Genomic DNA, 144,179 nt, shown 5'->3' with positions numbered 1-144,179 from the left:
GCCTCCTCTATATGACATCCTTTTATATATACAGTATTGAACATGGCTATCATATCACCCCTTAACCTTCTCTTCTCCAGGCTAAACATACCCAGCTCCCTAAGCCGTTCCTCATAAGGCATCCTCATAAGGTACTTTGTGGTCAGGGAGCACCTGACCAGAATCTTTCCCCAAATAAATTTGGGGTAGGACCAAGGGTGATGTGGGAAGGAAATACTGGGTCCCGTTCTCTCCCCACCTTCCTGACCACACTACAGAGAGCAGCGGGGTTCAGTTCTGCCGGGGGCTGCTTTATCAGCTGTTCCCTGTGGGGAACATGGTGGTGAAGCAGACCCTTATAGCCAGCAGGATTGCACCCTTGATTGGTAGCTCTTGCACCACTGCTTCGCATGCTTGGCTGCCAAGCCAGGTCTGCTTGCCCTCCCCTCTCTGCCACCACATCCTCCCACTCCATGGCTGCCACTAATTTACCTGGATGCCATTAATTTTGGGCAGAGGACACCTGAGACAGACCCACCTCACTCACCGCCTCCCTAAAAAATAATAAACTTCCATAACAGTTGTCACCATCACCCAACACTCCGCATGAAAATAGGGACATTCCTTTCTAAAAGCATAGAACTATCTCCCTCTTTGCCCCACTCCCTCCCTTTCTTTTTGCAAAAAGAAAAAAGAAAGCAGAGAAATTTATAGGCCAAACCCCTGTTCAGATAACATTACAGGGTACATCTTTTCTAAAGCATTGCATGGGTTTTAGCCACACATCTCCCACTGACTTTAATGGGATTTGCATGGCTAAAAGTCTGTGCAGCACTTTGAAAATGTACCCCTAAGGGTCTGACATGAATTCATAAAACCCTACAATTTCTGAGTTAATACCAAAACACACTACTAGATGGATTTAGATGCTCATTAGTTAGCACTTTTCTAATTAAAACACAGCTTACTGAGCATTAGATCTTTTTTGGAGGGGGCTGGTGGGGTTATGAACATGTATGTGTAATCTAAAGAGCTGAGTTATTTATGACAAAAAGCATGGTTGCCGAGAGCATGCTAGCTAATTTTCATAACACTTTTATTACACCCTATGCATTAAGCCCGAGACAATGGGAAGGAAACTGCATATATTTCTTCCTTAGAGACTCTGAATATTTCTAAGAAATAAACTCATGGTTAATGGCGAGTTGCTTATTATTAGTATATATGCACAATACTTATTCATCTCTCTGTGTGTGTTTATTTCAAGATGAAGAAAGCCAGATAGCTTGAAGAAAGCTAAATGTCTGGCAGCCTTACGAAATCAAGGTTGATCTGGTGAGAGGGACACTTCTCTTGTGGCAAGAGACCTCCAGATGAGTAAAAGAATAAGATTCATAAATCAGCTGAATGGAAAGGCTAGTCCTCAACAGCTTCCTTTCATAATGCCTCAAGGAATTTCAGATATACAGTGGTACCTCGGTTTACAAACACAATTGGTTCTGGAAGTCTGTACTTAACCTGAAGCGTACTTAACTTGAAGCAAACTTTCCCATTGAAAGTAAATGAAAGTGGATTAATCCGTTCCAGACGGTCCGTGGAGTACTTAAACTGAAGCGTACTTAACCTGAAGCAAACTTTCCCATTGAAAGTAATGGAAAGTGGATTAATCTGTTCCAAACAGTCCGTGGAGTACTCAACCTGAAGCGTACGTAACCTGAGGTATGAGTGTAATTGGTTCCGGAAGTCCATACTTAACCTGAAGCGTACTTTACCTGAAGCGAACTTTCCCATTGAAAGTAATGGAAAGTGGATTAATCCGTTCCAGACAGGTCCGCGGAGTACTTAAACAGAAAATACTCAAACCGAGGCGTACTTAAACCGAGGTATGACTGTATTCAGACTCACATACTGAAAATACTTACACCTTTTTTCTCTTTCAGAGGAAATCCTACACATAAATTATAATGTTACACACAAGCATGAAGAGTCTCCTAAATGCAGCTATCTGTTGCGCCCCGAAAATATATGAGAATCCTGTTTGCAACCATATTCCTGGGTCCTGGGCTTCTGCCTATACCCCGACACAAGTGACGACAGAGAGAATCGTGTGCAATCTACATTGTAGATACATAAATAGGCCAGAGTCTTTCTCTTGCCCTGCTTACCTCCAATACAATGTAGTACAAGGACGGAGAAGTTTTGGCTCTGCAGAAATTGTTAGACTACTAATCCCATCATCCCTGACCGTTGGCCATGATGGCTTGGCCTGATGAGAGTTGGGAGTCTAATAACCTCTGAACAATCACAGGTTCCTCATCCCCAGTGCAGTAGATATGAGTGTTTGACCAAGATTGGGTTCAAATCTCCACTAATTCATGAAGCTCAGTGGGTGACCTTTTGACCTGCCACTTTCTCTCAGCCTAACTCACAAAGTTTCTTCTGATGATATAATTAGGGGGCCTGGTGGGATAAAAATGTATGGGATAATAATACCTGAAACAGTATGGGAAACATAGATATTCCAATGAGGAGACTGTGTGCATTAAGCAAATATTCATTGTATGCTGAGAAACATCCAATTTTGACTGGACAGACTTGTTCTCTCAGGCTGTGAATCCATCACACCACAGTTTGGGGGGTGTTGTAAGTCATCCAGACCAATAGACAACTTTCTAGCTTGTGCTTGAAGACCTGCAATAAGGGAGACACAGACCTTGTAAAATGGCTTGGAAGAGGATGTTGAATGTGTCACATGATGTATACTTCCATTTGTTGTGCTTTTGTAGTGTTAGTCTTTTGCTTTTGCTATGCTGAAGGAGGAAGACGTATCTGTACCTGTTCTGATATGCTTCTTGTAAATATGCAAGAACTTCTCTCTGTGTCTTATCTGCTGCCAAACCACGCTAACGCTGGATGAACTCTGCAGATAACGTGTCCAGACTCTGAGAGCCTGGATCGTGTTCTAGTTGGCTACCGGAGGGAGAAGACACCCGGCAGATGCCAACCGGGGGCTTGAAGGCCAGGTCTTCAGCGTGTATGCCAACAGGTTCATGGCTTGAGGATACTTCTGGATGGAATGTTGTCATGGGAGATTCAGGGAGCCTCAGTGGCTAGGAGTGGCTATTTCCAGCTCTGGTTGTTTTGCCAGCTATGCTCACTGCAATGTGTTCTACATGGGGCTGCCCTGCCAGCATGTCCAGGAGGGCGCCTACTCGTAAGTAAGGCCATGGCAGAGACATATACCTGACTGGCATGTTCCCTCCCTCCTGGGAGATTGTTCGGGAGCTTCTTGAGCGTTCTTCAGACTGAACATCACAGTGACTGGTGATGTGAAGCACCAGCACACTTTAGAGATCTGCAGAGGTTTGCACAGTTGCGTGACAGACTCAGCAGCACAGCATTCTGGCTAAGCTAGTTTATTTCCATATAAACAGACTTGGAGCTCTTCATTACGGCTCCCTCTCTCTAGCATCACAGGCAGTAAAGAGAATGAACAAAGAACAACAGTTCCACTTCAGGAACACATAAGACAAACATCCTGTCTACGTCACTTCCACTCTGTGGAATGAAAGCACATACCGTCATATGATACACAATAAACCTATGACTGCAGACAGGGAATGAATCTCCCAACATGCCCTTGAAGTACTCCTTCAGGTAACCGAGTCCTAAGTTATTTAGAGCTACCATCTTGAAGCAGGCTCCTTGGCATACAGTGCAGCTATTCCATACCGACTCTATATATGCTCAACAAGAAAAGCCAGGTTAGTACTCTCGAGACAGCATTCTGCAGCAACTACAGCTCCCATACTGTTTTCAAGGGCAGCTCCATGTCTAATGCATTGCTGCCATTTTATTTGGAGCTTTGCTCACTGGAGTCAGGCTATCCCCATCCTGGAACAGTCATAGCAGGCAATTTGGCCTCTGGGCCACGATGCCACTTGGGCTTCCCATGACAAAGATGAATCCAAAATGAGTCTGAGCTCCTGGTACAATAAAACAATAATGAGCTTCTGACCATACTGCAAGATATGGGGAGCGTAAGGGCAATTAAATCAAATCATACAATATACAGTACTCAGTCATTACCAGAACACAGGAATCAAGGTGGTCTCTTTGCTACCAGTTCAGAATGCCGGGATCCAAACTAACAAACTTAATTGTTACTCCCCTCAAACCTCTTTGGGAGAGACTTGCAAGACAATTTTTTACATGTTTATTGAGCAGTAAGGCTGGAATCCTAAATACATTTACTAGAGAGTAAACAGTGGGTCTTATGTCTGAGTAAATATGCATAGGATTGTGTCCCAAGTCCTACTATCTGCAGTGGGACTTACTCCCAAGTTAATATCTAGGAATGTGGTCTTAAGGTCATGTTCTGAATGCCATACAACTCCAAACCATCAGGAAAGTTCACAATTCATTCTAGGTACTGATGTCAACAATCTAAAAATAAAAGGAGGGCTAGAGATTATAATTATTTTTAAAAGCCATAGTAATGGACCACTGTAAAGAAATCAAATGAGATTCATATGGATGCCAGAAATGACTCCATGGGAATCAAGTTTTTAACCATAAACTCTAGCAAAGTGTGGAAGTCTTTCACTTTTGCTTTGTGTTTTCCTTTTATGTATGTACACTAAGCAGGAAAAAAAACATTAAACCAGAATGTCCTCTGACCACTGTTTCCATTTTATCCAATCTTCTGGATACGCTTATAAAATAAAGATAAAACTTTTCCAAATACTTTTATCTGCTTTGAAGTCTGCAGAATAGCTTTCCGCCGTCTCCCCACTCCGCCATTCACGAAATGCTATTTTCATCTGAGTGAATTTCTCTCGTAATGTCTTTCACTTAGCAATATGGAATGAACAGACGACGAGGCAGCTAAGAGATGTGTGTGCCTTTATATAAATCTGCCCTCAACAACACACAATCATCCTCACCACTTAGGCTGGCTCAAAGAAAAGGAAAGGAGGCCTGTCATCTAATACCATTCCTTGGCTGGCCAGCTCAGATCTACAGCTCTGCTTTCTTTCCTGAATATTCCAAGTCAAGCCCGCAGTGTTCCAACATTTGGACATGGACATCACCATAGCTGCCAAGTTTTCCCTTTTCTCACGAGGAAGCCTATTCAGCATAAGGGAATTTCCCTTAAAAAAAGGGAGAACTTGGCAGCTATGGACATCACTTGCATTATTAAATGTTGGAAAGATGCTACTTGATTGCTCTCCTTTCCTTCCACAACTGGTAAATTAGACCTTGAGGAATTATTTTATTTTATTATGATATTTCTGAATCACCCTTCAGCAGATTGCAACCATTATTTATGTTTTTATTGCATTTATTTCCCACCTTTATCTTTAAGGAGCTCAAGGTGGCGTACATGGTTCTTGACTTCCTCATTTAATCCGCACAACAACCCTGTGAAGTAGGTTAGGCCAAGAGACATTGACTGTCCCAGAGTCACCGAATAAGTCACTGGGTGGGGTATTGAACCCTGGTCTCCCATATCTTAGTCTGAAACTCTAACCACTATGCTACACTGGCTCTCATAGAATATCCCATTATAATTGTTGCAATTATAATACAAATGGAATAGAACAATATCCATTCAGCAAAAGAGGTGGGTCCTGCAGAACAATATACCCTAACTGTCAAGACCAGGATAAAGATGAGTTCTTCAGCATATTGGTTGGCATTCATCTGTCACAGGAGACAATGGAGGAGTGCACCTTCAGGGGTGAAGTCAAACCATTGGAGAGTTGCAACGCCTGCTGTAGCTGTAGAGACCAATACAGGACAGACATGCTTTGTTGCAGCTGGGGCAGATTAATGTGTCTGGTTGTGCTGATGCAGATGCACCATGATGTTTTTTTCTCTATGCACTCCTCCCAGTGGTCATTCCTCCTCTGGTTACAACTATAGATACACGACCTGGCTGGCTGTCTCAGTATATGATGAAAGCCATACAGTTAAGATGCTGGAGGGAGTTCCAGAACTGAACCCAACAGAAATGATAGCTCATTGGTCATCAGTGACCATTGGCCATGTTGTCTGGGGCTGATGGGAACTGGAGTTCATCAGTCACTGGAGGCCACCATATCTACAATGACCAGCAACAGCTCTCCAGAGTTGCAAACTATTTCCCTGATCTACCTAGAAATGCTGATGATTTAACCTGAGAATTCCTGCACACCAAGCCTGTGCTCTGCCACTGAGCTACAGCTGTGCTGGTCTGGATAGATGTGACATAGTCCAAACCTCTCAAAAGAACCAGACTGGGGAGGTTGAGCTAGATGGCCCAATAACTTGTTTCTGCATGTTTCATATTCCTATTTTCTGCAGTGAAGCCTAATTCGAACCATCCATTTGGCTTCTCTGCATATTACAGTTTCAACGGTGTGAAACAAAATTAAAAAAAATTCCTTCCAGTAGCACCTTAGAGACCAACTTAGTTTGTCACTGGTATGAGCTTTCGTGTGCATGCATACGAAAGCTCACACCAATGACAAACTTAGTCGGTCTCTAAGGTGCTACTGGAAGGAATTTTTTTTTTTTTTTTTTTACTACGCCAAACCAACACGGCTACCTACCTGTAACTAGGACGGTGTGAAAGACAGCATCATCTGCAAGCACTGGCTGCCGAGAGCAATTGCGTTCATCATTGTCAAACATCTCCACATTGATATATTTATTTCTGAGCTTCTTGAAAAGGATAGACTTCGTCGGGGACTGGGCGGGAAGGAACGCATACTTTGCACCCGGGATCTCTTACATTTGAGCTACGTTACTGCCTTACTGGTGTGTGTTGGGGGCGATGGAGAGTTCTTCCTATCATATTGAGAGATACTGATTCTTTCCTGGGTGCTTATACAGCCATTTCCCCCTTGTAGAGATATTAGTCATCTTCTCACAACAATAAGGCCGCATTTTGATCAAGCATATTAGATGTGAACGTTTTGCATTGTGGCAAGGTTTCCCTAAGACCCCATTGAAGGGGTCCCATCCGCCATCATCAAGTTTGCGGAGACATGGCTCAGTTCTCACTGTTGTCTCTGATCAGCACAAGTGTCAGTCACTGGACAATGCATTGCCCACAGCCCTCTGTCCTCATTTCTTCATGGCGGGATGCATGTTGTCCTTTCAGGACAATTTCCTTTCGCCTGCCTTCCCCGCATGCCTGGCCTTGACAGGTCTGCCCTGGTTATGGCATTCACCATATGGCTAGCTTTGGCTCCGCCCCATCTCTGAGGAATACTGCCCAAGATGCAGGACTTTCACTGGAGGGATTTCTGAATCTAGAATAGAATCATTGATTTGCACTAGCTTGCCCATGTCGAATCAAACTTTCTTCGCATCTTTTGCCCATGTGATGATAGACCCCAATGTGACCTTTCTGGATTTATGCCTCATCTCATCTTCTTTACGTAGATTTGATTATGGAATAGGAGGGAATGGACAATACAGATTGAATTTATTGCCATATAGCAAGATGTTCTTATGATTAACTGCCGCAACTTAACACAATTCCACAAGACAGCCAGTATGTTGTCAGAGGCATACCTAGGGGTTGGCGAAACTGACCACTGCTGGGGGCACAGGAGAATTTGTGGGCTTTCTATCCAAGGTCTGGGCAGCATCTCAAGTGGAATGGCTGGATATGTATGGAAAAGAGAAAGATTGTGGGGTAGTGAGGATCTTAATTTCAGATCATCACCACCCCACATGATGTTGCATTCTCTTAAGAGCATCGCCATCCAACACTGTCTAAAGCTAGCCTGCATTCCTCTGCTCCCTCCCATAGGAGTGATCTCCGTTGAGCACAGCGAGACTAATTTGGGAGTAAAAAATGCAAAGGATTGTACTGCTAACATTGCAAAGCATGTAAATCCAAATCAGTTTTGCACAGATTTATACAGTTTTATACAGATTTCTATGCTTTTTCAACCCTATTATATGGACAATGGAAAGTCCATTGTGAGTGAATTAGAGATTTTTAAAAATAATAATAATAATGGTGATGGTGGTGTCTGCTTAAGAAAGAGAGTGACCTTGGTAGAATATACCATGAAATAAGAAAAATCCTGGTAGAAATATAATAGTTGCCACCAAGGGAAAGCTGTTGATGTCAAGCTGTTGATGTTCATGGACACAATGAATATTAATAAATCTCAAAGGGCACCATAATCCCAAACAGCAAAGTGGTGGGCCCACCTCCACTAATGAGAATGACAACAGAACACTTTCTATGCTTGTTGACAAATTATTTTATTCAGTGGACAAGTTGTTGTTCTTCATACTTTTTCTTTTGGTTGTGGTTTTATACATATATTTGTTCCATGGAATCTTCTAATGTACTTCAGATGGGCAGGGTATAAGCAATAATAAGTTGTTGTACTGCTCTGATCATTTTCTCTCGGGGAGAGGAATAGGGTCTCCTAACCATTCTCAGCACCCTTAACAAACTACACTTCCCAGAATTCTTGGGGGGAAGCCATGACTGTTCATGGTCATACCGTAGCGCCTTTAAATGCATGGTGTGAATGTGGTCTTAAGCAGTTAGGACTGCTAAATAGAATCTCCATATTCAGCATCAGAGGCAGAATACCTCAGAATACAAGAAACTGGGGGTAAACTGGGAGAGGACTATTGCAGGCTTCTCATTGGCACCTGATTGGAGACAGGATGCAGGGACCTCATTTCCTACTTGTAAGCTTTCCTGAGGCATCTAACTAGCCACTGTTGGAGAGGGAATGTTGGAAGAGAAGGTTCTTTCTTATTCTTATGCTCTTCTTGTGTTACTGGCACCACCCCGTTAGAACAAAGCATTGTCAAGTATACAGTTAACCCAATTATGAGACTTTTAATTGTTGTTGCATCCAGTTTGGTGGGGTTCACTCTTTATATAATCATCTCTGGTTTACTTTATGCAGCACAATGATTCCATTACAGAATATAATGATATTATTGTACGTTTCTTAATTTGTTAAAGTTTGGCCTTCCTTCATCTTAATTTACACGCAAATTATTGGCTTCTAATTTGTCAAACACATCCTGTCTTTGAGACTCTTGAAATCAGATACAGGGCTTAGTACTTCCAGATGGGGGGAACAAACATACAAATTAATAATACAGAAGAACAGAACCCACTTTTGACTCACTGGCACATTTCACAGAGGAGAATTTATAAACACTTCTGGGTTTCAGTTTCATCTGAGCCTGAGGTCCAGTCCTGTGGATGCTTACGAGGAAGTAAATCCCAATGAAGTCACTTACTTGCTTCTGGATTAGGGATGGATGAATCTATTTCAAATCTTTGTCACTTTTGTGCGCTTTTACTCATAATCCCTTCCACTCCACATTAGTCTGCAACTTTTTAAAAAATCCCATCAAAATATGTATTTAAATGCATATCTTGATACTTAAACTGTTTGGAACTGTGTCACAACATTCAAAGAATAGAGAAATCCAGTGGATACAGATCACACCTTAGTCCAGGCATCGCCAAACTTCAGCCCTCCAGATGTTTTGGACTACAATTCCCATCTTCCCCGATGACTGGTCCTGTTAGCTAGGGATCATGGGAGTTGTAGGCCAAAACACCTGGAGGGCCGCAGTTTGGGGGTGCCTGCCTTAGTCCAAAGGTGCAGATTGTTGGGACTTGGTTTCCAGCAACATCTGCAGGGCCATAGATTACTTATCCCTGCTGTAAAAGAATTCCCAAAGATCAAATTATTCAAACATCTCTACTCTGAGTAAACATGCATAGAATGGCACTGAGTGGAATGATTCTAAGAGACAAAGGCTTCTGGCCTATGCCAGAGTATACTCAAACTTAATCGAATGAAGTAAGTGGATTGACCCCAGGGCTAAAAAAAAGAGAGCATTTTTGGCCTACATTGCTATCATCACTAAATTACATGTGCAACAATTAATTTCAACAACCGTATTCATTTATCAAGCTTTAATGTTACCAACAGACACAGGCTGTTACAATGAAGAATTAATTGACATATTCATTACATTAGCTGTTATGTTAATTTCACCGGGCTTGGACAGCTACAGTCAATTCTGCCCAATCTGTAATTACATTTATTATCATTGCCCAGACTGGGAGAAAAATTATGAATGCGCACAAAAATACTGACCACAATCTCTAAAACAGAGCCAATGCAAGGGCACTTGAGCTGTTTTTCTCCCCACTGCAGATTCCATTTCAGCATGCTGTGATCACTAAATATAATTGGTTTCTCCTCATGTCAGGTTTAAAGTCAAAACTTATAGCTAACAAGTTAGCCTAGCATTTCGATTCCATGCGACCAATAAAATGTGAGTCTGGTTTCATCTTCCACACAATGCCTTTTCACACAGCTTCTTTCTTTCTTTCACATGCCTAGGTTTGCTTGCCTTGCTCTTGAGCAGTTGTTTTTTTAAAGCCATTGACATTTTAAAATATCTGCAGGTATTAATGCCATTACCTACCTAGCCCAATGGTGCGTACTTAACATCATTCCAGTCGGTCTAGAAAATGCATGACTAAGTGTAGTGATCTGCGCTGAGAGTAAGCAGGACCTGAATACAGGACTCTCCCCACTAGCAATTCCTAGCAGCTGGTATGCAGAAGCATACTGTCTCCAATGGGATGAGCCTATTGAGCCTGGCAATAGGAAGGTCAGCAGTTCAAATCCACATGATAGGGTGAGCTTCCATTGCTCTGTCCCAGCTTCTGACAAGCGAAATGAGCACTGCACCCCATAATCACCTTTGACTGAACTGTCCAGGGGTCCTTTACCTTGCCTTTCCTGCCTCCAACACTGAAAACAGAACATAGCCATTCTGACACAGCCATTGATAGCCTTGTTGAACCTTCTTTTAAAGCTATCCAAGTTGGTGTTCATCTGTCATGCGGAGGAAAATCTTAGAACACATTGCAGGATTCCCAAAAAATAGACCAGGTGCAATTAATATTTCACCCAGCAGAGCTTTACTGCTACTGAAGGAAAAATGTAAAGTACTACACTTGGGCAAAAAAAATGAAAGGCACAAATACAGGATGGGTGACCTGGCTTGAGAGCAGTACATGTGATAAGGATCTAGGAGTCTTGGTAGACCACAAACTTGACATGAGTCAACAGTGTGATGCAGCAGCCAAAAAAGCCAATGCAATTCTGGGCTGCATCAATAGGAGTATAGCATCTAGATCAAGGGAAGTAATAGTACCACTGTATTCTGCTCTGGTCAGACCTCACCTGGAGTACTGTGTCCAGTTCTGGGCACCACAGTTCAAGAAGGATACTGACAAGCTGGAACATGTCCAGAATAGGGCAACGAAAATGGTCAAAGGCCTGGAAACGATGCCTTATGAGGAACGGCTTAGGGAGCTGGGTATGTTTAGCCTGGAGAAGAGAAGGTTAAGGGGTGATATGATAGCAATGTTCAAATATATAAAAGGATGTCATATAGAGGAGGGAGAAAGGTTGATTTCTGCTGCTCCAGAGAAGCGGACACAGAGCAATGGATTCAAACTACAAGAAAGAAGATTCCACCTAAACATTAGGAAGAACTTCCTGACAGTAAGAGCTGTTCGGCAGTGGAATTTGCTACCAAGGAGTGTGGTGGAGTCTCCTTCTTTGGAGGTCTTTAAGCAGAGGCTTGACAGGCATATGTCAAGAATGCTTTGATGGTGTTTCCTGCTTGGCAGGGGGTTGGACTGGATGGCCCTTGTGGTCTCTTCCAACTCTATGATTCTATGAAGGCAAATGAGCATAACTGTCACAAATCCAATGCATTCAGGATTGGCACTGACCATAAGAAATATATATGGTGAGTCATTAAGATAATACCACAGAGTTTGTACATTTCAGGCTTGGATTTAGAATTTGTGGCATTTGGAGGAAAAATGAGAATACCCGAGTGCTTCTTGATGGTGTCAGTAAGTCATTGTCTTTTAAAATGCATGTTTCCCCTTCTGTTTAATTGAATAATGTCAGAGGCGATATAGGAAGGCAGGTACACAAAGGCAACCCAATATATTTTTCTCTCTCTCCCTGGTTGTTCTGAGATAGAATCCATCCCCTTAACTACAACGACGGCTGCCTCACCTGAGCTCCGCTTTACCAGAACAGGTAATTGCAATAAATCATTTATGGTCCCACTCCTGGCATTGTAAAGAAGATTAATGTTACCAAACACTAGAACTGCCTGGTGGGAAGATTTCTATGGTGGTTTAAGGGACATGTGATAAAACGCTACACATGGGGAGTATAATAAAGTGTTTGGAGAGAAGTGGAGGTCCTCTTCCATAACATAGAGACTGCCCCACTCCTCACCAACAGATCAGGGTATGTTTAACCTGGGGATCAGAAGGCTGATCAAGGATACACTAACACTCTTCAAACACCTGAGCACAGCACTCTTCCGGAGTGTTGCTATTTCCAGGGAGGATTCAGTCACATCTCAGCAAAATTGGGTCATGCAATTGAAGTTGATTTGGCAAGTCTTGCGCAATAAACCCACTTCCTTTAAATAAAAAATAATTAAGGAATCTTTGCGATGAGTGATGAGAAAATCCCCTGGAAAGTGTGGGATAACAGTAGTTTGACGCAACGCCGATCACATCCACACCATATATTTAAAGCACTCTTACTAACAGTCGTGGAGAATCTCGTTAAGGGTGCTGGGAATTGTAGCTCTGTGAAGCCAGCACCTTTAACCAACTACAGTTCCCAGGATTCTCCCTCATAGCTGAAATCGTAGAAGAGTGTGATGTCATGCGCATGACACGTGTGAGGCATCACATCATCGGGAAGAGGCTGAGCATGGAGCCCAGCACTGTGTGGCTTCGGTGCCCAGCGGCTCCTCCTCTCTTGTGCTCAGGAGGAGCCAGCCACTGAAGACACGCCACAATCGGCCTCCTCTGCCCCCTCAACACTGAGGGAGCCCCACACACACACAAACAAACACACAAATATTGAGGAGAGGGCAAAGGCACCTTGGCCCCATAGAGTTGGCATGCCTGGTGTCTAGACAGTATTACTTAGAACCATAGAACCTACAGCAGGGTGATGGCTCCTCAGATAGACTGTTCCCCCATGGGGCAGAGGGAGAATCCTGATCTTCTTTCTGACATCTCATTTCCTATTTCTTTCATTTTCTGGTATGAAGGAACACTCAGTTATATATGACCCCATCTTACATGGGGTTACCGCCTGTGTAAACAAGGTTGTTTGTGAGAATGGTGCTGTTGAGACGCACCAGATTGTGGTAGCATTAGGCGGAACATCCCATGGGGGGTGGGTAGGAAACAGCAACCATAGGGTAATGTCAAGATATCATGCTGCCGTGTCACATGCCATGGGTAATGAATAATTGGGCAATGACCACTTTCTGATAAGGAGGAAGGCAAGGGAAGTGATATTGCACCAGACTAAGAATAATTGGCCACACTTGATTTGTAGGCTCCAAAGGCCCTGCTGTCAGTCTCTTTGACTGAGAGACAGAGATCGGTGTCAGAAGCAGCTCTCCCAGAAGGAAATTTATTACTGCAATTCATCTGAGTTTGCTTTGTTTCGAAGGGGATTGTTGTTAGGGGAAAGTGATGAAAGAGACCCTGTTTGCAATGCATCACAGTGCAGAGCATAAAAGGACAGGACATTTTCATGTTACTGATACTTCTGCTATTGTTTGCTCTTTAACGGGGCTACTGTAATAATCCTGGTGGCTGGAATGCCTGAATTCACCTACCTATCTGTTCGTTCAACTCCTTGTCCATAAAAACAAAGGTGCTCGTGGCCTTCTTCAAAGGGGTGTTGTGAGAAATGAAAAATAAGCAACAGCACAATCCTAATTCATGAGTTCCATTGAGTCCAAGTGGACCAGAACTGCAACCAAGGTATCTGTTTGGCCCCCTGTGAAAACAGGATGTTGGATTAGATGAGCTTTTGGCCTGATCCAGAAGACCCCTCTTACGTTATTAAGAATTATAAACCCTTTTGAGGAACACAAGTACTAAAGTTCATTCATAATGGTCTTCATGAGTGAAGAAGAAATTTTGTTGGATGAAACGTTTTCAACCCAAGGGCCACATTATTTTCTGGACCGCATACCAGTGGTGGACAGGACCAGTGGCAAAAGTTGGCAGATGAGGTTAAATGTGTAATTATTGCAGGTTTATGGTTATAGAATGATAGAATTGTATGTCATCTAGTCCAGGCCCCTTGCTATGGAGGAATCTTTTGGTTATCTCCTCCTTTTGGCACATTACAAGTGCAGTCGTTTGGGTGTGCTTTTGTAATATAATCACAAAAACTCCGGTCCAGCTGTAAGGAATTAGCCATGTAAAAACTGGTGGGCCCAGATGGTGCCAGTTCAGCAAAGCTCAGCTCAGCTGAACAGTTGGGTTCAGATGGGTATTTTGCTTTTATGTGGGGTTTGGGTTTGTTTGTTTTTTTAAAAGTAGCTGCCTTTCTGTGAATTGAGATTGCTTACAAGAGGTATCAAAACAGATAAAATTAATACAGTGGAACCTCGGTTTACGACTACCTCCGTTTACGAAAACCTCCGTTTACAAACACCGCAGACCCGGAAGTGTTTACATCCGGGTTCCGCGGCGTCGGATGTGCACACACAGAAGCATGCCTTTGTCGAGCGAATACCTCGGCGAGCGAACGCCTCCACGGAACAGATTGCATTCACAAACCGAGGTACCACTGTAGTCAGAACCTCCAAGAAAAAGAAAAAGAAAAAGAAAATGCCAGCCTTTTCTTAGCTTAAAAAAAATCAAGGCAAGGTCTTTCTGGTCTAGATCTTTACTGCAAACCATTAAGGAGGGGCAAGATCATTCCCACAGCCTTGAAGCGAGTGAGATAAAGGCCTTGTTTCATAACCCAGAACCAACCTTCTGGACTTATTTTTGTTGGTTTGCATGGTTGTTTTATTTGTATCCCACCCTTTTTATCTCTCAAAGTACTTTTATTACACTTTGGTAATGAAATACGCTTAAAAGTAAAATTATATTTAAAACATTCAGGGCTCATCTGATGAGCCCCGTCAATGAAAGCCACACAACACAAGGAGTTCTGCTTGAGCAACAAGGCTTTGCCCTCTCTGTCTTTTGCAGAGAAGTATATCTGTGGCCCCTGAAATCAACTTGTGGAGGCGGGATAACCTGCAGGACGTCATGCAGTGGGAGGAGAGGGGAGGTTGCGCCACCTGGGAAGCTGAAACACTTACACTGACGGAACGTTTGAAACAGTGCGACGTTGAATTCCTCCCTTAAAAACTGCTGGGAGGGGGGATTAAACGCGCGACAACATCTGAAGCACATTTAAGAAGAGATGTCACCAAATCATGTGTTTGGATAGGCCTGCCATAGCAGACGTCTCGAGGAGCTCACAGTGGTGCTTGCCTAATGTCAATAAACAGGGGATTCCAAAGCACAGGCACTGCCATACTAAAGAAAAGACTCCTTACAAAGAGAACAGACAGTGGGTGGTGCTTGCAGAAGTGCAAATTCTGCAGACTGAAGCAACTGAGTTGGGACTTTGAGGAAGTCTTGGTTGCGTCCGTTGGCATATCTGTTGCTCATGCACCTTGGAATCACAACTTCTGGACCCAGCGCTTGCTGCTGAGCCTGTACCCTTACTAGTCTGAATAAGGAACTTCTTCTTACTCTCGAGTAAGAGCCACTGTCATTTTGTTTTGAAACAGGAGCATGACACCAAGAGCATTTTAAAAAATACCTGGCAAAGTTCTGTGGGAGCCGTTAAAATTTTAAAGGACATTTGCAGCTAGCTAACAAGTGAGTGGAATTAGCTCTCAGTTTCCTCATAACATTTCACTCGATCACTAGACCCAGCCACGTGGAAGTGGCTCCCACACCACTCCAAGAACATAAACATTGGGCCTAGGATAATAAACCATTTGCGTTCCCTGTAAAGTCCTCTTCCCAATGATTAATAATGATGATTTTGAGAAACAAAGGAAGCAGAACAGAAACGCGCCTCATGTCATTACCCGAGACTGGGGATGCTTCCAGTGCCGCCTCTTGCCGATCTCTGCTGAGAAATTGCTCGATGGCTCCTCCACGGCTCAGTGCAATGGATCCAAATGCATCTTGTCTGTCCAAAGGGGGGCCAAGTGGCTCGCAACAGCTGTTGTGCTGCTTTGTAAACAAGTGTGGGACATCGTTCTTTAACCTAGAATCATGCCTCAGAAAATATGTTTGCCTCTCCAAGGAGTTGGCTGGAAATGCTTCAAAGGAGTTTGTTTCCCCCCCAGAAAAGTGGCTTCACAATATGACACGGTTTCCCTCGCTCTCTGCCTGGTGCTCTTTGAGCTTTTGGTGCTTTGTTTTACTGCTTCAGGAGAAAAGTCCTTTGCAGCTTGATAGAAAACCTGCATGTGGCAGGATTCGGAAGCTGTGCTTAACCGGCTTGGTGTCTGTCATGGGGAGATATTTCTCATGGTACAAGGAATGTAGTGTGTGATGGTTCTGAAGTCAATGCTATGAAATACACCATTGATGACTGCCAGCAAATGTTTCTTCAGACTTGGCTTGCGTTTCTTGACCAGAGTGAGGAGCATTGCAGCCTTGTTGAGGAATTCTGCACAATTTCACAGATCAGCCTCCATGCTGATGCGCAGATAAGAAGATCTTACATGGACCTTTCCAAAAGAGGACAACATACTTTCAAATGCCCAGCAAATGAACTTGTAACTTATTGATCAGTTACAGTGGCATCCTCTGATTTCCTTTGGTATTTGAACCTCCCACAAGGATATACGTTTCTTGCTGGCATCTGTTCCTTGTCTTCTGGAAAGAATGGGGTGCATCAGAAATGCAGAACTTTCACAATTATGCTTACAGCACCCCCCTATGCTTGCTTCGTCCGCTGAAGCTTATTAACAGCTTGATGGTGACCGTTACCTTTCTACAGTAAGCTACTTTCCAGCCTTTGCAAATTTCAGAGGTTTCGATGCATACAAACCCATCTCTTCATCCAGGCAAGGAATAGGCAGTCTCATCATTCAAAAACACATTCCTTCGGCCAGGTGAAAACAGTCAAATAAGACATGGAGAAGAGCCATTGATGGAAGGAGCCTTGTAAAAGAGGTTGGAGCCTGGGCAGGCGTATGACCTGGGGAGAGGCCCAAGAACCAGGTAGAGAGGCCAGTTTTAGGGTGGCATGGCTGGTGTAGCAGTACTGGGCGCATGAGAGAGGAGGGTGAATTTTAGTGTTGCGCAGGGCGCTGCTGAAATTTGAGAGCCCAAAGTCTTCCACTGCCCAGAGGGTTGCATTTGGCTCCTGTGCCTGAGATTTCCAACCCTTGATGAGGATAGAAGTGCCATTAAATTCTACTCAATATTGATCCAGAGCAGATTCCAATGTATAGTTAGCAGAGTAAACACGTTGCAGGATTCCCAAAAGAACAGACCAGAGGCAATTGTATTTCATCCAGCAGAGCTTTCCTGCTACTGAAGGCAAATGAGCATAATGGTCACAAATCCAATACATTCAGGATTGGCACTGTCCATAAGAAATCCAGTTGCAGCAGACTTAACTTACAGTAACTTATATTAAGTCTAAACCTCAACACTAAGCATACCACGTATGTACAGAACACCACACCAGAAGAAAAAGAGATAGAAAGAGAAAGTGAAACCCAGGCTCCTTCTTCTAGCCCTACTTTTATAGTCAGCATGACCTTGACAGAAAGAGATAGGAAACCCAGCTTAGGCCAGCTGTACTCAGCTTCTCTGAAGGAATAACCCACACATCATGAACCTTCTGCTTGTTGCTTTCACACAGAGAAGCTTCCAGAACCCTCTTACTTTAATTAGAATAGGAAAGATCTCTACACATCAGATCCAATACTTTCTGCACTAAGAAATGCAAATTGACAAGAAGAACTGGGTTGCTCAGAACTCGTGCTGGTTTCCTCACAGGGCACCACATACTCATCCTCAGCCCGGATGTAACAGGGGTGGACCGCTCATTCAGCATCCCTTCAGATGCAGAGTTTCCCATCCAGCTACGGTTATGTAGAAGCCTTCTCCATACATGTACCACTTGCTACCTGGATCGGATCTCTCCTCTCCATTCTCTATTTCTCTTTGCCTTCCTTGGTCCATCTCCAATTTCTCCTTCTCCTTTTTTCTTTCAAAAAGAGGAGGTGGCATGCAGAACGCTGAAAACAAAATATACAGTAATAAGTCTAGCAGACATTAAACATTGAAAGCATGCGAAACTGCTGTGCACTGGGGAACAAATGTAATCTGAACTTTATAGCTTTTATATTCAATTTTTATTATTAATTTTTTTCCTTGTAGTGCTCAATATGTTTCATTTGCATTCAGAGGGGGAAGCTGCGGAATCCTCCAGCGGCTAGCTTTACCCTCAGTAAACTCCCCTTGTGGCAATCAAAGGCTGCGTAGTGGTTAAAGTGTCCCCCTTCTTATTTCAAAAGGTAATGAAAAATCTAGTTAGCTAAGGTAGTATAGGTCTCTTTAATTTCTTCAGTGCAATTATAGCTGCACTTTAACCAGTTTTCTAATGGAAATATAATCAAAGCTGATGTATTTCACTTCTTAAATTGCTATACTGAGGAAAGTGTAGCACATGTGAAAAGATAAGGAACAAGAACAAATAAATTGGTTGTGGGGGGGGGGTGAATGCATTTTAGAGATCACACACTTTTATTCTGGTATTTTAAAAAAAACAACTTTGCTGCTTCTTTTCTCGCAGCAGCTAACAGATTTTTACATCATGGTTTAGGAAAAGGTGTCTATGATCTCTCAATGCAGATTAGTTAACTCTTGGCTTGTTTTAATCACATTATAAAAGGTAAGCAAGAATCAGTACGGACTTCTTTTAACATTCTTTCTATTAATATTTATGGGTGTGTTTCAGAAGCCCATATCAATCTAGGTTCTTTACTCCCATTTAATGGGCCAGGAGTGTCCTCACAATCACACCATCAATCAGAATAATCACTTAAGTGCTCTTTGGCTATCCTTTATGCAGCTCAATGTTATGAACAAAGGGATACAAAGGGTATGTGTATGTGAATCTGTATAAAACCCTCTTTGGCTTTGAGAATTTTGAAAATTTCCTTCCCTGTAACAAAGCTGACAGACTCATTCTCCGCTCCATAAATGTAGCAGTCAAAGTACTCCACCTTATTCTTTTAAATGATCTGCGCATAATTTTACAAAAAGAGTGGGAATTTTTTACACACCAGTGATTAAGCTACTTGATGGTTCTAAAATTTGCGCCGGACAACAAAAGTTATTAAAAGCCTTTTTGGAAAAGTCCGATGGAGAGTCCTAAAATATTGTGACTGCCATAAATAATCCCCCATAGGTGCACTAACAAATTGAACACCCTGGATTGATGAGTGGCACGTTCTCTGCTTATTTTGGTAGGCAAGGAAGGGGCACTCAATAAAATATGCTGAAGTGCCTTAGGCCTTGCAGATCAAACAACACCTGTAAGATAACAGAGTACCAACGCAGTTACAGAATACAGGTAATATTTGTTTCTACCGCCCTTCCCTTATTAAGAGGCAGTACACTGTATTCTGTACTAACTGAAGCTTCAAGATGTTCTTTGAGGATTGGACATATGTGAAGCATATTACAATAACTTCCACTAATCTGAAGTCACTGGACACCACCACTATGTGAGGCCCCAGCAGTACTTCCCATTTGAGAATATGTTCAGATAGGGAAGCACTAACCAAATCAATGATGGGATAGCCCCGCTGCCGCCCAGCCTCTACTAACACTTGGGGAACATATTTGGGATCACGTTCATTCTGGCTTCTTCATTCTGATCAATGCAGACAGTCACCATGATTGCTCCTCCGGGACGAGAAAAAGACAGGGGTCATCACTATAACACTACATTCGAAACCATTGGATGCTGGCTTTGATCCACAGTTAAGCATCCATAAAGGGCTGGCGAATGATCTGCCAGTGGCTCTCAAATTTCAGTGGTGCCCTGTGCGACGCTAAAATCCAGCACCTCTTGCACTCGATTCTACAGCATGGTCGTGGCCCTCCCTACAGCTCATCACCCAGTCGCATTACCCTAAAGCCACCTCTGGCTTTGCTCATAGAAATTGACCCATCTAGTCATCAGGGATCCTGCCATCTTCCCCCTCAACTTCCTGTGCCAAAACCCATCCCATTCAGCAGTAAGGATGTCAGCCTCCAACAGCCCCATTACATATACTGAACTCTGGATTCAACCCAACTGCTTGGGATTGGTGTTTTGCAGACAGACTCAGCACTCATGTTGAAATGCCTATTTGTTAAGATCTGCTTCTGAAGCTCAACTGAGATTCTTGGCCATAAAGAAAGTCCCCACAATTCTACAATGTGCTTTCATGGGACGTCAAACAAGCTCCTCCCTTGTGGTTTTTAAATGGTCCTTAAACACCTGCCCCTTTATGTAGCCTTTATCAACAAATCTGATTTACAGAACTAGTAATTTTGATGTGTTATTCTAGATTAGGTTTGGTCCTCTTTGTATTTAGTAATGTTTTGCAATATTATTTTGAGAATTTTGTGATGTTTCATATGATTTTCAGTATGGCTGTAAATTACCTTGGGGAGATATTTTTTTCTGGGAAAGCAGTATACAAATTTATTAAATAAATGTATATATTTTAACAATAATAACAACAGCCTTGTATACATATCTGGGGGATAAAATATTTTAACTTGTGTGATATTATCTGACCTGGATCTTATAGCACAATCCTATCTATACACATTTACTTGGCATCACCTACCACAATGTTTAATGGGGTTTACTTCCAAGGAAACGTGCATAGCATTGCCGCTTGAGTCCAAACTCAGCAAATAAGGAACTTGCCATTTCAGCACCCTGGACAGACACACAGCTGCACACCGAATACTTCCTGAATTGCAAGTGTTCTAAAACATCAATTAAAATAAAAAGCACCCTCCTGGCACTGCAGCAAGGGCACTATGAGAATTCATCGTTATTGAGCCACTCCTGATCTACAGTTCTACGATTCTAATTTACTGTGCAGAATTTGGTCTGCATCAATCAAACACATTTTTACATTTATAAACCCACTATTCCCCGCCCCCTGTCAATAAGTCAGGGAGAAACCCGAAAGAATGTACAAAGAGCCTCAAAAATAGAAACAAAGGTGGTTTAATGAGTAAGAGGTCAGCATGTGGATATTCTTCATTGCTTATAATGCAAAGTATCTAATAAAGAAAAAAATATAAGACCATTTCTTCCCCTGGAGGTATTACTCTGTTGGCCTCTAGAGAAACAGCTGCCACAGACAAAAGAAAGACTAGAATGGTTCTACAACAGTGTTCTTCACCTTTGGGTCCCCAGATGTTGTTGGACTACAACTCCCATGACCCCCTGCCAGCTTCGGCAGTGGCTGATGGGAGTTGTAGTCCAGCAACATCAGAGACTCAAGGCTGAGGAACTCTGATCTATCAAGTATTTCAATTTGAGATTTTTTAAATGAATTTGTTTATTTCTACAGCATTTTTCAGTGCACATCGTACAGTACAATTCTGATTCTGTTGCTCTTTGAAACAATTGAGTGAGAAAAATGACTGTTGAATTATATCAGCAAAATACAAGGATTTTAGCATTAGAAACAAATTGCAATAGGAAGCAACGCAAGTCAATGGTTTACAAATTCTGGAGCCCCTTCCAGAAGCTTCAGTTAAACATTAATTTATCTTTAATCATTTATCTTTTGTATTTATGGGATACTGTCCTGTTCTAGCCTTCTGAGCCAGATAAAGGAGCTGCTCAACAGTGCCAACCATCAGAAGAATGAATGTGAAGCAGAAGATTGCTAGACTAGGAGCAGGTCTATAGAGCCTGATCTATCAACAACTCCCAGGCAGCAGCTGAGGGTTTAAATACTCAAGTCTGCTGTCCCATCCTTCCTGGAGTCCTAGTGGGACACAATCTCAACTGCACCTATAGTTCTGTTTCCTTCACCCAAATAGCATATGGACATGTGACGTCTCATACTGCCAAGTAAACATTGTGCTTGTTCCCATCAAGTTAGGGCACATTAGGTCCCCCAATTCTGGAGGTTTCCTGAACTGGATAGTGGCCTTAGGTACCCTTTTTCCTCCTGGTCCATGCTAGGGGCCATAAGACAATATTGTCCGATTCTGTTTTTGAAGTAAACATTAAATTCAAAAACCTTCCATGGTATTCAACTAAGTTCACTCAGACTAGACCCATTGAATTAATGAGCATGACTAGGTTAGGTCCATTAATTTCAACGGGTTTACACTAAGTGAAACACAGTTGAATCCTACCCTTTACTTTGAAATTTTATTGTCATGTTTTCCTCAAAACGTTCTTTCATCTCTAGCATGTGTTAACATTTCTGAATGTATAGCGTCCCCAAAAGGTATTTCAAATGTCCCCCTAACAAAGGGGTGTGTTTTAATTTTCTGTCACTTATTTCAAGTTGAAGATATTTATGCTCACTTTAAGCCCTGAAGAGGCTTTTTTTAATTGATTCTTTGAATATTTTAAGGTCTATTAATTCCCTCAATGTTGCACACACTGCAATTTCTGTATTCCAACTGTTCTTTTAATCATGTTCATTAAGAGGATTACTTTTACCTGCCAGTTAACATTTTACATTACATTAATAAATCTCAGGTTTGCTATCCAAACTGAAATAAAATGAATCACTTTCCTAGTTCCTGCACAGAGCTAGCATGGCTTCATTATGTCACTACGTCCAGAGATTCAGCTCAATGCAGTGACAAAATGACAGCATGAGAAATAATGTGGGTATCTTACCAGTAGCCGAAGGAAGGAAGCACAAGGAGTGCAAGCTCCACGGTGAGGTATGGAAGATGCACAAGAGCAAACCCCATTCACTTCAATGTAGCATGTGCAAAAGTTTCCCCCTCAGTACAAGGGCATATTTTGTTGATACTATTTGGAAAGTTTAAGTTACAGGTAGGTAGCCGTGTTGGTCTTCCATAGTCGAAACAATTTTTTTAAAAAAATCCTTCCAGTAGCACCTTAGAGACCAGCTAAGTTTGTCATTGGTATGAGCTTTCGTGGTATCTTAAGAAGTGTGCATGCACATGAAAGCTCATACCAATGACCAACTTAGTTGGTCTCTAAGATGCTACTGGAAGGATTTTTTTTTTGAAAGTTTAAATTTGTCTTCATTAGAAATCAGCACCAATGACTTCTTGAAATTCTCTGCCCTATTTGTGAACAGAAAGATGGGAGGAGGGGGAACCAGTTCACAAAAATTCTCCAGGGGGGGGGATTCTCAACTGGTTTACTGGGGGTGAGGCGAAGAAGAAGAAGAAGAAGAAGAAGAAGAAGAAGAAGAAGAAGAAGAAGAAGAAGAAGAAGAAGAAGAAGAAGAGAGAGGAGGAGGAGGAGGAGGAGGAGGAGGAGGAGGAGGAGGAGGAGGAGGAGGAGGAGGAGGAGGAGGAGGAGGAGGAGGAGGAGGAGGATGGATTTGATACCCCACTTTATCACTACCCTAAGGAGTCTCAAATTGGATAACACTCTCCTTTCCCTTCCTCCCCCACAACAAACACTCTGTGAGGTGAGAGAGGCTGAGAGACTTCAGAGAAGTGTGACTAGCCCAAGGTCACCCAGCAGCTGCATGTGGAGGAGCGGGGACGTAAACCCGGTCCACCAGATTACGAGTCTACCACTCTTAACCACTACACCACACTGGCTCTCTAAAAGTGAGCACACTGTTTTCCTGACCTCCAGTCGCCCATGGCACTGCTGCAAACTAGAATTTAAAAGGGGAAAGGCAAGGTAGCAGTAAGGTTGGGGTGGAGCAAACACCCTGGCAGGTGCAGTGAATTAGCTCCCCCAGTGTGTTTGCACCGCACTGACCTCACTGCTGCCTCCTCCTCTCCCTCCTAGTATGCAGCAGAAGCGCTAGATACTGGAGGTCAGCAGAGCACCTCTGCCATGCCCCACCATCCCCTTATGACCATGTGACAATATTCATAGGCGGAAGTGAGGTTGCATATGCTCAGCCTGCTTCTGTTGTCCTGCTTCATGCCAGCCTCTCCCCCCATTGTTCTTCATGCATGGAGGGGGGCATATCTGCATTGAGGCAGCCTGCCAGATGTACCTAGACTGTCCCCATAAGCTGGAACCCTGAACACTGAGGGTAGATCCATTTAAACCACATTCAACGCACATTTGAAACACATGGCTTCCCCAAAATAATCCTGGGAACTCGAGGATGTTGAGGTTGCTGGGAATCACAGCTTTACAGTTCCCGTTATTCTGTGGGGGAAGACGTGTGATTTCAATGTGCGTTGAGTGTGCTTTAAATGCATAGTGCAGATCTGCCCTCAGTCACGTTTCTTCATTTGTGCTGCTACTAGAAAGGTATTCTGGAGTTTGCAGGGAAAGGGTAAAACTTGTAGCACTTGATCATATGGACCACTCCGAGAAAATTTCCCTTGCAGCTCAGCCTTAGTTAAAGATTAGTTAAGAATAGACACCACACACAAATCTCGGCTGAGTGCTCTCTCCAGCTCTCTCTCTCATGCAGCTGAGAATAATTAACTGTTCTTTTGTGACTGTCATTTGTTCTCAAGGAATTAAATGCCACCTTATTTCCCAGTACAAGAATTCAACTACCATCATTATAGCTTCATTTCAGGAGCAAGGGAAAAAAAATCATAATTTATTACAGATTGTTCAGCATGCGCAATAGGTTTAAATGCCACCGAAAGTAAATTGTGGCATGTCACAGAGGGCTTTTGCCATCGCTGTAATTGATTTATAATTTCACATTTCAAATTAACAACATTCATTCATTGTACCTTCCATTATGTAAGTCTCCATCAGGGACCTGAGAATTATGGGTTCGGTTCGACCACCGTCTTATAATCATCATAATAAAAAAATAATAAAGTTATAGTGGCTTGAAAGATTTTTTTTCCCAAAAAAAGTTAGTCATTTGAAAGAGAAAAGTGATAGTGTGAGAGACTATGAGACCGATATCAGCCTTAGAACTTATGAGTTGGAGCTTGAGAATAGTGTTTAAAAAGCTAATGCTTTGCGGCTGTGACCCTGTTCACACCTTCCAAAAAAAAAAAAAAAGCTGGAGGCTAAATGTGTTGCTGCGAAAGGAAGATGGGGAACATGCAGGCTTCCTGATCATGTGAAATCTGCCAAGGTGAGTAGAAATTGTGCATGCCTAACCTCTATTCCAACCTTCTGTTCAATGTAGGGAGACCAGGAGTGTGGATAATGGGCATGATCCTGTTCCACTCTCCATGTGTTGAGTCCACACACTGTTTGAAGATGTAACTACTGACAGATGTGGATTTAGGGCAGCACAACTGGTTCCCCTGCACTGGGCACCAATCCAAGAGGAGCGTCACAGGGCGTCACAACTATGACATAGTGCATGCACAGAACGGAAGGTGAGAGGCAGGGGGAGCGCAAATTTGGGGTTCGTGCAAGGCTGAAATCTGAAAGACCAAACTCTGCCCCTGCTACTGGGGCTCGAGAAAGCAGTTAAAAGGGAGGAACAAAAGTGAAGACTCGGAACAGCCATTTTCCTGAGAGTCCTTTCAAGAATTCCCTCTGAATATTCTCCACTTTGGGAGATTATAGGTTCCCTTCTGCAGGTACATGTTTTAAGTAGCAAGTCTCACCCAGTTCATAAACCATTATAACAACTAGGTATGGCCACAGATACCCAACCTCTTAACATTCAACTGGAGGTAAGTACATGGCTCTCTATAGCATTCTTCTGGCATTGCTCCTGTGGCAGGGTTGGACATGGTGAAAGGAACAATGCAATTGCCCCACCCCCACCATTACCATTGCATTGTTTGGGGCATAACTTCCTTGTGCATTGAGACTTCCTGTGCAGTTTAGAACCCTGATCACAGGTGCAGCCACCGGGCACAGAGCAGCTTCAGAGGTTAGGCCCCAACACAGTGGGAATGAATGGAACTGCGTGGTTTGGGGAATGGAGCTAAATGCATAACCCAACAGTGCCTTTCCCCACAGTTTCCCTCTTCAACCGAGTGACACCTGAAAAATGCTGGAAGGCCCATAGGCTCTTCCACACAATCTGGAACCCTGTGTTCTGAACTCCACGGACAGAGCCCAAGTACGTACAACTGGATGTGTCCGCTGCCCCATTCACACCTTCCACTGAACGCTTGGAGGTTGGGGTAGATATAACAGCTCCAACGCTGCTCACACACCCCACACTCTCATCTTCATGTATTCCACGGGTGTGACCTGAAGGCGTGAATGGGACCATTGTTGCTCACCCTTCTCCCAGCTGGCTACATTTTAAACCATATACCAGGTCTGCGCAAGCTATAAGAGCTCAAATTTTTGTACTCTTCTAATTTTGTGTGACTAAATAAACAGGACTAGGGACCCAGGTGGCGATACCACAGAGTCTAGGGCTTGCTGATCAGAAGGTCAGCAGTTCGAATCCCTGCAACGGGGTGAGCTCCCGTTGCTCGGTCCCAGCTCCTGCCCACCTAGCAGTTCGAAAGCACATCAAAGTGCAAGTAGATAAATCGGGACCGCTCCGGCGGGAAGGTAAACGGCATTTCCGTGCGCTGCTCTGGTTCGCTAGAAGCAGCTTTGTCATGCTGGCCACATGACCTGGAAGCTTTTGTCATGACCACATGACCTGGAAGCTGTCTGCGGACAAATGCCGGCTCCCTTGACCTATAGAGCAAGATGAGTGCCTCAACCCCAGAGTCGGACACGATTGGACCTGATGGTCAGTAGCCCCTTTACCTTTACCTTTAAATAAACAGGACTGTGTCTGGACTCAGTAATGCTTCGAGTCTGTCCAATTAAAATCAATGGGACTTAAGTTAGCCAAGTCCCACTGATTTCAGTGGCTCTACTCCAACTTAAGTCTGGATACAGCCCCTGACTATTTATGCAAGATTTATCCGATATCCTGCCATATTGCAATTTGACGTAACCCAGTTATTAATATTAGCTACACTCTGTACTTATTTCATAGCTCATACTCAACCTTTTATTTCCCGCACCGAAATAAAATTGGAAATATGCCACTCAGTGATGAGATTTATCTCCATTATTCTCCTTGCCTCAGACAATGAAGAGAGCATACTGTAATGGGACACCGGTTTTGCAGTGATCAGAAATCATCTTCCTTTTAGATATCCATAAAAAATTCATTTCTCTTTGATCAACCTCAGGCAAAGGTTATCACCTACTCCCATTTATGTCTTTTTTATGGTAACAAGTGCTCTTTTTTCTCTCTCCAGTACTATGGAATTACCATCATTTGAAAGAATTGTTTAGGTTCCTTGACCAGAAGAGCCATTTAACTGTGTCATGTGTGATGTATGGCACGTTTAATTGCTCTTTGCAGCTATTCAAAAAGCATTCAGAAGTAATCATTTAGCATTAATATCCTGGGGCAATCTGAGGTCACAGTACATTAAAAACTAATTCAGAGTGGTTCAAGAATGCATTTTTCATACACAGAGTAGCACAATCCTTTCATGGGCTAAAAAGTGATAGTGGCAATTCCGCACAATGGGAGACAGGTTATTCCACAGATCTGCCACTGGCTCTACAGTCACAGCTAGGAGTTATGCATTTCTGTCACCAAAGCTCAACACACCGTTAGATCCAATTGAACTCAAACAATCTTGTTAGCTTCTGATGAATAAAGTCTGTCATGCTGAAAACCAACTGTAGCTACTTGTTTTGCAGCTTGTAGTAAGAGTTAGATGCTGCAATTATGCCTTGATCTTCCTATTCCCTCATCCCCTCCACACCGACAAATCAAGAATCAGAGCTTTTAGTGTGGTAGGACCCACCCTTTGGAAAACACGCCCCCCCCCCCCCACTACAAGAAGACTTCTTTATTCAACCAGGCTGCTGAGTGATATTGTTCATAGTGGTCTTAGAGGTGGGTATAATAATAATAATAATAATAATAATAATAATAATAATAATAATAATAATTTATTATTTATACTCTGCCCATCTGGCTGAGCCTCCCCAGCCACTCTGGGCGGCTCGCAATCGAATATTAAAACAATACAGCATTAAATATTAAAAGCTTCCCTAAACAGGGCTGCCTTCAGATGTCTTTGAAAATTAGGATAGCTTCTTATTTCCTTGACATCTGATGGAAGGGCGTTCCACAGGGTGGGTGCTGCTACTGAGAAGTGGGTGGGTGCTGCTACTGTCTGGTTCCCCGTAACCTCACTTCTTGCAATGAGGGAACCGCCAGAAGGCCCTTGGCGCTGGATCTCAGTGTCTGGGCTGAATGGTTGGGGTGGAGACGCTCCTTCAGGTATACAAGACCGAGGCCATTTAGGGCTTTAAAGGTCAACACCAACACTAAATAAATAAAATAATGTATTTTATTGTTATAACTTTGTATTTATTTATTTATTTTTGTACACCATGTTTTTGAATAGTGGGTTGCTTCTAAAATCTGTAAATAAACAGGAAGGCTCCATCCTGCATTTACTTCATCCTAGTCATTTTTAGCTGGTGCAAGAGCTCAGCAATCCCCTCTATTTTAAAAGGGTTACAATGAAGGCATGTGATAGAGATGTATAAAAGGACGAATGATTATTGGCCCAGGTTCAACCCAATATTGGATCTTTGTCCATAACACTACCAACCAGTCAGGGTTGGCCGGCCATTGTTGGAAACATAAGGCAGATAAAGCTGCTGTTGTAGAAGAGCAGTGTTAGCTGCCTGCTTGTATGTATGTATGTATGTATGCAGGGCCGGTGCTAGGGTTTTTTGCGCCCTAAGCGAGATCACCTTCTGGTGCCCCCCCCATTAATAAAAAATAAATAAATACATAAATAAAAATAGAAGAAGAAAAAACAGCTGAGAGGCGCGCCTTGGGATAGCGGCCTGAAGCCGCTCAACAGCTGACAGGTGCAGTGGAGGCGGCCCCAGGCAGCGCCGGCGGGTGGTGGGCAGGCTGGCCAGCACCCCCTCCATTTTGGCACCCTAGGCAGCTGCCTAGTTCACCTTCATGGACGCGCCGGCCCTGTATGTATGTATGTATGTATGTATGTATGTATGTATGTATGTATGTATGTGCCCATGCATTGAATTCCATGAGAGAGGTCCTTCTCTGCATATCCAGCTGAGATATGTTGAGAAAAGGCCTTCTCAGCCATGGCCCCTTATCACTGAAATGCCTTCAGTAAAGAAGTGGTGCCTTCTTTAATAGCTTTTTGACTGTGTGTTTATTCCATCACCTATTCAGGGTATCTTTGCTGCTGCTTCTGGTTTCAGCTCCTATTATTGTTGGGCTATATGACTTCTTTTCTGCTTTTGAGGGGGGGTGCTTTTTTTACATTTCCATCAGCTCAGTTGAGGCTCTTAATCTCAGGGTTGTGGGTTCAAGCCCCACGTTGGACCAAAAGATTCCTGCGTCGCAGAGGGTTGGACTAGATGACCCTCATAGTCCCTTCCAACTGTACAGTTCTAAGATTCTATTATTCTATTTGCTGTTGGGTGTCTTAACAAGTTTCATTTCTTCATAAATAGCAGAGAAATGGAAAGAGCATAATCAATGATGTTCTAGTCCAGGCCTCCTCAACCTCGGCCTTCCAGATGTTTTTGTCCTACAACTCCCATGATCCCTAGCTAGCAGGACCAGTGGTCAGGGATGCTGGGAATTGTAGTCTCAAAACATCTGGAGGGCTGAGGTTGAGGAAGCCTGTTCTAGTCGCTTCTTCGTGACCTACAAACAGGGTATGTGGATCTACACCTTTTGCACACAACCGCCCCCTGCAGTGTGAACACGAAGTATACGTGCAGGGGAAAGAAAGGGTTAACAAGCCAGCTTGATTGTTCCCTCCTAGTTTCAGGATGAAAAATTAATTTTAGCATCTTAATTTAATTAGTCGACTTCTTATAAGTACCTCATGGCTCTGGAGGGAGAGGAGAGGGACTGAACTAAGCCAGGAATTGAGCCCAGGTGTCAGCAGGTGACAGCTTCTACGTTAATTCAGTACATTTTCTGCCCTTTCCCTCCGCACCACCATTAATGATCTTCATTTTTAAGTGCAAGGTTAGATAAAATCCTCCATGTTAAAAATAACCACCACTCCACCACGCAAGGAATTCTACCACAAAGGAGAGATTAGGACAGCCAATTTAATGACTTAATATTGTACAATATAAAATCATTCCAGTTGAATAACTTTTAATTTATTATAATGCATAGATGCCAATTATGCCTGATTTATTAAGAGAAGTTCAGCAGTACCAGGGCCTTGTGTTTTGAGTGGTTGCCATGGCACCAGGCATTCACAAGGGCAGCTTAAGGATCATTAAAGTGTCAAGGTGATAAGTTTTTACACAGTGGATTTAATGATGGATGATAATGTTACCTCTTCACATTGCAAAACATCTAGGATTCAAGATAGGCTGTGTACATTCCTGCTTTATATTAGCCATTTTAGAGAAAACCTGGTTTTGTAGTCATCACTCTCTTAATGTCAGTTATTGGTCGGTCGGTTTATTTGTTTGTTTGTGTGAAACATTTATACCACCTTTCAACCCAATTAGGGCCCCAAAGCAGCTTAACAGGTACATCAAATGCTGATATTGCTGTCATTCTGGTGTTTAGAAAAGACATACCTGCTTACTCGGGCTTTTAATGAGTTATTGTTTTAGCCTTCACCTCTGTTTAGCTGTTTTTAATCCTTTTGTTTACTGATGCTCACAAGAACTGAGTTTTTATTCTACTGGGTTTTTTTTAATGATTGTACTCCACCCTAGTATAGATACTAGTGAAAGGCAGGCTGTAAATCTTTTAAATAATAAAAATTTAAAGAAACATCAAGGGTTGGGTGAAAACTTCCTTGGGTGCAGTTTCTGTCATGGAATCGGGTGCTCTCAAATCTCAGCTTCCTTTCACCCAACAGATCCCTCACCCCACAAAAATCTGTTCCAGGGGTCTGAATGACATGCCCTGGAGCAGTATAGATAATGGTTAAGGGGATCACAAGAGTTTGAAGAAATAAGTGAAAATTCTTCCCCTACCTTCAATTTGTGGAAGTTCTGCTGAATCCAGGTCCCTTCTGTTCATGGAAAGGGCGCCTTTTGAGCCAACCCAAGATGTAAAATGATGAACACAAAGTCCACTCTTCCAGTGGCCTATATATACAGCATCTTCCTTGCAACTACAGGATATTGAGTTAAGATAACAGTCTTCTGGGAACCTATCCACATTGACCAGTGCCTCCTAGTGATGCTTCTGGGCAGTGCTTTTTTCTAGGGGGACACTTTCCCCTAAACATTTTGTGAATCTAATGGAAGAAGAAACTAAAAAAAATTTAAAATGGCTTCTTCTCTAGCATGGTGAATTGTCCGTTATAATAATAATAATAATAATAATAATAATAATAATAATAATAATAATAATTTATTATTTAAACCCCACACATCTGGCTAGGTTTCCCCAGCCATACTGGGCGGCTCCCAACAGAACATTACAAACACGATAAAACATTAAACATTAAAAACTTCCCTAAACTTCTCGTTCCATTGCTACCTTCAATGTCCATTTACTGTATTTATTTTCCCCGATTTGAACTATAAAATGGTGGTTTTCTTGAGTCAAAATGAGAGTACCCCTAAACATTTTTTAGAAAAAAATCACTGCTTCTGGGTTTCCCTTGCATCTGCGAACTGCATTTCCCACTGAAAAATAGCCTTGGTGGGGTGGAGTGAGGACAACCGCCAATCAATTTCTTTCCTTGAGATTGGTAGCACCTAGCCAATAAAGGACACAGCTATCTGCGGCAATTTGCAAAAAGTGGTTTGGTCGACAGCAGCACCCATAACCAATCCACTACAGGCACTTCAAAATATCCCTGCCCTTTAACTCTGATTGGGATTCCTGGACCAATCCCATTGTTGCTTCTGGTGCAGTTCTGTTCTGAGAGAAAGAAGCTAAGAGAAACTTAGCCAATGCAGCTTCAGAGAGTGGGTTGGCTTGGTTTAAAAGCAGGAGCTTTTAAAACCATGAATGGCTTCTATGTGTGCATTCAACCTGGAAAATATTGTGTAAGTAATTAGGATGCTGGTGTTTCTGTCCCATTTTCTAATGTTCCTTTTGCAGGACAGCACCTGTTGCATTATGGAACAGCGACTTTTTGACCAATATACTGGCATGCCATGCTAAATTCCATTCACACCAGTGGGCATGGTGTGACCAGTGGCGGAGCTTCATGCTCCGCCACCGGGGGGCAAAGAGCAGGTAGGGACAGAAGTGGCGCGCGTCCCGGGGGCGGGGGGTGCCGCCTGCAGGGGTGTGGCGCCCAGCGTGGGTGGGGGGCAGCCGCGATGGCACCCACCGCGATCACGGTGCCGGAGGGTGGTGCATTCCCCCCGCACTCCTCTTCCTCCGCCAGTGGGTGTGACACAGCAACGAACATCATCTCTACTCCCCCACTTTTTCCACACATGTGTAGTTCTGTTCCACTGTGTTAAGATAAGATCCCAAAGGGCAAAACAATATACTGGCATGGAAAAGTGAATGCTTTTTTAAAAAAAAAACAGATCTGTTCCTTGAATGTGTAGAAAATCAAGGAGCCAAAGCCTTTGAGAACATTTTGGACTCCATTCCAGGGACAAAAAATAATACATTATAAACTTCTGAGTGCCAGACTTCTTTTCAAGGTACAGGAGCAGGACCAGTGGGAAAAAATTCAGCCCTAGGTGAAATAATCTGGTCCAGACTTCCCATTGCTCTGGAAAAAAATCTTTTTAAGGTTCTTAAAATCTATCACCCTTTTACCAGTTTAAATAAATAAATAAAATGAGAGCCAGTTTGTTTATTCAACAGCTCATCCACAGCACTGTTTGCCCCACTGCTTTTCCCCAGGAAAACCCTTGGTTTACTGCTGATCTGGACCAAACGGCAATCACGTTTTCCATGGTAAAGAGTGGGTTGTCCAGGGGAAAGCTGTGGGGCAAATGCAAAACCGCTTAAATCCATGCCTAGGAAACACAAGGCAAGTGGGACCCAGGCTTTCTAGGCATGGTACAAATGGACGAGCCCTGACTGTCTCTTTCAATGACTGAGAAAATGATGCCTCTCTCTGTCAGTAAGGGCCACCAAGCTTGTGACAATTGATACCTGTGTGTGGAGCACCTTCCACACATTTGCGCAAAACCAGTTAAAAGTGCATAAAGGTAAAGCTAAATGGGACTAAACCGAGTGGACGTTACTTTTCCTGGAGGGTTCTCTGAAAGCACAGGAGAAGGTGTTTTGATAGGAATGACAGTTCTTTAATACATAGCAGGTTTGGCCATTACATTCTCCAAGTGCCCAGGGTTTTAAAGTAATCCTCCAGCCAGCAGCTTTTCCCTTTGTTAGGCTTCAGGTTTGTGGAGAAAACTCAGTAGGAGAAAACTCACTGGAAGACTTTAAACTCTATCAGACCAGGCTTGATTGCAATCACCTCTCCGAGGCTCCCAAGTCATTCACCAAGCCAATTAGTATAGGGCTCAGTAGATCTCCCCCAGCTGTGAGCTGAGTGAGGGAGCAGGACTCCATTTTGTGCTCTGACACACCACCTGAGTCCCGCAACCAGCTAATAGAAGTCTTCCAAGGGCAAACGCATCACAATGCCATTCCATTCACTCCACAATTCTCCTTTTCTCTCCGCCCTCCCCGAAGAGAACTGATCTGCAGGCAGAAAAACCCATTTACTCAAAAATAAGAGTAAAATGTTTTTTCTCCTTTCGATAATGTTCCCAGTTCTTTCAGTAGGTATTATGCTCCGTAATGTGCTGCGCACACCCATTTTGTCATCGCTTTGGGTCATCCTTGCTCACAATTGGTTATTTACTCAGGGGCTTTTGAAATTATTGAGTTGACACATCTGTCAGACGGCAAAAGCAGAAATGCTAAAAGGTCACTTGGAGAGAAACCAGCTGCTTCAGACAAACCTTTCTGTCTTCAAATAGCACAGTCATTACTGCTTGGCAGATGGGGCCCCAGCTTTCATTTCTGTTTTTTCTCCTTCACTTCAGGTATTTAGATATATACTACCTCATTGCCAGGTAAGCGTAGGCCTTGTAATTACCTACACAATAGGCAACTCGCTGCTTAAGGAAAACAACTCCATTTCCCTCCAAACAGAGAGCCCGTTTCCTCCACAGATACAAACTACAGAACAGCTCGCCACAAACTTTCCAATTAACAGATTAGTTTTGACAGGAATAAGTACATTTTTATTACTCCTGCTTTCATCATGATGCCATGAGACTGGCATTAAGTGCTGAGTGTAATGCTACAGAGACTTTCAGCAGTGATGGGATATGGCTGACCAAATCATTCTTAATCTCAAATAGATCTGAGAAGTTTGGCCTCCCTTCTGAGTAGCCAAATATTCATGAACAGGTTGCCATTCATGCACTACATCAAAGCTGGTTGTGATAGAGTATTTTGCACTGGCTGAGTATGGCAAGATGGTAGAATTTAGAGAGCGGTTGATTATGAGGCCACAATCAGAAAGCAGTCTTGGAAATAAGTGAACAAAGCACAGTCATGTTGCCTCTACAGCCATGGAGCCTCGACTCTGGAGTGACAATTCTAAATCTGAAGTTCAGAAGATTCAAGGAACAGAATTGGAATCAGTTGGGCAAATTATAATTATCTGTACAATCTACCTTTAAATACTTCTAGTGCATTGTTTATTTATCACATATCTCACCCTTCTCTCAAAGAGCTCCGATGGCCAAGGTGGAGGTTATCCAATTAGTGTTACAATATTCTATCAATGTAGGGCTAATCCAATTAGCATTATTCTATGTTGTATAGTCTGTGTGTGTGTGTGTGTGTGTGTGTGTGTGTGTGTGTGTGTATTATAATGACTGGTAGTGTATCAGTGGCCCCCATGATTCTGAGAAACCCCATATTGTGAGAAACAGTTTGTCACGCACACAATTGCAATTACAGGATATTGTTCCCCTCCCCTTGGCAATGGACAGTTGCTAGAAGACTATTTATTCTCTTTGTACTAACCAGTGACTACAAAGCTCCCTTTATCTTTCATGTTCAGACCCAGAGACCTCCCCCCTAAATAAATTCACACTTTGTTTTGTTTAAGGATAGGCGAACTTGCGTGTTCAGACCTTTAAACCTCCCCCTTAAATAAATTCAGACAAGACTCAAATTTTGGTTTGGTTTTTGGCAGAATTTAGGCCACAACTTTATTGATTACAAAAAGTGAGTGGTTGCATAGGCTCTGGTTCGACTAGCTCCCTGCACCGTTGCAGGTAGCACTGACCCAGGGCACCAGCATAGGTCAGCCTAGGGTGAACACCTGGATAGGCGGAAAACTGGGAACAGGCTATGTCCACCACCCAGATGTCCCCCTGGACTCAGGCATGGGCACAACCCCCCTCACAGGGGTTGGCCAAACCATTTGAGTCCCTGGATTCCTTTAACAGAATACCCTTCACATAGGGATGGCGAGAGCGTTCCCTATCACCTGAACCAGTGCCTATCTGCAACCTTGTGACGATTTGCTACGTGGCAGGCGAAACCCAAATGGCAACAGCCAATCAGCCAAGTGGGGGAAATTCCTGCTGTGCCCCTGTCCCAATGACAGACAACACACGACGGCATAGCAAGGTCAAGCACAACAAAGCCCTAAAAGTAGGGAGAGGTGGGCGGGTGTTCCGAATGCACGCACCGATAGAGGAAGCTCTGGGTCACGTACATGGGTGTATATAGGTCCCTTGATCCGTTTGAACTGCGCCCCATTGGCCAGATTGAACCCAACATCGAGGGACCTACCAATCGGGTGTTGTGGCTGACCAACCTTACCCACCCGCATCACAGGAGATCGGTCTCCAGGTCTCTTTGAGGGGGGACACGATTTATCTGTGGAATGTTGCTTAGAAGAATCAAGAGATTCTGTTCAGAGTCTTGTGAAGGCCATGAAAGAATGAGAAAGGGGGAAGTTAACCTTAAAAGGAGTGAGGAAGGATGTGGTTTAACAATTGGCTAATGAATATGTAATGCTTCATGTATGTCAGCCAGAAATAAAGTACCGTATATAAGCCTCTGGGCAACCATGGTGAGGCGCTCAGCTTTTGGAAGTATCCTCTGAGCCACTGCTTGCTGTCAGCAAACAATAAATTTCCTTTCCTTTTCTCTATTGCTGCATTTTGAAGTTTTCATTCAGACTGCAGAGTCTTGCAACAGTAGGTGGCCAACTTTGTCTTTAACAGCTGCATTGCAAATAGAGTGCAACAGATGAAGTTTTTCTCATCTCTTTATTTAATGTTCACTCAGTGGTGTGTGTAAGTATAAGTGTGTAACAGGATGCACTGTGTAAGAAAGACACAAACTACATCATGGCTAAACTTTTAGTTTTATCCATGTTTGTTTTAAATTTAGATGGTAAATAACAGGTGGGGTACAACATGGTGTCATCCTAATTGTAATCTGCCCTCAGCTTCTGGTATTTACCATTTTAAAAACAGTTGCATAATGTGATTGTCGGAAACCCAGTTGTGCAAGAGCTTCATGTGGGCATCAGAGCAGGTATGGGCGCTCCAGTGCCATAAACCTTTCACCTCTGTGTCTATCGTTCTTCTTGATACTCAGTAAAGAATTCTGACTCTGAAAGCTTATGTAGAACCAAGGAGTTCTCTGTGCTCTTGTCAACACACAGCCTCCCGAAGCGCATAAACCAGTAGAATCAGACTCTTGAGGCTTATACAGGACACAAAGAAGAAACAACTGTATAAATCTGATTGTACCCCAATCCCAAATTGGAGTGATGCAGAAAGCTTCTTGACAAAAGCTACAAAAGGCAGTGCATGCAGACTGTGAGAGTCAGTTCACCCGGACAATTATTAATAATCTTTTCAACCAAAAGCTTCAGCTCGCTTTCCTTTGTTTTTCCAACAAAAGCTGTGCTGCTCCAAGTTGAAAAGGGCAAGTGACTATAAAAATGTAAGCAGGCAGCCCCCAGCTGAGAAATTTAAAAAAGAGGGGCCATTAGGTCCAAAAAAGAGAGAGAAAAGACATCTATGTGTGTTCCTCTTCTAGATGTCTATGTAGGGGATGGTTGAACTGCTTTGCCTCCCTGAACAAAAGTATATTATGACATTACAACCCATCTGTTTTTCACCAGCACAGAGGTTTCTTATCCCTCAATGCCTTCTGACACTGGCTTTTAAAAAGCATGGTGATAACACGGATACTCGGTCAGTGTTGACTGCCATCAGCATTTCGTTTGAATTGCTGGGGCTGAAAACAGTCTAAAGAGGCATATTAACAAAATGAGAGTACAGGGAGCAGAGTTTTGTTATAGCCTCAGCTCTTATCAAATTGGGTATTCGTATTCAGGCGTCTTCACACTGATGTACACTTTGAAGTAGCTGCATAGAGGTGTCCTCAGATAATCATCTTTGGGGATTTTCAGGTGCTGATGCAGCACTGGAATTGGCACATTCTGCTGTGTGCTTATAGCTACACTCCTGTAATGAATGTTAAGTTGTTCTTCTGTAAATGAACAACTATCATGGTAGCTTAAATCTCCAGTGATCTTTCCTTCAGATGGATCTATAGTCTGTAAATGTCTGCCTTGCCACTCAGGGAAGTAAGAATGTGAAAATGATATATTCCTCTTGAACAAAGAACATATACAAGACTCATTATTTACATGGTAAAATCACCCTCAAGTATGTTTTATAGAGGATTTGGGTTCGGCAAGTTTATGTTATGAGCATTCCAACATGTGTGAGTCTGAAGTTCATGCTACTTTGGGAAGATTTACTAGGGAAGCTCCTACAACAGCTACCACTAACTTCACAGCTGTTTAGTTCCAGTGGCATACCATTACCCGGTATTGTACAGAAAGTAAGTGCCATTGCCCCTGTTCAGATGGATTCCAGGCAGGAATGGAAACGAGGCCCAAAAATGGGATTCCGATTCCCATCAGCCCAGCCATAAAGATTTCTCCCATATGTACGAACCAAAACTATAAAATCCTCTTTACTGGTCCCACCATATGAGGTGTGTAGGCACTGGAGAGAGTGCCTTTTCAGTAGTGGCACCCCAGTTATGGAATAACCTTCCCAAAGATGTTCACCTGGCACCATCTTTGTGGTCTCTTGATGACAGGTGAAGACAATTCTATTCATCCAGATCATTTATTTATTTAAGTATGTATTTATTGCTTAGTGAACCAACGAAATCACTAGTGTTACAGGGCATCTATATAAATGTGGTTAATACAATAGGAAGGAAGGAAGGAAGGAAGGAAGGAAGGAAGGAAGGAAGGAAGGAAGGAAGGAAGGAAGGAAGGAAGGAAGGAAGGAAGGAAGGAAGGAAGGAAGGAAGGAAGGAAGGAAGATTGGGTTTTGTTTGTTGTGCATTCAGATAGTTGGGAATGGAAAAGAAACAATAGCTATTGCAGTGAAGGCCATCCTTTGTGAATCATGGCAGAATCATTCTCACACAGTAAAGACAGACCACACCCCATTCCCCAAAGACCCTTGACATGTCTATTAGCTTTTTCATTAGGTTTGCATACCTCTCTTGCCTTTGAGTTGGCAAACATGTGGATTGCAACCTGCCTTCCTCAGGGAGCCAAAGTTCCATCTAGTCCAGAATTTGGGTCTCATAGTGTCCAACCCACAGGGAAGCTTGTCAGTCAGACATGAGAGTAACAGCACTCTGCCCACTTGTGCTCCCTAGCAATTGGTATTCCAAGGTTTATTACCTCTGATGCTGGAGGTAGTACATGGTAGCTGGTAGCCATTCATAGCCTTGTGTCCTCTATGAATTTGTCTAAGCCCCTTGTAATTGGCAGTAATGCACATTACTTTGCCTTGGAACACTAGTGAAGCAAAACATATTGTCACTTAAAAGGGAGCAGGTAAAACCATTCTGCCCAGGGTCTAACTGCACTACTGTCAGAAACCCAGATTTGGCCCTGGGATCTGCAGTTCTCAGCCCATACAGTGAAGTAAATGTTCCTGCCTCTGGTGCAATATCTCAGCTGTGTTGCCAAAGAGGGAATAATCTGTTTACCTGGCACATGTCCTGATTGCAAGCCAAGAAGCATCACTTTGGCATATTCCTTCATTAGGTACACATTTTTGTTTACAGTTTTCGGCAACAGTCGTAACATTTTAGTTCCCTCCTTGTAAACCTTTTTTTCAGTGTGTGTTTTTGGATGCATAAATATAATATTAAATACTGTACTTGAAGAAAGCTGTAGTCTGAAAAATGGGCAGATGTTCCCTGCTGGGTAATGAGAAACATCTTTCTCCAGTTTTCCTGACAGACGTAAATAAAAATGAACACATAGCCACACATACATTACATTGCACTTGTCTCAGAAACATAATAAAACCTGGAGCTTCTTCCAAGAAGGAAACAAGCAAAGGCAGGTGAGCATCAGATGTGTTTTGAATGTTCTAGAAAGTTACGCTGAAATGTCACCCTTAATTCTATAAAAACTAAATCGTATCCGGAATCAATTGTACAAATTGGGGAGAGTTGCCTCACTCTTACTGCTTTCTTGTAAGCAGTGCTTTTTTATGGTGGGACGCAGGGGTACACATTCCCCTAAACATTTTGTGAATCTAAGTTTGGCCTCATTGAGGGGCAGTATTTCAATATGAGTAGGAAAATGAGAGTACCCCTAAACATTTTTTTAGAAAAAGCACAGCTTGCAAGCATTAAGGAATTATTCACATTTGCCACAAAAGTATAAGAACCATGCCTTCGCCATGGCAAGATTCCATGCTACTAAGACATGCCAATGAATAAAGGTAAAGGGACCCCTGACAATGAAGTCCAGTCACGAATGACTCTGGGGTTGCGGTGCTCATCCTGCTTTACAGGCCGAGGGAGCAGGTGTTTGTCCACTTCCACAGACAGTTTTTCCAGGTCATGTGGCCAGCATGACTAAGCCGCTTCTGGCGAAACCAGAGCAGTGCACAGAAACGCCATTTACCTTCCCATTGGAGAGATACCTATTTATCTATTTGCACTGTGTGCTTTCAAACTGCTTAGGTGGGCAGGAGCTGGGACCGAACAATGGGAGCTCACCACGACGCAGGGCCTCGAACCGCCAACCTTCCAATCATCAAGTCCAAGCGGCACAGTGGTTTAAACCACAGCGCCACCCGTGTCCCTTGCCAATGAATACTGGGGCCCTATAAGACTTTCTCACCTGATTAAGAAAGGTGTGAGGTGACAAATACTCATATGCTGGCTTCCTCCTAGCACAGAATGCCAGTGAATACTTTCTTCTGGGGAGCAAAAATGGAGCAGAGCTATTGCCTGCTGCTCTTTTGGGGGGGCTGGCTACCAGAAGTATATGTTTGGGCACTATAGGAAACAACAAGAATAAGGCAGTCAATAATCCATGATAAACATACCCAGGCATTATTTTAATAGCTTGTCCACACTGCAGCATCCCAGCCATGTTCAGAGGCAGTGCTCATTTCTTGGTTTGTTTATTTGTTAGATTTATATTCCACCTTTGCTCCAGTTAACTCAAGCTGGTGCGTGTTGTCTCCCATCCCCACCACGTTGTCCTCACAAAAGCTCTGAGAGGTTTAGAGTTGGTTACCAGCCCAAGGTCACCTAGAGAGATTCATGGCCAAGTGGGAAGTCCCAATCCTAGTACAACACTGTAACGGGCCGTACTACTGGATTAGGGCTGGACAAGGGTGGCTCTGTGGTCTAAACTACTGAGCTCCCGTTGCTCTGTCCCAGCTCCTGCCAACCTAGCAGTTCGAAAGCCCACCAGTGCAAGTAGATAAATAGGTACTCCTGTGGCGGGAAGGTAAACAGCGTTTCTGTGCGCTCTGGTTTCCATCACGGTGTCCCGTTGCGACAGAAGCAGTTTAGACATGCTGGCCACATGACCCAGAAAGCTGTGGACAAACGCCAGCTCCCTTGGCCTGAAAGCAAGGTGAGCGCCGCAACCCCAGCCTTTGACTGGACTTAACCGTCCAGGGATCCTTTATCTTTACCGCTGAATTAGTTACTGGAGACAACACTTGCCATATTTCAAAAAGTGAAAATCAAGACACAAAAGTTGAGCTTTTTCATGCAAAGTTGTTGAGCTACTCCCCCTCCCCCCATTCTGCCCAGACACGATTTCCAATGGGCGAATCATGGAATACCCGGACATATAGCAGCCCTAACACTGAGAGACTCATGCATAGCTGCCAAGTCTCCCGTATTCCCCGGGAAACCCCCGTTTTTCTAGCTGTTCTCAGCTGAAAAAACGGATTTTTTTGTTTTTTCCCGGTTTATTCTGGCACAGCGGCCATTTTGGAACTGGGCAGAGCATGCTCAGAAGCGACTTTTGATGCAGCTCTGCCCAGTTCCAAAATGGCTGCAGTGCGACTTCTGGCGTGGCGGCCATTTTGGAACTGGGCAAAGCAGCATCCAAAGTCGCTTCTGAGCATGCTCCGCCCAGTTCCAAAATGGCGGCAGCGCTACTTCCGGTCTGCTACTTCCGGTCCGGTCCCTTATTTCTCCCACAGGAACTTGGTAGGTATGGACTCATGTCCTGCTTGTGGGCTTGCCATAGGCATCTGCTTTACCACTGTGGGAAACAGGATGAGATGGGCCTTTGGTCTGATTCAGCAGGGCACTTCTAATGTCCTTATGTTGGATGCTGCAGGTACAAGCAGAAGGAGTGCCCCTAAGAAAAGGTGTTTCCCCTTTCCCTGGGTCAATACACCAACCTACCCTCCTCACAGATATATTAAAAGTGGAAAGCCAGCACTGAAGGCTGGGCAGCCTGGTCTAGTTCTTGCAATCGCTCCCATCAGCAAAGTGTAGCCAGCTGATGCATGTGGACTTTGAGGAGACAGCATATCAGAGCCCCGAAGGAAGCATTGTGCAGATGTGCAGATATGCACTAAATCCTACATAGCTGCAGCATTGTGATGCAATGGCTGGAATGATTCTCAGCACATGGTTCAGAGCTAGTTTTTGTTGACTCTCTAAGAGAAAACTAATGAGTTTCTTAGAAGAGCTTTGGGGCTTCCTGTGATTTAAAACTGGCAGTAAATGGGGGGGGGGAGACAGAGAAGGTAGTTGGTTAATTGACCTTTATTGTGCCTTCTGGTTCATTTAGAAATGGAAATTAAATTAACATGATAATTCAGTCCTACTGAGTTAAGGCTGCTATAAACCCATTAAATTTTATGGCAATTGATTTAGCATTTTTTTCTATTAACTGGGTTTAATTTTCAATATTGTCATGCAGATTCGGAGAAGTGGTTCATTCACTTGGGTTCCTTCAAGTTACCAATCGTAGCTGTTTTATGAGGGTAACTTAATTATGGAAGAGCACAGGCCTTTGCCAAGAGCATGTATTAATCTTGAAAATGAGTCTGTGCAAAGAGCATGGAAAAAACGAGGGAATCCAGAAGATCGCGTGTTAAATGCCATGGGAAAGCTCCCTTCACCTATTACTAGTGACCCCCTTCCCCTGAAATTCTCCAATAGCCAAAGATATGTTTAAGATTCACCTGCCATTCACCATAATACAAACTCTTTATATACCTCACATTTTGCAGCAACTCATTTTTAAATTTCATTTCTCTAGATCTTAGGCAAGCTCAGGCTTGATTCTGTTCTGCTCACGCCCATTTTATTGTGGCCAGTTTGTATTTTCCTTCTGCTAGGACTGATTTTGCTATTTTGTTAGCATTGCAGAAGATGAAAACAACTATATTTTTTCTTACACAATGACCAAACTTCACTAAACAACCAGGAACCCACAGGGAAGTAATCACGAAACAAGGATACAGACTAGAGTTGTAATGATATGTTAAATTTTGAAGGGAATGAGTTCATTATGGCAATTCTCATAGCCACATCTGCAAGGACAGTCCAAAAAATGCAAGCAATTGTGTCGATCTATTATACTAGGGAACAAATTTTTTGTTGCATTGACCCCTGCACTTGTTATAACCTAATTTCAACATGCTGATTTCATATCTGAAGTCGGTTTTGTTCTGTAAGCTCTAGTTTTTTTTGCAATTCATGTTTTTCACTTTTCACCTGAATATTCATTTTACACAATGCAAGAATTAAATATTTTATTAAACACATAGCCAAAGTAGTACAATATGATTATAAATGTAAGTGACTTATATGGCATTGAACATGACATGTATAGCATTGAAAATGACATGTATATCTATGTACAGTTGGAGGTATGCAAAAAAATGTATTCCCTTGGGATACAGTATATACAGAACAAAACCGACTTCAGATATGAAATCAGCATTGAAAAAACATATAAGAACAGTTGAAAAATCTCATGCAACAGAAAATGGAATAAAAATGTTCCCCAGTGACACAATCCACAGAGCAGCAGTACATAGATAAATGCCCAATGTATTAGAAACAACATGATCAGAATCCTATACATAATTTCCTGGGATGCACCTCCTTTGAACTTTATTGAATGCAGTGATAATTCTAGCTGCCTGGGTTCAGCATGTAAAACATACTGGATCGCACTGCAGGGTTTTTTTATATAGTTGGAGTGTTTTAAATTATTTTATTTATTTTTTAAAATATTTTATTTGTTATAGGGGCATCTCTGGTAGATCCATGCTTCTTTCTCTCTTCAGCCCTAGCCATGTCACAAACTTAAAGCACATTTATAGTATTTTGTCATTAGGGATGGAGAAAAAAAATCTGACCTCACCTAATTCACACTTTCTGAAACAATATGTGAACCAAAACACAACCGTCCTTCGAAATTCACAAATCTCAGAACTTTGCAATGCAGATCTCCAACCAAGTAGTGTGTACAAAAATGCCTATGATAGTGTAAAGCCTGAACATAAATGCAACTAATAGTGAAAATAACATATAAAAACGTGTCCAATTGGGGGGAATGCTTGCAAAAATGTGTACGTTAGTCAAAACTGCATACATACAAAACATTTATTAGGGGATATTTGCCCTAAAATGCTGGTGGATTGTTTGAACCAAGTCACAAATTGCTGCAGAAATGTGAACTGAGTTTAAGATTGTAGTTTACCCCTCCCAGAGCTACAATTCCCAGCACCCTGCAGAAACTACAATTCCCAGGATGCTTTGGAGGATGCCATGTGCTTTCAATGCATGATGTGGATGCGACCGATACATTGAAAGCTCAGTACAAGGCAGTTATATAAGTTCTTCTGCGCTAGTTTTGTGTCAGTTCATCCGCATAAAACTGATGCTGTAACCACCTTCTTATGAGCTCTGCTGTCTGAATGAAAAACAAAACCCCACATGATCGCCATTTTACCTTATCAACAAATCTGTGAACTCACCTGAAAATATATTTTTCCTCCTGTTTAATATCTGTGCTTATAAATTTCTGTAATATTGCTCTATCCTGTGTTGTTTGTTTCTGTAATTGTGGTTGTTGTTTTTTTAAAAAAAGAAAGAAAGAAAGAAATAGCAACATTGCTATGTGGTTTGGTGCCTTAAGGGCACACACTGAGTGCCTGAACAAAATGACAGTAATAATAATCAGCATTTCAATGCAAGATTGAATTCAACTCTCTGACTCAAATTCAGAATACAGTTTCGAGCAGATATTCCCCAGGGAGTTCTGAATGCTAGGTTGGGTTAGAGCGAGAATTTCTCAGGATGCTGTTTGTAATTCGTGCTGTTTTGAGATGTATTATTTCTGCGTGGTCCTTTTCTTTTGCATCTACTCACTCATGGAGAGACTACAAGGGTGTGAATCCTGGCTGAATGGTGAACGTCAAATGTAAAGTATAATTAAGACAGACAGATGCTTACTGCCCGTGACTATGTGGAGCAATTCTGCTCCTCACTCTTTCCCCGCCAATGATGATTTGCAAAAGAGCCTTGTTCCATATTTAAACATTGTTAGTGTATTGGGAGCGCTTTGGGTAAGCCTGGAGTTATTCAGGAAGCAATTTTAGAGCAGTTGTTGTTTTTTATTAGCTGGTAGGCACTGGAATTTGTGTCAACATCCTATTCCCCTGAATTCTTACATGACTGGAGCTGACATATTTTCCATAGCCATAAATATTGCAGAAGCTGCTCTTGTGTGCAGGTAAGCATTTTACTGTGAGGAATTAATGGCAAACAGCTTTTCTTTATTTGATCAAAGGGGAAGTTATACAAAATAGAATACCCAGATCATAAATTCTTCACTGATGTGTGTATATAAGTAAATCTCTCTCTAAAAGAAATAAAAATAAATTCATTATAAACTCTTTTGATGAAACTGAAAGATCCAGAAATATATACATCTTTGGGCACATTTCTTTTCCTTTCAGCTGTGGACTTTTTTTATTATCTCTTGGGTGGGTGGGATGTTTTAATTCTGCCATTTAAATATATATTTGACTTTTATATTTTTATTTGTTTTGTTTCATGGCTGGCCCAAGACGGACAGATGCCAACAACGAAATGTATGTGTGTTTGTTCATTGTTGTAAGTCACTTTGAATTACTTTTGCAAAATAAAGCAACTAATTAATTTAAAATAAAAAAATTCCTTCAGTAGCACCTTAAAGACCAACTAAGTTTTTATTTTGGTATGAGCTTTCGTGTGCATGCACACTTCTTCAGATACCATTGGTATCAGATACCATTGGTATCTGAAGAAGTGTGCATGCACACGAAAGCTCATACCAAAATAAAAACTTAGTTGGTCTTTAAGGTGCTACTGAAGGAATTTTTTTATTTTACTTCGATCCAGACCAACACGGCTACCTACCTGTAATTAATTTAACTAACTAACTAACTAACAGAGAGGCTGGTAAACATTGAAATATTTATCAGTTCTAATAATCAATGGAGTAGGGGGGAAAGTATTTTTAAAAAATATTTAATCTGCTGTTTTAAGTCAAACTGTACTGCTAGTCGGTGTTCCTTAGATTCAATGGGAATTGGTCAAGGGAAGTTAGCTGTTCTCAAGGAAATGGATACAAGTCATGTTTACCTGCCAAAATCAGGGCTGAAGTCAGTTTTGGTAAAGGGATGTGGGTGGGTGGGTACCACACACAATAAAGCATGGATTTCACTGCCCTGTCCATTTCAGATACACAGTCATGAACCTATCACTACCAGCCTGCCTGCTTATGAAGATGTGAAGCTAAGTGGCAGGACAGCCACAAGAAGCTGCCTTATACAGTACCAAATTAGACCATTTGTCCTTCTAGTAAAGCATACCCTCCAACAGTCCTCAGATAGGGACATTTCTCACTCTCCTGCCAAATGACCCTTCTCGACACCCCATTCTTTTGCCGTCCCCCCACAGAGCATTTCCTATCAGAGGAAGGTCGAGTGCCACCAACACGACACCAAATGGACACACTAAGAAGTCCCAAATGTTGCACCCTTTTCCTCAGAGGGGTGTTCCTCACTAGCCGCCAGCCAGGCACCCACCTAGAAACTACTGAAGACATTTTCGTTTCAACAAGCTTTTCCAGCTGGGTGGTAATGAATCCATATTGCATTGTTTTTAATCCTATCTTCAGAAGGGGTTCAGGTTCTGTTTTTACCTGGTTCAGCTGGTTCTTGGGGTATGTTTGCCAATCGCCTTGAGACGCATATAAAAGATGACTAATAAAATTAACAAATGAATCATTCACATGGTCCCGTAAGTTGAAACTGCAACTTATTACCAAACTTGAAACCATGGAGAGACCTGGTCTGAATAGAGACCTTGGATTCTTATCTCATTATACTGTACATGATGAAGCTATTTTTAGCCATCTCACCCCTTGCTTTTTCCTGTAAGACCAATTGCAGTTGTTAACAGTTGTCAACAGGTTTGCCACACCTATCAGCCAATCACCCATTGCCACCACCCTTCTGAGCAATACCCCTCCCACCCTCTCACTATATAGAAGGGTCTGGTGACTTCTGTTTCAGTGTATCTGAAGAAGCAGCGGCATACAGAGCCTCTCGGTCACCCGGGGCGGCAACCCGCTCCGTAGTGCGCACGTGCAACGTCACTCCGTAACGACGCTACGTAACGATGCATGCGTCACTCCGTAGCGACACTGCACATGTGTACTACAGAGTGGGTTGCTGGGGACGGTGCTCCAGCACCGGAATCCTCGCGGCCGCGGCCGCCCCTCTCTGGCCCGCCCCTCTCCTCCGCCCCAGCAGGAAGAAGCAAAGCACACCAGCCGAGCAAGTGAGCGAGCAGCCAGCCGCTGAGCGAGGCTTTACCGGGCGGCGGCTGGCTGCTCGCTTGCGGGGGGGGTGCTGAGTGTCAGCAAGTTCCGCATGTAGCCCCGCCTGCCACTGTGTTGAGTGGCATGTGAAGCAGCCAACGGAGCCTCGCCTCGCCCCTCCCAGGGGTGAGGCGAGGCTCCGTTGGCTGCTTCACATGCCACTCAACAGAGTGGCAGGCAGGGCCACAAACGGAGCTTGCTGGGGGTCCTCTTCAAGAGCGCCGTAAAAGGACATACAGGCTCCCTGTATGGGAGGGGCAAGGTGAGGCTCTTTTGGCTGCTTCACATGCCACTCAGCAGCGGCCCTCGTCGGTGGAGGTGGGGAGGCATGCCGAAGTGTCGTCCCCCCCCCGAGTGGAATCCGGGGCACACCGCCCCCATTGCCCCCCCCTTGCTACGCCCCTGTGAAGAAGTGTGAATGCACACGAAAGCTCATACCAATAACAAACTTAGTTGCTCTCTAAGGTGCTACTGGAAGGAATTTTTTTTATTTTGTTTCGACTACGGCAGACCAGCATGGCTACCTACCTGTAACTAAAACTGGGGTGCTTGTTTTAATGGCTATGGATGAGGAAGTGCACTGCCCATACGTATTCTTTAAGAAATATTGTATTAACTGCATGTTGTTGTGAGTTGCCTTGGTTTTGTTGGCGAAAGGCAGGATTTAAATGAAGAAAGAAACTCTAGCTATCATTGCTCCCCTTTTTACTATCCTAATCTTTCTCATTTAACTCCTTCCCTCCCAGTGGAAAACAGTCTGGCTACAACCAGAACATGCATTTAAAGCAGGGGTCAGCAAACATTTTCAGCAGGGGGCCAGTTCACTGTCCCTCAGACCTTGTGGGGGGCGCACTATATTGGGGGGGGGGGGGTAATGAACGAATTCCTATGCCCCACAAATAACCCAGAGATGCATTTTAAATAAAAGGACACATTCTTCTCATGTAAAAACACGCTGATTCCCAGGCCGTCCGCAGGCCAGATTAAGAAGGCAATTGGGCCGAATCCAGCCCTTTGCCTAGCCATGATTTAAGGCATGTGGGGAAACCACAGACGGGGTTGATTTAGCCCACTTAATATTGTCCATTTTGGCAGAGACTCTTCACAGTCTTAGGCCGTCTGTCACATCACCTGCTTACCTGAGCCTTTTAACTGAAGATCCTGGGGGCTGAGACTGGGATTATCTACCACTGAAACATGATTGCAAGAGGCTCACTTAGCATTTACATATCAATAGACCCTGATGATATGCTTTCCTTTCCTTTCTGTAGGCAGTGAGTTTTTGACACCATGTCTCTGAATACTGGGGAATGCTGGGAATCACAATTAGGAGAACACTATTGACCTCATTACAGGTAGGTAGCCGTGTTGGTCTGCCAGAGTCGAAACAAAATAAAAGAAATTCCTTCCAGTAGCACATTAGAGACCAACTAAGTTTTGACAAACTTAGTTGGCCTCTAAGGTGCTACTGGAAGGATTTTTTTTATTTTGCTTTGACTATTGACCTCATGTCTTCCTTGTGGGGTTCCCATAAGCATCTGCTTGGTTGTTGTGAGAACAGAATGCTAGGCTCAATGGGGCTTTGTTGGTCTGAACCTAACTCTTCTTATGTCCTTATGCCTTGGGCAGGTGTCCACAACATTTGCGGGGAGGATTTTTTTATCAGAATTGCAGCATTTGAGAAGGGGCATTTTGACCCTTCGTTTCTCCACTGCGATTTCCACACACAAAAAATACCCAACTACTCCATTCCCTTTGGGTCCCATGGGGCAAGGTGGAATGGTAGCACATAGAAGAGCTTCTAGCGAACAACTTGCTGTGCCTTTTATTGCTTCACATCCAGAACCTCTTTCAGACCCCATCCACTCCTTGAAAAGTGGAAGGCCTTAAAGAGGCAGGCCTCTGGTTTACAGCACAGCACTCTGTTGCCTGCACCGATGCTCTGCTCTGTGGTGTGTGAGACCTTTGGAGGCAACTATGTGGGCCCCTTGCTGTTTCTAACCCAGGCTATGGAGTTTCTGGCATCTCCAGAGGTTTCTGGCTTCTTGAGATCAGGGGTCCTTTTTTCAGTGGTGGTGCTTGGGCCATGAGCTTCCTCCATAGGCACCATTCAGCCTTTGAGTCTGTATCCAGGTCACTGCTAAAACTTCAGGTATGTTACACTCTAACAGATGCTTTCTCTGCCTAAACTGAATTGTAATATTCCATTATGACTGCAGTGGGGAAGGAAAGGATTAAATCTTCTCTCTCTGCATGCTGCAACCCCCCCCCCCCAAAAAAAGAAAAACCCCTGCACACCTGTAGTAAATAAGAAAAACCAACATCAGGATTGCAAGCGGCACAATTAACGCATGACAACAAGCCCTCACTCTACAAGATGACACAAGAGGGAACAGAGGAAATTTACTGATGACACTAAATTGTTCAGGGTTGTTAGAAGAAAAAATAGGATTGTGAAGAGCTCCGAAAGGACCTCTCCAAACTAAGTGAATGGGCAAGAAAATGGCAAATGCAATTTAATGTAAACAAGTGCTTTGGTCCACCACTCAACAGAACTTTAAGGAGTGAAGAAATCATCCCCTGTAATAGTGATTCAATAGCACTCTGCTAGTGAGCGCTGAGAGATAAGTCATGGAGCATACAGTTACCACCCCTGAAACACCCCTGTTTTGGGACTTCAGCTGAGACTTCTGCTCACTGACTGAGCCCCAAGCCGAGCCAAGATGTGCCAGTGTATCTTCAGCTGAGCTGGAGTTAGGGACTTGAGACAGAGCTAGAGACTTGCCACACCCTAACTTCCTCACCCTGGCAGCTTTTGACTTAGGATGGCCCAGTGCTACTTTTCTAGGAAAAAAGGTGCCAGAACATAGCACAGATGCCTTCCTTGTTTTCTTATAATGGCAATGAGAGGTGCCAGAACTGAGTCTTGGTGAATTCCGGCTGAAAAAAGACCCTGGGATTGCCCCCCTTAGTATAACAAAGTCACACCACTGCTATGCCACTCACACTGCTGTAGTGATATGTAAGGCATAATAGCCACAATAATGCTACCAACATGAGTCTGACCAAACTGCGGGAGGCAGTAGAAGTCAGGAGTGCCTGGTGTGCTCTGGTCCATGGGGTCACGAAGAGTCGGACACGACTAAACAACAACACGAACAAAATGCTTTTTAAATGTAACGGTTTGTTTTCTAATTCAACCTAGAAAGCATTCAAGAGCGGGCCTTTGGACATTCCTGAATCTTGCTCCTCCTCGCTGCTTAACTTCTGTGCATGTGTGTGTGTGCGCGCACACACATACAAATACACACACACAGTGAAATCTGATGACCCTCTACCATCTTAGAGGGTTGTACAAGTTCAGGCATAGGTGATGCGTATTCAAGTGACATCCTTATGTATGAGCTCTATTGTGTTCCTTACTGCTTAAGAAACAGACTCCACATAGATTCTATACAGAACACATTCCTTGAGCAGTAATTATTATAAAAGCATGAAATAGAATTTAAGCACAAATCAAGAGCTTTCTGTTCTATCCATTTTTGTGCAGCCTTCACTAAATTGTGGCAGCTACTTTTTCTTTTGTTTGTTTTCTGTTGCCATTTCAGGAGATGATAAATACATTTTGCCATACCATTTTATGTTTTATAAAAAGGTGACCCTCACTTTCCATTTCAAACGCGGTTTCTTTAATGAAAATATTGTAATGTCAGTCCATGCAAAGCAAGCGCATATTAATATGCGTTTACATCTGTCTCATATTAATATTCATGCCTGAATCCACATCTCTACACAAAGCCAATTTTCTGACCATCTGTGTGATGGCTGGTGGATGCAATGAATAAATTTTATTTGTGAGGGGAGTGATAAATCATGTATCTTCGGCTTTTTTTTCTTCTTCCTTCTTCACCCACAATATCTGCTCTTAGGTGCTAAAATGTTTTCATCGTGGTTTGGAATTTTTAAGCAAAACCAAGTGATTAACCCCTTCACACCTTTCTGTAGTTCTGCCAGATTTACAAAAGGATATAGGAAGAAGCTTCATGAAAAGCAGGAATGTGTGACTCTGCAAGAGCTCCTGCCACTTTAGGTACATCGCCTCCTTGTGTATGTGTGTTTTTTTCTGAATTGCATCTTCTTATTTTAGGAATTCATTGGACTTGGTAATTTAGAGCTTCACTCTGGTACGCGAGCCACCAAGGAGAATATATGCTATTCTGGGAGTGCCAACTTTCATTGTAAAATTCTTGATCATTTCTATTGTATGTTTCTTTTATGTCTTTCCGTCTTATGTCTGGTAAAACCCTCAGAAGTGAGGGATTATTGTTATCGATATTCTTATTGATATTCTCATTCTTATTCTTCCTGCTTCACTTACATGTGAGGAACTGTGGTCAAGGGTTCCTTAGGGTAAAGATTTACTGGGCTTTTACCTCAAAGCCTGCTTACAGTGACAGAATTCAACTCTGGAATATGGAACCATTTTCATCACTTTATGTGATGAGCAAAAGGAATTCTCTCTGCGTGGGTTCCAGAGACACATTCTCCTTTTATTGCATCAGGGATGAGCTGCAACAATCATTAGAACAAATTCTAGGCCCTAGAGTAGGAAGAGTAGCGAATTCCACTGGAAATGGGAGCAGAAACAGTCAATGTTCACTTATTTGTCCTTTGTCCAACTAATATATTGATATTTGCTGTTGTTTTCAGTCTGCAAACAATTGATTGTGGGTTCCCCCCCTATTTGCATGGTGTTTCCTTTGCATTGAAATGAATGAGGTGGAATAAAGTAATGACAACATAATTTACATAATTCATTTTGTGTGTCACATAATTTTTGCCACACAGGACAACTAGATGAATAAATGTAGTTTTTGGTGGAAGTTGAACTGCAACGGCATACAAACAAATGCATGTGACAAATGCAGGGTGGGATGGAAAACCTTCTGACATTCCTACCCTTGAACCAGCCGGCATATATGGGCTTCCATAGTGAAGGTTGAGCTCTTGGTCCATTTCTGAGCTCAGTTCAAAGTATTGGTGTTTGTGTTTAAAAACTCTGCATGGCTTGGGACCCAGATGTCTGTTGGACCAGCCTCCTCCCATATGTATGTTCATTCACTGAGGTCATCATCTGAAGCTCTTGTGTGAGTGCCTCTGGCATAGTGGTGGGTTCAACACATTAGAGCTGTGAGTGGGAAGTATGAATTGAAAGATGTGTCTGGTGCTTTGGCTGATGGTGCCATGAAAGAGCATGCAATGATGGTTGAAGAGAGAGCAAGAGCTTTTTTTGATGGTGGCACTCTGCCTTTGGAATCTCTCATAACAAAAAGGGGTCTGCAAAAGCCCCATCTAAACCAGAATTCTGTTTTCAAAGTGGATAACCAGATGTCTATTGGCATAATAATAATAATAATAATAATAATAATAATAATAATAATAATAATAAATTTTTATTTATACCCCGCCCTCCCCAGTCAAAACCGGGCTCAGGGAGGCTCACACCAACAGAATTACAATAAAACATAAAAACAATTAATTAAAATACAGATTAAAATACAGTATTAAAATTTAAAATGCAGCCTCATTTCAAGTAGTCCATAAATCCAAGCCATGAGGGAGGAAAACACAGGGGTCAGGCTGAGTCTAACCCAAAGGCCAGGCGGAACAGCTCTGTCTTGCAGAAAGATGACAAATCCCGCAGGGCCCTGGTCTCCTGAGAAAGAGCGTTCCACCAAGTTGGGGCCAGTACTGAAAAGGCCCTGGCTCTAGCAAAACACGAGCATTAGACTTTTCACAGGAAGGCCAACTGATACCTATTCTGATCTCATTTTGGTGCCAGGTGAATACCTTCTTACTTTTCCCATTCTTCTTACCTGGAAGTAGTGTTATTCTAGTTACACATCTTTAATTTGAACTACTGTGTTTTGTCACTGTTTAAAGTTACGGGTGTTTAGTTTCTGTTGTATTGTAGTTTCTGTATTCATATTTTAGTGCAAGCTGTCCTGAGAACACTACCAGGTTGAAGGTGCAGGGTACAAATAAATAAATAAATACAATGTGATTTCCAACCTTGACTGAAATCCTCTTATGAGGATTGCCTATAACGTTTAGATTGCCTATAATGTTTGAGTGTGACTGAACTGGAATTTTAATCCAAGCTGATGGAGTTCAATGAGACTTATTCCCAGGTAAGCGTACATAAGGTTGCCACCTAAGACTTTGTGTTATTCAGTGTAGAGAATCAGAATCAGCATCCATATAATAGTGCACACATCTGTGAATGAGCAAACAAGCAAGTGCCTCCATCTGCCTTCTACACATGAACCATTTTGCCAGCCTGGGAGAGATGTTTAGTGATGGTGAGGGGAAATACTATGCTGGATTTCCCCCCCTCTGTGACCTATTATTCCCTGGCCTCAGTTACCTTCCCAACAAACTAGAAGTAAGAAAAATATACACAGATTGGCTAAATCAGGCATCCCCAAACTGCGGCCCTCCAGATGTTTTGGCCTACAACTCCCATGATCCCTAGCTAACAGGACTAGTGGTTGGGGAAGATGGGAATTGTAGTCCAAAACATCTGGAGGGCCGAAGTTTGGGGATACCTGGGCTAAATATTAAGTCTTCGGTGTCTTCCATGGCATCACCAACCAAGACACCAGACACATCTTTTATTTCATACCAATTTATATGATTCCAGCTCCCGGAGCTAATGAGTTTGACCAACAGTTGTCCAGCAACTGAATGATGTAGACCAGGCATCTCCAAACTGAGGCCCTCCAGATGTTTTGGCCTACAACTCCCATGATCCCTAGCTAACAGGACCAGTGGTCAGGGAAGATGGGAATTGTAGTCCAAAACATCTGGAGGGCCGAAGTTTGGGGGTGCCTGGTGTAGACTTTAACCATCTCACATCTACTGGAGACAAAGATCAGTTCTGTAGCAGTACTGAAACAAGAGTTTTAGTGCTCCTGTTTTAAGACAGTGTTTCTCATCTGCAGTATTTATAACTATATCTTAACTATGACATTTTTAAAAATTAAATTCTGTCTTTGGTTAATCTGTACCTTTTTAGTAGATCAAGAAGTTTTAATCAATAAATATAAGCTATGTGGGGTTGCTGTTTGGAGGAGACATCTCTATGTCATGATATATGGTCCACTCTCATTCTTTGCTCTTCAAAAATATTTGAATCTACTTTATTTACACATAATAGTATGAAATTAAGGTTGGTAAAACCTGAAGTTTTCTGATTCTTTCCCTGATTCTCTCTGTTTTCCTAAGGCAAATCTCCATTCCAACAGGATAGAATTTATGAAGACAACCAACTTGCATAAACATACCAAAAACATTATGGTAAAATCGTTCAAGGAACCCATTAAGTGGAAGGTGGTGGTGGTGTGTGTGTGTGTGTGTGTGTGTGTGTGTGTGTGTTTAAATTTCCTTTTGGCAGGCCAAAGGCATGTCACTAGCATGTAGCCTACTTCTGCCTTTGACAGTACAACCATATGTTAGTTTTGACATTTTTTGTTCACTGAAGTTCAAAAAGGAATTTGAAATGAGCTTTGTACATCATCTGCATAATTAGCAAGAAATCATTTGTGGCTCCAATCAATGCATGCAATTTTAATAAATTGCTCTAATAACAACTCTGCAGAAATTAGACAAAGCCGTCATTGGGTCAATCAATGCTGCTGAAGAAAATAGCATTGTAATGAAACTTCAAATGACAGTGTAATTCTACTTCATTCCTTTTTTTATATTATTTAGGCAAATAATGTTTTGCTGAAAATCTTTCGCAAATGGAGGACAGAGTGGTTTGAGAGATTGTTAAAGAACATAATGCCTTTCATCAGTAGATTGCTATCCGAGCTCTCTAGAAATTGAAAAATGTTACAATGTAAGGGCTAATGAGTGAAGCATAAGTTATTATCACCCTTTAAGAGGAACTCAGTTGGCAATGGGTATCTTTTTTTCTTTCTTTTTAACATACTCAGTGCTAGAGCTTTTGGATCCTGGCCCAGGGGACTGTCGGAAAATATGATGAAGTGGCCTCTGGACCACAAAAGGTTAGGCTACAATAAATCAGTCTTAAGGTGCCAAAAAAAACTTCTTTTGTTGTTTTTGCTGCAGCAGACTGACATGGCTACCGTTGGATATGTTCTCAGTAATAATGTGCTTATTTATGACGTATTTATCTTGCTTTTCCTCCTAGGAGATCAGGGCAGTATATGGGGCTGCTCCCATTTTTATCTTCTCTAGACTGATATATAATGACTGGCCTGAGGTCATAGCCAAGTGGGAAATTGAATGCAAGTTCCCCATGCCAAGTCTGACACACTATCCCTTACAAAACACTAGCTGTCCTTTGTGTGTGGTCCAGTGCCCTACTTTACAGAGGACAAGCACCTAATTGAATGCATCCTCTATCTGAAGAGCTGGCCATGGGCTGTTAAACATTTCTGGTCCAATTTCAAGGTGCCTGGGATTATGTTTAAAGCTACAATGGCTTGGGCCCCCAATACTTCAGTGGCCACTTCACCCTTTACTCTCTTGCCTGCCTATTCAAATCAGTTGGAGGGCTGCTTTCTTCTATGTTCCATCTGTGGGAGCTATATATTATGGGAAGACATGGGGGAAGGCCTTCTGTGTTATCTCATCCTGGCTGTGGAATGCCCTCTGCTCATTGGCTCAATCACTGGTCTCATTCTTCTGACAACTTAAGACCTGGCTATTCACTTAATCATTTGTGGGACATAATCTGCAATTGTATTTAATGTGCTTATGTAACCCGAATTTTAGCTTTTAAGAGGAGTGTTGATTTGATTACTGATGTGTTGTTTGTAATTTTATGACTTGGAACCCACCCTGAAAAAAGCATTGCAGTCTGAACACTGATGAGGGTTTTTATTTCCTTGCCTAGCAGCTACGTTACCAAACAAGAACTTTCAACAGAATATTGTTTGATGGAAGGTTCCTTCTCTCTCTCTCTCTCTCTCTCTCTCTCTCTCTCTCTCTCTCACACACACACACACACACACACACACACACACACACACGGCTAAGTCAGCCAGCCTTGTGAATGCAAAGATTAGAAGATTTTCATGTCTCTAGTTCCATTTTTAAAGAGCCAACATTTTCCAAGTAGACTTTAAGAAGTTTCTCCAAACAAGAGATGTAGACCTGACTTTATTGATTCCAGGTTTTTAAATAAATGTTCTGTCCAATCAAATATAAATTATACTCAAGAACATATTTCTACGGACGGTGTGTGCAAAAGCTAGTTTCTTCCTCTGCTGCTCTGTTCCAGAGCAACATTTGCAACATTACACGCAGAGAGATTATCTGCACTTAGTATTATTCTTTTTTAGTGCACAAAGCTAGTGTACCTCGCAGTGAGATTAATTATATGGAAAATAAAGAGGAGGTTGGTGCCTCAGTTCTGGTTTTTTTTTTTCAGTAGGAGTAAGGGAAGAAGAACAGAGGAGTCTAAGCCATGAATCCTTCATCTCAGATACCTGCACTTACAGCCTCTAGCAAAATGTTGAAGAATGTGCTTGATTCCTTTGAAATGTTCCCAAATTCTTGGGAAAGTTATGTGAAAGAAAAGGGCCCATGCTATGACTCAGTATTAAAAGTTCAAATGTTGAGGGATTTTTCAGTGCTTGTAAACAAAGAGAAATACATTTGTTATTTAGAAAGTTATGGGGGAATATTTTTTAAAAAGACAGATAGAGGGGGTTGCTCAAGAAATAACAAACAATAGTTCTATCCATTTAAAGCAGGCATGTCCAAAGTCTAAAGTCTAATCTGGTCCACTGGTTGATTTAATCTGGCCCCCATGGCCGTACGTCCTGGGTAAAATCCTACGAAAGCTCAACAAATTAAATCCTTAAAAAAAAAAGCTCAACAACTTTGGTCGGCCCTCACGCATGTTCACTTCATCAAATCTGGCCCTCTTTGAAAAAAGCCCACCCCTGATTTAAAGATAGCTGTTCATCCTTGTAGTGACTTGTAGTCAGTTTCTTGAATCAGTGGTGAGCAACAGACAAAAAAAGCAACCTTTTCTTCCTCCTGTTGGTTCCTTCTTTAGTAACTACCTGTTATCATGTAGATTGTGTTCCTTCCTTCCTCCTCCTTCTCCAGCCAGTCTTTCTTTCTTTGCCCTCATGTTAGGATTCTTTGTTCTCTTGACCTCATGATTCCGTAATGGGCATATGTGAGCTTGTGCTCAGAATGGCTTTGTTAACTTTAACTTTCTTTTATTCTTTCGACCAGCAGTCTTGCCAGGCTCTTTATTTCTGCACACTGCTGCAATGTTTACCAAACTGTAAGCCTGTTCTGGTGACTACCTATGGAGCATGTGGAACGCATGGGAAGTGGGGTTGGAACTGTGGCAGCCATTCCCACCCTGTCTTTTGTGTGCTCAGTGTAGGACACGGTGGCGCTGTGGTCTAAACCACTGAGCCTCTTGGGCTTGCCAATCGGAAGGTCGGCGGTTCGAATCCCCGCGACAGGGTGAACTCTTGTTACTCTGTCCCACCTCCTGCCAACCCAGCAGTTCGAAAGCACACCAATGCAAGTAGATAAATAGGTACCACTGCGGAGGGAAGGTAAACGGCGTTTCCATGTGCTCTGGCTTCCATCACGGTGTCCGGTTGCACCAGAAGCAGTTTAGTCATGCTGGCCACATGACCCGGAAAGCTGTCTGTGGACAAACGCCAGCTCCCTTGGCCTGAAAGTGAGATGAGTGTCACACCCCATAGTCACCTTTGACTGGACTTAACTGTCCAGGGGTCCTTTACCTCCTGCTTGGACTACTGCAATGCGCTCTACGTGGGGCTACCTTTGAAGGTGACCCGGAAACAACTAATCCAGAATGTAGCAGCTAGACTGGTGACTGGGAGCTGCTGCTGAGACCACATAACACCGGTCTTGAAAGATCTACATTGGCTCCCAGTATGTTTCCACAGTTCAAAGTGTTGGTGCTGACCTTTAAAGCCCTAAATGGCCTCGGCCCACTATACCTGAAGGAGCGTCTCCTTCCCCATCATTCTGCCCGGACACTGAGGTCCAGTACCGAGGGCCTTCTGGTGGTTCCCTCATTGTGAGAAGCCAAGTTGCAGGGGACCAGGCAGAGGGCCTTCTCAGTGGTGGCGCCCACCCTGTGGAACGCCCTCCCATCAGATGTCAAAGAGAAAAACAGCCACCAGATTTTTAGAAGACATCTGAAGGCAGCCCTGTTTAGGGAGGCTTTTAATGTTTAATAGGTTATTTTATTTCATTTTTCTGTTGTAAGCCGCCCAGAGTGGCTGGGGAAACCCAGCCAGATGGGCAGGGTATAAATATATTATTATTATTATTATTATTATTATTATTATTATTATTATTATTATTATTATTGTTATTATTATTATACCTCAATACCCATACAACCAGGGACCAACAAATCATGGTAGCCAGACAAACTTCATTCTTACCATGACCTTGACAGAATTCCATGTTCCACCATCACCCATATTTAAGGGATAAGGCCATGGATGAAGGAAGAGCATCAGAAGGTGTGAGAGAATCACCCTCAGAACCAGTCGCAGACAATCACATCCCCCGACTCTAGAAACTCCAGCACAAGAGGTGACCTTTGGCATGCACCTCTCTGGCCTGAGGATATTATGTTGCTGTCTTCTGATTCCAAGGCCTCAAGCCCAGACGTCCCAGTAGAACATACTCTCCCCTGTGCTGTCAGGATGAACGACTGTTAAAGCAGGCTATGTCCCTTTAACTGAAGACGCTTTGTGTAATGTGAGTGGAGCTGGCTACCAGAAAAGCATTGCAGCTCTCTTTAAGGCTCAGCCTGAGTTTGCTTGAGGATGGAGCATCATCCTCTATTCATGGAGCTATCCAGGGTGCTACTCCCACCTCTGTTCTGCAAGAAATGAGGCACAGATCTGGAGGTCAGTCACAAGAGAAGTCCACACTTCAATTGTGCAGCAAGACAATTTTGCTATAGTACACGTTCTTTTTGTCCTGGACCAAATAACTAAGAATGGGGCTCAATATGTTTCATAATTATGAAGTTATTGTTTATAGAATTGTCTCATTGGTAATGCATTTATTATTATTATTATTATTATTATTATTATTATTATTATTATTATTACTTCAGTGGTTTTGTTTAAAATGCCTTTTTCTGTGTGTTCTTCTAATTAATACTCTGAGACTGAAGTCTACTATCTCAGTGAAAGAGTTGTATTGTTTATTCTGTACTCTCCAATAGGAATATGCCTTATTCTAAGTAAGATCATCAGCCCAGGGTTTTGTCTGTGCAGACTGGCAGTGATAGTCCAAGGTTTCATACAAGGGTCTCCTGTGGGGGGATGCTGGGGATCGAACCACAGACTCACTGCATGAAAATAAAATCCACTAGCACTAAGCTATGGCTCTTCCCTCAATGATAAAGGGTGACACTCCCTCTCAAGTCTCGTGCCATGTTGTGACACTAGTTCTCAACCTGCAAAGAGAAATGTACTCTTAGGAAACTGATGAGCATTTAGACGAAGCGGGATGAGGGGGGACTAAAATGCCAAAGTCAGTCTCAGCATCAGAACCTGGCATCCTAGGGCAGCTGCAACAGGCCTTGTCATTGCTAGCACCCATAGCTGCCATGTTATCCCTTTTTTAAAGGGATTTTCCCTTATGCTGAATAGGCTTCCTCGCGAGAAAAGGGAAAACTTGGCAGCTATGCTAGCAGCTTCAACAGGCCCTCCACACTGGGCAGCTGGGTATGCCAGCCTTTCAATTTCCCACAATGCTCTGGAGTGACACTACTGCATAGATGATAGATAGATGATAGATAGATAGATAGATAGATAGATAGATAGATAGATAGATAGATAGATAGACAGATAGACAGACAGACAGACAGACAGACAGACAGATAGATAGATAGATAGATAGATGATAGACAGACACTAAGCAATTTTGTGTGTTGTGAGGAGTTAAAATGGTGGCTCCCAGCCAGTCTTGGAGTACTGTTCCAACTGGGGCCCATTAATTTAATTGGTGGCTTATTAGAAGGCACTTTGCCCAAGACCTTCCAGTCCTAAGCTGGCCCTGACCATTGTGGTGCTCTTTGAACTGATTGTCAGCCATCTGTCTCCTTGGATCCATTCGCTGAAGGATCAGTGGTAGTTTGCCATTCTTCCCCGCTCCCACTTTCAGGTTGCATAGAAATCTATGGATTAAGATCCCTGCACTGTAACTTTGTATGCATTTCGCTGGGTGCTGCTGTGAATAATTCTGCTTCTCTCCAAGTATGTACAGTGATCCTGTGTGGGGTGTAAATTAAGGGGAAAAAATCCTTCTTGATTCATCGTTGCATATGTTCTATTCTTTTCCACCGATGCCTCTGCTCTGTTTATGCCCTCAAAAAGATGTTTTATTCATGGATCTGTACATAATTGCCCGTGCCTGTGCTCCAGGAGCTATTCAAACACCTTCTGAATATACATCTAATTTTAGAATGTTTAGGATTCCTCAGATGTTAACCGTGCCAGGTACGGAGGATTTTTGATGGCACGACAATAAAACAGTTAAACAGGAGTCCATGAGTTCAGTGTCTGAAGCATAATAATCACTTTCCAATTGCAAAACGCACAGATGTATCTCAGCAACAGCAGACTGTTGATTGCTGTGACTGGCTCTATTAGGGATGGGTGTTTTTTCCCCAAAAGCCATCTTGTGTGCTTGTTTCCCCCACCCCCACCCCTTTTTTAAAAAACTTGCATTGCTGTAAAATAGTTTTTTTTTTTTGCCTGGGGGGTGGGGAGGAATTACCGGACCACCATTTTCAAATATTTCCAAAAGACTGTGCGTCTCCTGCTGGAAACTTTGTCATGCTGTCAATTATACCATCAAAATGTAAGATTTATTTTTGTCTCTTCAGTGCAGCTGGAAGGGAATAAGATTCTGCTAAGGCAGGCATGCAAATGTATAGCCGTGCTATACAATAAAGCGCCTAATTAGTTCAGAGATGGCATTTCTATCCATTCCGATGTGCCAGCAGGTTTAAGGGGTGGCTTAGGCATTTGCTTGTTTTGAATACATAGAGCACTCCCCCACCCACCCACCCACCGGCCCTGATTAGATTCCACTCACATTTCACAGAGAAAACTACATCTGCTCCATCAGTGCTATAAAATAGGTATTTCCTCGGGGGTATGTAAAGCATATATAAATCTCAGCCTCTGCTTCAGATTTGCATAGATACTGGCACGCAGGTCAGCCGCGCATTTAGTTTTCTTTGTAACTGTGGCGAGTTTTCAGTGCTCTAATGAGATTGTGGGCATTTTTGCTTACATGTGTAAAGTGTGAGTGCAGCCGTGAATAGGACCCCGCAGTATTCTCCAAATCTCGTGGTTTAAGTCCTCAGAAGAAAGGGGGGGGGGAAACGCCCTGCTAGTTTTCGGATGACCTTACAACCCAAGAGGCACATTTAAGATTGAAAGCCACATCTAAAATGAAACCCTGTGGTGCAAGGTTTCTGTTTTGTTTTTGTTTATTCAACCATGTGTTTCGTTGCAGTTAAATGATGCTTTTTTGGGGGGGGGGGCCTTTTCTGACTGTAAGTGCGACTTTTGCTGCAGCTTCTCAAGGAATTCCCCCTGTAGCAATCCTCTCGGTAAGCCATTAGCTGTGCACATCTGCCCACTCTAATGACCGCCCCAGTGTACACATACCTGGCTGCCATCTAATTTAGATATCACCCACAGGACACAAATGCTGGTGTCTCATGGGCCAGTTAAATCCGGGATTATTGACCAGCTAGTTATCGCTTTATTTGGCTTTGGGGTGGGGCGGCTGAAGCACATGGACCTGAGGTCACAGGTAGGTCAAATGCTGATACATATGGTGGGGGAAGAAAACTGAAATGACATGTTTCTCTCTCTCTCTCTCTCTCTCTCTCTCTCTCTCACACACACACACACACACACACACACACACCCCTTCCTTTCTCACAATGGCTGAAAGCCAAACTGACAATGCTCTTCCAGCCCATTCTTCTGAAACTTTGCCCATTCGCCATATCCTGAATTGTTTATTAAAGGTAAAAGGTAAAGGGACCCTTGACCATTAGGTCCAGTCGTGACCGATTGCACTCCCGACAGAATTCTTCAGAGGGCTCAAAAGAGGTTCAACAGACCCGCCTGCTGCTCTAGAACTCAGAAATGTGATTACAGACCTCCCCTTTCCTCCCTTGGCAAATAGGCCAATGCTAAGGTTTCCATGACAACCAACCAGGAAGTAAAACAACTTGAGTGATAGTTGCTTATTTTGTTTTATGCCACTTGCCAGAGTTAAAACTTGCCAGAGTTAAAACTATGGAAACTCCTACCGCAATTTGATGGCTTTAACAATGTAGGATAACACTATGCCGATCATAAACATGTCCTTGGTGATTACTACCATACTCTGGAAACCAGACAAGGATTTCTGGTATGTTAAAATGTATAGGCAACCTCTGTACAGTTTGTAACTGCCTCAGGATTTCAATGCTGTTCTCTTCCATTCATTTCCATATTGTTTAAGGACTAGTCTGAGGCTTCTCATATTGTTTGTGCCTTCCTCTGTCACCTTTCATCTATGTCCTTTTCAACACAGAGGCAAGCAGAGGAGGCCAAGGAAGGAAGCATTATTATTTTCCAATCAATTGTGCCCGTAAGAAAGGATTCAAACATATGCCTCTGGCAGACTCCCTATCCCGTGTTGTTCCACTCTTATTCCTTCTGACTGCTGGGCCATGATTTCACATCCCTGCTTGGAAGGGGCAAAGGACGTTTCTGAGAGGCACAGAGAAGCGATCCCAGATTGCCTTAGGCAGTGGGTCTGAAGACCCCCTTCCCGCTTCTAAAGCATGTAAGACCTTGGGCTACGCTGTTCCTCAACTTCAACCATCTTGATCCTTTCTTCTAGCCCAAAAGATCTCAAGCCAGGGCACTTCCCTCCATCCAGTTGCAGTCACTATTAATGTTTCTGCCATTCCAGCCTAGGGTTTTTCTGGAAAAGTCCAGTCTCTAGGCTACAATTATGACAGAAAGCATTAACTTGTAATGGAGAAGTCTCTTAAGCCCACTTAACTTGAAACTCTCAAGATTTCATACATTTATAGGGATATACACACAGGACTCAAGGCAATGACCTTTTTACTTTCAGTGCATCTTAGATTCAGCCTTCCATTCCAGAGGAACATTCCTAAGAAACTGATATGAAATTACAGGCAAAGGAGCTCTCTCTGTAGCGTTGCCATGGCTCAGTTGTTCACAATGTTCATCAATGGTTCATTAAGTGGATCATCAGTATTTCATATATTGGAAATGTAAGTCAAGGGCACTTGCCAGGGTAGCAGAGTCTGAGACCAGTTTTCTGCCATATAGTGTGTATGCTGTAAGAGCACATGAAAAAGGGGCAGTTTTGAATTTGACCACAGGCCAGTGCCTCAGCTCATGTAGACCAGGACATGAGTACTGGGACATTCGCAGGGAAACCAAAACGCTTGTTTACAAAGCTATTGTACTACCAACCTTAGTGTATGCTTGTGAAACACGGACCACTTACAAATGCCATCTCCAACTCCTCGAAAGATTCCATCAACGGTGTCTCTGCAAAAATTTTACACATCACTTGGGAAGACAGGCAAACTAATGCTAGTGTACTGGAAGAAGCAAAGATCACCAGTGTTGAAGCAATGATTCTTCAACATCAACTTCATTGGACTGGTCATGTTGTGCAGATGCCTGATTATCATCTTCCAAAGCAACTACTCTATTCCGAACTTAAAAATGGAAAGTGTAATGCGAGTGATCAACAAAAGAGGTTTAAAGACTCTCTCAAGGCAAATTTTTAAAAAGTAGTATATACACCGGCAACCGGGGAAAACTGGCCTGTGAATGCTCCAATTGGAGAACAGCCTTTACCAAAGGTGTCATAGGCTTTGAAGACGCTTCAACACAGGATGAAAGGGAGAAACGTGCTAAGAGGAAGGCACATTTGGCAAACCCTCACCATGATCAACTCCCACCCGGAAACCTATGTCCCCACTGTGGAAGGGTGTGTAGATCCAGAATTGGCCTCCACAGTCACTTAGGGACCCACTGTTAAAACTGTGTTCATGGAAGATAATCTTACTCGGCTACGAGTGATTGCCAAAGAAGAAGAGACCCTTGTGTGTGAGGACTGGGCACTTAATTCCAAATAAAAAACACTATTTAGACCAGGAACATGTGGCCCTCCAAATGTTGTTGGACTCCAGCACCCATCATCCCTGACCACTGACCGCACTGGCTGTAGCCAATAGGAGCTGGGGGGCCACAGATTTCCCACCCCTCATTTAAAGACAAGTTTACCAGTAATACTGAAACTTCCACCCTTGTGGTGCCTGGAGCTTAAACAACTCTGTTGAAAGCAACAGGAGCTTTTGTGCAGTTACAAATCCCTACCTGGATGGCCAGATCCAGGAGCTGCACCAGGCACCAAGGATTCCAGCTTCCTTTTCTTTATGCATCTAATTAGTCTTGTGCACAAGCAATTTAACCAGAATAAATTATTGTGTCTTCTTGGAAATATGTCTGGCAGGTGCACCTTCATCCACAGAAGATTTAGCAGAGGCATCATTGTTCAGATTGCTGACACCTGGCTGTTTATTATTTAACACAGTCCAATAAGAGTAATGGCAAAAATGAGAATCAATTTTGGAACAGATAAATGCATTAGACTCTGGGCATGTGTAAACTTAACATAATCCAGCTGCACTGTAGACATTAAAGAATTATAAAACCCAGTTTTGGCTGAAATTCAAGAGTCTGCAAACGTAATGTCCAATGGACCTATTTAGTAATTATGGAGAGAAAACTGCCAATCACCTTTTTGCCTTTTTGGTACAATCTTTTTAAAAAATTAAAGCAATAGAATTTAATGTAAAAGTACTTCTTCAGTGTTGAGATACTTGCCTAATGATCATTTGATTAATCTTACGTAATGTTTTATCATTTCATCTATTTATCTATCTCCTATTAAATATTTCTGCTCCAGTCCCACAGTGATAAAGCACATTTTCCCTGGGGATGAGGGGGGCTGTTGTTCCCAACCAAAATGGGTTTCTCTAGTACTTTTCAAAATTTCAGTTACTCCTCACAGTCACAGATTCGGGCCATTCTGTTTGCCAGCTGGCCTGTGACAGGTTCAAAGTAATTTCCAGCATTCACTGTTCATAGCACTTTTCCTGATCTTTGATCTACATATCACAATAAGTGATTTAGACATTTCCATGATATAGTTTTCATCACCAGGATTAGGATTAGTTATTCCTTAGAAATCCTAAAGTGTAAACTCAAAGAACAAACAAACAAACAAACAAACAAACAAACAAAGACATAAGAAAAAGTGGGTTAATTTTAAAAGGTCATATTGTTACTATGCAAGGTCTCCAATTTCATGAGGGAAAATTAATTTTTAAACAAAAAATAAAGTACATAGGATTATTACTTTTAATGGGCACAGGCTACCCACTGTTTGGTAAATAGAGCTTTTGCACAGCCATGATATAAAACTCCAGGAAGCAACAACATAAAAGGCGAGGTAAATCATTTGTCATCATTTTAATTTATGTTTTTCCTACAATTCCAATTATAAAATTCCATATAAGAGAGGATGATCACAGCAGGATTACAAAGGTTCCGTCACAGATCCCAGCTGCTTTACCCATTCGCATCCCCCAACCACACTCCGTTATGTAATGGTCTTCCAAACAAATTTCCCTTTCTTTTGGACTCAAGGCTCTGATAAAGTCACAACAGAATTATTACACCTAAATAAGACACAGTATGAAAAGAGGGGTCCATGGAGAGTTTGCAACAAAGGGCTATTCAAAAAGACCTGCTTATTCATCCTGGTTTGCTTGCACAAAGATTATGCAGAGGTTAGATTGTACGTGGTCTTTACTGCAGTGTGCTTATACATCTTCCCGTTAGTGATTTGTTTATTACGCATTTTTCAATGCATTCCCCCATCACTTTCCTAGCTGCAAAAAGACAGATTCTTTTTAAGTGGATGTGTTGTGCTTTGACAACAGAGCACTTTAACTCACTTAACTGTGCAAACCTAATCTTGAATCCCTCCCACAATGTATGGCTACTGGTTTGTAACTACTGTTCATCTGATTTCACCGAGAACTTGAAATGGCTGAAGGAGATGGAACAACTCCCCTGTGAGGAAAGGTGACGACATTTGGAGATTCGTAATTTAGAGACAAGGCAAGAAAGAGGCAACATGATAGAAGTGCGTAATTTTATTTTTCTACATCAGGAACAAGGGGGGTGGGGGAAAACATCTACATTGGGAACAAAGGTAGGAGGAGCCCTGAATTGCTTCCCATCTGCCAGTTAATGCCACATGTTCCTCTGGCCTGGTCTCCCTTGCTTCTGCCTTCCCTCAAGACATGCAGATTTTGTACGCATTATGGGCTTAAAACACAGGTTGTTCTTTTTCTCAGTTCAGATCAAAGATGGGGGGAAATGCATCAAAATGCAGCATTTCATAAGAACCTTGTGTATATACAGTGGTACCTCGGGTTAAGAACTTAATTCATTCTGAAACTGTTCTTAACCTGAGGTGCCACTTTACCTAATGGGGCCTCCCGCTGCTGCCATGCCTCCGCTGCACAATTTCTGTTCTCATCCTGAAGCAAAGTTCTTAACCCGAGCCACTAGTTCTGGGTTAGCGGAGTCTGTAACCTGAAGTGTCTGTAACCTGAAGCGTCTGTAACCCGAGGTACCCCTGTACTGCTTCCCAAACCAGCAGTTGCGAACCCTGCAAGTGTCCCTAATTTCCAGATTTACAGAAGCCATCCCGGTTTCTGGTTTGGTCCCGGAATGTCCCACTTTTCCTTAGGACTTCCCTATTTTCATCAGAGAAATGTTGGAGGGTATGGAGTTATCCAACCCCCGGGCCATCTGAAGGCAGCCATGTATAGGGAAGTTTTTTTAATGCTTAATGTTTTATTAGGCTTTCATATATGTTGGAAGCCACCCAGAGTGGCTGGGGCAACCCAGTCAGATGGGCAAGGTATAAATAGTAAAATTATTATTAATAATATGATTATGGAATAGGACGTTCCTATTTTCATCAGAGAAATGTTGGAGGGTATGCTTGGCTTGCACTGGAGACAGAGTAAGCAGGGGTACGTAGGCCCAGAGAAGGAGGGGGGGGCTGCCCCAACAGTTCTCTCAGGCTGTTGGTGGTTCTGTCAGGAGCTGATGGTATCTGCTCTCTGGCCTGGCCTTTCTCCCTTCTGCAGATTTCTTGTGCTGATTTCTTTATTTCTTTTTTAGCACAAGAGTCTCTAGCCTTATCAGTACAGGTCTCTAGCAGTGACAGAGCTCACTTTCAAGAGTGATAAAGCTCAATCTAAACAAAACAAAAAACGTTCTGGGGGGCAGGTTTACTGGGGGTGGGGGTCACAGTGATTTCTATTTTCAGCATGAGAGGATTCCAGGGCTTCTTCATTTCTAACATGAGAATTCTGTGTAAATTCCTCATGCAGAAGGCATGTAGCTTCATAAATGATATCTTTACTTTGCAGGCAGAGATCAGGCTTAAAACCGCTAATCTCATTTGAAAAGCTAATCTTCTTTGAAAGAGAACTGTAGCTCACCAGAACAAATCTTATGTTTTATGTCTCCACAGTATAGGATTGCACCTATAGCTGTGTAGATCCCACTGAACTGTTACCTATTGAAAACTGGTGGTTTAGATGCAGCACGAAATTGTGGTTTGAACCAACTGTGGATACCAAACCATGATTTTTGTTTTAGGCATACAGACAAACCATGGTTTGTGTGGCTTCCCACTTCCCCTTGATGCTATCCCCAAAAGTGGCCTTTAAGGTCCCCAAAACAATGGTTTGGTTTGTAATACCAAACAACTTCAAACCATAATTTCAGTTCCTGCTTGCTGGTCACTCACAAACCATGACTTGTCAAACGGTATTCTAATACCCTGTCACAGAAACCCACACTGAGGAGCAGCTAGAGCAAGATGAGAGGGGGAATATTCCAATCATACAAGACTGATCAAGAGGAGTCTTAAACCCTTATGCACATTCAGTTGCTCCAGCTACCATTTTGTTTCTAACTCAAAGTATCAGAGCCAGAAACCAGAGAAAATTTGCTAGACTGCCTGAAAGGTTTCCCATAGTCTACTGTGCAATTATTTTACTATTAAAGTAACATACAGAGCACCTTCAACTCACAAGCATACACCCCCCAAAAAATCTTTTCTGGCTTTCCCCTCAACCCTCCTTAGCAGACTTGGGGTGGGTGTTATGCAGAGAGAGGGAGTCCCACTGCATAGGCAGAAGTCCTTGTATTAGTGGGGGAACTTTGTTGGATACAACCCAATATGTTTATGTTTCATGGTGGCAGAGTGATCAGAGAGTCAGATAAGGACTGAGGAGGTCAGGGTTCAAATTTCCACTCAAATATAAAACTGATCTGGCAATCCTGGGCCGGTCATCATCGCTCAGCAGAACATACCTCACACAGGGGCGTAGCAAGGGGGTGCGGTAGATGCGGTCCGCCCCAGGTGTCCTCACTGAGAGGGGGTGACAAAATGGTGGGCGGCACTCACCGCGGGCCCTGCAGTGCGTCTGAGCCATGTGTCTCTCCTGGGAGTGAAACGGTGACTTGAGCACCCGCAGGCTCCGCGCTGCCCAAACAGTCCGCCTGTTGCCTTCCCCCTCAGCTGTAGGATGGCTGAGTGGGAGGAGGCAGGTAGACTCCTCGGAGGTCCCATGGTGCCCCCGTTGGTGACCTGCCCCGCATGCCACCCCAGGCGCCCAATTGGCTTGCTCCGCCGCTGACCTCACAGAGTACCTGTGGGGGTTAAAATTGAGAGTGGGGAAAGTAGCATGTACACAGCATATATTGAAAACACATTTAAAGGATGCTCTCTCTCATACACACAGACGGAGGGGGAGAGAGAGAGAGAATGAATTCTGGGAACTGCAGTTTACCTTTCATAGAGCTACTCATTCTCAACACCTTTAACAAGCTACAATCCTTGGTTTCAAGGGGAAACTTTAAGTGTGTGGTGTGTTTGCAGCCTAAACATAATAAACAAATTGGATCTATATCTGTGCAAAAGTCAAAATGTGCTCAATCTCATTATTGTTTAATTTGCTGTCTTAATGAGAACACTGTTGGTATGTTTTATTCCTCAAAACTGAGCGACTGCAACCCAGGGGAATTTTTTTTCTATTACAGCATACCGTACATATTTTAAGCTTAATTTGCAAATAAAGAAAAATCAATGGATGATTAAAATCCCACGTTATCCAAAACTATGCAGAAGTATGTACAGTATATATAATTATTCCTCTATGAATCAATAAGTATTTCCCCAACCATCATTTATTAATAGGTTTACCATCTGCATTCAGATCTCAGTTCCACCAATTAATAGACAGGAGTCTGACAGCAGCGCACACATGATTTGCAGAATAAGAAAAAAGAAACCTGATAAGCAATTCATTTAACAGCAAGGAATTCAAACCCAAGACAAAAGAGACTGTAAGAATAGATTTGTTGTTAAGCCTTAAATAATTATGGTTAGATGAGAAAAAATTCACATTCATTTCAAAAGCTGACCTTCAGAAAGAAAACAGAATTAAATGAGGGGGAGATACATCTCCTCTACGTTGATTTGCGCAAGATAATACAAGGAATCAATTTGTGTGTGTTTTTCTGCTGTTGCTCCAGTGACTCTTTCAGCTTTGAGATAGGGAGATTCAAATCTGCAAAGGAAATAAGAATTCAGGTGAATATGCAACACCTTTGTTTTGTTTAAGGATAGGCGAACTTGCATGTTCAGACCTTTAAACCTCCCCCTTAAATAAATTCAGACAAGACTCAAATTTTGGTTTGGTTTTTGGCAGAATTTAGGCCACAACTTTATTGATTACAGCAAGTGAGTGGTTGCATAGACTCTGGTTCGACTAGCTCCCTGCACCGTTGCAGGTAGTGCTGACCCAGGGCACCAGCATAGGTCACACCTGGAATGGCGGAAAGCCGGGAACAGGCTGTCCACCACCCAGATGTCTCTCTGGACTCAGGCACGGGCACAACCCCTCTCAGGGTTGACCAAACCATTGAGTCCCTGGATTCCTTTAATGGAATACCCTTCACATAGGGATGGCAAGAGCGTTTCCCCATCCCTATCACCTGAATCAGAGCCTATCTGCAACCTTACAAGTTGTGATGATTTGCTACGCGGCAGGCGAAACCCAAGTGGCACCAGCCAATCAGCCAAGTGGGGAAAATTCCTGCCATGCCCCTGTCCCAACAACAGATGACACACAACAGCATAGCAAGGTCAAGCGCACAAGCCCTAAAAGTAGGGAGAGGTGGGCAGGTGTTCCGATGCACGCACCGAAAGAGGAAGCTCTGGGTCACGTGCCTGGGCATATATAGGTCCCTTGATCGGTTTGGCTAGCGTCCCATTGGCCTGATTCAACCCGGCATCAAGGGACCTACCAATAGGGTGTTGTGGCTATCCAATCGTGCCCACCCATGACACAGGGTTTGGTTGCCAGGTCTCACCGCAACACGTGCCCTCTTTAAGGGAGGATTATTTACCAAACAGCTTGTAAAATATATACCAGTTCAATAATTGTTTGTTTGGCTGCTTCCACTGTCTGAGGCAGTATACCTCTAAATACCAGTTCCTGAGAATCACAAGTGAAGAGTGTAGCTTGCAGGTCCTGCTTTCTAGCATCTCATAGTCATCTGGGTTGGCCACTGAGAGAACAAGGTGCCCGTCTACATGGGTCTTTGGTGTGTTCCAGCATGTTCCCTCTTATGTCTGTTTGCCCCTTCTTGGACGGGCGGCTTTGCGGGCAGGTCCCAGGCCTCCTCTGTGGACTGGCCTACTGCAGGCCGGATCATCCTCCTGCCGCCAAATTGGCCAATGGCGGCAGGAACCAGAGGGCATCACTTACCTGACCTCCCTCTGGCCGACTCATGGCTGCATACATTTCAGTTCTACTGCCAGAAGTTCCACCACACTGATGCCTTGCCCCTGTGCCTCTCCATCCCAGTGTGCAGCAGCGACTGGTGGTAATGCCTATCCAGATAGTAATGTACCTGAATATGTTGGAGTGTGTGTCCACCACATTTGCAGTTAGGTGCTGACATTTGAGGGCCAACGTTGGTGAGTTTGCAACTCTTGTGAAATTCTGCAGTTGGGGTGCTCTGGAAAACAAAGCTTGATATTTTCAGCCTCCCACAGTTATTCGAGAAGTGGGATCACACCTCATTCACCCTCATTTGTTAATTCTTAGAATTAGAATTTTCATAAACTTTACACACCATCCCTCTTCTCTTCTATTTTTCTGAGATTTTGAAAAGAGAAGACGCTCCGTAACCTTTGCTTTCCTGCTCACAGCCGGACAGCATTAATGCAATATCTTCCCCAGTAGGATTATTAGAAAAGTTAGTCAAGTGATCATTACCACCTTCCTCTTCTGCTTCTCCTCACGCCATCAATTCATTTGCAAGTTGCAATCAATTGTGTAACACCCCCCCCCCAGGAAAAAAAACTAATTTTAAAGGCTTGAATGCATTTTGTATCCCTGCTATGAAATCCTTCCCGCTATGAACGTCTTAGTTTTTTTTTATTTTTAAGCACATTTTCTTTGTTAAATCAGTCTGCTTGTGCTCATTCTAAACACCAGCAGAAATGTCACTGCCTTCGAAATTAGGTTTGGTTCTTTAAGAAGATCATCTGGTAGCCTAACTTAGCTTGTGGATTTCTTAACAAGGAGATAGTTTGCCTTAGGCAACACATCATACACTCCTTGCAACAGCACAGCCAAAGACAGGGTCCAAAATGAGTGTTATGGAACTTCCTTTCAGTTTCCCCCCCACCCCTTCCCATTTCATTATATTTTATGCCAAATAATATGGAACTGAATGTTTGTTCGCATAATTATTTCAAACCCAAAATGACAGCTTTCATGTCAGTCTCATGGAGGCTGAAAATTGCAACAGTTGAATAAAGCAAAGCCTTGGCAAAAAGGAACCGAACTCAATGGAAACAGAATTAAGGCAAAACTGAATTGTTGTGCCCAGGCACAGTCCTGTCTCCCCCACTGGGTTTTGTGGGAACCCAGCAGCCTCCACGACGGCCAGGGGAGCAGAGCAATGGCTTGCAGGACAGTGTGGCTTCGGAAGGACGGGGAAGCAGCACGCTGGGCCGCAAACATCGCCCACCACCGGACTGGTTAAGTGGCCATTTTAGGACCACTGGCATAGCAAGGGGGTGCGATGGGGGCAGGCCGCCCCAAGTGCCACCCTGGAGGGGGGTGACACTCGGTGCACACACACCCCCATGACTCCCAAGCCGACCAATGCTGCTCCAGCTCCATACGGATGGTGCCGGGACCTTCTGATCGCGGTGGCAGCCGCAAATGGAGGATCCCGGCTCCGTACATATGGCGCTGGAGCATCGCCGCACATGTGCACTATGTAGTGGCACTGCCGGCAAACCAGCGGCATATGTACTGTGCTGGGATCCTCCGCTCGCAGCCGCAGCCGCCAACAGAGAATCCTCCGTTCGCAGCCACAGCAGCAAGCAGAGGATCCCGGCACCATCCCCGTATGGCGCTGGAGCGGTTTGCCAGCGGCGGCTCTATGTAGTGCACATGTGCGGTGGCGCTACATACGATGCATAGTGACTCCGCACATGCGCACTACGTAGCAACGCCCCCAGGTGCTGCTCTGGGTGCCCGAGCGGCTTCCTCCGCCACTGTTAGGACCATCTAAATCACGGGTGTCAAACACAAGGACCGCGGGCCAAATCCGGCCCGCCAGACCTCGTCATGTGGTCCGCCGAGCGCCCGAGCCAGCAGGACCTTGCTGTTGAAGCGCCGCGCCGACAAAGCGCCGACAAACAGCTGGGGCCAGGGGGTAGAAATGCGGCCGGAGCAGCGCTGCGTGGAGCGCCCCGAGCCACAGCAGGAGAAGGAGGAGGCAGCTTGCCGGGTCGGTGCCCGGCAGCGCCGTGCGGAGAGTCCCGAGCCTCTGGGACGCAGCAGTGCTCTGTAGCACTTTGAATCCTCCTCCTCCTGCCATGGCTCGGCGCCTGGAAACGGCTGCTGCTGCTGAAGCACAGACAAAGCACCCAGCAGCGCCGCGTGGAGGAGGAGGATGATTCAAAGTGCTACAGAGCACTGCTGCGTCCCAGAGGCTCGGGACTCTCCGCACGGCGCTGCCGGGCACCGACCCGGCAAGCCGCCGCCTCCGCCTCCTCTTGCCTCACCTCCTCCTCCTGCTGCCACGGCTCAGCCTCATGAACGTGAGCTCAGCAGTGGCTCAGCCTCACGAACGTGCAACTCTGAGGCTTTACACACTTCTCCTAAAACGGACACCCGCTGCCTTACGCTGCACGGGAAATGCTTTTTGCCCCTGGGTCCCTTTGCGCTCTTTTCTGGCGCTGAATCAAGGCGGCGACCCCCCCCTTCCCTTTCTTTCTTCCTCTCTCTCGTTCTTATTCTTTCTTTCCCTCTCCTTCCTTCCTTCTTTATCTCTGTCTTCTCTCCCTCTTTCTTTTTCTTTCCTTCTTTATTCCTTCTTTCCTACTCTTCTTTCTCTCACCTCTTTCCTTCCTCTCTCCCTCCTGCTCCCTCTTTTCTTTCTTTCTTTCTTTCTTCCTTCCTTCCTTCCTTTCTTCCTTCCGTCCTTCCCATCTTTCTTCCTCTCCCTCATTCTTATTCTTTCTTTCCCTCTACTTCCTACCTTCTTTCTCTCTTTCTGTCTTCTCTCCCTCTTTCTTTTTCTTTCCTTCTTTATTCCCTTCCTTATTTCCTACTCTTCTTTCTCTCCCCTCTTTCCTTCCTTCCTCTCTCCCTCCCACTCCTTCTTTTCTTCCTTCCTTCCTTCCTCCCTCCCTCCCCTCCCCTCCCTCTCCCTCTCCTCAGAAACATAGGATGCTGCTTTATACTTCTGGCCCTTAAACCCTGGAACCAGGAGAGCAGCTCCAGTGAGTCAACCTCAGCCAGTCCCTTTGGTGAAGGGTGGTGGCTCACTGGCAGAACATCTGTCCTGCATGCAGAAGGACCCCAGCATCTCCAGGTACTAGTAGCTCTGCAAAGGTCCTGCATGAAACCCTAGCAAGCCTCCACCACCCAGTGCAGTTACCAAAAATCATTTTTCAATAAATTGTACAATAATTGTACATTTGAATATCTACTTGCCATTATTCTGACTATGTTTCTGCTTTCAAAACTAGTTATTACTTACATTATTACAAAAAACAGTAATAATTGAATGCAGTGACAATAATTTATGATAATAAAGAGTGGACACATAGTCCTACAGATACAACCGGCCCTTTGAGGGTGACCAAACTGCAGATGCGGCCCCCGATGAATTTGAGTTTGACACCCCTGATCTAAATCTTCAAGTTATTAAATAACACAAAGGCATTGACATAAATTATTTTTGGTAATTTATGGCAAATTGTAGCGATGCATTTAAAATGTGAGAGCATAATTTCTCATGTCAGCTCCGATACAAAAATGTTGGTGGTAGGACAAATAATATTAACATACTTGCTAAGCAGTTAAATTGAACTTTTTTCCCAGTTGTTTAAAATGTAAATGATTGTTATTGTGCAGTCCATAATAAATTGGATTATTAAAAAAAATTAAATAAGATTTAAATAATAATAATTTCTGTTGGATGGCAAATTTGCATGCCTTTAAACAAGAGTTCAATGGTGAAATCAGTTACAAACTCAAGAGAGATTATGCTCATCCAAAAAGAAAAGAAAAAAGAGATCCTCCCTAGCAAACAATCAGCAGACCTGCTGCAAATATATACCATGTTTGCAAAAGTTATAGCCCTGTGCAGATTCTAATCACTTGCTCTGAGATGAGACGCATGCTGAGCAGCTCCAGCCTCTTTGGCACATTTCCATCACCAACTCAGCCACCTTCCATGCGCCACAGGGCTAAGCACCTGTAGCCTACAGTTCTTGTGGAGGCTGTCGGAACAAACCACCGGAGAATCACAGCGCCTGCTTTGGCTGCAGAGACTGATAACTCACGACTGCTGCCTCCCACGCTGTGTTGATGCATTAGCAGCACTGAACTGACCTCCCCAAGGCACAAGCCTGAGCAGTCTGTATGGAGGTCCGGGGTGCCCTGATGCGGTCCAAAGGAAAGCAGAGCAATGCATTTGGCACCAGGTGGGCTGCAGGAGTTGCCGGAAGGAGGCATACAAGACGCCATCCGTCTTAGAGCCTCCACTCCAGATTTTTGTAGGGTTTCCTCCTTAGCCTTTTCTTCTCCCGAAGATGTCCTGCAAGGCAGCGAGTGTCAGGAGTATGGGCAGGAGTCAGGCTCTGGGGCCTGTAGTGCTTTGCAGGACTGGGGCCTGCCTCAGCTTGTGCTGGAGAAGCAAGGAGTGGTCACTCAGGTGAGGCCACTTGATACCTCACTGCACCTGGTGGCAGGAGCTGGGAGGGATAAAAGCTCAGCATTTCCCTTCAGCTCTTTGCCACAGCAATGCTATCCCTGCGTGGTTGCCTCTGGCCTCTTGCTCCTTGGACCCCTGCCTTGCCGACGCCTTGATCCTCGACCCTTGAACCTCTGCCTTGCTGACGCCTTGATCATCGACCCTTGGACCTTTGCCTTGCCGACGCCTTGCTCCTTGACTCCCAGGCCTTCGCCTCTGCCTTGCTCCTTGACCCTGCGACTGCCTGCTGCTGGACCCTCAGCCCTGCACCTGTTCCTGCTTCTACATCACCATCTTGCCTCTGGTCCTGATGTCCTCAGTCAGGGCTTCAACCGCCCGCCGACCGAACCGTGACAGCGAGTATGGGTTTTTCCTCAGGATTTTCTCCCAAAACCTTTCTCACAAATGTGTATAGTCAACAAGCAGGTCCATGCAGAGCTTGTCTGAGGCCCAGGGCAGGAGTCTTGTTAGAATAAAGTTATAAACTCAAACAAAAATACCAGCTAGTTCCTGGCAGAGCCCGTTGGCTGGCTTAACCCTCCAAGGGTTCCCAACTGCTCCCTGGCTCTGCACTGCCCTGGATGCAAGGCAACAGAGTAAACTTCAGAGTTTTCTTTCTCCTAGATGGGCTACCTTCCCAGGATCAGTCTTGCTTTGGCCACAGCAATCATAGTTAAGGCAAAACTTCATGTGATGCTGGAGAGTTGTGGTTGGCTCTCCCTAAAATCAACTGCTTTGGACCAGAGCCATGGCAGGAAACAGTTAACATGTTTCCCGAACCCTGGTGCAGATTGCCCCCACCTGAGCTGCTATCAGCCACGAGGGGGGAAATGTGCCAGTGCTCATATACTGCATAAATTCCTTCTCTTCTGCAGCTCATAGCTCCAGTAATATAAAAGAAGAGCTTTCTGGTGTGCCCTTCTTGGCACACACCCTCCCAGGTACCAAGACCAGACTCAACTCCCTGGCAAGTAAGCATGACCTGAATTGCAAGTTAACCTTGATTGCCTATTAATTTGCATTCAGCGTTAGTGGCCAAGAAGCCACTAAGCAGGGCAGCAATGCTCATCACAATATTTAGATGCAGCAGAGCTGTTCCTTCGTTCTGGCTTCTTACAGGCCCCAAAGACGTACTTTTTCGCAGGGACATTACAAATCCGGATGAACAAGGAAGCTTTCTCTGGCAAGCTACACCAATCAAACCAGGACTAAGATAGGGACAGGAACGCACAATTTAATTTACTTTCATGCTTCTACAATTTACTGTGTATCAGCATCACATCTGTGTGTTATGTTGTGCTTGCCATTCCAAGCCACTTTGTTTTCCTGGCTTTACATACATATCTTGCCTTTTCTTTGTCAACCCAAGCTAAACTTCATTTCGGCAAGTCCTTTGATGCGGATCATCCCCCAAAGTCACACTAGTCCAAGAACCACCAGAGCTTGTAGAATTTCATCTTTTATTCCAATTAGCATCAAAGCCTGCTGTGTGCTCTTTGAGATGTTTGCAAATGTTGTTTGTAGGATCATAGGGGTGAATGGTGGCCACGCACGTGAACTTTGCTTAAATAAATGAGGCCATGTTCCCCTACAGCACTGGGAAGGTTAATTTGGCTTCTTCTCTGGACTAAGAGCAAGCAAGGGTGGTCGGAACAGTCTCTTTCGATGTTGCTTTCACATGTGTTCATTCTCAATTAGGGACGGATGATTTCTGCACATTTCTACACATTTCTGCAAGCAGTTTCCTCAGATACAATGCATTTGTGTGTTTTCACCAATATATGCATTCTTGTGCACACTTTCACCTAATAAATGCATCCGTGCTCACATTTTTGGGATGGAGAATTGCATCAACAGATTCAGAGAAGGCCAAATTTCAAAGTACAGTCGTGTTTCGGTTTGCATATTATTTCAGAAAGTGCAAATTGGATAGGTTCATGTTAAAATCTGCACCAAACTCAAAACTCTCCCCCTGTCCACAATACCATTCTGTCCCACTTCTACATTCACCTGCGATTCTTTTTAAAAAAATCCCAGTGTCCCTCAGCCAAAAAAGGTACAAAGCTTTAGCATTTATAGGAAGGGTCAAAGATAAATGTCATTAATGGTTACAAGGCTTCCCAGGCTGCTGTTTACATAAGAAGAAGAAAAGTGCATGGTAATTGCAGTCATGCAATTAATGCCACATTTAGGTTGACCCTTAATAAGTCTAGTTTCTGTGGGACTGCATGTCAGGTATGGCTGTGATAGGGAACTTGCCCCCACTCCCACCCCCCCACATAGCAAGCACGAAACTCAAGAGCTCTTCAGCTATTTATTAGAGTTGTCATCATATGGACCTATGAATTTAGATTGGCATTTGATAGTATTGCTGGGTCAGGCCTGGTAGAAGAAAATCTTGTGTTTTGGGGAAAAGGGGAGGAAAAGCAGACAGGCTCTAGGCTGCAAAGCCCTTTCTCTCTACACAACCATATTTTTTTATAAAAATCAAAGTGGGCTTCTCGTTTTCAATCAAATAGCATTTGATTTCCAGGATGATACTGACTCAGGACAGGCAGTTTTAAAAAATCTGGTCTTTAATGTGTAGACAGAAACTATTTGTATTCTACTGCGTGTAACAAAAGAGAGAGGGAAATTATTTTTGCATGTATTCTAAATGAATTCTATGGGTCCCTCCCACCAGCAACTCAACTGAGCCCTCATTACTCATACAGTAAACGGAAGGATAAGATTTATATGCATAGTTCATTTCACTCAATTTAAGAAACAATAAGATTGATAAAAGAAGTCCAATTGAGCACTTGGTCATTTTTTAAAGAGAGAAAAGAGTGAATTAATTGGGGGAGGGGGGGGAAACTAGCCCTTTTCTTATAGAAGGAAATGGTAGCGTTCCTTACATCATGCATTGATTTACTGATAGGAACCTCCAGGCTTATAGTTATGCATAGGCAATGTTTATACTGCTGAAATGCAGTCTTCTGCTGCCCTCTAGAAGTAGATTGATGAACACATCCTACTCCAACAGGACATCTTTAACAAGTTGGTCATGGAGGGAAAAAAGGCATGCTTAGGCCAAAAAAAATTGAAGTGCATCAACATTCAGTGCATTTCAACATTGTGTTGAATTGCGATTATTGAGTTTAGGTGAAATTTGCAATGCTGAGGCTAAGAGAGCTAAAGCACTGGTCTTCAAATGGTGGGTTAGGTCCCACTAACTGGCCACATCTGATCCAAGGTGGGTCACAACAGAAGCACTGTTGTTGTTGTTTAGTCGTTTAGTCGTGTCCAACTCTTCGTGACCCCATGGACCAGAGCATGCCATACACTACTACCATGCAAATATATATACATATAGGGGCACAAGGAGTGTTAGGGGAGGGGGGTAGTACCTCTGGTGGGGGGCACGTCGTACTCCTTCTGGGATAGTTTGTCCACCTTTGGTCCCCGCCCTGCACCCTGCACTCAGCTGTCTCAAACCCTCGGTGAATGCATGAAATGACAGGCTCCGGTGGATTGAGTGGATGAGATTAATAGTGGGTCCAACGGTCCAAGAAGGCGATCTCTACACATGCTGCAGAGGGAAGTGAGGGGCAGATGGGGCTCATCAATCTGGGAAGGTAGCCCATCTATAAGATGGTAAACTCTGATCCTAAACCTCCACCACATTGCAGGACATCTTCAGGAGAAGACAATGCTAAGGAGTAAACTCTAAGGAGTCCCTAAGATGGTTGGATGGTGCCTTGTATGCCTCCTTCCAGCAACTCCTGCAGCCAACTGGTGTCAAACATATTGCTGTTTTCCTTTGGACCACATCAGTCCAAGATGAGGATCTTGACATCTGGACAGCCCAGGACCTCCATACACACTGTATCCTGGAGAGGTCTTTTCAATGCTGCTAAAGCAGCGATTTGACCTCATGCCTGGAGGCACGCTCCATTGTTATCTCAACATGCAACATTTATCAAAAATATATGCCACTATTTCATTAAAAAATCAAAGTAGCTTACAACAAAAATACATTCAACCATTTAGTAAAAAAATATTATTTTCAAACAGACTTCAACTAACTATTGTAGAAAGATATATTCTTAATTGCCTGCATATGCCTGGGTTTATAGAAAAGTTTTCAGTGGGTGTTTGAATAGTTGAAACAGAAGGTGCCTGCTGAATCTCTGTTGACTGAGTATTCCACAGGAATATTAGATGGTAAACTCTGATCCTAAACCTTCACTACCTTGCGGGGCATCTTCAGGAGAAGACAAGGCTAAGGAGCAAACTCTGAGGAGTCCCTAAGATGATAAAAGATTATTACTGTATTTTTCTGTGTATAAGACTATATTTTTCCCCAAACTTTTAAAGTTTAAAATTGAGGGTCGTCTTATACACTGAATGTTGCAATGATTTATTTCTTAATTTTGGGCTCAAAAAATAGGGCTTGTCTTATACATGGGGGTGTCTTATACATGGAAAAATACAGTATATGGGTCCCCAAATGTTTGGGTTAAGTGGGTCCTGAAAATTTTTAATATACCTGTCCTAAAATATGCAATTCTCTACACACTGATAGACAATAAATATCCACTGATTTCAAAGGGATGTGTGTGTGTGTAACTGTTTCTAGGGCTGCAGCCTAGTTTCTCTGTTCTGAATATTTGTCCTGGCATATCTGCTTGTAATACCAATAGCACAATAGCAAGGTTGTTGAAGGTGAACTAGCACAGCAATATATTCACCCTTTGTAAATATGAATTGCAAGTCCAACTGGCCTCATTGGCAGATCATAATGCTGCCGTTTATGCTAACCTTGCATTCATTTTGCACTGTTGCATTCAGTAAAAGAATGGAAGAAATGGAAAAACAAGCATGTGGGTTAAAATCAAAGAATTGAAGAGTTGGGTGGGTTTTGTCTGCATTGACTCACCTTTGCAGATGTTCCATACAGTTTGTTGCAAAGACTCACTCCACCATGATGCTCATGGGGAGAAGAAGAGTTAAATATGCCAGTTTGAACTCCTTGGTGGAAAGGTGGGACATAAATGCAATAATAAATAAATAAAAGAAAAAGACGACTTACAACTCAGAAGAGTATAACAAAGAGCATGTGGGCAGCCTTCTTTCAGGAAACTCAGCTCAGCAGCAATACTGGTGTGCAAATGCTGCTCAAAGTTTACTCTGATCAGGAGCCAAGACAAGCTCTCAGACTTTTCCCAAGACCTCCCACCCAACACTCTCTTCAACGTTAGATAAACAATGCTGGCTATTTGCTCAGCTAATAAGGAGCCATTGGAAGACCTTATCCAATAGCACCATCTAGTGATAACTGCTATCAGTTAATTCAACAGAAAGTTGATGTCGAACAATTTCACCACTTAAATTAACACACATTCTTAATGCGTATAAATCATGAGAGCATGCTAAGAATGTTGTTTAGTCGTTTAGTTGTGTTCGACTCTTCGTGACCCCATGGACCACAGCATGCCAGGCACTCCTGTCTTCCACTGCTCCCTGCAGTTTGGTCAAACTCATGTTACCGTGGTAGCTTTGAGAACACTGTCCAACCATCTCATCCTCTGTCCAGGGGCATATGAAGAGGGGGGGCGATGGGAGCACGCCGCCCACAGCAGCGCGATCCCGGTAGGGTGCCATCACAGCTGCCCCCCCTCCCGCGCTGAACGCCCCGCCCCCACATGTGGCAGTCCCCGCCCCCAGAACGCACGCCACGTCCCTGCGGGCAGTGCGCCATGCTCCCAGAATGTGCGCCACACCCCTACAGGTCGCGTACCATGCCCCCAGAACACGTGCCACGCCCCCAGAACACGTGCCACACCCCTGCGGGTGGTGTGCTCCGGCCCGGGACGCGTGCCAGCCCCGCCCCACCCAGCCCCGCCTGCTCTCCGCCCCCCGATGCTGGAGCATGAAGCTCCACCACTGCCTCTGTCATCCCCTTCTCCTTGTGCCCTCCATCTTTCCCAACATCAGGGTCTTTTCCAGGGAGTCTTCTCTTCTCATGAGGTGGCCAAAGTATTGGAGCATCAGCTTCAGGATCTGTCCTTCCAGGGAGCACTCAGGGCTGATTTCCTTCAGAATGGATAGGTTTGATCTTCTTGCAGTCCATGGGACTCTCAAGAGTCTCCTCTAGCACCATAATTCAAAAGCATCAATTCTTCGGCGATCAGCCTTCTTTATGGTCCAGCTCTCACTTCCATACATCACTACTGGGAAAACCATAGCTTTAACTATACGGACCTTTGTCGGCAAGGTGATGTCTCTGCTTTTTAAGATTGTGTCTAGGTTTGTCATTGCTTTTCTACCAAGAAGCAGGCGTCTTTTAATTTCGTGACTGCTGTCACCATCTGCAGTGATCATGGAACCCAAGAAAGTAAAATCTCTCACTGCCTCCATTTCTTCCCCTTCTATTTGCCAAGATGTGATGGGACCAGTGGCCATGATCTTAATTTTTTTGATGTTGAGCTTCAGACCATATTTTGCAGAAAAACATCTACTTCTGCTTCATTGACTACACAAAAGCATTTCATTGTGTTGAAAAATTAAATAACATAGCTTCATGGCCTGGCAATAATCTTTTCACCTCGATTTGAAATTGAACTTTAGTGATAAAGTTTGAGGTTCTAATATAAAAAAGCCAATTCCCAAAACATCATATCTGCCCAACATTGATGTAAAAGACTAGAGCAATGCCAGACTGTGAAAAGATATATTATTTATTTACTGACCAGGGTAAATACATCACCTTCAAGACAACTCTGTTTACTGTGACCAAAATGGTCCAATCAATAATATTTTTCTGTCATGGAGACCCATCGGATAGAACACTGTTAAACAAAATTGAAATTGTTATCTAATTGCTTATTTGGTGCTGTGTCAAATATTGTAGTGTAATATACCCTAGCCTGGCAACCGTCTACATTTTGTAGAAATAAAAGCTTCTCCTGTTGCTCTTTTACTTTGGTACTGCTCCTGTGATTTAAAAAGTGATATGAAACTAAGAGCTAGCATTTTTGTAGCACATTTCAGATGTTCAAAACTGCTGCTCATATATTATGTCAGCAATCCTTAGGGCATCTTATAGTCAAGGTAGACCAGAGTTACCATTCTCATTTTACACATAGAGGGGTAAGACTGAGATTAGTGGTCATCCTTGTGAATTTGTACATTTCAGAGTGGGTAAGTGAAAGGAAAACTTACACTGCCCAAAACGCTCATTTGAATTACAATGCCCACCAATTGTTTTTTCCAATTGTTCCAATTGCTCTTGGACTACACCTCCCATTAGCCCTTACCACAGATCAGGCTGGTTGAGGCTGATGGGACTTACAGTCTAAGAACATCTATTCTAGAGGGTCATAGGTTCCCCATCCCATCCAGCACAAGGGAAGTTTCAGCATAATTTAAGTCTCATATATGAAAATGTGCAATGCTACCATGCAACATTACCACTGTCTTCCAGCATTCTTCCTCCAACTGTGGCAAGTCATATTTTAGGAAAGGGAGGCTTGAAACTTCTGGCCAATCACAGTATGTCTCTGCAATGCAACTGCCAAAGAAGGAAAGTGCCGTTTTTGGATTCAATAGGCATAGCTTTTCCAGGATAGGCAGGGGTGTATTGCAGTAATAGTGCAAACTCAAAAGTATTGTTAATAAACTATGGCTTGGTAGATCTCAACTCAATGCATGCCAATTATTGCTACGGAGAATGACCAGTTTCAACCACTCAAGTTTTGAAAAGTCCCCAAAATAAAACCATCAGGTTTTGTCCCTTGGCCTTACCTAATAAACAATAGTAGCAAGTTCATCTGCGACTGCAAACCTCTCAAATGTCCCAGATTTTATAGCTCCTCGGCCCCTTAGGTTCAGATTTTTATAGGAAGCAAGGACTCACTGATGAAAATCTTGCTGTGAAGCCTTGCCTTTTCAGAAGGCAGGTGAAATAACAGTAACCATGAATCAAGACATCAGCACTGCCAGAACCACATGGATGTATGATAGCAAAAAGGTATTCCTGTACAGAATACCTGGAATACACAGACACACACACACACACACACACACACACCGCTAAAATGTGAGTTATCATTTAATGGTTCCAATTTATTCACAACTTTCAAATTGAGTCACTTGCTAAAAGCTAGCATTTTCATCTCTACAATTTTAGATACTGAAATGATATATTCTGATAATTAAGAATAAAATTAAGACTATATTTTTAAAGCTAATATGCATTTTCGAAAAAGAAAATGCTCAGGTCAGTAAATTAAAAGCAATATCTCAAGAATTTGTGAGCAAAGCACTTGCCATCTGGGCTTGGGACTAGGCACTGAAAACTCTTGGGTCTGATTCCCATTTGAGTTTAGAGCGGGCAGAAAGTGATGTAATTTCTCTTACCATGATTTCTGCTCATTTATTCCATGTGGATTTTATGCTCACTCAGCCCCAAGCAATCAGGATTATTAAAAAATATCATAAAACAAATTAAAATTATTGTAAAGAAAGCCAAACTGTAAAAATACAAATTCTACCAAATTAAAAACCACCTGCTGTTTGCTTATTCACAGCAATAAGCAACTAATCCAAACAAAACTGCCTTCCAAGACTTCAAGAAAATGTTCAGGTTCAACTTTTGGCAGGTTTTTTTAGAGGAAGAGAGTTCTGTTACTGTAGGGCCCACAGTAGCCCTATTCATACAAGCACTGGGAATCTGGAACAGCAGGAAAAGAGATTACAAACCCTGTGTATGGTGGCTCCCTCCCAACCCATGAGTTGGACATGCATGTTTGCCACCATTCAAAGTTTGAATGCTGCCACAAATGCTCAAAATGCAACATTTGTAGTGCTATGTTGCAAACTGCGTCCTGTGTTTGGTAGCAGGTGTGCACTGTCCAAATTTCATTTCAAGGACCCTAAGAGCCATAGCACATATTCTTTGGGAGAACTGTGATGACTGTATCTCCCAACGTTTTCTACTACTGTATTTAGCTAAAAGCACTATCCAAAGACACAGCAGATGCTGCAGAGATTGCAAAGAGCCCCCTTCCTTCCCTCCTTCATTCGTGCTCCTCTGTCTTGTGCGAGGTGAGGGGCTCATGTAGCTGGCTGGAGTGTGGGTCGCTTTGGATTGCCATGGGCGACATAAAGTGACAAATAAATAACAAACCAACTGCGTTCAGGACAGCTCAGTTGGTTAGAGCGTGTGGTGCTGACAATGCCAAGGTTGCAGGTTTGTTCCCTGTATGGGGCAGCTGTATTGCAGGGGGTTGGACTAGATGATCCTCAGGACCCCTTTTAACTCTACAATTATATGATACTATGAATGAGGAATGAAGGCTAAGTGAGGTAGGGGGCTCACTGAGGTCTGTGGTCTCCAGGCGCTGTTGGGACTACAGCTCCCATCATTCCTCACAGCTCGCCACCTTATCCGGGGCCGATGGGAGTTGGAGTCCAGACCAGCATCATCTTGAAATCCTCTTCCACCACCACCACCCGTTCTAAAAGTACTGCCCGGAAAGGGCTCCGTTTTAAAACAACGGCGGACTCTGAAGGGAAGAGACTCGAGCCCTGCCCTCCCGAGGAGCGAAAGAGAGGCGAGCTCATTGGGCCGCCTCTCCCCCCTCAGGCCGGCTTTTTCGGGTGGGCGAGGCTAGGCCGCGCAGCCGGTTGGGCGGTCCTCGGTTTCCAAGGGAACCGGCTGGGAGCCGCGCGCGCGCGCGCGCCCGGGGCTCCTTCCGCTAACCGTCGCTGTTGTCGTCGCTGCGGCTTCTACCGCCGCCACCGCCGCCGCCATGTTGATGCTGGGCCGCGGGCTGGACGCCAGGTAACGGCTCTGCGGAGAGGCAGAGGGGCGGGCGGGAGCGGGGTCAAGCTGCCCTCCGCCTTGGCTGTTGGCCGCAAAGCGAGGGATCTTCGCCGACCGGGGTCGGGGGGAGGCGCAGCGAACAAGGATGCTCGCCTTGGGGTGGACGGGAGGACGGCCCCCTAATTGGGGGTTTCGGGGAGGGGGTAGGTTTGGATGATTTGGGGATCCCTACCACCACACCCATCGACTCACATACGATGGGTTCCCCCGGGTTTGCATCCTAACAAGCAAGTAGCCCACCCTCTTCATCCCCGACTGTGGCTCGGCCGCGAGGGGGGAGGCACTCTGCACGCGCTCAGGAACCCTACGCGTATTTTAGAGCTCGGCGCTGAAATCCTCGGGTGTGCGTATTTGGGAGGTCCCGGTGAACCTAAGGGGCCGAGGACTCGGAGCTAGATTCAAAGCTTCGCAGCAAGCAAGTTCTCCTTGCGCAAATCCGAGCGCAATGGAAACTTGGAGGAGAAACGAAGCCCGGCCCGTCTCAGGCGCCCCGTCGCTAGAATCACCCACCCCACCGCAACTTCGCTGTTGTTGCCCCTGCTTCGAAATCTCCCTCGGAAGAAGTAATGACTCATTCTTTTCTCCATTCCACACACACGTTTTAGATACTATGGAATATGTAATCCTTCTGAGCTATACTATTTTTGCAATGCAGCTCTAATATGTATTTGAAAGGTTTGTGCCTGTAGCCAAGGGGGCGCAGGGGGACAGCTCCCTCTCCCCATCAAGTAAAACAATAGAAATACTGTACTTAACTATCTTGGTTCTCTCTCCTCCCCCCAAACAAAAATCCTGGCTATGCCCATGGAAAGGTTTTTAACCCATCTTTCAGGGCACACAGCCCTCATATGGTACCACCTGAAGATACATTTGCAAAGTACACGCACACACCAGCAGCAGCATGATTTAGTAAATGCAGACTTGAATAAATATGTTTTTATATATTAATAGCCAGCACTGAAAAGGGCATGCACCACATGGTGGGATGCGGGGAGGCAGTTCCAAAGGTGTGGGGCCACTGCTGAGAAAACTGCCCCTAGTATTCACCAGTGTAACAGCTCTTGCTGGCATTCGGGTTTTTGAACACTAATACTTGGGCATGTTCATACAGGTAACTGAAGACTTGCCCTAAATATATTGTTCATCACTGAACTACCAGGAACGTTATTATTACTTCCAGCAGATAATCAGATGTGGCATTTGGGGAATCCCAGGAGCTAGGGAACTTGGAACACCTATATGCTGTTCAAACTTGATGGAGGGGGCCATCTTGAGAAAGCTACAGAAGATTAACAGCAGCAATAGCTCAGTTAATTAATCTCAGGTTCGTGGGTCTGAGCCCCACATTGGGGGGAAAGATTCCTTCATCAGAGAGGGTTGAACTAGATGACTCTCATGGTCACTTCCAACTCTAGAATTCTATGAATTAATGATATTCACCCTAAACACTTACCAATAGAGCAGATTGTTTTTTCTTCTCTTCAAATGAACTGAGATCAAAATAATTGTAGTATTATCGGAGTTGTTTAGGCTGTTGTCAATGTTGCCTGACCATAATGCTTTAACTTCTTTGTCTAGGGACAACCAGACTCGTCAAGTACGAGAATCTGTGTCAAAAGTGGAAAAACATTTTGGTGAATTGTGCCAAATATTTGCAGCATATGTACGAAAAACTGCCAGACTGCGAGACAAAGCAGATCTTCTAGTAAATGAGATTCATGCTTATGCAGCTACAGAAACACCAAGTTTAAGGAATGGATTGAAAAACTTTGCAAACGAGTTTTCCAAACTTCAAGATTATCGCCACGCAGAGGTATATAATACACTTCATGGTGGAAAGTTTGTATTTTAAATTACAAGCTAGTGCTGTACTTTTATTTGCACATGACTTTATGCACTTTAGAATAAGAGGTTGGATCCAGAGTATGTTAGTTGTGCTAAGGTCCTATGAGACAAGTTTGTCTTAACTTTTTCACATTGATTTCGGGGGGATTAAAGTCCATCTTTTCTTGCTCTGATGCAGCCCAAGGAAACCACAGAATCCACTGATCAGCTAACAATATAAATACTGGGTAATTAGCAGCAGTACTACCGTTTGCAAATGACCGTGGCATTTTTTAAACTGTAGCTGCATTGCTGCTGCTCCCCCCCCCCCCGGGTTACACCACTGCTCTTCCATCTTGCCATTTTAAAATGATTATTCTGTTCTTATGTGCTCTTTTCTGAACTCTGACCTGTGTTCAGCATTGCTGAGATGAGTGCACACTGCATATGTTCCCCTTAAAGAATGATACAGTTGCTAGTTGGGTTCTTAGGCTTGGAAAGGCAAAGACAGATTGCAAAGCTGGCATGACTTGGAAATGTTTCCAGTAATCAAAAGAATAAATGTTAGTATACTGCATAGATTCAGTGCTACTCTCATGACAGCTGTTTCTTCCTGTTTTATTTTTGATCATCGTAATTTATAAGGTGCTTAAAACACTCCTAGGCAAAAGAGCAAGAAAAGTGCCTGCCAATATTATTGGCTTCAAATCTAATAAACACAAAAAGAGACAAGCGTTCAGGTAGCATGTGTCACATCATGATTTCACATAATAGCCATTGTGGTAGAAGATCCAAATTGCAGCTAGTCTATGAAGGTGGATGGAGACATCCTTGCCGTCTTGCATTTCTCAAAATGGTCATGTTTCATAGTTACACAAATCGCCATGCCATTTTCTGCTTTTCCCCCTCGTATCATCCAACAAACCTTTCCTTGCAGAAATACCCCGGGTTGGGGGGAAAAACTCATTTAGAAGCTTTAATCAAATTGAATAACTAAATCTTTAGATGTTTGGGGCAAATTTTACCAGATGGTGCTGAAAGTTAAGGACACATTTATTTACCTGTGTTTACTTTGGTCCTGCTTTATTACTGTAAATGGGAATGAGGGGAACAGTATTAAATGTTTTCTTTCCTACTATGCTTATTCAATATTTCGAAAAGACAAGTGTAGTGAGTGTTTTGAGAGATGTCATTTGTATTTCAATTTATTCTTTGAGCTAAAAGGCAGATAATTAATCAACTGTATTTTAAAGTAAATATGCAGATGTAATACTAAATACTAAAACCAAAATTGAATTTTCTTACTGCAGAATTGTAGTATGCTTTTCCTCTTCCTTAGTTGTGTGTTTGAATTTCCTCAAAACCAGTTTTAAGACTGATAGCCAAAATTTAAAGCCAAAATAATACTTCATTACTCCTCTTTACAGGTAGAAAGACTTGAAGCAAAAGTTGTTGAACCTCTGAAATGTTATGGGACCATCATAAAACTTAAGAGAGTAGGTGATGGATTTTGTTTTCCATTGCATGTCTATTTTCTTTTCAAGGAAGGTAAATAACTAAGCAAGTTCAACTGATGCTTCTGCTCTCATAAATTAGTATTTCAGTAATCATTTGTTGGTAAATTCAGCAAGAAAATGTCATATCAATAATTAAACTTTACATACCTGAACATAACACTAGAACCTAAGGTCATCCAATGAAGTAGAATTAGACAACTTCATGGAATAACTGTCAGTGGCTATGCTACCCGAAGGATCAAACACAGTATGCCTCTTGATTGGAAACCACAGCAGGAAAAGGCTGTTCTGTTGACCTCATGTCATGCTTTTAAGACAGCACAAGGATGATGTGGATCAGTTAGTAATCTAGCAACCACACTCTGAACCAATGCAATCTTATTCAAAATGCAGCACCACAGAGGCAGCTCTTGCGTTTATGAGACTGAAATTCAGAATACACACAGGTCCCACTATCTGCATGCTCTTCATACAAAAATTCACTTATCCACACTTAAAGAAATATGCCCAAACCTTGCTATATGCTTGGCAGATTCACTTATCTGAACAGCAGCTGGCTTCCTTACTTCCTTGTATTTGGGGGTTTGCTACTCAACAGTTCCCATTTCCAGGCAGAAACCATGGAGGGAGGGAGGGATGAGATCAGACGAATCAAAGGGCAAAAAAAAGCAGATAAATTAGGGAGCAAGAGAGATCATACTAATCAGGTTTTTTTGCTTTCTATCTCTTTTTATAATTGGCTGCAGCAATTTCAGGAAGAAACCATGGAGACATGGGAAACAGCACACAAATCCCTCATTAGAAGTGTATTCATAGGAAATATTGAAAAGCTATAGGCCTGGAAGTGGGAAATTACCACCTATTTAAGATTGCCTCCCATGCATTTAAGATGATATTTGATGGAAAGATACAGTAGTGCAAATATTGCCATTAAGAATGGGGAAATGGGGGTTCTGTTTTCTGCCTTTCATTACCTATTACTGTATAAGAATAATCAAGTTTTCTTGTTTTACTTTATTATCTTTTATTTGGCAATTGCATATATTCTGTGTATATTGAACTTTGTCATGTGATATCTGATTAAGATTGTCTTGTATTAATCCTAGTATTACATGCATACCCATAGCATTTCTTGAAGATTAGAGAATCTTTTCTTTAGAAAAAATCCCATCTCTGATTATTTTTATTATATATTCATTTATATCCTGGGATGTGGGTGGCGCTGTGGGTTAAACCACAGAGCCTAGGGCTTGCCAATCAGAAGGTCGGCGGTTCTAATCCCTGAGACGGGGCGAGCTCCCGTTGCTCGGTCCCAGCTCCTGCCAACCTAGCAGTTCGAAAGTATGTCAAAGTGCAAGTAGATAAATAGGTACTGCTACAGTGGGAAGGTAGGGACCCAGGTGGCGCTGTGGGTTAAACCACTGAGCCTAGGGCTTGCTGATCAGAAGGTCAGTGGTTCGAATCCCTGTAACGGGGTGAGCTCCCGTTGCTCGGTCCCAGCTCCTGCCAACCTAGCAGTGCAAGTAGATAAATAGGTACTGCTCCGGCGGGAAGGTAAACGGCGTTTCTGTGCGCTGCTCTGGTTCGCCAGAAGTGGGTTAGTCATGCTGGCTGTACGCCATCGGCCAATAAAGCGAGATGAGCGCCACAACCCCAGTCGTCCGCAGCTGGACCTAATGGTCAGGGGTCCCTTTACCTTTACTTTTAACTGCACAGCTACAATGAAAATTGAGGAAGCACTACTAGATGTTACCTTTCATGATTATAATGCATTTTCATGATTATAATGCATTTTCATTTCAGAAGGTCAGTGGTTCGAATCCCTGTAACGGGGTGAGCTCCCGTTGCTCGGTCCCAGCTCCTGCCAACCTAGCAGTTTGAAAGCACGTCAAAATGCAAGTAGATAAATAGGTACCGCTACAGCGGGAAGGTAAACGGCGTTTCCGTGTGCTGCTCTGGTTCGCCAGAAGTGGCTTTGTCATGCTGGCCACATGACCTGGAAAGCTATACGCCGGCTCCCTCGGCCAATAATGCGAGATGAGCACGCAACCCCAGAGTCGGTCACGACTGGACCTAATGGTCAGGGGTCCCTTTAGCTTACAGTGGGAAGGTAAACGGTGTTTCCGTGTGCTGCTCTGGTTTACCAGAAGTGGCTTCGTCATGCTGGCCACATGACCCGGAAGCTGTACGCCGGCTCGCTCGGCCAATAACGCGAGATGAGCGCCGCAACCCCAGAGTCGGTCACGATTGGACCTAATGGTCAGGGGTCCCTTTACCTTTACTACCCAACAGGGGGACAAGATGGCTTATAGATAAAATAGGAATAGCTAAAAACGTGGGGGGGGAATCATTTAAAAACCAACATTAATATAATCAAAACTATGTATGTAATCTAGTAGCATACAGATAATTACAATAAAAGCACAGCACCAGCCCTGTCATTAAAAGCAGTTTCCAGTTCATAATCCTGTCTCGATTAGTAGTCTTAACTTCCAAGGCCTGGTATTGCACAAAATGAATGGTTAGTGTGGTAAAACTGCTTTGACTTGAAGGCTAGTTATCAGGAACTCAAATGAACAGAAAACTTTTCTGTAAAATCTTTACACTTTGAGTGTGTCCATATATATGATTTCAGGAGGATCTCAAAGCAACTTTATCAGCAAAGAATCGAGAAGCAAAACAGCTCTCTCAGCTTGAAAAGACGCGTCAACGAAATCCATCAGACCGGCACATTATTGTATCCTTTGCAAACCAAGTATTTAGCAGCTTTCAAAGATACACTTTACTAGATGACTGTTGCAAAATTTATGTGTCTGTGAGATATGCCTCTCCAGTGCAATTTCTTCCACCTAGTATGTCCCTAAAGCAGTGGTTTTCTACCAGTGTGCCTTGAATGATGGTCAGAGGTGCGGCAGGCAACGTTGGCATCTGTCCCTCTTTCCTTCCCTCCTTCTTCTGATGCCCACATCTCTGCTGCCTAAAGGCTTGCACAGCTGTTGCAGTGGCCATGGCTACAAGCTCCCCAAGCGCATAGTGTCTCTGGGGCTTGCCAGGGGGTGCTGGTTGCCAGGAGCTGAGGCGGCCTTGGAGTAAGCAAGCAAGGGAGCTGAGCCAGCCAGCCCATCAGTCCTTGCTGTTGGGAATGGACAGACAAGTGGAAGACTGGGCAGGCTGGCGCTGGCCTTTCTTGTGCTTGCTGTTTGCATGGCCTGCCTGGGAGCTGAGTGGCCGGTGCTGAAGGGGAGCCCTTCTGCCATGCAGGCCCAGCAGTGTCCACTGCTGCCTCCTAAGGTAAGGTGCTGGCCTCATGTTCACCTTTGACCGGTCTCCGTTGGGCCACTAAGATTGGGGGCATCCCTTTCCCAGAACCCTTTGAGGCAGTGTGAGGAGGCAGCTGTCTTTGGGGCAGGGGAGAGCAGCTTAGAGACCAGGGGTGGCAGCACTGACTGCCCAGAGGAGGCTGAGGGAACACCCCACAAGGGAGGGTGTTTGAAAAAGGGTGAGAGGCTGCCAGCTCTCTGGGCTCCTGGGCCCCACAGGGGAGCTGCAGAAAGAATGCAGTTGGTCAAGGGAGCCGTGGACTCAAAAAGGTTGAAAACCTCTGCCGTAAAGTATGGTATTCTGGCTGATTGATAGCAACATCAGCAGATAACATAATTTAAAAGGAGTTGTCTACCAATGAAGCTCCTGAGAGGAAAATAATCTTCTTTCTAAGCTCTCTGTTTTGTTATAGGTTCTAGATTTTCTTTTTAAAAATCCATCAGAAATACATCTGAATGCCTAAGATACACTGGGAGCCAACTGAGTTATTTGTATATAAATATGCTTTTATGTCTGTAGAATACCACAGTGTTAGCACTTTCCATAACTTAAAATATTTCATTTACTGCAAACTTCAGTCACAGGTAGGTCTTCTTTTTTTGATGCAGTATCAGATTAAATTCTACTATTGATAATTATGTTTCATCAGTTATTTGTATATCAGCATCCCAGCTGTACAAGTTACTGTATCTTTTTTACAATCATTATGGTGAGGCCAATAAACACCAGATGTCATCAGCTGTTCTAAGGTTCTTTTCTGGTAAAACAGCAGCTTGAAAAAGTAGACGAAGTATAATGTAATGTTTATTACATTATTATATTGCTTAAAAAGATATACGCATGTCATGGTCAGCTTGTTTTGGCTTCAAAAAATTTCTTAGGGAGAAAGGCAAAAATGCTAGAAATTCAATTATAAGAGACTTTAACTTCCTTTCTGGTGCAGGAGACAGTAGTGTAGCAAAGGTCCGAGACAGTACCAGAGTAAAGTGCCCTGAAATTCAGCTCTGACATGGTTAAGTGCTTTTTAAAGTTGGTCATTCACTCAACGGAAACCTATACCATTACTTTGATTGCTACAGCATTTCCCACACTATTGCCCTATATAGAGGGCAGACTTCAGTTGGTGTTATTCCACTGATGAAAGACATCCATCAGAAGGGGAGGAAATCAATTTCTGGAGATTCCTTCTCCCCCTCTTGTCCCACAAAATCTCCTTCAGACTCCAAGCCTTTGGAGATTTGCAGGGGCTGTAAAGAGAAATGATTTCAAACTGCTTAACTGTTCCAATTGTTGGATGCGTTCCATCAGCACAGTAGCCCAAATTGTATTCCACCCAGAGTTTATGATAATCTTAAAGAATTTTTTTTAAAAAATCCTTTATAAGTATTAGCTGCATTTTTGCATGTGAGCCACAAGACCAGTTATTTTCCAAACCGTGGAAATGAGCAATAAAATGGTAGCAGTGATGCAGTGTAACTGCTTTGGAAGTCTGAACTGGCAGTTACTGACCATTAAAGAGATCCTCAATAACTCAGAACTGTGAAAAAGGGTGAGTTTCCTGTTAGGGATCATGAGGAAAGGTTGAAAATAAAACTGCTAATATTAGAATGACATTAAACAAATATATGGTGCAACTGCACTTGGGGATCATGTATACAGTTCTGGTCACCTCCTCTCAAATAGGGTACCATATTTTTCCGTGTATAAGACTAGGTTTTCCCCCTCAAAAATAATGTCAAAAATTAGGGGGCATCTTATACACGGATACATCTCCCCCCATTTTCTTAAACCTGAGTCCCCCAAAATAGGGGGGGGTCTTATACATGGGGGCGTCTTATAGACAGAAAAATATGGTATTTTAGATCAGCGTTTCTCAACCGCTGTTCCGTGGCACACTAGCTGGTAGAGACGCTGGCTGGTGTGCCGCGATGTGCGGCGACAAGAAGGGCGATTTGCATTGTCACGTGCCTGGCGGCCGCCAATATTCAGCGCTAACCCGCCGGAAAGCAATATTTCTCCTCCTCTTTCCCAAAGTTCAGTGCAAACAAGCCTGGCGGCCGCCAATACACAACATTGACCCGCCAGAAAGCAATATTTGGCAAGTGTTTTTTACAGTCATAATTATAATATAGGGTGGCACAGAGTTAAATTGTTAAACTTTTTTAATGGTGGTGTGCCTCGTGATTTTTTTCACGGAACAAGTGTGCCGTGGCCCAAAAAAGGTTGAGAAACACTGTTTTAGATCCTTAAATGTTCAGAAAAGGTAAGCCAAATAGCCATTGGGCTAACATAATTCCCTATGAGGAAAGGTTGCAAATGTGCATCTTTAGAATGAAGGCAAATAAAGGCAGTGAATTGGCATGACCAATGTCTATACAGTCATGCATGAGGTATATAAATAGATATGATGATGTGGTGGAAAAAGTAGATGGAGATGGTTTTCTCCTCTCAGTACTAGAACCCAGGGTCATCCAATAAAGCTGAATAGAGGGAGATTAAGGACAAACAAGGGGAAGTATTTCTTCATACAACACATAGTAAAACCATGGAATTTGCTATCACAAGCTGTTGTAACAGCCACCAAGCCAGCCAGATTTACAAGGGGTTTACACAAATTCACGGAGGATAAGGCTACCAATGGCTACTAGCTGTGATGTCCAGTTTCAGAGGCAATGTTTCTCTGAATACCAGTTGCTAGGGAGCCCAAGTACAAAGAGTCCTGTCGTGCTCATATTCTCTTTGCAGGCTTTCAATGGGCATTTGGTTGGTCACTGAGAGAACAGGAGACTGAACTAGCTGGGCTTTGTTCTGATCCAGGGGAACTCTTCTTATGAAATACAGTGTAATAACTTTGTTCTGAGAGCTACCACTATAGTGGTTCACATTTCCAGGGGATACTGATTAATAGCATCCGTTCAAAATTATAGGAATAACATCTGTTTATCATTTATATTTAAAGGCCGAAAGTGAATTACAAAGAGCTTCACTGGATGCCACGCGGACAAGTCGGTACTTGGAAGAAACCATTGACAACTTTGAAAAACAAAAAATAAGAGATATAAAGGTGTGTGAGGGAGCGGGTATACTCTAATATAAATCAACAACCTAAAAAATGGCTCAGGGAAAGAGCCATTTAGATTGTCTATTTAATATTCCTTCACTATTTATTTTAACAAACGTTCACCTGCTATTGGGGACCAACAGGTCCCCTTGTCCTAGCTAGAAATAAATACCATTATAATTTCAAAATGACTTCAGTTTTACATAATAAAATTTACTTTATATCTCCTTTTAAAGTTTTCATTGGTATATCAATAAAGCACAAAAACTATTGGGGTACATTGGATCACATGTTGTTCCCTTAAAAAAAATATGTACAGAGAGCATTATTTCTTTTGTGACGCAACTGGAGCAAAGCTATAAACCACCAAGTAAACAATCCTCCTTGTGCTATCAGGAAGCCCTAGAGAAGAAAGCAGTACAAAAAAGAAGCCCAAAAATGCCTAGATGAAATGTCTGGTCATAGTACATAACAGAAGGAATATAGCATATCCTCAAGAGCAGGTTTTGGGGCTCCAGGGGGGGAAGAGGAGAAGAGTAAGTCCCGTTCCACAAGTCTGCTTGCACAATGTTGAAGGCAACCCATTACAAATAAGAAACTAGTGTTGCAAGTTTGCACTATAAGAGTGTTTACTCCTGTGTCAAGATAATTCCAATCTGAAGCAGAATTAACTCCCTAGGGTACAATTTACTCCAGGGTTCAATAGACTGCTGAGGTGCTTAAGGGTTTTGTGTGTGCTTGCACACGGAGGAATGTACAGACAAAATAAACTAAACAAAATCCACTCCACTGCTCTTGAAGTGGTATACTTACAAAAAATGGAATTAAGAGTACAAGCAAAATGCTAACATTTTTCAACTACCCAATTTTGAGACATTGCTGGGGATAGAATGGACTCGTCACAGGACAACTGACCCCATAACTGTGGAGAATTATGAAGTCGCTCATATTGGCTAATTTTTAACTTAAGAAATATTTCAAGCAGCTGCTGGAATTCACAGGAACCCCAGTGGGGTACGTTTGCCCCAGTTTGTGGGTAAAATGAGGTGTCAGCTTGTACTAGAATGCTAAAGGAAAATGTAAAAATTGTAACTGAGGATTTTTAGGTAATATATGTTGCAATGTAGTATCACAGCCCACTCACAGCTAGTTTCTACTTGTTATAAAAATAAGTAAAGCTGTTTCAGTCTTGTGCAGAACTTAAAAAATTGAGAGGCCAATTTTTTATAAAGAGCAGTTACTGTAACACTTTCTCCCTTCATTTGTTTTTAGAATATCTTTTCAGAATTTGTAACAATTGAAATGCTATTCCATGGGAAAGCCTTAGAAATTTACACTGCTGCCTACCAAACTATACAAAATATTGATGAGAATGAAGACCTAGAGGTAAGAAACATGATGAACGTCTAATGTACTGGTGTGCAGGGTTGTTGGTTTGTTTTCCCGACACAATTTACACAATATTTAATGTTATTGAGGCATATCTTTGGACCTGTTTACCAATGAGAGTGTCTTACCCAATATGCACCCATTTGACCCCTTAGATCAGTGGAATTGGCACATAGTGTGGCAGCACCCACACTTTGGAACTCCCTGCCTATTGAGATCAAGCAAGCGCCTTCATTTTACTCTTTTCGGCACCTAAAAACATTCCTGTTTAGACAAGCTTACCCAGATGCCAGTGTGGTGTAATGGTTAAGAGTGGTAGACTCGTAATCTGGTGAACCGCGTCTCCGCTCCTCCACATGCAGCTGCTGGGTGACCTTGGGCTGGTCACACTTCTCTGAAGTCTCTCAGCCTCACTCACCTCACAGAGTGTTTGTTGTGGGGGAGGAAGGGAAAGGAGAATGTTAGCCGCCTTGAGACTCCTTCAGGTAGTGATAAAGCGGGATATCAAATCCAAACTCCTCTGCTGCTGCTGCTGCTTCTTAAAAAGTTTTAATGTTTTAGTATTTTAACATTTTAATGTTTTAAAGTAGGGCTGTATTTTTTCTTGATTTCAGAGTTTTATCTTTTGTAAACCGCTTTGAGATTATTATTTTTTTACAATCAAGCAGTGTATAACTTTCGATAAATAAATAAATAAAATATCTAGCCCTTGTGCCATTGGCAACTCTTCAGTGAACTTCAGATAACTGAAAATCCTTAACAATGTATTCAGCCATAATGAACAAAATGAAGCCTGTGCTAGTGACAAGATTTAAGAGCAATTTTAAATCTTAACTTACTAAGGTGGAATATTTCTAAAGATTTATTAAGGGAAATCTCACATGCCAGCCCCTGTAGTGGTCAGCTGCAAGGCTTGGTCTATTCTTCCTGAGGCTACCATTTCACTTCTTGGTAAGGCATAGTTTAAAAAAAAAGAAAAGAAATGAAGACAAGTTTGGAGCCATAGAGGCAAACAGCATTTAGCTGCAATTTATCCCTGCAACCTTGCTTCAGACATCCACTCCAGCAAGTTAAGTAGAACTACTAGAATTTATGCCAGTATCTGTTGGCCATAAGGCAGTAGCACACCTGTTTTCTAGTTAGAATGTATGCTAGAAAAATCCTGTGGGCTCTATATAGCAGGGCACGGTAAACTTTTATGGCTCCAAGCTGCATTCATCCTTGGCCAACCCTCTGGAAGCTGCATGTGAGTTTGACCTCACCACACTCTTGCACAAAGCCACTAATTCATGCAGATGAGGTGAGGAGAGAGCTTGTTACCTCCTTTGCTCATCAAATGATTTAATGGATGACTGATGAGTAATCTGCATCCCCATTAGGGCACTAGGCACCATCCACTGCTTCCAACATGCTGGATCTTTAAAAAAAAAATGCTGCTGCCACAATCATTATCTTGCTGAGGGCAGAAAAAATTGTCTGCCGGATCACGTCTCTGCTCTAGGCACCCCTGTTGCACCTTATCTAGTTCTTGAGTTTTATAATTGGACAAACTGTGAAGCTTAACAGGACTGGCCAGTTTCCCATGTGAACTATGTACACTCTTAGACAACAGGCTTCAGAATCATTTGCAAGGTGCTGAGGCTGTGGGGCAGACATGCACAGAGTCTTTCCTTGGGTAACAAACTGATACAGAAAAGGTTCACAGCAGGTAGATTTGAAAACCCCTGGTCTCCTGTGTATTCTGAACACCAACATTTATTTAACAGATGTTTCGGAGTTCGCTTTATCAAACAGAACATCAGTCTCGTTTGGATATTGTTCGTGCAAATTCAGAGTCTCCCCTTCAAAGGAATGCTTCATCCAAATCTTGTCCTGGAATAGTTCAGGTTGGTTAGAAAGCTTGAATGCTTTCCTTAGTTACATTCCATTAAATATTATTTAATTAATGAATTAAATTACCTCACTTTCTGATTTCCATCAACATCTTCTCTGGCCCTTTCTCCTCTGGGTAGGAAGACCTTCCTTCCTTCCCTCCTCCCTCCTGAACTTCTGTCACTGTGCAACTTTTATTCACTATGCAAGCAATTCCTGGTGTTTAGATTTGTTCAACCAAAGGTCTATGGCAGGGGTCCCCAAACTTACCCGGCTTTGGGCCAGAGGGTGGGGGAGCGTGTGTGTGCGTGAGCCCATACGCGTGCACGCTATTTCCAACGCACTTCCGGGTGGGAGGAGTACCGGGAATAGCTTGTGCACATGCGCACGGGCATCCTCCGACCCAGAAGTGCACCGGAAATGACGCTAGTGCAAGCACGCAAGTGATTTCTGGCGCACATCTGACCCGGAAGTGGGCAGCCGCGCTGCGCCGCTAAAAGCGCGCGGCAGCGGGGGTCATCGCAGGCCGGATAAAAGAGGCCTTCGGGCCATATCCAGCCCGCGGACCTGAATCTGGGGACCCCTGGTCTATGGTACTGCTACAAAGCAGGGCAGGCAAGGGAGGAGGAGTTGGTTAGACAAGCAACTTTTGACACCACCCACCCACCTCTCACACCACCTTCCCAAAGGCCAGTGTCTCGCTTACCCGGCTTTGGGAAAGCAGCATGGAAGCTGTCGGGGGAGTCAAATATGAAGCTCGCTCCCGCCCCACATGCGTGCCAAGGCAGTGTGAAGCCTACAGGGTCTGTATCAAATTACTCTTGCTGTCCACTTCGTATGAAAGTTGGCCTGCCCTCAGACTTTTACAGGAAAGCTCACCTGCATGTTACTCCACACCTACTGGATCCTGTTTGAGAAACAGTGCCTTATATGATCACCTGCCAACCATACACCCATACTATATACAAAAAATATTTTTTTAAAAAACAAGATACTGAATATATATTTAAATGCAGATTTGACTTCATTTAAGGCTAATGCTTTTTTTGGTTACAATTTTAAAAATTCTGATTTGTCATATTCTGTGTAGCAGATTTCCAGAAATCCATTGAAAAAGGAGGAGGAAGATGAAGAGTATGACAATGAGGATGAATATGAAGATTAGCATTAAAACCACCAAGGAAGAGAGCACCTTTGAGACTAGAAAGCGTTTCCCCTGCAAATTGATATTTTTCATTGTGTTGATGCTCGGTGATAAGACACAATTAAGACTATTCATTTAAACTACAGTAAAGAAAGAACTGATCACTGTTACCTGACAATTATTATTTTTTAATGGTATGAAATTTAATGGTCCACTAAAAGTAGATTTGAGCAATATCAAAATAAAGTTGTGTCAGTGAGTTTAGTTGTGTTTGAAGGAATTCAGAGTTCCATAATTATGAAAGACCTAGATAGCTCAGTTGGTTAGAGCATGGTGCTCATAACGCGAAGCTGCAGGTTCTATCCCCATATGGGAAAGCTGCATATTCCTGCACTGCCAGGGTTTGGACTAGATTATTCTCAGGGTTCCTTTCAACTCTACAATTCTATGATTCTATTTCAGAATACATTTTGACGTTTCACAAACAACCTTCATAGAAAAGATAGCCTCAATCCCTAGCAACCAAGTTAATCTTCCGTTTCCCAATGTATGCCAAAGCATGGAAGCAAATTAAGCAGCTGGTGAAAATAGACAGCACTGCTTTGTTCAGTTCACTTTATAATCTAGTGTTCTCATAAAGGTGTAACAAAACATTCCAAAATTGTCATTGTCTGACTTACCATATTCATGGAGTGTTAAATTGGGTGGCTAGCACACAGGTTTATGTGCCTATTCTTACTTGAGGACTTTCCTAACATTCTGCCCCTCAATCTTTAACTTACGTTATAGCTGCATCAATGCAGATGACGGCATAAAATCTGCATCAATGCAGCAGTTCAGCTGCTTCAGTATTCTTCGTGAAAGTGCCTTCAGTATTACAGAACTTCTAATTTACATTTTATTTTCCTTGTAATACCTATAGGGATACAAAATGGAATGCAGCTGATATTTGGGGTGATTTATTTTCTTTTTATTTCAGATGTGGGAAACCTTGGCCGCCCAAATGTTGCTTCTACTGGCTATGCTCGCTAGGGCTGGTGGGAACTGCAGTTCAGCAATGTCTCAAAGGCCAAAGTTTCCCCACACCTGCCAATTTTTCTTCATACCAGCATTTCTACATTAACTTTTTATTATCAGTATTATAAACTCTAGTCTTTCTGCATGAATTTCAGTTTTGTCTTTGACTTTAAATACAACTACATTATGGCATAATCTAAGTCATTGGGAATAATTACAATAAATAAATACTTGTATTTTTCACAAAATAGCATTTTTCCTCTGTCAGTAATTCTTAACTGTGGCCTGCAGAACAGAGATGGACTTGGAATGATACAATTAAGAGGGTAAAGCTGGAAGACTATTCTGAAGGTGCCAAATGTAAAACTCGCCTGTAAAGGAACCATAGTGAATATGAGAAAGCAAGCACAACGCCTTAACACTGATCTCTTGCTTTACAACCATCTCAGTCATACACAGGACAACCAAGCAGCAATACTCACCTCTCTCTCATTTGTAGTGTACAGTGGTGCCTCGACTTACGAATTTAATCCATTCCAAAGGCACCTTCGTAGGTCGAAAAATTCCTAAGTCGAAAAGTGCCATTGGAAACGCGATATCCCATAGGAATGCATTGGAAACGGAAAAATCCGTAAGTCGAAGCAACCCCATGTAAAAATTCGTAAGTCAAAAAAACCCTATCTAAAACCGCCACAGGTTCCATTCAGATGTCGATAAATTCATAAGCGTGCGGCCATTTGTCCAATTCCCAAGTCGAAAAATTCGGTTGTTGAGTCGTTCTTAAGTCGAGGTACCACTGTACTATGGTTATGTAGTGTACTACAGTGGAGCGTAGGGACAGCTGTTAGCACTCCAAAGCCAATGGGGTTGCTGTGCTAGGGACAGCTGTTAGCACTCCAAAGCCAGTGGGGTTGCTGTGCACCCTTAACCACCATTAGAAATATTTTTGAACAAACCTGAAGCAATTTATACTCCATCCTCAACAGTTAATGCGTTCAGTTGTCTTGAAGTGATCCATCTTCCCCCTACCACTTTCAATTTAAAACAAAAACCCCACAAGTAAGTTATCAAGTCTATTTTGCACTTACTGAACTGAATGGATAAGTAAAATTAATTAAGTTCCATTCTTTTCCAACTTAATGAAACACAATAGAGAAAAGTTCAAGTTTTACTTACACACAAGCACACACACACCCCTACAAAACACTGCTGGGGTCAGTTGGACCCCAAGAGTAAGGTTTCTGCTCCAAACTGGCCTTGACCTGATGGAAAGGCTAACACACTCATAGTTCAAACTTCCAAACACTGCTTTCTTAGATGTAATGTAATCAATCCTAATACATTACATGCATGAAATCGGAATCATGTTAGAACAATGAGATTATAGATTATACCTGTTCCATTAGTAGCAGCCCAGTGTTACACCTAGGCATTCTGGGGGTCCTGTTCCCGATAGCCCAAGGGTAATTTAGATTAACAGCCAGAACCAATATACTGTAATAGTTTGTGTTAAGACTAGTTTTAGAAAAATCTCTTACTAGGTAAAAATTTAAAGGTGTCCTCTGGCCCCCAAATGTTGAATACTGTCAAAATTTGTATGTGATGGGTAATTCACCAGCTCTTCAAGCATCCATCCCCATGGTGGCTTCAATGTGAAATAAAATGGGTTGTTTAAAGAAAATTGTTGTCTAAAGAAAAACAAACCAAAACAATGGCATACAATATACAAAAGCAGAGAAGGGAAATCTGGCCTTCTAAGATGATGTTGAACTACAACCAACCCAGAACTTTAGCCATACTGGCTGAGGCTGATAGGAGTTAGGAGTCCAACCGGTTTTACAAAGTACATGGGGATTTGCTACTAGCTAGTCGATACAACATCACAAATGGTGCTGAAATTGGCAAATATCCAAGGAGAGGAATAAACCATCCCAATAGCAATTCGCCAGAGGTTTGCCAAGCTTTTTGTAGCAGTGAGCACATTTTGAATTTTGAGAGAGTGCTGTGGGCACCAATCACAAAATGGCTGCCATTGGGGACATGGCATAACACCAAATTAGACTAAAAACCCCATCAACTTTAGGCTTACCACAAGAAGTCAGCTATGCCCTGCTGGTCCTGATTGTGGAGATCACCACAATACTTAATATACACTGATGCTGTTGCTGTCTAATAACAAGGAGCACAGCTCAATACCAAGAAAACTATACAATGTGGCCACACCACACTCATTCTCATCTCAGAAATCATTTATTTCATTAAATTTATACACTGCTTGATAAAAAAAAACAAATCTCAAAGTGGTTTACAAAAATATAAAACGAGGAAATCAAGGGAAATTCACAACCATACTTTAAAACATAAAAAGTTTAAATATTAAAACAGAGGTAAATTACCTTGAGGTAATACTAAAATTACCTCAAGGTAATTTAGAAGGTACTGTACATTTTGCTGCATAACTTTCTTTCTGGGAGGGCTAGAGACCTGCTTTTTTCTGAAAATGAAAGCTATGACTCTGGGACACTTGCCTGGAGACACACACAAAATCCTTTGCAAATGTCAGATTGATGACCCCTGCATTTTAATATTGAAAATGCATTATAATCATGAAAGGTAACATCTAGTAGTGCTTCCTCAATTTTCATTGTAGCTGTGCAGTTAAAAGTAAAGGTAAAGGGACCCCTGACCATTAGGTCCAGCTGCGGACGACTGGGGTTGTGGCGCTCATCTCGCTTTATTGGCCGATGGCGTACAGCCAGCATGACTAACCCACTTCTGGCGAACCAGAGCAGCGCACAGAAACGCCGTTTACCTTCCCGCCGGAGCAGTACCTATTTATCTACTTGCACTGCTAGGTTGGCAGGAGCAGGGACCGAGCAACAGGAGCTCACCCCATCGCGGGGATTCGAACCGCCGACCTTCTGGTCGGCAAGCCCTAGGCTCTGTGGTTTAACCCACAGCGCCACCCTTTTGCAGTTGAAAGTAGTCTGCACTAAATATCACAAAAGACTGCAGTTTGAAGAAGACCCAAACAAGTGTTGTGCAGAGAGATATGGAATAGAAAATGGCTACTTTTCCTTTTTCAAAAAGAACAATCAGAAAGCTCGGTGATACCAACATTATGGGAGTTGAAGTTTGGGGATAATACAACTTCCCTTTAAACTCTTGCTTTTACATATTCATCCAAGCAGCCTTTTCATTCAACTGACAGTTTGTTCTTCCCTGGATATATTTTTTAACTCTGTAAATCAGTAGTATGAGGACCCAATTACCATTATGAAAATATGCATCTTGGATTGTTTAACCAACAGCCCTAGAACTTCAAGACTTTCAACTATCTTCTAGTTGTACCAATATATTTCCTGTATAGCATGTAATTTGTACAATTTATAGAGGAAGATCCTGCCAAACTACAAGACTGGTTTTTATTAGGGCTGTCATATGCTAATGAATGTAAAAAAGCAGTATTACAAATTAACCATCCACATATTTCATTTAGGTACATTTATTTTAAAAGAAATGCTAAGCTGAAATAAGAAACATTCAATATGCCATTGAATGTTACAGACAAGAATCCAAAACTTGCATTCAACTTCTTATTTATATTCAGGAGTAACTAACAACCTATGCTTTCTAACAGATGCAACTGCACTGCATCAAACAGTTTTCATTTTAAAGCAGTTAACTATTTACAAATAGATGGATGTTTTGTCATCACTTTCCAAATAACAAAAACACAAATCTAGTTTTATTCTATTAATACTGCAAACATCTTCAGGCGTTTTCGCATCTACCCAAAAGTTAAACTAACCTTGCGCTTGCCAATTGGCCTGTCATTTAATTCATTAATAGCAGCCACTGCCTCGTTATAATTCATCATGGCAAGAATAGCTTCACCAGAAGACATTCCATATTCATTGCGGAGAATAGAAAGAGATTCTGGTATGATTTTATAACCATGGAAGAAATCCAGAATTTCATTAGGAGAAGCTTGAAACGGTATATTCTTTAATTTAATCAATGTGACACGATCTGAGCCACCACTAGAATTATAGTCAGGCCTAAAGTGCCCTTCTTGAAAACTACCAGGAATGCCATCACCAGGAGGCCCTCTTAAAAGATCAGATGAGGAGATAAAATCATCAGGCGGGTGTCTATAATTAGACAGGTGCTTTAAGTTCCCATGCAAAGAGGATCCTTGTGAACCACTGGGGTAAAAATGTTCACCCCTTTCATATGAACGGAGATTATCCTGTATCTTTTCATTTGATGTTGATGAAATATTAATACCAAACTCTTGCATTTGTTCCTCCGAAATACATCTTAGGAGTACCTCTGTTCCCAAAAACCGCCGGCGATTTAAGCTTTCAGCTTTACGGGCTTGTTCTTCAGTTCTGAAGTTGACCAATGCTTCCCCAAGTCCAATTCCTTTGTCATCATAAAGCAAATAAATGTCACTCTTATCAATATTAAATCCTGCAAAGAACTTCTGTACTTCAACATTTGTCACATCAAATGGAAAGTTTCTCACATATATGCAGGTCTTTAAGCCAGAATTTTCATCTCTATCACTTCTTTCATTTGCATGGTGCTGTCTTTCTGGTGGTATTTTTGCTTCAGAAGATCCAGTTAAGAACAGCAGCTTTTCTTTTGAAACTGGAAAGATGAATATTGGCTGGCCAAGCAGTTCCTCCTTGTGAAAGGTCAATATAAACTCATACACCTTGAATGATTCACACAGCACAATTGCATCTTTCGTCTTTGCTTCGCCTTCTGGCTTTAAAAATATAACAGGACTGGCAGTCACACCTGGATGCCCAAAGAACTTTATCAAATCTTTCTTCTCAACAGTAGGTAGGAGATTTTTAATGAGTATATAATATTCTCTGTTTTGAGAATGAGATATGGGTGAATGAGACTGTGTCGTAAACTTCTGCGGTGGAGACCTTGAACGGGTGCGCATCATAAACCTCCGTTGTGGAGACCTTGACCAGGTGCGTGCCATAACCCTCTGTGGTGGTGACCTTGACCGCGTGCGTGTCCTTACCCTCCGTGGTGACCTTGACCGCGTGTGTGTCCTTACCCTCCGCGGTGACCTTGACCGCGTGCGTGTCCTTACCCTCCGTGGTGACCTTGACCGAGGGCGTGCCTTAACTCTCCCTGGAGACCTTGAATGGGCACGTGACAAATCCCTCCCTGCAGGAGACCTTGAATGGGCATGTGATGTAATCCTCCCTGCAGGAGACCTTGAATGAGTGTGTGCCATAACCCTCTCTGGAGACCTTGAACAGGTGCGTTTTCTTGAGGACAAATAGTCTGGCTCTCTTCGTGAATGCTCTCTGCTTGAAGAAAATGTTTCCTTATCCAAATGATGACTGAAATGTTTGGTACTGAAAGGACCACCAATCTCTCCACCAAACTTAATCCATGTTCCTTTACCAGAGGTTCGTACGATAATAAATCTTGAACCCATATACTCTCTATCACGTTGAAGCCCTTCTGTGGCATCGCTTAATGTTGCAAATTTTACCACAGCCTCTCCATTATTTTTACCATTAACTTTTCTCATGGCTATTCCCTCCACTTGTAATCCAGAGAAGAAATTGCGTACATCATCTTCTGTTGCAGAATAAGGCATACCACGTATAAATAGGTACAAACTTGGAAATGCCTCTTTCTTAGGCTGATTATAGTTTGGTTCCAAAATATCTGTATCACTGTTTCGAGATCCATTTGAACGGAACTCATTCTCCAATGGATCCATAGATTTATTAATTCCTTTATTAATGGCTGCAACTAAATTTGAAAGATTGCCAATTCCAGATGCGCCTGAGTTAATGGAACCTACCCGTCTTTTCCTACTAAGTTCTATTATAGTCTGCATTTCTGTCTTGCTGCTAAGAAAGAACTCTATACGTGAATCCTTGATAAATCCTCCAGAATAGCTCATTGCTTGTCGTGCATCTTCATCTGTTGAAAATATAATGAAGGCTTCCCCCTTTTCTCCTCCAATGATATGTACACCTCCATCAGGAATACTCAATCCTGAGAAGAAGCGGCGAATATCTGCAGAACCCGCAACAACAGGAAGCCCCTGTAAACGGATGACTACCGCCATTCTGAGCTCAGCCCACAGCAATAATCACCTGTGGACAAAAAGGTATATGTGATAGCAAGCCTTTAGTACACTGGAAAAGTTAAGTGCTACAAAATAAAAAAGAACACCTTCATCTGGAATAACAAACCTATTTTAGTGTGAAAGTTTACACACTATTCAATCTGAAATTCCGCACTGTTCCACCAGCGTTCCCCATTTTAAAAGCAACAATATCAAACATCACTCTTCTTACAATCTATAATAAGACATATCAAACCTTTCACGGAATATATTCTAGACAACTGTGGTACCATGTTCTTGCCATCCAATAGCAAAAGCCAAGAAAGATATGTGATCAAAAATGTCTCACAACTCTCTAGCAACTTACACAGAATCTATTTTCAGAGATTTATGTCCTATCAGTAGAACAGCCCACCTCATAATGAATCAAATTTCAGTCATCCTTGCCCTATGATCAAGATATTGAATTGCGCATCTTTTCCAGTCACAAGCCTGGGAGGGAAAAAACCACCATCTCAGACAAAAGAAGCCTTAAGCTTTGAAGCTTACCTTTTTTTTTCCCTTTAGAAGACCTGATAAAGTCTGTGAAATCAATTTAACTGTGGAAAGAAAATGAAACATTATTAATGGTCAAGAAGCAGGTTTGCATACTATGCTGTGTTACTGTGGTATATTCATAATCATGGTCAACATTAGCCAATAAGAAATCAAGATTGGTATTCTTATGTTTAAAATATTTCCCAGTCCAGAGGCAGAAAAATCAGAAATAACCAATCTCAACTGAACAACCTTTTGGTCAGTGTATCCATTTAAAACAGATTGCAACAAGTGAAGAAAATAGTTCGAAATCAGTCTTCAAAAGATCCACAGACAATTGGGTGGAAGAACCCAAACATTTCACTGCCTGTAGTTATATAAAACTGAAGTCCCACACAAAAATAGGAGTCGGCTGTTGTTCTTAAATTCTTTTCAGAAGACGGTGGCAAGATGTTCGCCTGTACTGTAGTTTAATTCGTTGTTGTAAAGATGACCATTTTGGAAGAAAAATCCAAAAATTAGGTAAATTTGGGAAAATATACTGCTTATGCTCATTCCAATTTCACCACAAATGCTTGTCGTTCAACAACAAATCCAGAATACAATATACTCTATGATATCGCTTTAGAGCACTAAAACATCACGAAAGTTAAGGCACTCAAATGTACTGACTACACTCATAAAACATTTTCATGGCACTTTCCAAGCCCATCTTTTTACAAATTCCGTAAAATACATAAATATGAAGCCACAGAAAACTGGGTAGCCCAATCCTATGCAGGATTAACCGGAGGTCCCACTGAGTTCAATGAAGCCTACTCAAAAATAAATGTCCGGATGATCACAATCACAGTGTCAAAATAGAATATTCTCTAGCATATACAGGAACAATGCAAGAACCCAATTTATCTATAACTGATCCACACGACCAATAAAGCAAACTATGAAATCTTATTTGCTTTAAACTTTATTTCAGTGAAGTACTTAGAAAAGGCCTACTTTCTTTCACCCCAAAGATCATAGACCACCAATCTGGAAGTTTCTAACAAGAGCTTTTTGAGAAGTCTGAATACAGGTAGTTCTCTAAAAGCACTATCAATATCATACTGAAACCAATGGCAGTATTCTAATCAATAGGGATTAATAACATCTCATTACTCAAAAGGCTAATATCAAACATTTTTCTTATATAATGTTATTGTTGGGAAGCAAGAACAAGGACATAAGAATAGCCTACTGACTCAGGCCATCTGGTCCAGCATCCTGTTCTCACAGTGGCTAACCAGATGTCCTTGCAAGCAGGGCATCAGTGCCATAGCACTCTAACAATGCTAGAAAACCAGCTACAAATGTTCTAAATACTCCTGGGTAACTCAAGATCTTCCACCAACACCATGGATAAAATCTACCATGTCCAACAAAGAATTGAATCTATTTTATTTGTTTATGGGGATTTTTTAAAAGACAACTATAAATTCTTTTTCAGTCCCAGCAGAGACCTCCAAAGCAAGTTGACAAAAATCTTCACCGCAAGGCAAGTTTTTACTTCTAGAGCCCCATTCCCCAACAATAACAAAAAATGAAACAAATATTAACAATTTACTGTAGCAACTCTTGGTTATCAGGTGTGGACAAGGCATATAAAGATTTAGATGAGTAAATAAAATTTAAATGAGGGACTAAAGATATGGAACACAAAATAAATGGTTTAATATATAAAAGAACCATCAAAAAACAACTAGGGAAAATGGAGAAGTTACAAAGTATTTTGTATATCCACAGAATAGTTATTCCCAATTAAAAAAACACATAAGTGTACTTTACTCCTATGCATTCCTTGCTCAGAAAGAAGCAAACACAAAACACGAATATAGATTCCTATTAAAACAGGCACTTCTAACACCTAAACAGGCACTTCTAACACCTATCCTTAAACTGTTCATGATAATTATGTTACTGGAGTACTGCAGTGTCTAGGCTATTCCTTCCCAGAATCTGGTGCACGATAGAACTCCGGGACATCCTGACAGAGCAAAAATATACTTTGGTACAGAGTATGTGAAGTGCAGAGAAGGCACACCATCCTAAGCAAGTGGCATTCTTCCTTTTTCTCCACATAAATGCTGGCTAGGATAAATCACACCACCACAGAACAATTCTTGGGCAGCCATCAAGAACTATTTGTTAAAACAAGCTGTGAATGCGGTCGGCATCTCCTTAGTCCTGCGTGGTTCTCCCATACCAGTTCCTGTACATTCCAATACACTTCCAGGGACGCCAGCGGCAGAAAGGTCCAGTGGGTTCCAAGGGATTCCTATTAACCAACCATCCGAGTACGCGTGGGAGAACAATAAATTCTGTGGCTAGGAGGCCAAAAAAGTAAAAGAAAAACCAAAATCAAAAACCATGATGACCGTCACCGGGTATGAACTGGAATCACCAACCGCATCAGTCACTCCTAAGTTGGAGCTGTAATTCGTCCCCACGCCGGAAGGAATTCCGTCCACACAAAAGAACGGTGTTCGTTTGAAGGAAACATCGTTTTGTCACCGCGCCTACTACGCCGGAGTGGGGAAGACATAGGCGCGGCCTCCCCCTACAAGCAGCCACCAGGCTCTCCCCGTCACCGCCTACCCGCGCACCACTGATACCTTTAAGTTATCACCCACCGAGGTATCACTAGGCCCCTTTTACCACAAAGGAGTAAGGGGCAGGAGGTGTTTCTGCAGCTTAGGAGACTCACTACCGAGAACAGCCAGGCAGCTTACCCGCGTGCCAACACATATACACGTCTACACATACGTGCACGCACACGCGTGTGTACACACACACACACACACACGAGACCACCCTTTAGCGCTACTAACCAGGTCCGTGTGGGGCGAATGGACCCGGAGAGCGCCCAGGCTCCGCGACTTCCCTCCACAGAGGGAAGGAAACAGCGCAACCGCTTTGTTTTTCTGCTGCGGAAAAACTCGCCAGACCCAGCGGAGCGGCCTCTTCCGTACGGCCTCCTGGCCCACGCGCCTCGTCACGGCCAGCCCGACTACACCAGCTGATACACGCGCGGTACTCGCTCGAATCCAGCAGCAACAGCGCTACTCTCCCCTCGCTCTGCCTCACAGAGGGAGAGGCCCAACTGCAAGAAACAAAATGGCAGCCGCCCTCCTTCCCTTTCTCCCTCAGAGAGCAGCTAGGACGGGAGCCGAGAGGGGAGGGAATGGTTCTGCTGCGCACGCGCACAAAGAGTCACCCGGAAGCCGCCCAGCAACCAGTACGCATGCGTCTGTTGCTGTACAGGAAACTCGAGGCTTCACCAATCATTTTGCTTTGTCTGTTAGCATGGCACATGAGCGGAAGAAGTAAGTGGGGAATCCAAGTTTTTGCGCACAGTGCAGTTTCGATGGAAATAAATTCGAGTGTGGAAATACAGCAGCTGATTTTTTTTCGTGTCTTCATTTCCACCTCTAGTTCAGAAATCAATCTGTGCCCTTTTTGTCTCCTGCCAATTTTCGTTTAACTGCAGATAAGATAAAAACTTCGCGGAGTTTTTTCCTGTCTGAAATCGAATGGAAAATAGGAGTTGGGGTTGGCTATTCCGGTTTCTTAGTGTTTGTCCAAAAAGAATTGCTGGTTGTCTAAATTTTTGGTGTTCTATCATCACCATTGGCAGTAGCTCCTAACAGCAGTCTTATACGGTAATTAATCTGTGCCTTATGTGGCACCTACACAATAATCTCAAAGGGACTTCACTACCAAATAAATGCACTTATTCCCTGGTATGAACGAAACACCCATCTTCCTTGATTTGGAATTTGCAACCCTACGCTTTAACTGAGGAAAAAACCCTACTGAATTTGAGGCGGGTTTCTTCTGCGTAGAGACATACTTAGTCTTTCCCCGTAGAAAAACCGTTTACTGTATTGATTTGATGTAAAAGTAAGAGTGAGCGCAAAACAGGAAAAAACTGACTTGCGAAAGGCCAACTTCCTCCCTTTATATTTGTCGAGGAAATTTTAGGCAGATCCGAGTATTCGGTCAACTAAGGCTGTAATCCTAACCCTGATTACTTTGGGAGCAAATCCCGTTGAATTCAACAGGGCACCTATTGGGGAAATGGTTATGATTTGCGCACTCTACTATTTTTGGTCTGCCTGGCGTCCCGTAGCTGCAGCTCCGAGACGCGAGAGCCTATTGGCTGGGCCTCAGAGGAAGGCGGCCGAGACCTCGGTCTCGGTAGCCATGGCTACGGCGAGGCGTTGGGTTTGCGCGGCCTTCTTCTTACTCCCGTTCGGCGCGGGACTGTCGGGAGGCCAGGGCTTCTTCCTCCCTCTGCACCGGCCCCAGGGCTGCGGTGGGACGCAGTACTTTGACATCGCCAGCTTGAGTTGCGGGCAGTGCGGGGCCTCGCAGAGGAAAAGCTCTCGGGGTGAGGCGAGCTGGGCGAGCGCGCCTAGGAAGGGCCGCCTGGCGAGGAGCCAGCGCCTCGGGAAGGCCCACGGGAGGGCTCCTTCCCCCGCTTATATCAAAACCTCGTTTCTTTCCACTTCAGTCATACTCCCGAGTACATCAGCCGACCCATTGAAATCCATGGCGTTCTCATTGATTTGAATGGGCCTGCTGCGGGTATAGCTAACGTTGCGTATTGCCCTATGCCTCCCTCCCTCTAATGTTTCGATTCAAATGGAGCTACAACGAAGAAATCGTTAAAGGCCAAGTGAAATAAACCGCAAGGTTCCAACCCCCAAAATACCCAAACATCTTATGTAGTTACAGTACAACAGAACGCAACTGTGTATGAAGTGGGTCTATCTAAAGGGGTTTTCCTCAACTGGTGAAGTGATGCGATTTATTCCAGGGCAGTTGATAAAGCATTTTAGAGAAGTGAGGCCTCTACAGAGAAGGCTTTTTCATGAATGCCTATTTGGTCTTGGTTTTGGACATGTAAGGAGGGCCTTTCCTGACATCTTCACAAGAGCTAAAGAACTCTGGGCTCAAGAATTTGTTTTTAGAATCACAGCTGATTTTGCTATCCTTTGACAGAAAAATCCACAGATCATGACCCAATCTTCCTTCATTTCATCAGTCCAATTAGGATGGGGGGAGAGTAATTTTGTTGTTGCTATTGTAAAACTATTGGGAGTACAAAAAAACCCAAGTGATCTACCAGTAGACTCTGATATGACACCTTGCTGTAAGGTGTGGCTGCTTCTGTCACTTGCTTGTGTATTGTGATTTATATAGCATTGTCAGTGTGCATGGTTAGGTTGAAAGAGTGACAGGTCCAGGGTCAGTCAGTAAATTTCACAGCTGACAATAGGATTTGAATCCAAGTTTCCCGAAGCAGAGTCCATTACTAGCCATCAAACCACACAGAAGTGTCAGTGGAGATGGGGGCTTTTAGGATATATTTCAGAGAGGTAACCTTGTTAGAGCAAATTGGATTGCAGTTTGCAGCAACTGAAATAACAAGTTATTGTGTTTGTTTCAGGTACATCATGCACTTGTCTAGCAGGATTCAAGTTAGTTTCTGATAACGGTGGATCTTCTATAACTTGTGAAAAATGTCCAGAAAGCACGGTAATGTTATACTTGCAATAAAATCTAAACAGTTTTTTACTGCAAACAATGTATAGAGGTACTATATAGTTATAATGCAGTGAAATTTAAAATATTTTAATATGTTTTTTCTTAGAGTGGAGTTACCCAAGATGGATGGGATTGCATTACTTGTCCTAAAGGCTTAACTAGTGAAGGAAAATGTAAATGCCCTGTTAATGAGATTTTGGGTAAGAATTCTATGAAGTTGTTCATTGTGTTAAAATATTTGATTTCTCTAGCAGATGAAGCAGTACTGAATATTTTTGTGGATTGTACCTAATATTTAAAGTCCATGAATGGAAAGAGCTTCAATTAATGGAAAGAGAGTTGTGGACTTAAGAGAGTTGCACACCAAGGCTGTGTACACACCATACATTTAAAGTACATTATGTCCCCAAAAGAATCGTGGGAACTGTAGTTTACCCATCACCAAGTTACAGTTCTCAGCACCTTTAACAAACTATAGTTCTCAAGATTCAGGATGGGGAAAGTCATGTGCTTAAAATGTATGATGCATACGGAGCCTCAGAAAGGGTCCTTTTATTCATGGGATGAAAAGATTGGATACAATACTATATGTTTGATTTTCTGTCTTAAGAAAGTAACAAAAATATATTAGTCTTTTCACCCACCCAACATCAAATACTATGCTGCATTTGAGGAAGGTAGTTTTTGCAGCTATTCTACTATGGGCTTCTCAACTAAAACCATGAGGTCAATAAGTCAGTAACAGAATGATAATAACAGAGACAAAAAATGAACATATAAACTAATTAACTTGCTTTATACTGTCAGATGATGTGTCTGTCTAACTTGGCATTGTCTCCTCTGACTAGCTTTACAAGACTTCAGGTTGAGGTCTTTCCCTGCTACCTTAGATGCTTTAATTCAGGAGTGAGGAACAGGATCCAGTCAGTAGGCTAGATCTTGACCTCTCCCACACCTGTGGGTCATTTTGACAGGTTTCTACAGCATAGTTGTTATGATTAAGAGACCCATCCATGTGTAAAAAGCACTTCCAAGTAGCTGGTTTTCTAACTGCATTATGTCACATGGAGTTTTACTCCAGAGAGTTCCGAAAGATTTTGGAATGATTTTTCAGTATCCACCAGAGTCTATGGAAGGAAGAGCAGTCCTAGAAGCCCAAGCATATGTGCAGAACACTGAAAAACCCTTTGGATCACAGTAAAGTTTTAAATTTGTAACGTGTGCATTAGGCAACTGAATTTTCCAGCTATTTTCTGAAACTTTGCATTTGTACATGGTTATTCACATATAGAGCCTATATGCCATGTTACTATATGTGTTCATATTCTCTTCTTACTTAGTGGAAAGAGACACCAATGGTGCATTGTTGGCAGATGCATTATGTGTTCAATGTGATGGAAAAGGGAAGTCATTTGCTACTTCAAATGCGTTAAATAACCTGTAAGTATTCTTTTTGTTGAAGACTTGCTTTGGGAGAAGGGGTTGTTGATTTACAGTCGTACCTCAGGTTACGAACACCTCGGTTTGCGAACAGTTCGGGTTACGAACTGCGCAACCCCGGAAGTGTTTTCGCCGCGTGCGCAGAAGCGGCACGCGCGGTCTGCGCATGCGCAAAGCGCGAAAATCGCGGTCTGCGCATGCGCAAAATGGCGCTTTGCGCAGCATTCGGGTTACGAACTTTTCGGGTTACGAACTGCGATGCGGAACGGATCGCGTTCGTGACCCGAGGTATTACTGTATTCTTTTATTCATGCACAAATATATGAAACTGGAAGTAAGTCCAGTTGATATGAATTTGCAAAATGTTGCAGGAATACAGTTGTATGCAGTGCTTTTTTCTATTAAAAAAAAAGTTTAGGGGTACTCTCATTTTCCTACTAATATTGAAATACTGTCCCTCAATGAGGCCAAACTTAGATTCAAAAAATGTTTAGGGGTATGCATCCCCCCCCCAGAAAAAAATACTGGCTGTATGCAATATTATCCAAGTAACATTCCATGCATGCAGCCTTACCTTCATCTCCCCATGCACCCCAAAATCCATTTCACAGAGCCCACCAACCCTTTTGGAGCAGACTTTGAAGGGGGGGAAGGAAGTTCCGTTGTGCAAGTAGAATGCTGCTCTCTGAAGCGCTCCCATGTTTAAAAGAAAAATGGAATCAGATCAGATACATTTTCAGCTTCATACGTCATAGTTTAAATGTCAGGTCTGTGTGGTGGCCCTTCTTGCCTCCTTTCAACATATAGCAGTTTCCTTCAATATTTTTAGACTTAGGACCCACCTTTAACACAAGCATGTACGTTGGGATCAGTCTTTTAACTATATATTTGCCTGCTGGTGTTATCTACTTTAGGCTGGGTTGCAATCCAGTACGTAGTGGGCTCTTACTCATTGGTTGAAGACCAATGCTTTAAAGCACAGTTCCCTATTACAGTCACGGTTGTCCTTCTCATGTAGTTTATATGTCAACTTTGCCAACTCCGCATAACTCATCAATTTTTCTTGCCATTGTTCTTTCGTTGGGATTTCCTCATTCTTTCATCTTGTGCTAACAAGACTCTTGCTGCTGTTGTAGCATACATATATAAGTTCTTTATTTCCTTGGCAGGTCTTGTCCTAGGATCCTTAACAAAAATGCTTCTGTTTTTTTTACAAGTGTCATTTTGAACATCCTTTTCAATTCATTATATATCATCTCCCAGAATTTTTTGACTTCTCTACATTCCCACCACATATGATATAAAGTACCTTCTTTTTCTTTGCATTTCCAACATATGTTTGACCTGGTTTTGTACATTTTTGCCACTTTTACTGGTGTAATATTCCATCTGTACAGTGGTGCCTCGCTAGACGAATTTAATTCGTTCCACGGGTCCTTTCTTATAACAAAAAATTCATCGAGTGAATTCCATAGGAATGTATTGATTTTTTTTTTGCCCATAGGAACGCATTAATTGAATTTCAATGCATTCCTATGGGAAACCACGATTCGCTAGACGAATTTTTCGTAAAACGAATTTGTCTAGCGAGGCAACCTCCGCTAGAAAAAACCTTTCGTTAAGCGGAAATTTCGTTAAGCAGGGCATTTGTTAAGCGAGGCACCACTGTACATCATTTTCATGTAATTTTCCTTCGAAAGAGAACAATCTGTAAATTTCTAATCTACCTTCCACAATTTCCCCCAATCCTCAAATTGTATATTATGTCCTATATCTTGCGCCCATTTGATCATAACCGATTTGACCTCCTTGTTTTTCATTTCCCATTCTAACAGAATGCTGTATGCTTTCTTCAGTAGTTTCACATTTTCTTCTATCACCTCCTTTTGGAATCTAGAAATTGTATAACTAAACCCTTTTTTATCCTCCTTAAACATCTCATTTAATTGTCTGTAATGCAACCAACTCTGAAAATGATCTTTAATTTCTTCATGGTCTTTTAATTTCCATTTTCCTACTTGGTCTTTCAATAAATCTCTATATGTAGGCCACTTTCCCTTTTTGCCAAGTGGTTTGAGTAACGAAGCTTCTATTGGTGATAACCACTAGGGTGGGTTAAATCCCACACTCTCATTAATGATTTCCTAATGATATGGTTATAGAATCCTTTATGTACTTTTCCTTTCCCATACCATAAGTATGCATACCATCCATATCTATTGTCATGTCCTTCCAAATCTAATGCTTCTTCCTTTTCCAGTTTTATCCAGTCCCTAATTCTATTTTTTTATCTTTTTAGGTGTGTAAGATGTGAACCAACATTCATCAGTGTAAACAAGTCATGTAGCTGTTCTGAGCCCAATATTTTAGTAAGTATAATAGGACATCTTTGGGAGAAGAAAAGCTAAGAAAATAACCCATACACAAATCTGGAGTCCCTAAGACAGTTGGATGGTGTCTTGTATGCCTCCTTCCTGCAACTCCTGCAGCCAAGCTGGTGCCACATGCATTACTCTGCTTTCCTTTGGACCACATAAATGAGGTCAAGCGGGGGATCCTGGGCACCCCGGGATCTCACTGCTCAGCCATGCACCCCAGGTGAGGTCACCGGTGCTGCTAACACAGCAAAAACAATGCAAGAGGCAGCAGTTAAGAGTTACCAGTCTCTGCAGCCACAGCGGGCACTTCGATTCTGCAGTGATTTGACTTTGCCCCCAGAGGTGTGCTGCATTGTTCCTTGAGACGGATGCCAACAAAATAATAGGACAATATAGGAGAAGCAGTATGAGCTATATCCCACAGTGGGAGGTTTGCTCATGTAAGCTACCTTCCCTGTCATCACATCCCAGGTCCCCTGCCCCTCAAGAAATGCTATGTCACAGCACTGCAGTAGGGGGAGGACATGGAAAAGCCCCATTATGCAAATGGAATTCTGCTCGCCTAACTCTGGATTCATGCATCTTTCCATTTGTGATAAAGCTATTCTAGATCCAAGCCTCTGTCTTTATAAGTAGATATTTACATAATTTGATTCTTTATATATATATATATATATATATATATATATATCTTTTCAGACAGGAGGTTTATGCTTCAGGAGTACTGGGAATTACCCCCCAAAAGGAATTGCAACAGTACGCTTTGGAAAGCTAGTAAGTCTTAATAATAATCATTTTGTTTGCATGCTGCCACAGAATGTTTGCAGACATTCAAGGTGACACATTTACACTTAAAATGAGCGCGCACACACACACACATATTCAGCAACAGTAGAAATACATCAATCAGTGCAAAAATATAACTACATCATAGTGCAAAAATATAACTACATCATAGATATAAGAGCATAAGACTAAACCCTCATGGAGGAGTCGCGCACAAGAGCATTCTCCCTCCTGTGGTTTCCAGCAGCTGATATTCAGAAGCATTACTGCATGCCAAATGTATCCACACTATGTTAGTATGAAGGACAATTCAATAAAACTATATCCAAACAACAATATGCAATGCAATAAATAAATAAATAATCAAGTTTACATATTATTTCAAAAATTGGTTAATCTAACAATATAATTAAGCAAATAATTATTTTTAATTCATTATTTATCCCCCTTTTATTGTGCTCCTTATCTAACAGTTGCAAAACATATATGAGAGCCAGTGTAGTGTAGTGGTTAGAATGTCAGACTAGGGCCTGTAAGACCAGGGTTCAAATGCACACATTTTCTCTAAAGCTCACTGAGAGACATTAGGCTAGTCACTGCCTCTTAGCCTAACCTACCACACAGGGTTATTGTGGGGATTAAGTGAGGAGGGGGAGAACCAGTGCTTTCCCCCCAGTGGATACTCAAGGGTATGCTGTACCAGCACCTGGGGGGTGTTTGGGGGGTTAAAAAGTGTGGCACTTACTGTAGCAACTTCATGGTGAGTACCAGCACTTATTTTTCTAGGGGGGAAAGCACTGGGGAGAATCATGTACAACACGGAGCTCCCTGGAGAAAACAATGGGATACAAATGCAATAAAACATATAATACAACTCCTAGAAATGTTTACAGAAGCACCTTACAGAAGCACTTAGCAACATATTACTCCAAAAGCAGAATAAAGTTTCTGGTATCCATGACAGTTCAATTCTCCCACAACAACAGTAGCATTCAAAAGAGAGCACAAGACTCTATGAAGCTATGTCCTGCTATTTTACCTTGAACCAAAACAATTTGCTGTAACCATTTTGACTTTCTGGTCTTATTTATAGGGCATCACCTTGATATCAGCATGGTTTTCAAAAAACCTACAAGCGTCAGCAGCTGCTTGCTGGGTAAGCTGTGAAGGTTTTTCTCTTTCAACAGGATTACTGATAGGTAAACTAATACACATAGTTTATTATTTTGGGATTCCATGGATAATCTGTGTATTGAAACCTGGTTGCAGTTTTCCCTGGTGGTTAGAGGTATTTAAAGAGTGTAGAAGTGTAAAGTGTGCTGCAGAATGCCTCTTCTCAGTGTTACTTAAAACTTCTCAAAGCATTTTTAAAAAAACCTTAAAAGAGCCAGAAATGGTATTCTAAGATGATATTTTCAGTTTTAAAATATCTTTACAATCTTGTAATAATTATCATTGGCTTATCTCCTTGCAGCTGTACTCCAACCTTACATCTTGCCAAACGCTTGGAAATATGTGTGTGATGAACATGAATAGTTTGAGCTCTGCCAGCACAGATGCATGTGGTCTATTTCAGTATGTTTTTGCAAATACTGCTGGACTTGGTACTGTTCATTCCATATCATTTTGGTATGTGGCATTTGCTACTCATAGATAGATAGATAGATATTCTAGAAATTAATAGTTGCAACAAACATCATTTAACTGTTTGCAGGAGACAGAACCTTCCATGGCTATACTATGGTGACCAGCCAGGATTAGCATCACAGGTTCTTGACACAACCCAGTTTCCTGCTAGTTTCACTTTTAAAGGAACAAACAAAGTAAGTTACATTTAAAATATAAAAAAAATACTTTGAGTCTAGGTTTATTCTTCATGTGAATCAGTTTTGACGGGATTGCACAGGTTGCCAGTTTCCCCCAGAATTTTAATGTGTTCCTTGTAATTGAGGCAGCAGTCTTCTACTCCAGAAGTGGGTAGCCTGCAGACCAAACAGAGAAAGAAAGATCTGGGCCTCTGGCCAGAAAATATTCCCCACCTCTGCTCTACTCCAGGAGTGATTAACTACGTTGGTCTGGATGGCTGGATCATTCCTTAGCAAAAGGACTTGCATTTGGAACGATATACATTTGGTGCCAAATGCAAGCCCCACAGAGATTGGTTCTGCTCCACTGAGGCTAGCATTCAGCACTAAATTTAAACAGTGGCAAATGCAAGTCCAGTTGCTAAGCAACAGTAAAAAGCATTTGTATGCTTCTGATTGTTCCTTGGCAACCACAACTTTACCTGGACTGTCTTCCCAGCCAAGCTGATCTTTTACTTAGGCAAAGAAGTTGAATTCTCTTCAAGCACTTTATTACTGAGTTTATGCACAGCAGCTCAGCTAGTAGTTAACAGGAAGCAGGGCTTGCAGACAGGTTGATAACCAACTGATGGTTATATGTTGTATATAACTGTAATGTAACTCTGAAATGATTGTTAATTTCTAGACCAAACAAGTAGCATGTACTCCATATTATTTGTTTTGCTGAAGCAGTTTTATTATACACTTTAGGAACGTGTTGGGGCCTGGTTTATTATACAAAATTCAGCTTTCATTTCACTGATAAGTTTTTGTTAAAATATGGACTTTGTTCCCCACAATAGTTTGAGAACAACAAACTAACTTTTCACACTTGCATGGTATTGTGTGTATTATATAATGCAGCTACCTGGTAAAGCAGGAGATTTACATTTGGTATCTAAATTTCTTTGGCAAAATTGTAGTGGAGGAAGTGCAATGCTAATAATTTTTTAATTTTGTTTCATCTGTGCTGTAAGAAATGTCTAAAATATAAAATCTCAGTTTTTAAAGGCACTTTTATCTTTGTTGACAGAATATAAAGTTGCAGTTTATTGCTGCTTCATATGATGCAGGGGGAAATTTTCTTAAATGGCAGTATTTAGAAGGTGGTGTTTTGCAGGTAAGCTTCTGTTTGTTATTTATGATACATCATGGATTAAATTTAGAGCCATGAACCAAATGAGGAAAAGAATGAACACATCATTTCAAAGCATCTAGTATTTAGTACAGGGGTCAGCAATCTTTTTCAGCCGTGGGCTGGATTATATTTTTTTTCGGGGGGGGAATGGAACAAATTCCTATGCCCCACAAATAACTCAGAGATGCATTTTAAATAAAAGGACACATTGTACTGATACAGTACACCCTGATTCCTGGACCATCCGCAGGCCAGATTGAGAAGGTGATTGGGCCGCATCTGGCCCCCGGGCCTTAGGTTGCCTACCCCTGATTTAGTACCGGTATATCTCTATTTTCTATGACCTCATAGATTGTAAATATGTTGGTCAGCAAAGAGGGGGGGGGAAATGGCTCAGTTCAATGCTGACCATGGTTCTAATGAACATGCAGAGATCTACCTGAGCTGGATCTGGCTTGTTACTTCCATGTCTGGAGAAATTTTGTGTACGTAGACTCTGCTATTGAAGTGAATTTGACAGTTTGTGCTCATACCGAGTTCTGAATATTCATTGGAGCCCTATGTGCTGCCCAGAGTCACTGAATAGAGGGCACTTTGGTTATCTTTTTTTTCATTCTCTGCAAGTGTTCTGTTCACGTTTTACACTACCTGTTTGCTTTTATTCATCATTTACATATTATGTTAGCAGAGGGAGCTGAAGTGACTAATGTTATTTCTTTTTCCCCATCCACATACTGTATGGCATAGTTCGACCTGCCTGTCCTGAGAGGTTATTTCTGAAATGTTTGAAAGCTTAATTTGCTTTGGTGGAATGTGAAAAAAGCAAAGTTGGCTTTTAAAGGACCAGCTACTGTTACAATATTTATTCTGTTACTTTTAAAGCTTATGTTTACCTTTTATTAAAAAGTGATAAATGCTGCAGTTCGTGTTTTGTTGGGGGCTGGGGGCTGGGGGGGGGTAGTAGGTATGTGAAGACTGCACTAAAATATGCCAAATGTTTGATGATTATATATTTTTTAACTGCAGCTTTGCCCAGATACGCTAACTAAACTGAATGCTGCTTTCATTTTTGGGACAACTTATCAACAAAAAGTAAGAGTAATTTAAAACAGTATTAAATATGTTCATGCAAGCTGGAGAAGGTGCAGAAAAGGGCAAGCAAAAAGATTGGGGACGGGTGCCATTCCCCTGCAAGGAAAAGTTACAGCACTAGAGCTTTAAACTAATAATAATAATAATAATAATAATAATAATAATAATAATAATAATAATAATTTATTATTTATACCCCACCCATCTGGCTGGGTTTCCCCAGCCACTCTGGGCGGCTTCCAACCAAATATTAAAAACAGTACAGCATCAAACATTAAAAACTTCCTCAAACATTAAAAACAATGCAGGTAGGGGTAGGAGCAACATGATCAAGGCTCAAAAGAATGCACTGTGTCGAGAAAGTACATAGAAGTTTTTCTCTTTCTCTCATATACAGTCATACCTTGGCTTACAGATGCTTTGGGTTGCGTGTTTTCGGGTTGCGCACCGCGCCGAACGCAGAAATACTGGAACAGGTGACTTCCAGGTTTCGGCACTCGCTCATGCGCAGAAGCTCAAAATCGCACTATGCGCAGAAGCGCCGAATCGGGACCGGCGCGTGCGCAGATGCAGTGCTGCAGGTTGCGAACGCTGTGGGTTGCAAACGTGCCTCCCACAAGGACCACGTTCTCAACCCAAGCGTCCACTGTACTAGAATCATGGGTCACCTAATGAAGTGGAATGTTGGGAAATTCCAGACAGGTAAAAAGAAAGTACTTCACAGAGCTCATAGTGAAACTATTAAATGCATTACTGCGAGAGCAGTACATGTGAAAAGGATCTAGGAGTCTTGGTAGACCACAAACTTGACATGAGTCAACAGTGTGATGCAGCAGCTAAAAAAGCCAATGCAATTCTGGGCTACATCAATAGGAGTATAGCATCTAGATCAAGGGAAGTAATAGTACCACTGCATTCTGCTCTGGTCAGATCTCACCTGGAGTACATCTGCTCTGGTCAGATCTCACCTGCACATTATTGTATCCTTTGCAAACCAAGTATTTAGCAGCTTTCAAAGATACACTTTACTAGATGACTGTTGCAAAATTTATGTTTCTGTGAGATATGCCTCTCCAGTGCAATTTCTTCCACATAGTATGTGGAATATAGTATGCTGCATCAATAGGAGTATAGCATCTAGATCTAGGGAAGTACCACTATATTCTGCTCTGGTCAGACCTCACCTGGAGTACTGTGTCCAGTTCTGGGCACCACAGTTCAAGAAGGATACTGACAAGCTGGAACGTGTCCAGAGGAGGGCAACCAAAATGGTCAAAGGCCTGGAAACGATGTCTTATGAGGAACGGCTTAGGGAGCTGGGTATATTTAGCCTGGAGAAGAGAAGGTTAAGGGGTGATATGATGGCCATCTTCAAATATATAAAAGGATGTCATATAGAGGAAGGAGAAAGGTTGTTTTCTGCTGCTCCAGAGAAGCGGACACGGAGCAATGGATTCAAACCACAAGAAAGAAGATTCCACCTAAACATTAGGAAGAACTTCCTGACAGTCAGAGCTGTTCGGCAGTGGAATTTGCTACCAAGGAGTGTGGTGGAGTCTCCTTCTTTGGAGGTCTTTAAGCAGAGGCTTGACAGCCGTGTGTCAGGAATGCTTTGATGGTGTTTCCTGCTTGGCAGGGGGTTGGACTGGATGGCCCTTGTGGGCTCTTCCAACTTATGATTATATGATTCATTGATTCATTGAGAAGAAGGCTTTTATACTAGTTATGATGGCTAGATCATACCTCCAGGCTCAGAGACATTTTTTCTGTGAATACTGGTTGCTGGGGAATAAAAGCAACAGAAGGCTATTTACCCTCAAGCCTAGCTTGTGGGCACCTCATAGAAATCTGGTTGGCCACTGTGGGAAACGATACACTGCCCTAGTTAAACCATCGGTTTAACCCAGCAGTGCTCTTCTTGCATACTCAAGAGGAGAAATGCAGCTACTTTTCAAGTCTGATACTCTGCTCTGCAACATAAATTTTGATGCAGATTGAATCATTTCTCTGTACGGTCGCTAGAAAGTAATTGCACATTCTATACTATACATTCTGTGAAAGGGTAGAATTTATTAAGAATTCCAGGGGACCAATTTGCAGCTTCTGAGTTTTTCAGGGATTTTATTGGAACAGTGAAGATGCATATTTTATTCTAGTTCATTTTACTTTTATGTTCTTTTTCTACAGTGTACGATATCGGTTTCCAAAATTTTGAAGGATTATTCTAATCCTATATTTTATGATGTGTTCCTTGAATATTATGATGAAGAAGATGGACAACAGTACCTTTGGGCAGTACCAGTGTTAAACTTAAATCTTCAGTATAATGAAATGTTTGTGAACCAAGGTAAGAACATTCAGGCTCTATTCTCAGTGAGTTTAGATTATATACATTCTGTTACATGCAATAATTCTAGTTTTTTGGCAACGTATTGTTTCACTGTGTCTGTAATTATATTTGTGATGTAATATCACACAAGTCTTCTTTCGTAAACAGTCACCTTGTTTGAACATAATGTGGCAAAGTCACAAACCATTTTTCTCCCGAGGACAGCAGTTCATTGTAATGCCTGTTGACAATTGGTGGTACCAGAGCCAAGCAACATTCTTTGTTGCTCCCCATAATCTTACAAAAGAAAGTGTGGTGGTGGTGATCTAACGAGAGAGAGAGAGTGCTGGGTGGGAATAATCTTAACTTTAGTACTACATGAAGAAGCCTCGGGTTCCCCTCTCTTCCAGTGCAGCACTGAAAATAAGCTTTCACTTCTGATTTCAGTTAACTGCGATTTACTGTTGCCTGTGAACTCTAAACTATTTTTTTAAAGAAGCCAGCTTCATGAACCACTGCTTTAAATTGATAGTTTCATTAAAGCATAGTTAAAATTAACCACAGTTTGTCCAATTTTATCATGGCCTCAGCAGAGGAAGGATGGGGGGAGGCACACAATTCTGAGGCTCATTCACGTAACGTTACACCATACTTTAGTGTTATGTCCAAACAAGTTCGTTGACTTCAAGGAGAATTTGAAATGTAGTTTATATGAAGAGGTCGTTGATTTTGAAATGAGAGTCAGAATTTTGATAGATCATTCTTATTGTAGCTTTCCCTGAATTAGAAGCATGAATTAGAAGCATGACATAGTAAATCTGCATCTGAAAACAAGGAAATGTTCATTTTTCTCTGAAAATTTACTTGCCCTAGTTTCTTTAATACTTATCATTTTCACATGTTAATGTTTTTAAAGCATATTTCATTATTTCTTCATTACACTGTTACTGTTCTATAGTAAAATTTTCTGTTTTGAAATTTTAATTTAAAAAAATTTTTTTAAAGGTAGCAATATGAACAATTGGCTTTTGACACGTCGAATGTTTTTAGTGGATACTTTAAGTGGACAAGAAAATGACGTAGGAAACCAGCCAAGAATAATCAGAATTGCTAGTGAAATAACAATAAGGTGAGATCACATGACAAGATACTACCAGCTATAGCTTCCCAATTATAAATTTGATATTACCATGATTTACTTATAATTTACTTGTTATCATTATTTACCTTATTTGTTGTGAGAAAAGATTTAATAAATTTTGCAAGGCACTTAGCATACTAACAATGCAATCCTGCATGTGTTGGCTCAGAACTAATGTGCTTTTAAAATTTAATGGCATCTTGCGTCTTTGGGAGTGGAAGACAATTTAAAAGGAAAACCCATTCTGCACATATGGTTCACTGCAGAAAATCAACAGTTCTTTTACTGTAAGGCAGACTAAAATTAATTAAATTTTTGACTCCATGTATGCACATTGCAGTTGATTATTATAACCATTGTTAAAATTAAGTTTTATTTATCAGAGATCTGGGTTTTTGTTTAGTGTCTAATTTCTCCTCTCCTTTTATTTCCTTCTTAACATTGTGTTGTGTATATTTCTGCAGTATTCGTCTTGTGCCTAACACTCAGACAGGAGCCATTTATCCCCCTCTGATTACAATTGCGTACAGTGACGTTCTGGTTCAGAATCCCAGTGCTGAGAATGTGGTGGTGAGTTCCTATGTAGCTCCAGCAATTACTTGAATTTCCCTGGCATCATTCAACAGTAACTCAGTCAATCAGTCAAAAATTGTATAGGTGAGGTACATAATGCCAAATAATTGAATAATGAACAGTATTTACGAACTAGCAAAAATGATACAGCCATAATGGTTCAGATTTCACATTTTAAATTAGCAGCAAAATTGGGCATGTTTTTAAAAGTGTCAGAAAATACTGAATAAAAATAAGCCCTTCCTTCTTGTACACTGCCTGCCTGATGACTGTCCAAAAGGCAGCTTACTTAACAAAGAGATTATTCTTAGGTAAAAGATTTTAACTTCTGAATGGTTGCAAGCACACAAATCTATCCCCAAAGAGCAAAAGGATAATTAAAACAGGATGAACGCATCTAGCTAATTTTATCTAAAAGGTTTCCTGCTGGCTAAAAATCTGGTAGGGAGCTTGAAATTCTTCAGATCTTCCTGGGTGCCACCTCTCTATCTCTCCAGGCTACCCTGTTTCTTATATCTCAATCCACAAACAAACCAAACATCAAGAAAGCACACTTCTGTCTTAATTCCCTCTGCAAGTCAGACTGCCTGAAATCCATACTTTTAATGCCTCCTGAAGTAAATACCTGCCAGTCAATGTTGGCATTAGGAAGCAAATTAACTCCATAATTCTCAAACCAAATTATCTACAACTTATGCAAAGTTCACTTACTGGGTATTGGCATAAGTGATCTGTTGTAGTACATTCCAGTTCCCAGATAGAATTCTGTATGTAGACCATAGATATCGGCAGGCATTTCCAACACTATATTCATTCCTTGGTTAAAAAGAATTTCATACAATTGCAGGCAATTTTCATGCAAAGCTAGTATTTCTGTTGTCGATGACTATGTTATTCATTCCTTTCAGCAACATTCATGGTTTCTACCGGAAAAGCTATGCAACCACAGCTTTTCTTAATGCAATTCTCCCTTTTTTCATGCTTTCATGCCATCAAATTCTTGTGCCAAAACTTTTTAAAGTGTTCAACACATTGAATTAGCAACCCTTAACTTAACATTCTGTTTTACTTACTTATATTTTATGTATTGTAATGTAATGCAGCATGAAATGTGGCATTCAGGATAGAATGATTTATTGGAGTGTTAATGGAATTGTTTCACTGTTCAGGTTTCCTTCTCAGTCAACTATGAAATGAACCAGTCGGAGGCTCGCATTCAGACTGATGTAAGTTTTCTCTCCTCATCAAATGTTAATTCCTTTACTGTATGCTTGCTGATTTCTGTACAAAATGCAGCAGAAGCATAACTCTTGATTTATTTATCTTTTCCTGCAGATAGCTCTAGGTGTTTTGGGTGGCCTGGCAGTTCTATGGTCCCTTCTCAAGACAGCTGGCTGGAAGAGACGTATAGGGAGCCCCATGATTGACCTACAGGTATAAACGATTGGGAATCCTAGCAGATAATACTTTTTACACATATGCACGCTTTGTATCTAAGATCTCATAAACACACACATGGTGTGTTTAAGTGCTGATGACGATATAATGATATAACTTCACACTCTTCCGATCCATTGTCCTGAACATTTGGGAAGGGCTGCAGAAAGCAAGCAGATATTTGCCTCATCTGATATGACTTGTGGGTTAGGATCAGATCTTTTCACATCTTCCTTCACAGCCACCTTCCACATGCTTCATTAAGTTATAATATTTACAGTTTTATATCAGTTTGGAGGTATCCAAAGTTCTTCATGTACATAACCCCAGTAATCTTTACAATTTTTGTAAATTGGCCATTATTATTATTCCTATATAGTGGATGGGGAGGGCAAAGGTTAGTTAAATCCTAGCGTGTTAATGACTGAGGACTTAAATAGTACACACACTTAACCACTATACTACACCATACCAACTGTTGCTGGATATGTTTCCGATCATAGGTCTTCTGTGCCTTTCATGTCTCCTGTTGAGGAAAGCATCAGAGTAGATACTGGGGTTTAACTTGGGTAAATAGATCTAGGGAGATGTTGGAAGAATATGGCTGTTATATGGTCCGAGTATCTGGTTTGAACCCCTGAGAATCATTACAGATCATGATCATTGAGGGTTTCAGTGAAATGTGGAAGGAGACCAACTAGAAAACAACTTGTTGCCAACAAAAGTCGGGATTGTGAACCAGAAAGATGGTCGCATCTTAGTAAGTTGTATGAAGGAGAGATCAATGAAGCCAAAGTTGCAAATAGTCTAAGGAAGCAGAGACTGGCAAGTGGGGAGTAATAGACCACAGAAATCTGCCTTTTGCCAAGTCAGTCCCTCTTGGTCAATATTGTTACTCTAAGTGGCAGCAGCTTCCCAGGGTTTGAGACCAGAGTTTTTCCCAGTCTTACCTGGAGGTGCTGGGAATCAATTCTGGGGCTTTCTGCATGCAGTTTGTTCTCTGCTTCTGACTTCCAGCCCTCCCCCAGGCTAAATGTAGGCTAGGAGGAAAGAAAAGCTAAGAAGCACAAAATGGGAGCCTGAGCCAAAAACACTGAACCCAACCTTCAAGCTTTTACCTTTTAGTCTTTTTGTGATTGTAAGCTGTTCTAAACTGTTTTAGTTGTTGTTTTTTAAATTGTTGTAATCTGCCCTGGATCTTTAGGGTGAAGTGCAGGCAATAAATTAAAATAATAATAGTAATAGTAGAAGGGTTCAGTCAGGGATAACTAAGTACGGTAGGTCTGGTGGGTCAGGGAAGGCTGAGTCTTCTGCTACTGAAGATCTGCTGTATTGGTGGCTTATGGAAATAAATAGTTAGGCACTGGATCCATAGCACTTGTTTATGATGCTTACACATATCAAGATGACAGGGAAAATCCGGACTTCCTTTGTCTTACTATTGTTATAACTATGAAGTGATGGCTGCAGAGCATCCTTGGAATTCAAAACAAATGAAAAATAATTGTATTATTCTTTAGCTGCTCCTCTTTTTATTTGATGGTTGCCTTTATAAAAAGAGACTACACAGAGTCTTTTCATTTCAGGGGGTGATTTTTTTTTAAGGCTATAGCTAACAGCATTTTCCAATTAAAGATTAATTATCAGCTGTTAATTTTTTTGAAGCAGCACCTCTGCCTATCCCGGCAAGTTGCCAGTGTGACTCAGTTCACTGAAGGATTACTGGAGGTGATGAAATCCACATGGCCAGTGTAGCAGTATATCTGTGCATCACATTGGCTCATTGCACAAAAGCTCCAGGAAGAAAGTGTGGGGTAACTGTTGTCTTCTAAACACAGTTCCAAAGTCAGATGCCTCCCCATTTTCTGAATCACTGCATAAAGTTATACAGGTGTAGAGACCCTGTGTAAGAATAGCATTTCTGTCTGTCTCTGTTGGGACACATTTCTGTCATTGCACCTAACACATTTGTACTCTGATGTTGTAGACAGTTCTGAAGTTCTTGTTATTCTACTCTGGAGACCTTGCAAATGTTTTCTTCATCATCTCAGTGGGAACAGGGATATATTGGCTTATATTTTTCAAAGTAAGTTTCATCATATTGTGTTTCTTTAAAGATAAATAAACATTTGTGCACATATAAATGTTAGATGTGACATCTAAATGTTTGTGTGTTTTGTTTTCCCTTTTTGCTTTTCTCACCAGACCATTGAGGCAAGTTGTACCTGTAAAATATTCTCTGTATTTGTCCTTTATACTTTACCTCTTCCTCTAACTTTAAATGTGCATGCTGTAGTAAATATAGCTACAGTGTATTCCTGCGTATAAGACTACTTTTTAACCCAGGAAAATCTTCTCAAAAGTCGGGGGTCGTCTTATACGCTGGGTCGTATTTCTTATATGGCGAGTATATCTCAAACTCTATATTTTAACTGGAAAAGTTGGGGGTCGTCTTATACGCCCAGTCGTCTTATACGCCGGAATATACGGGTAGTTATTTTTTAAAAAATGCTCCAAATCCTAATTTCCATCCAGCTCTGGTAACTTTGGCAAAAGCATTCACTATTTTAAATTCAGTTGTAGAAATTGTATGATATGATTAAATATACATGTAGTTACAGCTTGTTTGATTTAATGAAGACCCTTCACTCCACAGGCACAGCAGTATGTCTCCGTTCTCTTACCATTACCAAGTCAAGAAGACAATTTTGTTTCTTACATTGGATGTGCTTTTACTCTTAAGGTAAGCAGTAGGGCCATGCTCTGGATTTGTCTGAGCCCTGAGCAAAAACTGGCTTGTTCAGAGGGACTAAGGCATCAGGTGAGTCAGATACAGAGAAGCCTCTTGCTGTTAAGCAGAGGTACCAATACTTCTTGATGCAGGGCACTCTTTTGCAAGTGAATTCTCTGCAGACCCCTCTCCCTGTCAGTGGAGAGAGGAATGTTTTATTAGGGTTTTTTCAACTAAATAAACATAAGCCTTGCCCCCCAAACTATGTTGGAACTGGATCCATAGTGGAGTGAATGTCTCCCGGGTTAGCCCTGGGAGGATCACCCATATCTCAAGGGCAGGGAGAACCTTGTGGCAGAGCCCTAATCATTAAATTGCCCATCTGATACTGTGGTTAATTTTGTCTTCTAAATGAAAAATCGTATCAGGGTTAGCATTTTTAGCACAAGCTCCAGTTCTGCTGTTTTCTGGAGAAAGAGAAATGGTTTCAGTGGTAAGATATGACTTCTTTGTTTGTCTTCCAATAGCGAAAGATTTAAAAAAGAGAGACCTAACAGCAGATACAGGCAAATTAAGTAGCCTGGCCTTTGCTAGAACCTGAGAGAGGACTTGTATGCAGAATTTTGACTAGAAATCCAAGCCAGACATAGCCCCATCTCTAAACTGTAGTATTAACAATGGACTACATTGGAGGACTGTTGCAAGCCACACTCTCCCATTCATACCCCCACCCCAGCTGCTGCCTTGCAATATAGAACTAATGGATTATGGACGCTGGCACTGAAAGACAAATGTGTTTTAAAGCTAAACAAAAATATTTTTTTCAAATGAAATAAAACTTGAGTTGGAATACAATGTTTCATATCCAACACTGCTGTCCCACTAATGCAGCAGATTTCCACTTGGGCAGCAAAAGGCTCTTCTCTCCTCTTCCCTTCAGCACCCCATGCTCTCTCAAAATCTGCTCCAGCTGTTTTAAGGGCACAGGAAGAGTGGAGGAAGAGCATTGGGTGCAACCCAATATCCAGTCTGTTTTTGCAGAGGGAGAACTGCCACTGTCTAACCACAGCTATGCTACAAGCTATGGGTAGCCTCTTGGAGATCAGTATGTTGAACTAGGCAGGCCTTTGGTCTGATCCAGCAGTGGTCTTCTAATGTTCTTATGTCCCATTAAACTCAATGGAACTTGCATCTCCATGTGAGTAGGATTTGAACAGTGACAGTCCCATAGATTTCAGTGGGACAGTTGTAAACACATGTTCTTTCACAGCAATCTTTGGAAGTTATAAGTTCCTAAATTTTAACTGACCCTGTTTGCAAATTTTTGATAGTTTCAGAGCAGGGATGAGTTAAATTGCCAAACTAGCAGCATGTTTTTCAAGTGGAATTACACTTTTAATATACTACCCGTGATCATGAGTTGCCACCAACAACCCTAATGCAGCCAACTCCTGTTGATGGATATAATAAGTGGAAATATTGATCAGGAATGAGTTTTTATCCTATTTTTGCAGCCAGGTTTTCTGGATTGCAACATAAATTGTACAATTCTGAATGATGACTTCCTGTTTTTAATTAGTTGTCTTCCTGTCCTAGATGCTAATTTAGGTTTATTTTTGTTTCATTCAATGGTTTCCTTAGGCACTGCAGTTTTTGCATCTGCTTGTTTCCCAACTTACGGTAGATATCTTTTTCATCGATTGGGAGCGTCCTAAAGGAAAAGTTCTTAAAGCAGTTGAAGGTATGTGTTCCTACAACTTCTGTCAGCCCTAGCCAGCATTGTTAGTGGCCAGGAATGGTGGGAGTTGCAATATCCAGATAGCCACAGGCTTACCATCGCTTTTCTACGTGAATGTGTGGAATAGCCCCAAAACATTAGGAATATTTCCATGTCCCAGCTGTAGTCAGTTAAGATACTGTTTTATTTGAATGTGGGCAACATCTAACGAAGTAGCGCTGTTGATGCAAGGATTTCCACCTGTGCTGCAGAACTCCCCCTCCTCCTCTCCCCGTGTGCCCCTGGCATCCTCTGCAGAAGACATTTAGGGGGTGTATGGAGAGAATGGAGAGTTTCCTTGCAGAGTCTGAGGTCCTTGTGCTAAAAGAACTTTTGCATTGGATACTACCCCTTGTGCTGCCACTAATAACTGGCCATGTTCCTGTGCTTAAAGGTAAAGGGGACCCCTGACCATTAGGTCCAGTTGTGACCGACTCTGGGGTTGCGGCTGAGGGAGCCGGCGTACAGCTTCCAGGTCATGTGGCCAGCATGATAAAGCCGCTTCTGGCAAACCAGAGCAGCACACGGAAACGCCGTTTACCATTCCGCTGTAGCGGTACCTATTTATCTACTTGCACTTTGACGTGCTTTCGAACTGCTAGGTTGGCAGGAGCTGGGACCGAGCAATGGGAGCTCACCCCATCACAGGGATTTGAACCGCCGACCTTCTGATCGGCAAGCCCTAGGCTCTGTGGTTTAACCCACAGTGCCACCCGCGTCCCCCTGTTCCTGTGCTTCTGGCTTCCTTTTAATGCACTAAATGATTTGCGACCTATATAAACTGACTGGGGGCCTAAGATTGGCTCCAGAAGCCCTGCTCACAGACACACTATTGTGTCCCCCTCCCATGGGATGTATTTTTAATTGCTTTCAAACAGACATTAAATACCTTTTTATTCCTATCTGCTTTTAATTACTGATATAGGTTTGAAGGTTTTTTTACGGTTTATTTCTTGGTCTTACATTATTTGGATTGGGATATTTTTAATTCTTCTGTCTTAAGTTTTCCTGTCTTAATGTATTTTATAAGTTTTTATATTATAGCTTGTTTTTTTAGATTACTGTTTATTATATTGTGTTAAAATATTTTTTAATACAGTGGTACCTCGGTTTACAACCACAATTGGTTCCGGAAGTCTGTGCTTAACCTGAAGCATACTTAACCTGAAGCGAACTTTCCCATTGAAAGTAATGGAAAGCGGATTAATCCGTTCCAGATGGGTCCGTGGTGGTTGTAAACCGAGGCGGTTGTAAACCGAGGTATGACTGTAGATGCAAGCTGCTTTGTGGAAGCTATTTAAGCTGGAAAAACAGGATATAAAGAAATAACATTTAAGATCTTTACAGTTTGAACTATTCTTCTCCACAGGAGAAAATGGCGTAAGAAGTATTTCTGCACCTGTCAGCATATGGAGAACGTATTTCATAGCAAATGAGTGGAATGAAATTCAAACCATCAGGAAAATAAATCCTCTCTTCCAAGTGCTTGCTAGTCTCTTCTTCTTAGAGGTGACTTTCAGATTTCATTATAATTCATTTGATTTTTCATCTTTCTAAAGAAGTTGGGTAAGCTGATGGGATGTAACCAATGAAGTCATCCCATTCGTGCAAGGACTTCTGCCTGCACAACAGGACTTCCCCTCTGCTCCTTCTGTACAATCCCCCAACTGTTCTGGGGGTTCCCCAACCTTTCCCATGCAGATTTGTAGGAAGTATGTGCGTTAACACCATTTACCTTCCCGCCGGAGCGGTACCTATTTACCTACTTGCACTTTGACATGCTTTTGAACTGCTAGGTTGGCTGGGATAGAGCAACGGGAGTTCACCCCATCATGGGGATTCGAACCGCCGAGCTTCCGATCGGCAAGCCCTAGGCTCAGTGGTTTAGACCACAGCGCCACCCACATTTCTGTGCACTGCTCTGGTTTCGCCAGAAGCGGCTTAGTCATGCTGGCCACATGACCCGGAAGCTGTACGCCGGCTCCCTCAGCTAGTCAAGCGAGATGAGCGCCGCAACCCCAGAGTCATTCGCAATTTACCTTTACCTTTACCTATGTGCGTTAACAGGGCAAGTTGGTTGGATACAACCCAATGGTTATATTGTGTGCTGTTGTGCTTCTTTTTTATTATGAGCTCCCATAGTTCAGTTTTAGTTCTGTTATCTACAGGTGAAACTCGGAAAATTAGGATATCGTCGGAAAGTGCATTTATTTCAGTAACACAACTTAAAAGGTGAAACCAATATATGAGATAGACGCATAACATGCAAAGCAAAATATGTCAAGCCTTTATTTGTTGTAACTATTTGTCGTTATGCGGGTCAATTATAAATGGAATGTAATTAATGAAATGTAATAGCAATTTTTATTTTTGTTTATTTTTGTATTATTGTAACTATTCATTTAACTACTGTGGAATTTCCAAAAGAAAGCATTTGTAAAAATAAAAATAAAAAATAATAAGTTGCATTACTGAAATAAATGCACTTTTTGACGATATTCTAATTTTCCAAGTTTCACCTGTATGTACTTAGTGTATGTATATGTGAGCCACAGAATTTGTACAGTACATATCTTAAAAACAAATAGCATGACACAACTAGACATCAGTCTTAATCTATTCATCATGCAGCATCAGCTGAAATACTTGTTCTAGCTGAGTTAAATGGTTAGTAAATGCTTACTCCTGCACACATAATGAGAAGGCAGGTGAGGACTAATTGTCTTGTGCATATATTATTAGTGACCAGGACAAGAGCTCTGTTAATGCTGTTTCTGTGCAACCTGCAGAGCTATTACTAGTATTTCCTTCATTTTAGACTTGCTTTTCCATAACAAAACTTTGCAGATTCTGTTCTTGGCTGCCAAGTGATATTTATGATGCAGGAAGTGAAGCAAGCTGCTCAGCTAAATACTTGATATCATAAAGCAGAATTACAGTCAATGTTCATTCATTGGAATGGTCAAATCTTTAAGTTCCAGAGCTAAAATTATCCTGTTACAGGTAATTTTTGCTAAGTCTTAACTAAAAATGGCTCAGCTGGCTTTGGAAGGGAGCTGAAAGTACAGCTCATGAAATTGTTATATTTTGAGTTTATAGAATCCTCTTCTGGTTTTATCTAGCACAATCTAGTACATCTGCATCATAATTGCAAGTCTTTCTGTACCATAAGTGTAGAATTACTGTTTTTATTTGAATAAAAGTAGAGATCAGTAAAACCTCATGGTCAAAGATATACACTAAAATAACAGAACACAATAAGTCCAATAATTTAGAAGATCTTTGTTAATGCAGATTACTAATGAGATACCTTTTGGTATTTTCAAAATTACACTTTCAGGTTGTGGGGTTTTCAAATCTGGCCTTAATGGATTCTTCTTCCAGTCTTAAAAGGAGCCCAGAAAGTTACATAGCTCCCTGGAGTCGTATTTTGAGATTTGGCGTGTCTGCTGTCCTTTGGCTAGTGATTGCCATAATACAGGTAGAGCTTTCCATTGCCACTATATATTTAACTGTCTTCACTTCAAGGTATACAGATTTGCCTTTGTTGATTTTGTTGTTGTTAAAAGATTAAAATTCTGGTTGTATTGGATGTCCTTGGAAAGGCACAAACTAAGTATTTGTGTGTTTCTATATTTTTCTTTAGAGGTGATTATTTGGAGATCTATTTTCATTGGGTAGAACGTAGAAGTTGACATCCATCAATTATTAACACAAAAGGTCTCAATTGGTGTTAGTGATCTGCTCTAACAAAACTTGTTTGTACATGTTTGTGTACAAAGAGCATACATGCTGTGTGACATATGAACATACAGTGGAAAATCAACTTTCCACTGGAATTCTATTGGTGGATTTGAACTTTGGAAAATTCAAAAGATACTTGAAAAAAGTGGTTTAAAATATCTAATTGCAATTTGAAATACATGTGCTATTGGAAATAGTTCATACAGAATCTGAAGATAAGGGAAGATTATTGAAGACAAAACAAAGAATGGGCCTCTCCTTGCAGTCTTCACACATAGTTGAAAGAGAATAAAGACAAATGAGGGGAGGAGCAGCAGCAGCAATGCTCAACTGAAAGTGCAGTTTCCAGATTTCTCAAGAGATAATAATAATAATAATAATAATAATAATAATAATAATAATAATACAGAATTGCTAAGTCACCTCTAGGTCATTAGTCAACAACAGGCATAGGCAAACTTGGCCCTCCGGATGTTTTGAGACTACAGTTCCCACCATCCCTGACCACTGGTCCTGTTAGCTAGGGATGATGGGAGTTGTAGTCCCAAAACATCTGGAGGGCCGAGTTTGCCTATGCCTGGTCAACAACATAGGGGCAGACAAAACATATACTGGTACAACTACCCAGCATCCCAGACTGAAGTAATTTAAGATCGACACACTACATCCCAGCTTTTGCTTCCTTTCTAAATTACCCCCATCTTCTTTGGAGGAGGCAGAACACCTTGGACTTTATAAAACAGTGGCATAACAGGCAGCTCGTGGCTTATACTCTTATGACTGTTTCTGTTTAAAACTGGCTCCTAAAGCAGAGAATTTGAAGGTGCACGTCCTTAATTCATTAGTAAATCTGATTTGTTACAGGTGATCTACTTTTCTGTCTTCTATGAAAGATTTATAGAAGATAAGATAAGGCAGTTTGTTGACTTGTGCTGTATGAGCAATGTAAGTATTCAATCATTTTATGCTTCCAATTAGTGCCTTTCTCTGTGAGTATGTTAATGCTTTAGAATGCTATAAAGATGTAGTTAGTTTTGTTTTAACAGTTAGCATAGTATAGCAATTAATAAACCAGAGTTGCTGCTCTTTATTCCACCAGTTCTTTGCCAAAATCTCAACAGGGTTTGTTGTCTTGCTCACTTGTGTAACTATACTATATATAGTTTAGTAGACTCAGGGCCCTCAACAGTAATTTGAGAATCTCATCCTCACTCCACCAGTCAAGTGGGGAAGGGTGGTGGTAAACTATCTACAAGCACATCCTCTTTCTCACAGATGTACACACACGGGTTTATAGATGCCTAGAATAAAGATATGCCCGGTTTCAAAATATATTATATCTCACTAACTGCATCATGGTAGAACGTAACTCATAAATAATAACTGCAAAATAGATTAGTAGTACAGAATTCTGCTTTCTGGTGCAAAGAATCTTCATATCCGTTGAAAAGAAACACTGTAAAGTTATATTACTATTTGAATCTGTAAGATGCTGAATTTTATTTTTCTTACGTTGTAGATTTCGGTCTTTCTGTTGTCACACAGATGCTTTGGGTATTATATTCATGGTCGGTCTGTGCATGGGCATTCAGATACCAATATGGAAGAGATGAATATGAACCTAAAGAGGGAAGCGGTATGTAAAACAGCTAGGAAGGGGAATCCCAAAACTCACTTATATATCAAGAATGCATGCACAAGAACTTTAGTTATTTTTTATTTCATTGTACTTCAATATGTGCTTAACTGTTGCCACTCAGGGGAGGGGGGGGGTGATGAGAGAGATTTAAGAGTAGGTCAAGCAATGAAATTGGTTGCATTTTCTAGAATCCTTTATACACCCTCAAATATATTTTTTTGCTTAAATTTTGAACTGACTCCCATGCCTTATCAACAACTGCATCTGAAACTCCTCTTTCTTTCATAAACAATCCATCACACCAGAATGGGGTACTGATGTTTCAGAGAAACAAATATAAACCATCCTTTTACACACCCAACTTATTTTTCCTTTGTATCCTTGCCCTAATTTTTTAAAGCTTGTATTTTTTCACTTTTTTTCTTTTCTGGCTTGTAATTAGCATTTCTAGTGCAGAACAGCAGTGCATTAACTTTAATTGACATCCATACACAATCTTAAGTACATGTACAAAGAAAAGGTAAAACTGATAATGATAGTAATAACAACCTTAAATAATTATACCGTTAAAAATTGATTTAAACTTGTACTTGTACATGCTCTTTTCTTATACTTTCTAGCTAAACAAAAATAAACCAAATAAAAAATCCAATAAACTAAATTATATCAAAACAGACTTCCCGTCATTTCCCAATGTCGTACATTTACGACGTTGAATGTACTTATACTTCTTACCTTACTCTTACTATAATTTCTAGTACTTTCTTATAACATATCGTACCGTTAAGTACATTAACAACTATCAGTACAAAAGGGTAAAAGCAGGTGTTGCTCAGGTTCAGTGGAATGGATAATAAATTCTTGAGTTCATTCCTTGTTCAAGTTGTTCCAGCAATTCTGCTTTCCGTCATTTCCTTAGGAAAATCTGTGTAGTCAAAGAGGCTTGTTACCAAACACAGATGGTCAGACTTTTCAGATTTCCATTTCAAGCAAGATGAGGCAGCAGTATGACAGGATCCATGAAACATTAACAAGGGTATGTATATTATTGGCAGGCTTGCTGTCCTCTGTATTTAAAATGTCCTTGTCCAGACGGATTCTAGTTCAAGAAGACATAGAATCTTCCACATCTATTTTTCTTAATCTTACATATCCTTTACAGCCAGTGCATCTTCATTTTTCTGACCATGCATTGTGCATATGGATCATTCACACAGAGACAAAAATAGATATGAGTGAAGTTTACATTGTGCATCTGTGTGTGGAATGCTTGCATGTGAACTGTGGCCTCCCAGGACAGCAGAGCCTTTTGTCTATGAGTATCGTTTTGTGTCTGGGTCCTTTAAGTATCCATGTGGCAGTTATCCAAAAACTGAAATTGAAGATATGACACAGGGTGTAGAATGCTGTTCTAGTGCTGGTACATACCTTTAAAGCCTTACTTGGCTCAGGCCCCAACTACCTTAGGATCATCTCTTCACATACCAGCCTGCCTATGACTTAACATTTTCTGCTGAGTTCCTGGTCTTAAGTGTTGTCCTCATCAGAAGTACAGTTTATTTACCCATGCATTTTAATTTGTACAACCCCTTAGTCCCAAACTCTATAACTGGAAAAGTTGGGGGTCGTCTTATACGCCCAGTCGTCTTATACACCGGAATATACTAAGTTTATATTTTGGTATGAGCTTTCGTGTGCATGCACACTTCTTCAGATACATCTGTGTGTATCTGAAGAAGTGTGCATGCACACGAAAGCTCATACCAAAATATAAACTTAGTTGGTCTTTAAGGTGCTACTGAAGGAATTTTTTTATTTTGCTTCGACTCAGACCAACACGGCTACCTACCTGTAACCGGAATATACGTATGTCTTGCGCTTTAAATTAACACAAATATCAAGCACCTGAAGAGGGCTATAACCTTAAGGGTATCTTTCAATCAAGTATTTTGCTGCAAGCATAAGTGTCTTTGAGCGTGAATGCAATCAGATATTTCCAGGTATTCTACACATCCATTACGTCAAAAGAGACCCTGTGTGCATTTTAAAATCATTTGTATTTCTTTTTCTCCCCAGAAACAGGGTCCTGTTAGACTTTTGAATTCATCTGCGACTACATTTGAGCAGAGTACTAAAGCATACCATACCATGAATAAATTTCTAGGTTCATTTATTGATCATGTAAGTATTACAATTAACATTTAATAAAAGATTGAATAACGTTTTTTATATTAAGGGATTGTGATTTAGCCTCTGTTTTCATGTGATCCTGTAGAGATGAGATTGTGCTGTGCAGATGCTGGTTCACTGCCCTGCAGTCAACACCACAGAAGCTGGTCACTTGTATCACAGAACTTGTATCACAAGTTGATACAAGATCACCTCGCTTCCCCTCTGTTGATTTTTCTAGTGCCTTTTGATAACTTTTGTTTCTTTGCTTTTGGAAAGTCTTTGGCCTGATACTTTTTAATTTCTTTTTCTTTTTTACTCCCTCCCTGAAATGTTTTTCTTTTTGTAGTTTTCTATTCTACTGCTTTCGATGTGTGTTGCATTTTTAAAGTTGCTGTATTCTTGTTGTTTGCTTTTAATTTGTTACATTAGCCGTCTTTGGTTCTTTGTTCTGAAGTGCAAAGGTGGGTTATAAATCCCTAAATAAATAAAATAGTGCTTTTATTTGTTTGTTTCTTAGAAGTGCTTTTATAATGAAAAGTTTGTTTTGTTTTTCCACTTACAGGTTCATAAGGAGATGGATTACATTGTAAAGGACAAATTGTTGCTGGAGAGAATCCTTGGAATGGAGTTCATGGAACCAATGGAAAAAAGCATCTTTTACAATGGTATTATCAATCTAGATGTTAAATTTTTATGTTAGGTGAGCAGATGAATCCTAATGGCTTGTGTCTACATGAGTCCCAGCAATCTCTGTGGTTTATTTTTTGACCAAGCACTTGAATGCTACTGGAGCATGCCAGAAATGCAGCAAGCTGTATGGGGTTTAAATTCTCCAGTACCTAGGAGAAATGAAATTTGCCTACAAATAAATGAATCACATAACAGTAGGAGAAGCAAAGGTCTATCTGAAATAGGAAAAAAACAACATTATTATTCATCCATGTAAGAAAAGCTTCACTAAGAATATGTGAGTCTGCTGGATAAGGCCAGTGGCTCATCTAGTCCCAATTTGGTGTCCTCTGCAAATTTGATGCACATCCCCTCAATTCCTTCATCCAAGTCATTTATAAAGACATCGAACAACAATGGGCCCAGGACAGAATCCTGCAGCAGCCCACTGGTCACTTTTGAGGAGCTATTAATAAGCACTCTTTGGGTTTAGTCAGTCAACCAGCTACAAATCCACCTAAAGGTAACCTCACTCAGCCCACATTCTACCAGCTTTTCTGCAAGAATACAATGGAGGATTTGTCAGAACCTTGGCTGAGATCAAGATGGCTGATATCAAAATCACTATGTCCACAGCATTCCCAGCCTTCTCTCTCAACTTGATGTCAGGACTTGAAACTTCCTCTTTGATGTCAAAGGTGTCTTATCCCACATTGTTTGTTCAGACAGAACCTGTTTCATCTTGTACTTTGTAGTCCTTCCAGCACTGCACTTGACAGGCATAACAAAAGAAGTTTCACCTGTCATAGTGTTAGCCATTAGTTTCAGTACTTGTTCTGCTGTAGCTAAAGATGGTGTCCGGAGTAGTTGGACTACTATACTTTCTTCCATAAAGTCTATCAAAACAATGGAAACCAGATGCTCCAAACTGTATTTTTATAGATACTGATTTTCAGAAAGGTCTTGAATCTCTGCAATGTTCTGGTAGAAGTTCCTAAGACAGTTACACTGGCCAGATAACTAAGGGTTACCAGATAACAATAGTTGATAATGACACCATGAAGTTTAGATGGCATTTCTTGGTTGCTAAATTCTTAGTGTTTTAATTTTGAAATTTATGTGTATAGCTCATGTTTTAGTCATGCTGGATTTGGAATCTTTAAAACATAAGATTTTGAGGTGGAGTTTTTTGTTGTTTTTGTTCTAAGTTATATAATAATATATACTCTGAGAGATCAGAAAGAATGTGCCTCTTGTTCAGAATGAGTCTTGGTAATCTGCTTCTGATTTTTAAACAGTAAGCACTTAATGGACATCTGTGCACAACGGGATGCCATACAATACAAAGCCATTTTATAAAATTAAGTTGTTACAGCTTTCACGGTAAAGGAATGAAATAGCTATCTATTGCAGATTATTATGTTTCTAACTTTTCTTTTTAGTTTGTTTTATTTTTGTTGTTTTTATCCATTCTCTAGAAGTTTTTCTCCCATTGTACAGCTTTTTTGATGCAGATATTATACATGTTTTTCAACAGGTTGTTTCCTTATTTGCAGATGAAGGTCATTCTTTCAGTGATGTGCTATATTATGGCAATGAAGCCACACTTCTCATATTTGACATGCTGTTTTTCACCATCGTGGATATGGCCACCCAAAGTTTTGTTTTAGCAGCTGTCCTGACGTATTTGCAACAAGAGGTAAGCCTCTTTATTGGAATGGAGTAGAGAATGGTTTTTTTTAATGATAGCATATAGTAGTTTGTATTCTCAGTTATCTACAAAATGTATTATTAGACATCACAGATAATTGTTTGTTTGTTTGTTTATTCCTAAGATTGCTAGGCACTGTTACAAAAAACAAAACAGGTGCTGCAAACTTGCAGTCCTAAGAGTAAACACTGCATGTTGGAACAAAACAGGACTCCAATGCTGTGTAAGTTTCTACTGGAGGCAGTGTAGGAGAGTTTTTTTTTTTTACTGTCCACACACACCAGCACCACCTCCCAAGCTGCTCCCAAAGATCTCCCAACCCTCCAGAGCTGCTTTTCAGGGCATACAGGAGAAATGAGCAAAAATCATCTCTCTCCCTCCCTTCCTCCAGTGGAATCTCATGTAAGCAGAACTCCACTCAGTGCAAACCTACATCGAACCCAAAATACATTGGAAAAGAAAGGGTCTATGTGGTAAAGTTTAATGACTTTTCCCATTGAAGACTAATATATGACAGATAGAATGTATGTGAGTATCAGGCCTATCATCCTGGCTATTTTATCTCTCCCAAGGAAGGATATTTATATAATCTCGTCATTCCACTTCTTGCTTCAAGTACTGTGCTAGCAGATATTGTAAGTTCAGTTGGGCTTTTGCAAACATCACTCTCTGCTCGTCAATTAGTGCAAACTGGCAATTAGTGCAGAACTGTCTAGGACTGCCCCACTTTGCCATTGGGGCAAACAGTACATACTGTACAATGGTCAGTCATAAAGCTAGGATTTTTTTCCTTCGTATTTACTGCTTAGCTATGACAACCTGTAAATGGTGTGTATAAGCAATACAATACAGAAAATGTAAAAATCAGTAAAACTATAAAATCAGGTTTCAATTAAAATGCCTACTGGAATTTAAAAACAAAAATCTTAAGTTCAATTGGGGGGGGGGGTTCTGACCTCAACCAGAAGGGCGTTCCACAAAATTGGGCCACCAATGCTGAACACACTGTTCCTTGTGAATACAAACCATGGATCTGAGCTGTGGGGGAACCACTAACAGTGACTCCCCTGAAGACCTCTGTGATTGAATATGGATACTGTATAAGGGATTAGGTATTCTGGACACAAGTTGTTAAGGGCCTTTTGAATTAATGCAAGAACTTTGAACTGAACCACTAGCTTATGGGCAACAAGTGCAAGCTTTTGAGCACTGGAATTACGCACTGACCATATTCTGTCCCCATCAACACTCTAGTCGCAATGTTTCGCACCAGCTGGAGCCTCAGACCAGGCCAAAGAGTATCCCCACTTTGATGCATCTCTTCTAGGCTCTCTTGAAGATGAACACGAAAGTAACAAACCATAGAAACACGTCTGTCTGTCTGTCTGTCTGTCTGTCTGTCTGTCGCACATCTCTATTGTAACAAATTGGACAATCATTATGATCTTCCAGTAATAAAGATGTTTGGAGTTGACAGCACAATTTTGAAATTGTTAACAAGCTCTGTTATACTAAATTTGTGGTTTCTTTTTTAGAAGAATGGTCTGGAAATAAATTGTAAACAGCCCCCTCACTGTGAAAAGCAGCTTGCTTTCAGGTTACTGTTGGGGTGACCAAACAACAAGTCTTATTTCCAACCTTTTACCGTTACTGTTTATTATGTGAGATGCTTAACTTGGATTGATCATACTTGACAAATCTAAGACAGTAACCTTAGATGAGATTAAATAGCAGCTAGCATTAGCTTAACATCCTGTCAAATAAGGATTTACTGCTACATATGGAGTATTTTGTACAATTTATACCATAACATCTGAAGTTGGTTTTATCTTTTCAGATTTTTAGGTTCATTCGTAATACAGTTGGACAGAAGAATTTGGCATCTAAAACTTTGGTGGATGAAAGATTTCTTATATGAAATGACTTTCTGGGAACTAATTATGGCTTTAAAATGACACACATACACAAAGGATTTGCTTGCAGTACTTTGTAAATATTCATGTGTAGATTTTTTCTTTCATATTGTGTACTTGAAAACTGCTGTTTTGGATTAAATAAATTTGTACTTGTAATGGATAGTGATTATTCATTTCACATTCCATAAAAGGGATGTCAAGATACAGAAAGATGTCACTGTCAGTATTAAAGCTGAACCCCTGCATTAGTTTTGCAGATATTTTATGTATATGCGTACATCTCTGGTACAGTGTTTTATGATTTGTGGGTAGGAGCTGGATATGTATGGAGAAAATGATCAAAAGGTAGAGGATTCAGGTTCCTGTGTTAAACGAATTTTCTGGATTGAGTACAATGGGCACTGAAGCAAACTGCATGTAGATATTCGGTTCCTGTGCTTGGAGTTTCAGTGGTAGGTGTGATTTCATAAAGTTCCAGAGAAGCTTTGCTCTTGCCCAGCTCGTAATAGGAGCATTTGAAGCACTTCCTGATTTCAGGTTTTAATGAGAGAAGAAATTCATCCTATGTGGG

General features: G+C 42.2%; 3 protein-coding genes across 10 annotated transcripts; 2 read left to right on the top strand and 1 right to left on the bottom strand.

Annotated features, from left to right (window-relative positions):
* The first annotated feature begins 85,552 nt into the window (after positions 1-85,552).
* Positions 85,553-102,811, top strand: CIBAR1 (CBY1 interacting BAR domain containing 1). Its single transcript, XM_035124842.2, has 9 exons — positions 85,553-85,660; positions 87,281-87,515; positions 88,954-89,022; positions 91,679-91,780; positions 92,943-92,948; positions 95,324-95,428; positions 96,698-96,811; positions 98,581-98,700; positions 99,777-102,811. The coding sequence occupies exons 1-9, from the start codon at positions 85,629-85,631 to the stop codon at positions 99,849-99,851; spliced, it is 858 nt and encodes a 285-aa protein (XP_034980733.1). The 5' UTR covers positions 85,553-85,628; the 3' UTR covers positions 99,852-102,811.
* Positions 102,812-104,336: 1,525 nt separating this feature from the next.
* RBM12B (RNA binding motif protein 12B) lies at positions 104,337-110,725 on the bottom strand. Of its 3 annotated transcripts, none has more exons than XM_035124839.2 (3): positions 110,370-110,725; positions 107,515-107,564; positions 104,337-106,993 (listed from the first exon to the last, which is right to left on the bottom strand). In XM_035124839.2, the coding sequence occupies exon 3, from the start codon at positions 106,963-106,965 to the stop codon at positions 104,638-104,640; it is 2,328 nt and encodes a 775-aa protein (XP_034980730.1). In that variant the 5' UTR covers positions 106,966-106,993; positions 107,515-107,564; positions 110,370-110,725; the 3' UTR covers positions 104,337-104,637. The 3 variants fall into 3 exon arrangements, with proteins under 3 accessions (XP_034980730.1, XP_060133694.1, XP_034980728.1); XM_060277711.1 differs by having other exon boundaries at positions 104,337-106,995; positions 107,520-107,564; XM_035124837.2 differs by having other exon boundaries at positions 104,337-107,564.
* Positions 110,726-111,729: 1,004 nt separating this feature from the next.
* Positions 111,730-143,764, top strand: TMEM67 (transmembrane protein 67). Of its 6 annotated transcripts, XM_035125868.2 has the most exons (29): positions 111,730-111,931; positions 112,994-113,082; positions 113,198-113,291; positions 114,432-114,531; positions 116,831-116,900; positions 117,609-117,683; positions 118,789-118,851; positions 119,170-119,324; positions 119,410-119,518; positions 120,573-120,659; positions 121,704-121,769; positions 123,957-124,116; positions 125,104-125,227; positions 125,704-125,809; positions 126,982-127,038; positions 127,148-127,246; positions 129,237-129,335; positions 129,906-129,992; positions 131,622-131,721; positions 133,127-133,266; positions 135,098-135,238; positions 136,366-136,446; positions 137,021-137,137; positions 138,060-138,176; positions 139,217-139,321; positions 139,875-139,977; positions 141,538-141,680; positions 142,947-143,043; positions 143,530-143,764. In XM_035125868.2, the coding sequence occupies exons 1-29, from the start codon at positions 111,745-111,747 to the stop codon at positions 143,535-143,537; spliced, it is 2,979 nt and encodes a 992-aa protein (XP_034981759.2). In that variant the 5' UTR covers positions 111,730-111,744; the 3' UTR covers positions 143,538-143,764. The 6 variants fall into 6 exon arrangements, with proteins under 6 accessions (XP_034981759.2, XP_034981760.2, XP_034981758.2 ...); XM_035125869.2 differs by lacking the exon at positions 142,947-143,043; XM_035125867.2 differs by having other exon boundaries at positions 142,947-143,764.
* The last annotated feature ends 415 nt before the right edge of the window (positions 143,765-144,179 follow it).

Source organism: Zootoca vivipara, chromosome 8 (genome assembly GCF_963506605.1).
Source record: "Zootoca vivipara chromosome 8, rZooViv1.1, whole genome shotgun sequence".
NCBI classification, from domain to species: domain Eukaryota; kingdom Metazoa; phylum Chordata; class Lepidosauria; order Squamata; family Lacertidae; genus Zootoca; species Zootoca vivipara.
This window is presented reverse-complemented; position numbering and strand designations above follow the sequence as displayed.

What these genes read in the sequence shown, in the direction of transcription:
- CIBAR1 (XM_035124842.2), top strand. Translation starts at nt 85,629, where the DNA reads ATGTTGATGCTGGGCCGCGGGCTGGACGCCAG. An exon ending in GGCCGCGGGCTGGACGCCAG is followed by an intron (nt 85,661 to 87,280) that starts GTAACGGCTCTG and finishes TTCTTTGTCTAG; the next exon opens with GGACAACCAGACTCGTCAAG. An exon ending in AAGATTATCGCCACGCAGAG is followed by an intron (nt 87,516 to 88,953) that starts GTATATAATACA and finishes TCCTCTTTACAG; the next exon opens with GTAGAAAGACTTGAAGCAAA.
- RBM12B (XM_035124837.2), bottom strand. Translation starts at nt 106,965, where the DNA reads ATGGCGGTAGTCATCCGTTTACAGGGGCTTCCTGTTGTTGCGGGTTCT.
- TMEM67 (XM_035125867.2), top strand. Translation starts at nt 111,745, where the DNA reads ATGGCTACGGCGAGGCGTTGGGTTTGCGCGGCCTTCTTCTTACTCCCG. An exon ending in GTTCATTCCATATCATTTTG is followed by an intron (nt 119,325 to 119,409) that starts GTATGTGGCATT and finishes AACTGTTTGCAG; the next exon opens with GAGACAGAACCTTCCATGGC. An exon ending in TAGGTTCATTTATTGATCAT is followed by an intron (nt 139,322 to 139,874) that starts GTAAGTATTACA and finishes TTCCACTTACAG; the next exon opens with GTTCATAAGGAGATGGATTA.